Consider the following 137,470-nt stretch of genomic DNA (forward strand, 5'->3'; position numbering starts at 1 on the left):
TTATATTATCTGTAATCAGGCGACATTTCCTCGTATGATGGGGATATGTGAACATAAATACACATGAATACTAAAAACAAAATTACAAGAAAACGATTTTGTAAACCTTGTAAAATATGAAGATCAGCCAAATTAGAGATACAATAAGCTTACAGATAATAAGAGGGAGAATACTTTGTTTCCTTCTAGAACTTTTTTTCTACTAACCTTCCACTGTTAAAGATATTCAAGCCACATGCGTGAACTTGTGAATCGATGCAATTTGATTGTTCTAATACCTCTTATTGAAATACGTTCAACTGATAACACGTCCAATTTATTGTCGCAGTTGAAACTTTTAATGTGTTGTTTTTAAATAATTGATTCTTTCCTTTGTTGTGGAATATCTGATCCAAGTGCAATCATGAATAAGAAGATATTAATTGACCGTGAATAACAGTTTTATTTAGCAGTTTAATTCATCATATAATGAATTATAAGTTTCGTCATATTTGTAAACACATGATAAATTGCACGATGAATCAATTGAAGACATCGTTTTTCCAAATTTTATTCTGGTCGTCATATCACATAATTGTATACGTAATAAATAATATTGTTACGTAAATAAATTCGAATGATACACTTCTATCTGATTACCATATGATTTATGATGCGACTTATTATATGCTGAATCGCATAATATATCAAATGATTTATCTTGTCTAATAATTTTTTCCTATTATTTTCTTGATGTTATTCTCTTAGCTGATTAAGCATTTATTTAAATTCTTAATGGCCATTTCATTTATTCATAGACACATAAAGCTAACATTGTGAAAGGCGATTCTCGATAAATTTTTTATTGAGATTGATGTGAAAAAACTATTTTTAATGACAGTATTATAATACGCATTGCATAATTGATTTCGATTTCAATGGAAAATTTTTGATTACCAACAGTCTGACATGACGCAACGTTTTTGACGTACATTATAAACAATAAAGGTATTCCGATAAAATCACTTAAACTAGGTAAGCAATACTTTCAAAATACATTTATTTTATATTTTGATTATAAAATTAACTAGCCGAGAAAATTAAAGTGGAATTTTAGTACATGTGAAAGAGAAAAAGATATTCGAATATTTTAACTCGATGAATCAGAAACTCTGTCTCATCATATAATAATCAAATAACAATTTTCTATGTGTAAAACAGTTAATATGAATTATTTTTGGACAATAAGAACAAAGTTAAATCTTAAAATTCAGAATTCTTTTACATGTCGTATTTAATCAGACGTCGATTATGATCGAAAGAAGATGAAGTGATAATATTATAGTACATTATGATACAAGTGCGAAAAAGAGTTTTTCGTCTCGTGTGCCTTTTCTACCCTCGCTTCGCACTTCGCTTAGGTGTAAACGCCACACGAGACGAGAAACTCTTTCCCGAATATGTGCCGTTATGTATTTCACGATACGAAGTATAGAAAAAGCAATTTTCAACTCACGATTTGCGTTAAGCATGCGGAAAACACATTTTACGCACGGAGTGTCGAAAAGATAAATTTATAGTTAATTTAACAAGTTATATAGTTGAATTTTGGACCATTTATAGAATATTATGTATTTATAACTATACATAAGAATTGGATTGAATTTTCTAATAAATTTTCTAAACTATGTCACTAAAAATTTTATGCAATCGTATTTTATTTTATGATGGTCTTGCATATAATTGTGTCGTAATATTTTTAATTAGTATTTTTATTTTCCGATAACTGAAAAAAAATTTTCACAGTTGAGATTGATATTGAATTTGATACTTATTTGGCAGTATTTATAATCGATCTTTCATGGCAAGTAACATCGATAGATACCCGCCCGAGGTCTTCAATATCTAGAAACATAATCATATAAATAGTCATGGTACTGTTCTAAATTAAAGTATGTACGAAATAGCATTACAAAATATAATATGCAATTTTGAAAAACAGAACTGAGATGCAAATTCATAATAATTACATGAGCCCGCTGTCGTGTCAGGTATTTTGTTTTTTGAAATACCATCCATTTCCAGTTAACATTTCGCTCATGTTAAAATTCCGAGAATTTTTTCAATATTCTGTTTACCATAAGCAGTACAGTGCACCTCATAACTATAGAAACACCTTCGTGCTATGTGGTATAATTAGTTATGTTCTCTAAATTCTATGAACATTCGCTAAAACTTTTTCTTCGTCTTACATATCCATAACTCTAAAAAAATTTATTAGTTCATGGTAACAAAACTGACATAAATAATTTTTTAAATCATTTATTTAAAAAAAGTCTAAATTAACACAAACTTTTTTGTCTCATAACTATTGAAACACTCTAAATATTTCCATTTTTCAAGGAAATAACTAATTATATTAAGTATTCACATTAATTATTTATAAAACAACATAAATTCAACTAAAGTCAATTACGTATTTCATTTATTCGAACAAATTGATTGAATAAATTGATTGTATCTAATACTTTCTGTATCCCGAGATGTAGCCGCCATTCATTTGGATATCTTCAAATTTAAAGCAAGCAAGCGGCTGTGCATACTGACCATTTTTTTTACAATTCATGGCATGTTGCTAATATTGTAATGTACATATAAAAATTTATTTTGTCTAGGCATTTATATTTTTGAACTCTCACGCCACATTTGTTGGTGTTATGCTGATCAGTCGAGTCGCTATAGTCGACGCATACGGTGTTAGTGTAACGGATCTCATTCGAATGAAGTTCAGAACGACAAGGTCACCTAAATCATTTTTATTGGAAAACTAAATCCGGCGTATACATCAATCGTAAGCATCATGCTAAGAGGCTAGTATCCAATAGATCAAGAAAAGGATGAAATTCAAGCATTTTGAGAATCTGAATTAAGTATGACAAAAATTGAAAAGGTCAATCAAAGTTATTCAGGGCTATTTGAAGAACTCTGTTATATATGATAGCAAAAAACTGGTGGATCAGAGAAAAAAATCACGCCTCGTTTGAAACGTCAAATTATTAACGCACCTAGTAATTCAACTAAAAGTTTAAATCAGAAAAAAAAATCTTTTAACAGTAAAAGTTTCACGATCTACTGTACATCGAGTTGTGCAACAATCTTAAAATATTACAAGATAGAATATGACAAAAGTTCAAAGATTACTGTCGCGCCAAGAAGAAGCAAGATTCAATTTTGAAAAATGGTAAATTCATGAGATTTTTAATCAAAAGTAAATTTTAATTGTTTATAATTTTAAAAATAATTTTCTCAGATGAAAAGAAATTTAATCTTGATGGCCTAGATGGTAATCATTCATATTGGAAAGATTTATGCAAAAAATCTAAATACTTTTCTCGTAGAAATTTTGGCGGAAGCTTGAAGGTATGGAAGCTTTTAGTTCCCTCGAAACATTGCCTTTATCTTTTCTACCATGTAAAATGAATTCTGCAGAGTACATTCACATATAAGCAGACAATTTATTACTGTATCTGGACAATAATAAATAATTAGAGCTAGTTTTCCAGCAAGACAACGCATACATGTAATTCGAGAAACTAAAACTTGGTTTAACGATAATGACATTATAGTTTCAAATTGGCCTGCGTATTCTCTAGATATGAATCCTATGGAAAATCTTTGGGGCATTCTTGTTCATAAAGTGTATACTGATAACAATCAAGAACAATACCAGAATCTCTGATAATACTGTCCAGGAGTTGAAAAATGCAGTTCTGCAAACATGGCGTGAAATTAACTCAAACACTATCGACAATTTAATTTCCAGTATGCATTTTTGAACTTATTCAAAAAAATTGGGCACAAAGTATTACATAATTGAGTTTAGTTGAATTTGTAATGTTTTATGAAAATGTTTAATATAATTAATTTTTTCTTTGAAAAAATGGAAATTTTTAGAGTATTTCTATAGTTTTGAGACAACAAAGTTTAGAATAATTAAAATTTTTTTAAAATAAATAATTCAAAAAATAATGTATGCTGATTCTTATACCATGAACCAATGAATTTCTTTAGAGCTATAACTTTTTGTTGAATTGATAAAGACGAAGAAAAAGTTTTGACGAGTGTTCATAGAATTTTTCAAAACATAATCTACTTATACCACCTAACACTAAGGTACTTCTATAGTTATGAGGCGGACGTATATAAGCCTTTGATTAAGAACATGAGTATTGTAAAAAATAGTTTGAATGATACCAATGTACTAACTTTACAGTACAACTCCAAGGAAAAATTCACAAATTTTCCGGCCGTGATTTGGAATGGTTGTTTTGCTCTCAACATTATCATAATCAGAGGTTTTGTCTGTGCCGCAGAGAGATTATACCAGCCAATTTCATACGCCACATCCCCGATTTCCATACTCTAAGAAAATATTCAGTGGATCTCTTTATAATTACAGATCCTAATAAAATTAGACTTTTACCTCTTTCCGCAAAACTTCGGCCACGTAACAGTATACAAATAAGCTGAACATAAAACAAAGTGTGAAGTATATCATGAAAATGAGATCAAAAAGTAGAATTCCATCTTCTGTAGTTATCATCTGTAGAATGTAATATGATACTACTTTCAAAATTGATGATAAGCATTTTATTAAATCTTATTAAATGAATGTAAGAGAAAAAATTATTTACAATGGTGATTATTATAAAGGACTAAAATAAAATAGTGAAACAATAGAACGAGTGTTGCCGATTTTCGAGCTAAGTGATTTAAATGCATTACGAGTGCGTATACAGCGTGGCACGCGCGGTTACTAGTTTGAGCCTGATCAGTATATATACGCAAACGTTGAATAGCACTTAATTAAGCTATCCGCTATAAATTACGTTACAAACTAGAGCGGTAAAAAGGAATAATAACTAGTCAATAAAATAGTGCAGTGATTAAAATTTTAAATACCAAGTACAGCCGTTACATAACACATAGAAAACAATTAATTTCTATAAAATAAATTTAATTGAGAATGTTTTCATATTTTCTCACCGTGACAAGTTGATAACCTTGAAGACAAAGCACTAATGAAGAAACTACCATTTGGACGAGAAACATCACATTGAAAGCGTCTTCAATATTTCTAGCAAAACTAGAAATTGTTAAATGTACATGAAATTGTGATTTCGTGAAATAAAACAAGAAAATGATGAATCATAAATCACAATTATTAACCTATCAAGATATTGATGCCGTGCGATGATATGTACAAGATTTTCCGAATAACTTTCCACATTATCAATGTTGACGGAAGATAGCAACAAACTTTTCAGATTTTCCTTCAAATTGTTCAGTTGACCACACAGATGAAGAACGAGAACGGCAAAAAATGCATCGACCGCTGAAAAAGATGAAGCCGCGAAGATCGTCGAAAAGCATTGAAATATCCAAGTTATTTCAAACACTGGACTTTTCTGTACATCATAGAAAAAATCGGCTTTCAAGTAGAGTGGTCTAAATTTTTCCGTTACATTATTTTCGGGATTTGTTTGACGTGCATACGCGTTATAATTGAAATAAACGGCAGCTACAAAGTAGGCAATGACGGTTCCTTCGGCTAATAATATTATGATGATGGACATCAATCGACCACGTCTAGCATTTTTCCACATTACTAGTAGCTCCTTATTTGTTTTTGGTGAAGTCCAGTCATTGAACATCGACAAGACAAGCTGGTTTAATACTTTTCAAAGATAATTTAAAACTTTTCACATGTAACATTTATAGGAAAAGTTGGAAAATTATTTGAAGAGAAATTACATGCGAAATAATTGTGTACACGTACCATCGGCGTTATAGCATATGTCTAAATGTTTAAAAAGCGCAATTGCGACAGAAATATCAGACGTGGTTAACACTTCTAGAACTGCATCTAGATCATTACAAACTTTTACTGCTGTCACTGATTGTGGAATATTACAGAAATAAAGCATAATTGTTGCTGGTAACAGAAAGTAGCCACGAGTTATCCAGTTGAGCTTTTTTTTTGGATCCGGGTAAATACCAAGAAGATACATAACTTTACGAGAAGGGCCAATCTCCGTATCAAAACCTTGGGTTGTAAGATATAAAAAATCAAGTTTACTCATGAAACAGATCGAAAATAAGTTTTACTTGTGTAAGTTTACGATATATGTAATTGTAAACATTTCTGAAAAATCTGAAAAATTATATTTTACCCTCAACCCAGCTCATTTAAGTATATTCAATGTAAGCAGCTGCACAACTGACTACTTTTACTTTTCCAATGTTCTCACCAACTACGATTGCTACATTAAGGATCTATAGAGCTCATTGTTAATGTATCACCATTTGAAACGTTTTAGCTCAGTCCTAGGTAGACATGACGCTCATTACAAAGTACTTTATTCATTTGAAAATTGGTTAATTTATAAAGTATCTCCAATCATTATATACACTGTTCTTCATTGAAATAATTATGCGGCTATCAACAATAATTAGTTGAAACATCTGCATTTATCATTATCACGTTTTTAATTTATAAACCTTTCGAAGTAGAGTGTAATATAAGAACATTATTCAGAAGCAATATACATATAGGCTAGTCAGTAGAATGAGCATAAATATAAAGTATTATAATGATATAAATAATCATGCTTAACTGGCTTTAATCCCGAGTAAAAAATAATAAATTTCTGTATCACTCAGTTTTGTTCAAATCTAAAGGAACAGGTACATCTCAGTTGGACTCAATTAAATTATTAGATGAATATAGTAAATAATAATTTATATGAGTTATCTAAATTAGTTTATTTTTTATGTAATCAACAAAAATTAATTTCGACACAATCAATAGCAAAACTAAATTATTCTAGTGATATTGAGAAGATTTAATAAAAAAATTTTCGCATGGTCTTTCAGAAATCATTAATTCTATTTTAATGCAACTGGATAAAGGTAAATAGTGATAAGATATAATCTAGGTTTAATTTTGTATAGGAATATGCAATTGTCTTTCGTCAGTTTCAAACAATTTATGAAGATATTCTTCAAATTATTATAAAAGTAAGACAAATTTAACAATTTTTCTTGAAAAAACATACATCAAGAGTAATTGTATTTGTACCTTCAAATTTTTTCTTTATCTACAATGTTTAATTCATAAAATCTGATAATTTAATCTTTATGGCAAGTAAACTTGACAAAAAACTTTCTGATCACTTTAATATTTGTAAATAAATGTTTTGCTTGATAATGGTTAATGCAAAATAAATCGCAAAAAAAGAATTTTCGAAATCATAATTTACATATTACATATATTAAGATTTTATACTGTTTTATGAAATGTTAACATGCTCCTGAATTTTCTGTATAAAAAATGATATAACATTTAGTGAGCTTAAGTTCAGCTAATATACCTCGGAAAACCATAAAAACTATAATATAATCTAAGTTATATTGAATTGATTGCATGCAATTATTTTACGAAGTATCTATTTAAAATTTTCTAAGACTAAGATAATCCGTGGTTGCACACATACGACATCAACGACTGAACAAACAAAACTTTAACAAAAATGTCGACAAAAAGTAAGAAGAGGATTTCATTTGTTATTACAAAAGGTATGAAAATTCGCTCGAATAAAAATCATCGGAACCAGTATACTCGTTTTTCACTCGAGTTTCGATTTTTTTACGATATCAAATTTTTGATATTATTTGAATTATGTCATAACAATAGTTACCAAGGAATATTAAAGTGAAAGACATTAAAAGCTTGTAACGGGGTATAACCGTTTAATTAATTAAATCGCGTAATTATATTCGAAAGGACACGCGTATCTATCAATGCTCAATACGAATTCGGGGAGCACGAGAAAGTATGCCTCAGTCAACCTGTAATCATTAATAACCTATTCGGAATTGAGTAGAAGCTATGAGAAATGAGAGAATTAACGAAAACACTTGTTAGTAAGCTAAATCAGATCTTTTATTGTTTCCTCAAAACTCACAAAAGGTCGGCCCGCGCGTTTGTTTACATACACGCTCGCTCATCGGCAACACGCTTTGCCGGTACGCTCGCTGCTCTTTGTCGCTAGAGCCGTTATATACACGCATCGAATGTTAGCATCGAGTTATTATTCATTCATGTAATTCCGAACGCGTAATTAAGCTGGCCAGCTTACCTTACTTATCTGCGACCGGAGAACACTATGACGGGTTGCACAGCACGGAACAGTTAATTGTATTGTTTTTGTTGCCGGTCGCGAACGCGCGCACGTTATGGTTTCGCCCTCGATGGCGAAACCTCATACACACACTCGTTCACTCGTCCTGGCCTCAGGTGATCGGACGTCTGGCTCCTGGATGGCGGTTATCACGGCTGTATCTGCTGTGGTCCTCTCGTCGATCTGATGTACGGTCAGCGAAGGCACGTGGATCAGCGGCGATACGATAGCGAAACGGGCGGACACAACAAAGGTTGATGCTTCACTCGTTCGAATCTTGTCGCGCGCGTTCCGTCTGCTCGCGTGCCGAATTCCTTCGTTACATGTTTTTGTCCCCCCTGGGAGGTGCTGCCCTCACGGACAACAATAAGGTTAAATGATTAGCGCTAACTTGACGATTACCGTCACAGCCCCCTTCCAGTCTGGACCTATAGGGTCCTTGACGATGATCCCGTTAGCGCCGTACTTTCCGAGGAGGAGGTGGGGAAGGATAATAAAGGATCATAGTTCGAGTAATGTCAAATCTATCTTTATTGGACGACAGGGCGATGTATCGGTGGTCCTGCCCACGGGGGCAGGACATCATCACCTAGCTGGCCTTGGTTGTATCTCCTGGCCCTGGTCGTCCAATGGAGGTCTGCCGCGTGCCTCCCACCCCAGTCTCTCCTGGACCAGGTCGGCGTGTTGCCGCACGCGCGGGCAGCGGTCCGTACGGGTCACCCCGGGGTAGTGGCACACGTTGCACCCCTCCCATTGAGCGCGGGAGAGGGTGCCCCGTGGGAGCCCTCGCTCACGGGGGGTCAGAGGCAACCCGTTCCTACGGTTCGGGGCGGACCACAATGGCCTTTCGACCGTGGAATCCGCACCCGAGGAGCCCAGGACCACATTAACCCATTAAAGCCCACGCTAAGACTGGTTGAGATAGCGACAAACAAACTGTGCTATCTTTTGCATAAGTGAAAAATAAAATATACGTATTTTTTTTTATGTTATTTTCAATTGTTTATAACAAATTATTTAAACAAATTACAAAAAAATTCATAATTATCAAAATCTAAATGCGGGAATCGATTCTGGAGGTGAAATCAAGACGAAAACCTATATAACACTTTTTTGTCAGAATTCAATTTGTTAGTGTAACGTAGGAATAAACAATTGCATGTTGGGGAGAAAAAGTGACCATGTCAAGTCCCAAGCAAAATCTATCTGGAATAGCAAAAAATAAACTGTGCTATCCTTTGCATAAGTGAAAAATAAAATATATATATTTTTTCTTATGTCATTTGCAATTGTTTATAACAAATTATTTAAACAAATTACAAAAAAATTCATAATTTTCAAAATCTGAATGCGGAAATCGATTCGGGGGATAAAATTGAGATGAAAACCTGTATAACACTTTTTTGTCAGAGTTCAATTTGATATCTTTATGTAGAAATAAACTATTGACAAATAAGTGTTTTCATTCTCACACATGGTATCTGGAATCATATCAGTATTTTTTACTGATAAATTTTGAGATCTTATACTGTAATTGGATAAGTTTATTTCATTTCGTAAATCCTTCCGTGTTAGAGATCACGTTTGAGTGGCGGGCTAACGGTTGAAAACATTTATACATTGGATCTATTCTTTGAAATAATAATTTCGGAAAACTTTTAGTTTTTATTTTGTTCTAAATTGGTAACGTTACTGATAATGCCGAGACAGAGAATTAGCGATCTACCAAATTTAGTTGAAGATTCTGATAGTGATGAAGGTCAACATATTGATATAGCATTCATTCCTAATGAATATGAAAGTTCAGATGGAGATTCGGACGGTGATCCAAATGAAGATACATTATCAAATGAATTACCATCAGGTTCTTACGAACATGTTAAAAGTACATACACAAGTACTCAGAAATTGTTGGAACCGAATCATAAGTACAGTTGGAAAAATGATGCTTTGAATGATATTTCTCCGCATGTCGAGAGCAACTTCAATATTTCACCTATTTCATCATTGCAATCCAAAAATGCTTTTGAGTTGTTTGAGGTTTTCTTTTCGAAATCAATGAAAAACCATATCATTGAAGCCACTTCTGAAAATCATTTTGATTTATGTATGGATGATCTAGAAAAATTTATTACAATCATAATGATTACTATCTTCAATTCTAGAAAAAGTATTCGTGATTACTGGTCAAAAAAGCGAATACTTCAGTGTCCAGTAATTGCGGAACTTATGTCTAGAAATAATTTCGTTGCCATAAAAAAGAACATACGATTCTATAAACTTCAAGAAACTGATCAAAATGATAAAGTCTGGAAGGTTAGAACTCTGTATGATATGTTTCGTGAGAATTGTATGCAATTTGGTTTCTTTGACTATAATTTATCAATAGATCAAAAGCTAAAAGAGGATACACTATTTCAATGCATGAAGTGAATTCAAAATTGAATTATATTACAGTTATGGACTCAAAACCAGTATCGATTCTCTCTTCGAAATATGGAAATGAACCAAAAGTTGAAATGCAGAGATGGCAGGAATCATCGAAAAAATCTATTCTTTTTCCTCATTGTTTCTCTATGTATAATGAACACATGGGTGGCGTCGATCTACATGATCAACACTGTAATGCTTTGATGCCTACAATTCGAAGTAAGAAATGGACATGGTGCCTTGTATTACGGCTCATCCAAGCATCCTTAGCAAACGCTACAGTGATTTACAATAAGTTACATCCAGACGAAAGAAAAGGTTCCAAAGATATTGTTCAAGAAGTTTGTGAATATTATATTGACAAGTTATCTTCCAAACGTCCCCCCAAACGACAGAAACAGAGTGAAACTTCATCCCAAGAACACGTGATGAAACATGGGAGTCTTAGGAAATGTGGAATTTCAACATGTCGGACAAGAACGGAATGGTATTGTGAGAAATGTTCTATGCCTGTTTGCAAAAGTCATAAAAAAGGACATGGCAATGAACAATAATTCAATCCCACCGATTATATTTACAATAATTCATGCCAATATTGATGGATAAATACAATAATTAGCTTCATTTTATACGATTTTTTGAAACACTCTCAGGAGGCCGAATGTTTCTTCCTTCATTACAATAACTAATTGGCCTCTGACAGAAAAGTGTTATATAGGTTTTCGTCTAAACTTTACCCCCAGAATCGATTTCCGCATTCAGATTTTGAAAATTATAAATTTTTTTATAATTTGTTTAAATAGTTTGTTATAAACAATTGCAAATGACATAAGAAAAAATATATATATTTTATTTTTCACTTATGCAAAGGATAGCACAGTTTATTTTTTGCTATTCCAGATAGATTTTGCTTGGGACTTGACATGGTCACTTTTTCTCCCCAACATGCAATTGTTTATTCCTACGTTACACTAACAAATTGAATTCTGACAAAAAAGTGTTATATAGGTTTTCGTCTTGATTTCACCTCCAGAATCGATTCCCGCATTTAGATTTTGATAATTATGAATTTTTTTGTAATTTGTTTAAATAATTTGTTATAAACAATTGAAAATAACATAAAAAAAAATACGTATATTTTATTTTTCACTTATGCAAAAGATAGCACAGTTTGTTTGTCGCTATCTCAACCAGTCTTAGCGTGGGCTTTAATGGGTTAATGTGGATGGGCCCCGTTGCCTGACCGCTTTGGCTCCCGTCCACGTTGACCACCAGGGTTACCCCGCCTTCTTGTGAACCCTGGTGCGGCGTCATCTCCGACCTGGTTTCCGGAGCCGTTGTTCTGATCCCGGCAGCCGGAGACTGGGGGAGGCTGTTGGTGTCGCCACTCGCCGGGCCCTCGTGGGCCTGGCGGAGGCGTTGTTGCACCTCTCTTAGGGCCGACGCGAACTGGCGACGGCGGGACACCACTCTCTCCCAGTGGTCAAGATCTACTGGGTGGTGTCCCGCGGCTGTGTACGCATCATATTCCGCGTACACAGCCCGCTGGAGGGCGTTGAGGGTCGTCCATCCTCGCTCGACCTCCCTCAAGCCCTCAACAATGTCCTCCCAGGTCCTTTTGCCAGAAGGTGGTGCCTGGCTCGGGAACCTGGGGGACCAGCTCGCGTCGGGGGCGCCCTCTTCCGTTTGGGTGCCCACCGATACGGTGGGAACCCTCATAGGGATGGGCCCCTTTGGTGGTCCGGATGGTGGTGCGGCGTCGCTGCGCGTGATGCCGGGTGTCGTTGCCGGCGTCGTGGGGTTTTCCTCATCCAGGAGCTCTTCTATGAGCACGGATGACGAGCTCTCGTGAGCTCGCACCCGTGCTCGCTCCTCTTCCTCCTTTTTCTGGGCGAGTAGGTGGAGCGCGGCATGTACCACCCCCTCGACGGCGGGACCTAGGTCCAGGCCGATGAGGGCGGCTGCCGCCTGCTCGAATTGATCGAGGGTGATCTGCATCCTGTAAATGTCCGGCGAGTTAGTATCCTACAAACAACTTTAAATATCGAAGGTGGGCGCCTGTTCGGCTGCCCAGGGCCTTCGTCGCCGGAATCGAAGGTGGGGTCCTTAGCGTCGGTCTCCCAGGTCCTTCGTTCGCCGTGTATCATGCATCCACGGTTGTCGCTTTCGGTGGTCTGCCCCTCTTCCTCTTCGCGATGATGGGAGGAGGGGCTCGAGTTGTTTGTCGATGTTGTGTGGTGTGTGTAGTTCGCGCGGACTTACGAGGTCTTCCTCGTGGGCGCTTCGTCGGGTTAGTAGGAGGGGTATCTAGTGGGACTCGGCTGGGGCAATTACGGCGAGTACGGCGAGGTGATTTCGGAGTTGTCGCGTCGTCATTTCGGAGTGTATTATCTGAGGTGTTGGCGCTCCCGTTTCCGTGTATCGATGTATCGCTCGCGTTAGGCGGGACGCTCATCGCCTCGACTCCCTCGGTGGTAGAGGTCTCGTCGTCATCTCGCGTTCGAGGCCCATTCGCCGGTATGTCGTCGTCTCGTCCATAATAGGGTTTGAGGTCCTTAGCATGTATTAGCTCTGTGACCTCTTCCTGTTGGTTGGCGAGGCGATATGAGTTGGCGCCGAGTACCTTTGTGACGATAAAGGGGCCGATGAACTTGGGTGCTAACTTCGCGGAAATGCCCTGTGCCGCGCAGGACAGTACGCGGTTCTTTTTCCACACCCAATCACCTTCTTTGAACCTGTGGTCCCTGTGTTTGGCGTTGTAGTACTTAGCCTGCCTCAGGGACTCACCCGAGGCGCTCTCGTGAGCTTGTTGAATGGTGGAACGGCTCTTTTTCATGTGTTCGTTCCATTGTCCGATTCGGAGCAAACTCTCCTCTTGTGCGGCGAGCTCGTCCATTCGTTTCCGGAGCGTATTCGGGGCTTCCGGTTGCCTGCCATAATTTAGCATGGCCGGACTGACCCCGGTGGAACTATGGACGGCCGTATTCAACGCGAACATGAGTTCGGGTAGCGCTCGGTCCCATTCCCTATGATTCCCCTGCAGATACGACGTTATCATCGTCTTCAGGGTACGGTTAACCCTTTCCGTAGGGTTAGCCTGTGGGGTATAGGTTGGGGTGAAGGTCCGTTTTACCCCCTGGTCTCTCAGGTACCTGTCCACCAACTGATTTCGGAACTCGGTGCCGTTGTCGGACAAGAAGATCTTTGGCGTGCCGAAACGCAGGATTACTCGTTCCCGAAGTTCCTTCACTATCGTCTTGCCGTTAGCACTACGTATGGGTATACATTCGACCCATCGCGTGAATACGTCAATGAATACCAGGACGTATTCGTGCCCTCGTGGGCTCTTTGGAAAGGGTCCGGCGATGTCGCCCGCGACCACTTGCCAAGGCATAGACCATGTTCGGTCCTGCATGAGCCCGCGCGGCGGTCGTTGCTCGACCTTGCATTGTTGGCAGACCTGGCACTTTCGGACGTATCCTTTCACATCTGCGTACATTCCCGGCCAGTAATAGGACTGGGCGACGCGGGCGAAGGTCTTCTCGCGTCCCAAGTGCCCTGCCGTCTCTAGGTCGTGATTTTCAAACAGCACCACCTTGCGTTCTTCCTGGGGCACGACGAGTTTCCATTCGTCGGCATATCGGTCTCCTCCTTGATGGTCGTGATTCGGTTTCCGGTGATACATCACCCGGCCAACGACCTTCCAATTTGGGTATTGCTCAGGTTGGTTCTCGACGCGTCGGAATTGATCCGTGTACCAGGCGCTGTCCCTTGGCTTCGGCTGGTCTATTGCGCCAACCTCTGCCCTCGTGGGCTCGAAAGCGCGCGATAAGGCGTCGGGCAATACGTTGTCTGCCCCCTTTCGATATTCGATCTCGAAAGTATGGCCTTGAAGTTGTAAGGCCCATCGGGCGAGACGTCCAATTGGATTCTTTAGGTTGTATAGCCATTTCAGGCTATTATGGTCAGTTACCACCCTGAACGGGTACGCTTCAATGTATGGGCGGAACTTTTGGATGGCCCATACGACCGCCAAGCATTCGCGCTCCGTTGCTGAGTAGTTTTGCTCAGCCGGATTAAGGACTCTGCTAGCGTACTCTATGATTCGGTCGCCGTCTCCTGCCTTTTGTAATAGGACGGCTCCGATTCCGGTAGCGCTAGCGTCTGTCTCCAGCACATATTGCCCATCTGGTTCTGGCAATCCCAGACATGGAGCGGACATCATGAGTGCCTTAATTTTGGCGAAGGCTTGTTCCTGTTCCTCTCCCCACACATATTCGCTCCTTTTTCCTGTTAACCTCGTTAACGGTTGAGCATGTGTGGCGAAGTCGGTCAAGAATCTGCGGTACCATGAAGCAACCCCCAGGAAGGTGCGCAGTTGTCGCACGTTACCTGGTCGTGGGTACTCCATGATAGAGCGCACCTTTTCAGGGTCTGGCCTGATCCCCTCGCGGTTGATTAACAGGCCGAGGTATTTGGCTTCAGACTTGCAGAAGACGCTTTTCTCTCTGTTGATCGAGAGGCCGGCTTTGCACACCCTATCCAACACGGTTTTTAAATGTCGTAGGTGATCCTCGAAACTGGACGATACCACTATGATATCGTCCAAATAGGCGAAAGCGAATTCGCCCAACTCGGGACCGATCACACTATCGATCAACCGCTGGAAGGTGGCACCGGCATACGAGAGACCGAACGGCATTCGTACGAACTGGTAATGTCCCAGTCCGGGTACGGTAAAGGCCGTGATCGGCCGAGATTCCATCTTAAGCGGGATCTGGTGATACGCGCTACTGAGGTCGAGCGTGGATATATAGCGCGCGTTTCGCAAACGCCTTAATATATCCTGCATAAACGGCAAGGGATACGCATTCGGCTCAGTGACTTTGTTGACCTTTCTGAAGTCAATGCAAAATCTATATGAACCGTCTTTCTTGCGAATCATAACCACTGGGCTCGACCAACCACTGTCTGCTGGTTCGATTACCCCTTGGGTTAACATTTCCCTTACCAGTCTATGCATTTCCTGCTCGACCTTGTGCGATACTGGGTAGTAACGCTGTTTAATCGGCTTCGTATCACCGACCCGAATCTCGTGCTCGATGCCTGCCGCACATCCCAAGCCCAACGGGGCTCGGGACAGAGCCTCGTCGATGGTCTTCTGTAGCATAGTCTGTTGTGTAGCCGTAACCTCGGCTAGTCCGATTGTGGCTAATCTCGGACCAGCCTCCAAGCTAGCTACTTCTAGCTCCATTTTGGCCTGCGATCCCTTGAACAACAACGTGTTATCGTCTGGATCAAGTACCGCTCGGAACAACCTGATGAAGTTCACTCCTAAAATACATTCCTCGGCGAGAGTAGGGAGGATGGCTACTCTCGTCGGCATTGTTAACCCTCCCACGGTGAATGGCAACAGGGCGTGACCAACGATCGTTACCTTACGACCGTCTGGTAGTCCCGCTGTACCCGCGTGGGTGGTGTTCAATCCGACGCCCAGCATAGACGCTATTTGTAGAGCGTTACTTCCCATGGCTGTGGTGGAAGCTCCCGGATCATAGAGGGCCCGTATTTGGAAGTCCCCTATCTTCACCGGTAACCACCAACGCGTCTCCTGTTCCGGGGAATATCGGGAAACAGTTTCGACGGCTCCACAGCTTAGCTCTTTATTCCTGATAGCGTTAACCACTGTGCTGACGCGTGGTCGAGCGACGGCACTCGTCGTCCAAGCTTCCTTGGTTCGGACGGTCGGAGTCTTCTTGGGGCTTCCTTTCGACGACTTGCGCGCCTTTACCCGTGTCCTCGAGGGCGGGTGCGATTCTTTCGTCGCCGCCTCGGTTGGTCCAGGGTTGCTGGCTTTACTAACGTCGATGCCCTCATTCTCCATGTGCACTCTTCTGCCACGCTTATCTTTGGCGTCACTAATGGAGTTCCCGCTCTCATCGCCCAACACTCTCGCTGCTAACAGTGTGGGCGGTGTTGGCGGAGGCTGCGAGATCTCTTTGACGGGGTTTGGGCTACTGGATTGAGGAGTGGGATCAACCCCACCTATCCACTCCTTTGCTCGTTTCCCTTGTTGCACTGGGGACAGAACTTCCTATAATAGCCCAGTAGGCCACACTCGTGACATTTGATTGGCCCTGAGAATTCTCTCCCTCGTTTGCGGGGGGTCGCTGGTCTCTTGGATCTATCTTCGGAAGCCAGGTTTTTGTCGTCGCGAATATTCTTTATTTCCGCCGACATTTCCTTGATGGACGACAGCAATTGGTTAAGTACGTCGGTGGGAGGAACCTTTTTCTCACCATCGACGGCTTCTAAACTCGGATTAGGCGCCGCCCCCGAGGGCGTCGGTGTATAGACGACCTGGTGCGTCACCTTCTCGAGTACCTTCTCCATGCGGTCCAATCTGTCGCTGACTTCCGGTTTGTCGCCGGACATAGATGCAACCTTTCCTTTACGGCCCTTGCTCACGTCGGTGCGGGGATGATACGCCATCTCAGGATACAACGTCGACTGAGGGTCCGGTATCGTCCGCTCCATCCTTCGCCGATGTAAGTTATTCTGGGCCGTCATGGCTAGGTCATTTAGGGTTCGTACGGAGTCCACTTCTGATCTCCGTATTTGACTCTGGATTTCCGGGAGCAGATTGTCGTGTAATAGGTCCAGCTGGTTCTCGTGTGACATTTTGGGGTTCAGCCGATTCATTAGGCCCATCATGTTCGCGATGTAGACGTTCGCGGGTTCGTCTGGGCCCTGGTATCGGCCTTGGACCTCTTTCGTCAGACGCTGCTGTTGTTGCCTGCTGGTCCCAAACCATGCTCTGGCGTCCGTCTCGAAATCCGCGTACGAGAACCATTCACTACGCATGGCCTCGTACCAAACGAGGGCGGGACCGGCGAGTAGCTCGGATACTGCCAGGAGCATCTCGTCCTCTGTAAGTCCCGCGCTGCTCCTCGAGCTGTCCAGCCTTGATAAGAAGGTATCAATGCTTGCATTGCCTTCTCCGGAGAATCTGAGCTTCCATCCCCTGACGATGCGGCCGACGTCTCTTGTAGTCGACCACGGGTTTGTCGTCTGTTGGGATGACCACATGCTCGGCGGGTGGTTATCCACTTCAGCATTAACTCCACCGAGTTGATGCTGTCCACCCTCTCCGAAATGGGGCGTCCGGCGGGGGGTCCTACCGGCGGCCCCCGTGGGCCTCAGTCCGGGTCCGGCTGGAGTGCTCTGGGGCAGCCTGGCGTCGTAATGGCATGTGAACGTATCTTGAAATGCTACGCTCCTACGCGTGTTTTCCGGACGTGGCTCCTCGTTGGAACTGTTCGACTCGTCTTGCCGTGCATCTCTGTGTACGGTCTTTTCCAGAGCCTTAATTCTGGTTGACAGGTTGTCTATTTGTTCCTGAGCCTTAATGTTGGTACTGACAATCTGTTCTACTATATGGGTTAGGTTAGACGCATTTAAGTTCTTTGCGTCTTGTACCTCCCATTTTCTCTCATGTTCCCTGGACCGGAAAATGAGGTCTTGTACCATTACCGCGAATTCCGGCGGGAGTCTGAATTGGCTGCCATCGTCAGCCGTGATAGTAATTTCTTTATTACTGTTTATATTTTCTCCGCCGTCCAGGGCATTCGTGATGTTTATTGCGGTTTGCTGGACTCGCGATATTACGTCCGCACTCTGTAGTAGTTGGGCCAGCGGATGTTCTCCCTCCTGCTCGGATGCTGTGTGTTCCTGGCATATGGATACTATCAGCTCCGAGCGTAGGGCGGCTCTTTTGGCTGGACTGCTGTGTTGGTTGTCGGCTTCCGCGAAATCCGCTGCGGAATAGTCGCCGAGTAGCCAGTTGTGCAGTCGCGCAGCTCTCGAGAGCTTACTCCCGCTTGTCTTGAGCTCCAGCTGGTCGAGGTATTCTTCGATTTCCTCGTCTTGGAGCGTCCATACCCAATTTTCTACTTCGGTCTGAGTGCGGTCCATTATTTTCTGTTAGGTTGCTTGCGGTTGATTTTTGCAAAATTACAAGTATGTTATGCGCGTGCGAGTGTTATTTTATAATTGGTGCGCCGAATTGAGAAATAAAAAAAAATTTTATTTGCCAACACAGGGCTTGATCAAGGGCGCTTATTGGATTGGTTGCCGAGAGATTCTTTGCTCGTCAATACGCAATATAATGATCCTACCTATCAGGCGTACTAACTGTTTGTTAGCACGGTTGTGTGAGTTAGTATCTAAAATATTGTTACGAGCGTTATACGTAAACACCAATAACCGCAGTACATAATATTAAAAAAAATATGCTAACGCAATACAATGTCGAACAAAATTATTCAATTGAAATAATTCCGTTTGAAAATTGCCGGTGTTAGTTTTTCCCCGGGCCAACGGGTATAATATTATTTGCGGCAACTTTCAAAATTCGCTGGTGTTTACGTACTAGAATCTGTCGGTTGCACTCGCACGCGTTCACAGGTTTTGTTTACAAATTTTCGCCGCGGTGGGCCTTCGCAAGCTAGCTAACGTGTTTGTTTATTATTGTGGCCTTCGGTGTCAAGTGTGCATAACAACACTTGACTGCCACCTAAGTCGTTGGTTGACTGGGCGCGAGTTTATTGTTAAGAACCGGTGTTTTGCACTATCAAAAACACCGTAGGTTCTTTAACGTTGGGCGCCATGTAACGGGGTATAACCGTTTAATTAATTAAATCGCGTAATTATATTCGAAAGGACACGCGTATCTATCAATGCTCAATACGAATTCGGGGAGCACGAGAAAGTATGCCTCAGTCAACCTGTAATCATTAATAACCTATTCGGAATTGAGTAGAAGCTATGAGAAATGAGAGAATTAACGAAAACACTTGTTAGTAAGCTAAATCAGATCTTTTATTGTTTCCTCAAAACTCACAAAAGGTCGGCCCGCGCGTTTGTTTACATACACGCTCGCTCATCGGCAACACGCTTTGCCGGTACGCTCGCTGCTCTTTGTCGCTAGAGCCGTTATATACACGCATCGAATGTTAGCATCGAGTTATTATTCATTCATGTAATTCCGAACGCGTAATTAAGCTGGCCAGCTTACCTTACTTATCTGCGACCGGAGAACACTATGACGGGTTGCACAGCACGGAACAGTTAATTGTATTGTTTTTGTTGCCGGTCGCGAACGCGCGCACGTTATGGTTTCGCCCTCGATGGCGAAACCTCATACACACACTCGTTCACTCGTCCTGGCCTCAGGTGATCGGACGTCTGGCTCCTGGATGGCGGTTATCACGGCTGTATCTGCTGTGGTCCTCTCGTCGATCTGATGTACGGTCAGCGAAGGCACGTGGATCAGCGGCGATACGATAGCGAAACGGGCGGACACAACAAAGGTTGATGCTTCACTCGTTCGAATCTTGTCGCGCGCGTTCCGTCTGCTCGCGTGCCGAATTCCTTCGTTACATGTTTTTGTCCCCCCTGGGAGGTGCTGCCCTCACGGACAACAATAAGGTTAAATGATTAGCGCTAACTTGACGATTACCGTCACAAGCTATAGATGTAGTAACTGATAAAAATGAATTTTGAAGTAATCTACTGCATAAAACAAAATAAAACTTGAATATTTTGAATTACTGAGTTTTATTTAAAAAAAAACCTCTTGGATTAAATAGCTTGTAATTTATATTTGCAAAAATTTGTGGATTAATCTAAAAAATATAATTTACGATTTATTTACTTTAATCGATGCTCAACTACTGTATTATTCGCTCGGTATTCAGGAAATTTGATTAATGTTTCCTAATAATTTGTCTAAAATAATTGATTCCATAATAATTTTATTAACACGTAAAATAGCGCTACGAACGTAAACGTTTCTAATCAATTGAATCGAATGAAAAGAAAAAGAAGATCAAAACTATGTGAATTGAACAAACGACCGAAAGATGATCAATTGAAAATTAAATTTTATCGTTATAAAATCTGTAAGTCATTGATGCCGCATATATACTATTCTTAAACAGTTTATATGACTATTGTAAAAATTTTCTAAGAAAATAAAAGGATTTTATCATTGTCCTCAAAAGAAAATATTGGTTACGTATTTTGTGTATAATTGTTTTATAACGTCAAAAACACTCATATTTTATAATTTTATTAATCCTCGTTATTTATTTCATCCAAATTATATAGTCTATCTTTCATAGCAAGTAACATTGACAGATAGCCCCCTGATGACTTTAATATCTGTAATAATAAAAATAGAAAAATTATTTCTTATCATATTGAAAACAATAAAATCGTATCAACGAAAGCACAAAGCTATTAAGAATATTAAAAAACTGTGAATAACACTACCTAGATTTACAATTTTTTTTGTAAATTTTACTTTATTAGTGATTTACCACATCAACTAATAATACTCTGAAGTTATTATTAATATTGTATTATCTATGCCAATTCAGCAATAATTTAGCGTATAGAAAAAGCAAATATCTATTAAATTCCAGGGAAAAAGCAAAGTTAATTCAAATTGTTAATGACTTGAAAAATATACGTATTATACATAATATAGTTTTGTTAGAATATCCATAAATAGTAATAAAATATGTCAGAAGTCTCAGAAAAAAAAGATTTTTAAATATCATTAGCGTTTACTTATTTTTTGACGAATTCTTTTTAGAATAAGAGCATTCATATATAATTGCTGTGTTAAATCATTGTTAAAAACATTCAATATTTACGTGAAACTTACATACAAATAGAAACGGAAGATATATGCAAGCTACAGCTTTTTGAACAGATGTATATACAATTTACAGAACAAACCATAGAACTGCCTTTAAGTATAAATTAAAAAACACCAATTTAAATACACTTACTTTGCAATACAACTCCAAAGAAAAATTAGTAACTTTTCCAGCCGTGATTTGAAATGGCTGCTTTGCTCTCAGAATAATGATCATCAGAAGCTTTGCCTTAGATGCCGGAAGATTGTACCAATCACTGTGATAAGCAGCATTCCAGACTTCCATACTCTACAGTGGTTCAGTGAAATATTTAGTGACTAATAATATAACTTTAAATACATTTTTTACCTCATTTCGTAAAACCTCAGCTACATAACAGTAAACAAATAAACTGAACATGAAACATAAAGTGAAATAAATCATGAAAATAAGTTCGAACAGAGGTATGTCATTTCCAGTAGTTGTTATCTGCAGAACAGACAATTCATTCATAGAAACTGCAATGTACTTATCGAATTCGTCAATAAAACACATAATGCAATTTAATTTTATATACGCAATCATCAATTGTTTATAAAATTAAAAAAGTGAAATTATCTGTTTATTTATTTTTATTTATGTACTCACCATAACGAGCTGATAACCCTGCAGACAAAGTACCATTGAAGAGGCCATCATTTGTACAAGGAACATAACGTTAAAAGCATTTTCAATACTTTTAGCAAATCTAAATGTTACATTGTTAATAGAATTTCTTTATTAATTATAGTTATGATAACTATTGATTGACATAGTATATGATATAATCTGTGGCGCAATGCACTATAGAATTATGCGGATATTCACCTATCAAGATACTGATGCCTTTCTATGATACGAGAAAGACTTGCCGAATAAGATTCTTCATTTCTGACGTTAACCGATAATAAAGATAAACTTTTTTGGTTTTCTCTCAAATTGTTTAATTGCCCACAAAGGTGTAGCACAAGAACAGCAAAAAAAGCATCAACAGCAGAAAATGATGAAGCCGCAAAAATAGTTGAAAAACATTGAAATATCCATATTATCTCAAAATGTGGACTACTCTGTACGTCATAGAAGAAATCAGCTTTCAAATAAAGCGGTCTGAACCTTTCCGTCACATTGTTTTCTGGTACAGTCTGCCACTTGTACTCACTGTAACTGAAGTAAACAACCATTGCAAACTGGGCGATGATAGTCCCTTCTGCCAAAGAAATTATGATGATTGATATTAGTCGACCAAGTCTGGCATTTTTCCACATAATATGAAGCTCTTCTTTTGTTTTCAATGATTTCCAATCATTAGACATCGATAAGACAAGTTGACTTAACACTGCAACACAGTGTTTAAGTTTTGTTGTGTCGTTCATTCAAAATAAACACATGTGTTATGTATTTTATATTTTGATAATTAAAAACGTAATAGAAAGATACTTACTATCAATGTTGTAACGTAAACCTAATAATTTAAAAAGTGCAATTCCAATTGGAATATCAGATGTAGTCAAGACGTCTAGAACGGAATTTAGATCACCCCAAACTTTAATTACTGTCACCGATTGTGGAATGTTGCAAAAGCAAAACATAACTAGAGTTGGTATTAGGAAGTAGCTGTGGGAAATCCAATCGCGTTTTCGTTTTGGATCTGGATAAATACCGAGAAATCGCAGAATTCCTCGAGAAGGTCCAATTTCAATATCAAAGCCTAAGATATTTTAACGAGAAAAGAATCACATAACAGAATATTTCGATTTGTGAATTATATATTTGTAATGTAAACTTGAAACTACGCTATTAATGTTAAAAGATTGATAAGAAATACACATTGACTTTAAACATAATAATTTTGATACTATACTGTTAAAGGTTTTAATTTACCGCTGGCTTTCATGATGTGATTTTTATTAAAGCAACTGTCAAACTAACTATTTTTTTTCAATGCCTCACCATTTTTACAGCTATGTTAAAGATCTATACTGCTAGTGCATTATTGTTGAGTTTGAATAGCTGCTTCAAACACATTCGCTTAGCTGCTAGTCTAATTAAGACTCATTATAATGTACTTAATGTATGGCTTCTTTGCAAAATTGATCATTTTCGAAGGGTCTTGTGATTGTGGACGTTTTTCCCGGTAACCGCAGTACACATTTTCATTACTACCATTTGTCGTCAATAATTAACTCAAACATGCGCACTTCAACAGTGGACATCTCATTATCGTTTACTTCATTTATGAGTACATTGAAACGAAATACCGCTTGGATATTTTCTTCCGATTCTATATGCATCGACCAACACGTAAGATAACACACACACACACACACACACACACACACACACACACACACACACACACACACACACACACACACACACACACACACACACACACACACACACACACACACACACACACACACACACTGAAGATAGAAAACTGTAATGATGGCGTTCATGTACATTAGCAAGTACCTTTAGTTCCTTCAGTTAAGAATAGTATAAGTGGAAAAGATCAGAAAAAAATAAAAAGATAAAAGAGTATTAAAAAATTCACATAGTTTCGATTTGATTTCTTCGAAAACAATTTAGATAAAGTGTGCATTTTGTAAAAGTTTAAACAAAAATAGTTAATTAACAATATTGCGTCTTTACGCGAATCTTTTCGTTAAAGGAAACACTGACTCTCAAATGAATGATACATTTCTCTCTGCCGAATGTGGTTATTAAAATTATTTTTGTAGTTCAAATTTTTGAAATATTTCTAAATATTTTTCTAATATTACATTAAATACGCATGTAATATTGCCATAATTTTTATAAGGATGGATTCATCACCTAAAGTTATAATAAGTGATTAACTGAAGTTATTATAGAAGTTCAATTGGAATTTTTTACAGTATTTCCATTATAATGAATTGATTACTGTGGCAAAGTACCAAGTATTAGGGCTAATTTACAAATTGTGAATAATAGATTTGTCATAATTTATGAATAGCTATTAGTTTTCTACAACGTTTTGAAAAATGTTTATATCTATTTGAATTTCAGATAAAGAGGAAAGTAAAATGAATTCTATCGATAACTAATCGCATGTTTATACTGTATTATCTATTATTTTTATATTACACTACTTTCATAAATATTAACATAGATTTGGCGAAACTTTCATTCACTGGATAATCTATCTCGTACGGCAAGTAACATCGACAGATAGCTTGCTGATGTTTTCAATATCTGTAAAAATAATATCTGAATGTTGTGCGGACCAAAAATAAAATAAATTAAATAGTTTATAGTAAAGAGTTTCTTTTTTTTTTTTTTCAAATATTTAAAGTCAGATTCCATATAAGTATGTTACCAATAGCATGAGCTCATGTGAGTTTTTTGTTTATGGATAAATACAAAATGCAAATCCTTATCAAGCTAGCACCGATTATTAGATAAATCTCAATTTCATCGATTTAATATAAAGTATTATTATCTAAAAGTAGATCCCCATTTCCATTTTAAGAATCTGTAACATTTTTCTAATTAGACTGATTGTTTTGCATTAGAAAATTTCTCTTACAATTAACATCGACATATTGCATAGTAACCAACGAATATATGTTTTATCACTTTTCCAAAAATAATAAGTGAGGGCTTTCAAGACCTCAGATTTGCATATTGAAGTTTACAAAATGCATGATATTACTTCTCTAATCAACGTATTTTAATACGTTGATATACGTATATTTTATTAATTTTGCAATAGTTGTGTTGCATAATACTAACACTGCAATATAATTCCAAAGAAATATCTGCAAATTTTCCAGCAGTAATTTTAAATGGTTGTCTCGCTTTCAACATAATCATTATCAGAGGCTTCGATTTTGCCACAGGAAGGTTATACCAGTCAATTTCATAGGCCGCGTCTGCAACTCTCGTACTCTGAAACATTATATTTACTGAAATACTTCATTACTATACTACATAAATTATACAAATTCAATTGTTACCTCTTTTCGCAAAACTTCAGAAACGTAACAGTATATAAATAAGCTGAACAGAAATAGAAGTGTAAACCATATCATAAACATAAGATCTATAAATGGAATTCCATCTTCTGTACTTGTCAACTTTGAAACAATAAATTCAAACCCAAAATAAAATAAAAATTAATTTCTTATCACTAATTAATCATATTATAATTAATAAAATATATTACTTCCATCTAATTTCGTTAGAAAATAATTTTATTTCAATAAAAATAATAATTAATAATAGTAATATGCACAATTCCAGTACAAATTAAATTTTCTTACCATAACAAGTTGATAACCTTGAAGACAAAGCACCACTGATGAAACTATCATTTGCACAAGAAACGTAGCGTTGAATGTATCTTCAATATCTTTTGCGAAGCTGCCAATATAATTGAAGAGATTTCAGTATTAATTGATTGAATAAAAATGAGAATACTAATTCAAATAGAATATTAACCTTTCAAGATATTCATATCTTTGAACAATACGGGATAGAATTACCGAGTAACATTGCCTGATTGAACTATTCGTGGGAGCCAATGATAATCGCTTCATATCTTCCTGTAAATTACGAAGTTGTCCGCATAGATGCAATACAAGAACACCAAAAAAGGCGTCAACTGACGAAAAAGATGTTGCAGCGAATAACGCTGAAAAAACCTGCAGAATCCACGTTATCTCAAACATAGGACTTCTTGACACGTCATACAAAAAGACCGATTTCAGGTACAGTGTTCTGATTTTATCTGTTTTGTTATTGTCGAATTTATAGTATTGCTTTTGCTCGCTGATAAATACAAAAAGAGCGCCTATAAAATATGCGCTGATCGTTGCTCCAGACAATGAGATTTGAATGATGGACATTAGTCGACCAAGTTTAGCACGTTTCCACATTGCTTCAAGCTCTTCTTTAGTTTTTGATGACTTCCAGTCATCAGACATTGATGATGTTAGACGGCTCAACACTTGACATTTTTCAAACTCACATTTTACCATGGTAATTAGAATTGGCATTGATGTGATACACATTTAAGAATAGTTAAAATAATTTTATAATGATCAATAAATACTCACCATCAACGTTATAACGCAAACTTAGTAGTTTAAAGCATGAAACTCCAATGGGAATATCGGATCCAGTTAACACATCAAGGACTGCATTTAGGTCGCCCCAAACTTCAATTACTTTCAGTGATTGTGGTACATTACAAAAGTAAAGCATAACAAATGCCGGTATCAGAAAGTGCAAGCGAGATGCCAAGTTATACTTTTTATTTGGATCCGGATAAATGCCAAGAAATCTCATAACTCTTCGGGACGGTCCCATTTCAACATCAAAACCTATCTTTTTATTCAAAATTTAATTAATTCCAAAAACTACATATGTTGATTTTGTATAGTACGATAATTGCAGAGTAAAAGCAAGGCTAAATTTAAAGTTTTCTAACTAAGTGAAATTTCGGAGAATTTAAATTTGTCTATAATATAAGAAAATACGTTTTACCGTTTGCGAAACTCTTTGCCATAATTTCGATATAAAAGCTAATAAACAACTAACTGTTGTTCAGATATTCTCGCCACAGTTGCAACAGCTCCTTTCTTTTTCCAGTGTTATAGAGACGCATTAACGTAACCTGTAGATTACTTAGAACTCATTACAACGTTCTTAATTCATGGAGTTTTGGATTATTTCTTCAGTATCCTCCATCATCGCACATACTTTTCAAAGAAATTTCAGTGTATGGTTTCATCGCTATAATGTGCCATCAATAATTAGCTGCAACGAGCGCTCTTCAGCATTGCCCATCTCGTTATCGATTACTTAATTCATAATCTTTGGTAACGAAGTACGTAGAAGAGCTACTTTAGTTCGAGCACATTATTCAGGTAAAGATAAAGCAGCATAATAAGAGTTAAATACTTGTATCGATTATTATTTCTTTTTAAGAATGATAGAAGTCCATTGAGTTGCATTCAGTTTGACCTTAGATCATGCAAGAATAGAATAACTATTAAAAATTATGATAAATAGTTAATATTTTTATATTATAAATTTGAAATTTTGAGTAATAGTTGGAAATTTTCGTCCAGGCCATAGCAATATTCATAATAAATCATTAAATATTGTACTTTTTTATTCCGTTTTGTACAATAAAATAATTTATGAGTGCATCGGATGATAGAATTTACTAGAAATATAATTAGATCAAGTTTAGACACGCAAATACCGAACTTATTCACACTATACTAGCTTTTATTTATTGATAGTTGTACACCACATTATACATCACTATTTATATTGTCTAGTTCATAGCAATGTTTTATTTATTCCAGTCTGTCTTCGACATCCTGCAGCATAAACAGATAATTACTCAATTTTCATATCTGCTAACACGCACGGCCACAAACAAAATAATACGCATGTTCACGATAGAAAATTGGATAAAAATTCAGAATTATTATACTCTATAAGAAAAAAAAACCCTTCTTTAATTACATAAACACCGCGATACAATCGTAAAGAAAATTCTGCTAATTTTCTATCAGCGATTTGAAATGGCTTCTGTGCTCTAACGTAATTAACATAGAGGTTTTTCTAGAATACAGGAAAATTTTATCCGTCAATTATTTTATAAGCTGCGTCTTCAAACTTCATACAGTGAAGAAGTATTAGGTAGACATTATCGAAAATTGAATTAAAATTTATAATTTTCAATGCTGACTTCATTACGCAATAATTAAGATATGAAACAGTATATAAATGAGCTGAACAAAAATTATAATACAAAAAGAACGGTATATAAATAATTTTAAAAAGTGTAAATTTGGTGTCTTTAGTTGGAAACTATAAAGAATTCAATATTCATTAACAAGTACAAGGTATTTATATAAATTATTATATCTTATAAGTAATAGTTCCAGGAAAATTCTTCGAGTAGTGCACGTTTTATTGTCGTTAGATAGTATCCTTAAAAGAATGTTGCACTACATAACAGGTATTCAATTTGGTCGTGATAGAATGGATGATTTAGATATTTACAAAAAGTCAAACTGTATGAGAATTATGAAATCATTATGTAGTTTATTGGGTTGAAATCTAAAATTATATTTCTTTATACACCAAAAATATTTCTTTATCCTTACTGCGCACAAAGTATGTCTTGAAACCCGGGTATCAGGTTTCACAATACGCATCTAACGCGCTGTAGATAAAAGAATAGTATATAATTTTTTTGCCACGGGAGTGAAAATGGCAAGCCCCTAGCACGTATTTTATACCTTGGCTTCGTCTCGCATGTCAATTTACACGTGTTATGGACTTGCAAATACTTTCACTCCATTGGTTAATAATGTACAAAATAAATGTCATGCTAAGAAAATGTTCGTTAATGTTTTTTCGCTATATACATATTTCTTTGTATAATTAATTTATAAAAAGAAATTTTTATTGTAAATTTTCAATAAAATGTTTAAGTGACATGAAAGAGAAAGAGCCTTGATCTGCATTTAAGAAAGAACAAACAATAGATTTTTTCGACAACAAAACAAATTTTAATGAATATTTCTACAATTACCATAATAATTTCATAATTTCAAAGGCAAATAACCATTGACTATGATTTGCACAAGAAAAATGGCATTTGAAACATATTATCTTTTAAGGAGTATTTGTTCTTGGATGACACGAGAAATAATCATATACTAAGAGTCACCATTATCCCATTTGAAAATTTTGTATTCGTTAAAATAATAATATTCATCCATCATATTAATTGTAAAATAATTCAGATAAAGAAGACAATCGATGTATTTATCAGTAAAAGGATGAATGGATAAGAGGCATCTATCTACGTTTGACTGATAATGGGTCTAGATGGCCGGTCATGTAGATAAATGCCTTAAAAAATTATCAGCCATTGGCAAGATCCAATCGCAATATCAAGACTTCTATTGTACAATGAAAATTAAAGATTTTTTATTGCATATAATAGCTGAAGTTTCACAATTATATTTCGATATATAGCAATCAAGTCGTTTACCTAAAACTATTTAAGAGAATTTCTAACTGCAGACTTTTATACATAACTTATCACCTTATCTCACTTGAGATAGGTCAATCTCCCAGCTAATAGATCATCAAATCATAGATAATTTGTATTTGTAGATATATTAGAAATAGACAATTTACAGTACATTGTCTTATCCACCTTTATTGTATGGGAGGATTGATTTTATTATCTCCAACACGATCCTCATTTTGCTCGTTCTGCCTTGGTTCCTGCTTATTTCTTGATTTATATTATTATATTTTTTATGAACATGTGTACAACTTGTATACATTTTTATTATCCCATATTTATTAGTATGAAGATAAAGAAATAAATACAGTGCGCTGAAGCTTACTATAACTTTGTAAATTATGGTTCATAATATTTATCGTATTTTTATCTTGCGATCATTGCAAACATATTTATACTTATCCTTAATATCATAATAATATTTCAATCAATATCATTATTCAGTCGATCCTATCTTTTACTGCCAGTAGCATTGACAAATACCCACCCGACGTCTTCAATATCTATAAAAATAAATGAGTAAATAGGTAATTAATTGCGCGAAAGTTAGTGAATAAGACAACGCATGAAAGTATGCATGCATCGTTATCCACAGAATGTTAGAAAAACTCGAGACTTTTTTTGTATTTAAGTAAGGAGAAAACAATTCGAGTTATATGATACTAACACTACAATATAATTCCAAACAAAAATCTACAAATTTTCCTGCAGTTATTTGAAATGGCTTCTTGGCTCTCAATATAATCATCATCAGAGGCATTGCATTTTTCACAGGAAAGGTATACCAATCTATTTCGTAAGCAGCATCTCCAATATCCATGCACTGTGAAAGTATTTGATTAGAACATTCTCAAGTTAACTTAGCATTTATTCAATATTGAATGCTTACTGCTTTGCGTAAAACTTCACATACAAAACAGTATACAAATAAGCTAAACATAAAGCATAGTATAAAATACGTCATGTAAATAAGTTCGAAAACTGAAAGACCGACGCCTTTAGTTGAAATCTGTAAAGTATCATATTTCATGAAAGGCAGAAATGTTATGTAAATACAAGTAGTATTTATGAAAACAATACTTGTCAGTTTGTAAGGATTTTTGCCATAATGAGATACAGCAGATTTTAATGTTTCTATTTAAAATTTACTCACAGGACTACATCGACCCATGGTACAAAAGTTGCACTGTGTTGAATTCAATGTAAGTCATGAATAAAAAGAAATGTTGAAAATGAAATCATTTCGGCATAAATCAGTGCATACATAGTGCAAGAATGATAGTCTTATGCGAAAATATATCCGATTTTTAAATTTACGAATAATAGAGAATAGATAATCAATGTATTCAACTGAATAAATAAAATTAACAATATTCAAGTAACCAGTAGATAGTATCAGATTGATATTATTGTACTCACCATAACAATTTCATAACCTTGGAGACAAATCACTACAGAACAGACTATCATTTGTACAAGAAATATGATGTTGAAAGCATCTTCAATGCTTTTAGCATATCTGTAAATTATTATATGCATAACATTTATCAAGCGATATAATTGTATCTGGAAACCACTCGATCAAGAAAGAAGATTAACCTCTCAAGAAATATGTGCTCTCGAATGATGTTAGAAAGAATTTGATTATAAGAATCGCCATCCCATTTTTCAGTCAAAGACAACGATAAATGTTTAATATTATCCCTCAGCACGTTAAGCCGTGAACAGAGATGCAATACAAGAGTGCCAAATAAAGCATCGGTAGACGAGAAAGCCGAAGCAGCTAAAAACATGGAAACACATTGGAAAAACCAAGTGATCTCGTACTGAGGAGTTTTTTGCGTGTCGTAGAAAAATTCCGCCTTGAAGAAATTCTTTCGCAATAAATGAGTCGCGTTTTCTTCCAACAGAGCGTGTTTCTTATTTTCACTACGAGTGTAGAGAATCGTCGCTATACAATACGTAACGCAAGTCCCTTCAGCTAAGGAAATTATGGTAATGGACATGAGTCGACTAATTTTGGCATTTCTCCACATTATTTGGAGTTGTTCTTTGGTCTTCGGCGATTTCCAATCGTTGAGCATCGTTAAGATAAGTGGGCGCAAAACTTTTTTTAAATGAAAAGATTCGTTATTCAAATTGACATTAACAGAACAAGCTCAAATCAAATGATGAAGAATGATACACACCATAACCATTGTAGCGCAAGCCTAAAAATTTGAAGAGAGCCATTCCGATCGGCATGTCCATTGTTGTCAATACTTTGTGACGGAGAATCTCGGCTAGGCCGATCTCGTCCGTTTAGCTCTCGCAAATATCCGTGCGCCGCGCCAGGCTGAGAGTGTGTACGTTTGGCACACACGCTCATGCTTGGACCTTTTGTTTGCGAGGTGCTGAACACGGGCTGAGCTGACTGCTGGAGCGACGCAGATGGCGCAGAAGAAGAGAGAAAGAGAGAGAGAGAGAGAGAGAGAGTGAGAGAGCGCTCGAATTGCCGATTCGCCGCGGAAAAATTGGAGAGTCTCTGCTAGGCATTGAGCGGAGAAAGTCGCGCGCGCGGATAAACCGAAAGGTCGCGGTTTTTCCGAGTTGGCCTCGCGACCTCGCCGACGTCTTGTTCATTCCGGAGACACGCCCGGTGCGCGGACGAGTGATAGAGCGTGAGGCTGGGTCGCGCCCAGCCGTGTCCCACAAGATACCCGGCACCGGTGCGTGCGGGTAACCGGCGAGGTGCGCGGGCGAGCGCGCGAGGAACGTGACGTGCCACAACAGCGAGCGGGTTGAGATCGAGGCAGCAATATTGCGGAGCGAGCAAGAGGGCGAGCTAGAGGACAGATAGCGACGACAACAAATGTACCAGCGATACGGCCGGGAGCACACCAGTGACGTCACAGTGCAGAGCGCTCCAGCCGTCGGAGAGACTGAAGGTCGAGGTCGGTGCCGTATTTTCCTCTTATCTCTCTCTCTTGCATGTTCGGGCGTCGGTCTGTGGTTGGTAGCACAGCAGACCTGCTGGCTACCCGTTAATGGCCTATCACCGAAAAGTATTTTGTCGGGCATTATTGTAACGGTCTAATTTATAAAGGGAATCGGCAGGCTGATCAGCCGCCGATTCACCTTTCGCGTTCGGATTCATTGTTGTGCCGTTCGTAGTGTATAAGCGCGAGATCGCTGTATTGTAACTCATTGTTGACGATTAAAGGATTAGTGTTAATCCGCTGTTGTGTTTATTCGCCGCCGTATCACTCCTCATCCCGACTTCGAATCTGTGCGCTTAACGTGTTTATGCTCGACGCGTTATTCAGTCGTGGGAACGTCTTTTGCTTCCCGAATCCCCGAATAAATAATATGTGCGGACGGCCGCAAGCAACTCAGACGAGTACGGCCGGAATTCTCCGTTACAACTTCAATGACTTCGTTTAGATCGCCCCACACTTTTGCTACTGTTACGGATTGTGAAATATTGCAAAAAATAAGTATGATCACTGTTGTTATCAAAAAGTGGGCTCGATATATTCCTGCACGTTTTACTAATGGATCTGGATAGATGCCCATGGCACGCATTAGCCATCGGCAAGGTCCGATTGCATGATCAAAACCTAAATTGTTGAAAATTAAAGTCTTATTTAAATCATGCTTTTATTAATCATAATACCTAAGGATTCAAGTGTTATCATGTAATAAATCAAAACTAAATCAAGTTAATTAATTAAGTTATGTAATTTAAGTTCCTTAATTAAACCTTTGAAGCCTTGTATTGATTGCGAATATCAATCAACAACAAACGAAAAAATAATTTACCGTTTTTCAAATTCATGGCAGGGCATTCGATAGAAGCTGTTGCATAACTGGCTATATTTCCAATATCCCCATTACTGTCACAGTTGCTTTGAAGATCTACAATGCTCGTGAATTATTATCGGCGTTAATGGAGAGCTGTTTTCAGAATGTTATGTGCTATAGTCTACAACCCAAAACTCATTAAAACATACTTAATTCGAAATCTCTTTAAAAACTTCATATTGTAAAAGCACCTATTACGACCATTACACTGTTTCAAGATGCTAATGTCAGTATTTGCGTGGATGAGTATTTATCGTCAATTATTAAGTAAAACACGTACGACGACGATCTTGCCACTGTTGTAGTACGTTAGAGAATAGTACCAACTGATATAAAGTTTTGTTTTCAATAATTCAAAAATTATATATAGTGGCAGTGCTGATGTAGTGATTAGAAACATTGAATAAATATCAACTTCTAATGCTTATAAAAGTGAACTTAATTAAATTATTCCTAATTATATAATTAAATTGTATTATTAAAAAAATAATAGTATCCTTGATAATTTTTCAATTGATTGAGATTATAATAGAATACATAACTTTTATTCCATCACTTAAGATCATCTCTTCCAATATGATTACTTACTGTAATTTAAATTTTATATTTGGAACATTATGATTATTAGTCTACTAGAGACTTATATAGGTGTTTTGTCAGGCTAATTTATCTCTTACTGCAAGAAGCATAGATATGTAACCAACAGCAGTTTTTAAAATCTATTAAAAATATCGTAGATAAAAAGGAGTAACTTCGGTAATAAATGTTTCAACTATAATGTACTTACAACACAAAATAAATTCAAAGAAAACACACATAGTTTACCAGCTGTTATCTCCAGCGGTTTTTTTACCCTAAGTAGTGATACAATCAGCAGTCGAGCTTCTTTTGCAGGTAAATTATACAATTTGCAGTAAAAAATTGCCATACCTAACTTTACAACCTGTAAATAGATTGAAATATCTAATGATAATATTTTATTACTAATAGGATATTAATAATGCTAAAGCTATTGAATATTATATTCTTTCGTTATTAATAAGATTATAGAGGTTAAAAAAAGTTCAAGATCGAGCTTATGTTACTCTTTTAAATGATAAGCTGAATCTTAATACTAAATTTTTTTTTTCTCGTTAAAAATCGATAAATATCCCTCTAACTGTTCTAAATATTAGAAAACATGCGAAATTTATTCGATAGCTACAACATAACGTTAAGTTTTTTCAAACGTAAAAAATATTGAGATTACTCACCTCTTCACGTAGAATTTCTGCAATATAACAGTATATCAAAATACTGAATGTGAAACAAACAGTGAAATAAAGCATAAAAATCATTTCCACGAGAACAATGTGTCCAGATGTTATTGTCTATCATTGAAAACATATTGAAAAATTATGTAAACATTCAGATTTTATATAGTATAAACAAACGTACTATCACAAATAGATATCCTTGCAAACAAAGTAATAGCGTCGATAAACCTACTTGGCAGAGAAACATCATATTGAAACTATATTCGATGATATCTGCAAATCTATGAAAAGAAATGGTAATAAATGTTTGGCTCCGTAGAATAGGAAAGGCTTCATATACTTCACTCGTTGATTCGGCGATGTTTCCTAATCAGCACTATCATTAACTTTACAAATTTCGGACCGTTAGTAGGTCCATTTTCTCCTACTTTACTAAACGCTACTCGCAAATTCGTCAACTGTCCACACAGGTGCAATACGAAACTGATGAAAAGAGCATCCACAGCGGAAAAAACTCCGGATGATATGAGAGTTGCTATAATCTGTAGTACCCAAGTGACGTGGAAGTTTGGATTACTTTGAATATCGTATGGGAAGCTACCATGCATGTACAGTGGTTTAATTGGATCTTCATTATTAAAGAGAACGTAAAACATTCGGATGGTGTATGCTAAAGTCGTACCCTCGCCTAATATAATGGAAACTATGGATAGACATCGACTTGTTTTTGCTTTCTGCCACATTACCTCTAATTCGGACTTCTTCTTTGTTGTTTCCCAGTCCTTAGAAATTGAAACTATTAGATGTTGAAGCACTGTTTTGTTTGATAATAAGAATCTTTATATTATTAGTTGTTATTTGAAATTACAATAATTATTATTTATTTAAAAATGTAATGTCAAGTTGACAAAAAAAAATAATGATCGATCTACGTATAAATAATATGAACGAAGATGTGCTATTTACCCTCTTGATTAAAGCTCACGCCAATTAACTTTGCTAGAGCAATGCCAATTGGAACATTGGCAAGAGTGAGAACATTCAAAATTGCACTTAAATTGCCATCCAGTCGAAATAGCAATACTGTTTGTGGTATATTTATAAAAACTAAAATCATGAACGCCGATGGAAAAAAGGCATAGCGTAATATTCTTATCTTCGAGGCACTGAATCCCGGCCAGATTCCATGGATTTGCATAACCCAACGGGTTACTCCAAATGCCGTGTCAAAGCCTAATTTTTAAAATATATACGTATTACTACGAACACATAGCACAGCATTATATTGATTTGTTAAGAGATAATTTTCGCATTTATTTTTTCTTTGCATTCATTGCAATGAGGTATTTTAAGACAAATTATACTGGAAATGCCAAATCACAGCATCTAATTTTTGCTCCTTATAATTTCTCATGCTGTCTATGAATATCTCACCTGATCTTTTTTCTGCCATCTTGATACTTCGGCGTATCTACGTAAGTTTCCAACGTACACATGCCACATAATAATATATGCATAATGAGAACAATTATATTAATTATACAGTATAATTTTATACTCGATTTGCCGGACAGTATTCGCAAAGATACAAGTTTTCTAATTAAATATGAAATACGCGCACTTATCTTTACGTTCAATGCTTAATCAGCGGATTATTTAGCCTGAATTGCCAATAGAATATTCATAAGCATTCATTTGCACATTGTCATTGTAGAGAAACCGCTTATTGCTGGTTGTTCTATCAAGTAAGTTGTATATCTTAGCCTCGTAGCAAAGCGTTGTTTATTTGTAAATTTTTACATTTCATTTGAATGTTGTTAAAAAAATAAAATTTTAGATTTATGTGCATCCGAGGATTGTGGTAGAAATATCATTAAACGTCATAAATTTGTAATATTTTCTTTTCGCGTAAAGAACGATTTAATACATTCTGTGGAAAAGATTGAAGATTTTCCTATAAATGCTACTATAGTATTTGAATAGTGCTTCAATATCACCGAGGCAGGTCATTTATTACAAGTTATCAAGATGTTACGATACATTTTACGTATGAAGAGATTCATGATTGAATAAATTTAAAAAACATTTAATAAATAGTAATAATCTACCTACGTGGTTAAAAATCTTAAAATGGGATAAAAAATATTAATGTGATATTACTAATTAGATTACAGTACAATAAATATAAATTAAAATATTTAATTTTGAATTGAAATTTCAAATGTTAGTTTACGATTAAATTAATTTTGTACGAGGCGTTTTCTGACTGCCAAAAGCATTGAAATATACCCTCCACATTTTTTCAAAATCTGCAATAGAAATTATTTTGTTTCCAAACAATAAAAGAAGGTTTTCACTCGGTAATCTTACACTGCAATAAAGTCCCAATGAAAATACACAGAATTTCCCCGCTGTAATTTCCAAAGGCTTACGAGCTCGACCCATTAATAATAGAAGAAGTCGTGTATTCCTCGGAGACCAATTATACCAATCACATTGATACGCTGCATAGTCGATTTCTGTACTCTAGAACGATGAAAAGTTGAATTCAAGATAAATAGGTAGCAAATATCAGTTACACGAGATTCGTAAAAATATTACTTCAAACTGAAGTCTCTCGGCCACGTAGCAGTAGATAAAGAGACTAAACGAAAAACAACTGGTGAAATAAACCATGTGAAAGATTTGCAATAAAGGCAAACCTTCTTCAGAAGCAGTGGATATCTACAATGAAGACAATTGTTAAATATTAAAAAATAATAATATATTCTAATGAAATCATTAATAAAATAAACAGTTATTTCCTCACAAAAAGTAATAGATAAAAGAAAAAATTGTTTTATCTGATTATAATTCTTTCGTAAACTACGTCGTTAAGTATTAATAACCAATAGCAAATATATTGATCCTGATCGGATTTAATTATCAACATTCGATTTAGGTTGTTGATTTTTCATAGAAGTATATTTATCAAAGATGACAATTACCACTACCAACTGATATCCTTGCAAACACATAGCAAGAGATGTGCCAATCATTTGCGGTAAAAACATCAAGTTGAACGAATCCTCTAAAGTTTTCGCGAACCTAAAAGCATAAACCTCAACCAATCGCTATTTTTTTCTCAACATCAATAATCATTTACACTTACATATTCAAATGATCATGACGATCAACGAGTGCCGCAATTTTTCTGGTAAACTCATCAGGATCCATCTTTTCCCTAGGGTCATTTACAAGCTCCTTCAAATTTCTCTTTAACACTGATAATTGTCCACAAAGGTGTAATACAAGAACACCAAAGAATGCATCTACCGACGAAAAAGCACTGGCCGCGTAAACGGTACACATAAACTGACCGAACCAAGTAAATTCGTAGTTCGGACTGATTTGAGTATTAAATGGGAAGTAAGAATGCATGTAGAGAGGCCGATCATTCTCATCTTTGATGTACACATTAAACATCAGTACTACCATACATTGTGCTGTGATCGTACCTTCGGCCAAAAGAATGCACACCAACGACAGCTTTCGGCTGAAGCGAGCTGTCTCCCACATTATTTCCCAATCTGCTTCTGCGTACATTTTTTGCCAATCTTTCTCCATCAATATAACTAATCTTTTCAAAACTTTAAAACAATATCTAGTGAGCTTTCGAGAGCATCCAGTATTGTGAAAATGATTATGATTTCACGTACAATAAAACTTATAGATTTTGTATTCACAAGTTTTTCCAAATGATAAAAATAAAGCAAAGCTGTTAATGACTATCTACTAATTCAACTCACTGTCTTTGTTATAGAAGGACACGATGAATTTCATGACTGCCACGCAAATTGGAATGTCATCGATGATAAGTATTTCAATCACATAATTCAAGTCACCCCAGCCTCTGAAAACTTCAATTGTTTGAACGAGACACGAGAATATGAACATAGTGGACGTAGACAAAATGAACAAAAACACAGTAAATGGCGTTTGCGGCTTTACTGGATCATGCCAACCACCAAGAAAACGTAGAACAGCCCGACATGGACCGACAGCTACGTCAAAACCTAAAAGAAATTCGAGTGCAGGTAACTTTTAACCAATTATCTTTATTTCGGTTACAATGTATAATCATAAAATGTATTTTTCTTAAAGTTGACAATCCGCAAAAATCACGTTATTTGCGTGTAATTTATATTCGCATTTGATAAAATAAAATTAAAAAGTAAAGTTTTCAAGCTAGACGAATTTTTACTAAAGTTTTGCATACCTGACTGATCCGAGCTTGAAAATATCCCCATTTCGGTTAGCAACGTACTACGGACGTCCCTGTACAGCTATTTGTCTCCCCACCATCAAGGTTTTTGCTCGTACATAAAAGACGTCTAATTACATCCTTCACAGCTTGTTGTTTTGCCGAGCGATCTCATTCTGAGGTTCGACATTTATGAACGATCATATGGCTCCTCGAAATAAAACATCAGCAAAAAACCGTATAAAGAGAGCTTGTGGCTGTTAAAAAAATAATAATACAACTTAGAGATGAGCACCCGATATTTTTGGCACTGAAAATTCCATTAGGTCTATAATTCATGGAGTAATTCTTATACTTGTTATCGCTTAGACCGCTCGACAGTGTTTTTTATTCAATGTAGTAAGGTATCTAATTTTGTTGATTGATCGAGACGTCTACTTTATTTGCTGTATATTCTCGTTATTAGATACTGTTTGGAGTACAGTTCAGAGATCTTCTATTGATGCTATTAATACATATGGAGGTTGCAATGATATGTATCAGAAAAAATATCAAAGTATGATTCTTGAATATCAAGTCATTAAAAAATGAAGAAAATTGTTAAATTAATATGCCGGATTTATCAGTCATATTTAAGGAATGCCAATACATTGCAGTTTTCGTAAGCTCGACTTCAAGCTATTACATATTCTTATACAAAACAAAATTGAACGTTAAAAAATAGAATCTCTATATTTCTCTCTTATCAAGATATAAGCTAAAATTGATTTATTTTCACCGAGCGCTCTGGCAAGCACGTAAAGAGCAAGAGGATTTGTTAAGAGCGCCTGAGAAATGTAGGTCTGCATGCACGTACGCCGTTGTTTCTATAATATTGTCTCGCAGATTTATGAGCAGTCGTTGTTAGTCTAATTATGCTAACTCAGAATCGTAAGCACAGAAATATTCGCTTTGAGAGGCGACAGAATGAGGGAACTAGCATGGATGGTTGCTCATTGTGCTGAATGTTTGTAAACATTGAGATCTGGTAGATAGAAGGGTCACATGTTCTATTTACGTTTTCGATTGCTTCTGATTTTACCCGTGCGCAGATCTATCCTACATTTTGTACGCTAACAAAATTGTACGCTTGTAATGTCGGCAAAACTTGTCGAAAAGAAAAAAACTTGCAACGTAAGTTTCAAGCAAAGCCAGGCGTAGACGTTATCGATGCACCAACAACAAGTACATCAGGCGTCAGAGAAAGGCAAGTAGTCTAGGAACCAAGGTGGATTTCTGAACAAAAGCGTCAGAATATACGTAAAACACGTGCTAGGAGGCACATCGCGAAGTGGTGGTTGCCTTAGCTGCCTGCTCGGCAGGTACAGAATTACAAATATCCTAAGATGTAATTAAAATTCTTCAAATTTTTAAGATCCTGTAAATTTCTCATAATATCAAACATACACCGCCTAATGTCACTGAGTTATTTGATAATTTGTTTATAGCTGCTTAAACAATTAAACTCTTAATAATTAATAATTTTACTGATTACTAATAAGCCACGCTTACGATTTTTATGTATTTTTATGAGTTAAATGCAAATATCTAGAGTGGCTTATCCTAAAAGGTACGGGTCATTAGTTATTAACAAATGGTATGTTTAAATAGCCAGAAAAAGTTCAATGATTATGATATAAATATTGTTCAAAGTACCATACTTTTTTTATCGAATAACGAATATATTAGGTTTTTTTCGATTAACAAACTATTGAGTAGAACTAGAGATGTTGAAATTTAAACAACAAAAAGTCACGCGGCAAGCGATCAACATAGCCGCTCAACTATAAATTCAATATCGAGTTCTGTTCAACATTTTTCAGGTCTAAAATGTTCTGTGGATTTTTTGTAAGATGAAGAATGTATGTATGGTAGTTTACAAAATTTTGATGAGTAGACTAATAAACTAATTATGGCGATTCAAATAATTAAATAGTTAATAATTAATTATCCATACATTTTGCAGCAAGTTACCCTTGAAATTCGGATTCAGAAGCTGAAAATACATAAAGAGCACTTGAGTGGAGCCCATTGTGCCCATCGACCACAAAACCCCTCTCGGCTCGTAGGCTAAAAATGCCTGTAGCACACTCCTGTATAAGCATACTTCATGTTGCGAGCGCAAATATTATTTAGCCATCCTGCACGGCTAATTTAAATTTGACTTTCTGCTACGAGTTGACGCTACGAACTTAATAAATGTGACTTGACTGCCGCTGATTGCCAACTTGGTCTTTTAACGAATTTAGTGTTCACTAATAAATTACCGGGTCGGCATGCGCGTGCGTGTAAGAGCTGTTTGTTTGAGTTGTTATGCTTGGATTGAATTAATATGCCATAATCTTATGAAAGCCGTCCGCACGTCTACATGGACACATTTCATTGACTTCGTTTAAGAGATCATTTTTTATGAAATCCTGTGTGACGATCATCTCATCAACTTTGATTAACGATATAATAATAAGGAACGAGGAATGTGAATTGCATCATATTGTCAAACGGAGAAGCGAAGTTGTGGTATAAGCACGATTCGACTTTACAACAGACTTCCTCAAGTAAAATTATTTCTTGTAAAATTCATTTTTCCCAACGAAGCGCAACGGAAACGTCATTCCCTAAATGATAGAAATCGTGAATGTATAATTCAAAGCAGAAATATAAAAGCGTGTGCGCGGCTTGAAACTGAAAGCTTATTTATAAACACAAAAACTGCGCGCTCTTCGTGCTGTCCATGAGTTTACGCACTCTCGAAAAAAAGAGATAAAAGTATAACGAGGCTAATCCGAATAAACTTATGTAAGCTCGCATCGCGCCGAAAATTTGAAGCTAAAAGTTTATACAATGCGTGCAGCAGCCAATTAAAGCAGGGGGGAGCGAGATTTAAGTGTACTCGGAAGTCAGTTAATGCCGGAAAGTGAACGTCGAAGCCCTCGCCAGTGGCCTAGCCTCATTAGGACTACGTTCGTTTTATCTCTCGACAGATGCAAGGATTAGAATTCGCAGGCATCTCGCCGAGCTACACATACGCTACGTATTATGTGCGCGCAGCGTGGTGGGTGGTGGGGAACGGGGCGCGTGGCTGCGATTTATCACGATCCGATTGTGAAAGCCGACGGTACATCGCGGAGTTCTCCGTATATACCCACTGACTAGACTGAGAAGACGATTCTCTCTCTATGTATGCGCATACGTTTGAATCGTTCGTTTCTTACTTTTTCACCTGAACCTCGAATATCCTGCATGCCCGGGTTTTCTTTTCATCCCGTGTGTTTCGAAGGATGCGACGTGCGAGAAAGTACTTCGTATTGAGTAACACTTCTCAATTTATATAAAAATGAATCGTGACTTAAAGACAGATACGTGCGTAGCTTCTTCGTATCTTACCAATGCTCGGCTAATTAAGTAATAACTCGTATTAATTAAGGAGTAATTTTAATCTTTCTCCGCGTACAATTTCCTCCAAGCCTATGATTGCTTTGCTTGCTTTTTGTCAAACTGCATTCGATATGTATATCCGTATTATGCAAACTGAAAAATCAAGAATTAGATACTTTACTAAATTATATTAATAATCAAGAAAGAAAATAAAATAATCATGTTTGAGCCTCAAATGTAATGAAAAGTATAGGAAGTGCAAATTATTTGATTTCAACCAAAAGAATATTTTTAGTTATTATAATAGATCAATCGAATTTAAAAAATTGCCAGTCCGAGTATTATCAATAGGTGAAAATAGATCATCCATCCAATACCAAATTACAATCATGAATCCCTGCAGGAAATTCGAAGAAAAATCAAGCCAACAAGCGACACTTTATCGACATCATTAGAAGCATCGTCTCCAAGAGGGATTACATAAATCGTATAACGCAAGTAATACGAAGAACCGTATATAAGGTGGCGCGGTTCATAAATCGCAGAGCGCGCACGCGTAAAGTAAAACAAGCCTTTCAAAAACCAAAAAAAAAGTGCTTGGCTAGTCGGCGCCTGCGAGTCGCTGCGCAGCCTGCACAATACATTTTCCCGTGCCCCGAAAAATCGCGGAATTATTGCGCGACTCGCGCGCTCGGCTGCGATTCGTATCTTGCTGGCCTAGCGGCGATCATTAGGACCGTCGTCGACGCCGACGGTAAATCGCGAAAGAGCGCAACACACAACACATGGGGTCACGCGCGAATCGTGAGCTATAAACACGTTGCTCGATTAATTATTTTTTTTCCTTTTTCTGGTCATTACGATGATTAATTTCTAAAGAAATCTTTTTTTTTTTGTGCAGCGGAAAATCCGAGACTTATTTTCGATCGGTGCGCAACATATTTTCGTTTCATATACTTTGGAAGATGTTTGTAAATAAAAATAAAGATGTATTGACGTTAAACCTCACACGAGGACCTTTCTCTTTCTTCCTTGTTCTTCTTTCATTTCAGAAAAATGAAAAGTAAAAGATTACAACCAAATAATTTACGATAAGAAAATCTGAAGGATTGATGCTCACCCGACGGTTTGCGTAATTCTGTATATATAAAATCAACGCAATTGCCTATATACGGAAACTGTTAACTTTATTCTTATAACTTTCTATGATTCGTCTATCCAAAGCTTCTAGGTCATGAACTAGAAATGACGTTAAACAGTTAAATACGATTAGGTTTTACGTTAACTAAACGAAAAAAAAATTAGTCTCTAATTTTCTTCTACGATAAACCAAGTTGTAGTTAATTATAAGAAAAGAATAATACATTTAAAATATTCAAAAACGGAAGGAGAACTAAGAACACGTTAATGACTATAAGGAACTAAGACTATTACGTACAAGTGCTTAGTGTATATCTGCGTTCAACTGTACGTAATTCTTGAAGTAATAATAACAATAACAATGTATTCTAAACGTTTATTACATAATAGTTCAATGTACAAGTTTAAAGCTAAAAAGCTTGAGCTGGTACAATATATTTTTGCGGACTTAGATCTTAGATCTAAAAATCGAACTATCTTGAAATTTGTTGCATTAAGAATTGTTTGCGAAATGCGTAATGAAATGATCGATCATAAATAGTATCTTTTCATTTTTTTCTGGTAAATCTGTCAGAACGGACGGGATGAAGACTTCAGAAATTTTGCATTGTTCTGTAAACATTGGTTATTTATGTTATTGAAATAAACATTACTATCGTGTCAATATACATTGCGAATTCAATAATTTTTCCATTTGAGATTATAATCAAAGCTAAATAGAATATTGCATACCATAGAGCTGAGCCCATTCCTTATCTATAAAAACGGTATGAATAGTATTAAATGCGGTGAAAAGTCCAAGCAGACCGTATTGTTTAAGTTCTTTGGCGAACCATCCAGGTTGTGTAAAAGGCACGAGATCATACCCGTATACATTATAGCAACGAAGACTATGAAGGAAAAAAGTCTCATATTCGGCTATCATACTGTCAAGGTCGACCCGGATATCCTCGGGTCGAATAGATGTATACAGGAAGTAGATAAAGTCGAGCGCCGGAGAGGCGTACCTCGTCATCTGTCGACAAGGTTCATATTACAAGCGGTTTTTGTTTGATAGTATCTTTACTACTCTCATTCAAATTGATTAGGTCTTTACTTGCACAATCCGACAACGAAGTGTTTCAAATCGTATTTTGAAAATTTTCAAAAGATTTCTGCAGCTACAAGAGCTTTATGAAAATTAAGTTGATTACAGAAAGATCATTTAAATATACATCTCTTAATTTCTACAAAGTATTTTTTTGGTACATACGTTAAAAGGTTATCACTGACATAACAATAAAATCAACTTTTTTGAATTTCTTACAACAGATAATCGTTATTTCTTCTAAACTTACCTGGAAATCAAACATCTTGATACTAAAGATTCGGCCAGTATCATTATCATAATGAAACATGTTATCCTTCCAAAGATCTCCATGAGTGATAACCCAGTATTTATCGTTACCATCTTCAGGTATCATAAGGTTCTTCATCGTAGCAACCACGTTATTTTGATAGTAGAGCAAAAAGTTGATTGCACGTTCGACTTTTGGGTCGTTCGTATTAATCGAAAACAAAATTTGGAGCGCTATTGCAATTCCGTTTTCGCAAGAAGTACCTAGCGAAAGACTATCATCATTGGGCGATATACTCTCCGTCAACGGTGCAATCAAGCTTTTAAAAGATTCCGGATCTGCCAGCTTCAAACTCAAAGATTTTGCATGCATCGATGTTAATAGCTATAAAAAATCAATTTATTTCTCAACAATTCGTTCAAATTTATTTGAAATGTAACCAAGATTTTACTTGTAGTACAGCTAAGCAATGGTCGAGGTCGAAGAATCTTTCTATTTCACAGACTTTAAATTGTCTCGCACACAAATCCTCGAGGATTATCTCATCGCGACTTGCCAATATGCACTTAGGGCCGATGGCACCCCAAAAACTTAGCGCATTCTCGTAAACATAAGCCTCTGTCCGGAACAAATCATCGCTGCGAATCGATGCCTTTAAAGTTTCATTTATCACTGGTACCTTGCGGATAAATGTCTTATGGTACACTAAAATGCCAAAACCAATTTCAGTTAATATCGAAGTAGTCGTTATAATTAAAAACAAAAGTTTTTTCTTACTTACAACTTTGGTCACCCAATTTTCCGGTAATTTCGATTCGAGTCATTATTGACTGATAGTTTTTGCCTGGCTCGTTCGCAGTTTCCTTTTTTATATCAAGAATAACAAATGCGTCATCATTTTCTGATTTCTTCAGCAATAACTCAAGCTTTGCAATAAACTCTGCAATGAACAGTAAAAAAGTTCACAATTATTAAATCCTTTTTTTATTCACATATCTTTTAGAATATTTTTATTGTAAGATCGAAATTTTAGGAGGTATTCCGAAATTTAGCAAACAGCCAAGTTGATAACTTATGGAAATGTATATCCTCGCAGATAAGACATCATACAATGATTCTGTTACTTGATCAATAAAAGAATGTTTTGTTTTATTAATCAAATATGTGAAAATCAATTAGCCGTGAAATTTGTACCGTGACAAATACATTTAACTGAAATGTAACTTTACCGCACTGTAATTTTTCTAATAAATGTTTCTCTGTGTATAGATTACAGGATTTCGAAATACTATACAACTGGCAGAAATATATATATTTTACTTAGTTAAATATTTCACATTACTGAGCAAGCAGTTCTATTTTATTGAATAATATCCATTTTTTTCTATGATTTTCTATGGATTTCTAAATAAATCATTTTTAATGAAATGGTAAAAATAACTACTAGCAACTCTTGCAAAAAAACTAAGGTTTCCTTATTTTAACAAAATTTTGCAGACTGTCAGTTTGAGATCGGTTACTTATAATTGCTACATACTTATTGTAAATAGAAATCCTTCTTAAATTAGGAATTTCTTTTGTAGGAAAATGTTTGAAAATGTCTAGATAGATTATACCGTTCTGTTCCTCACATAACCGTTTCGCTACCACTTGGTCTGAACTGACGCTGGGATATGGCCTTTTTAAATTTAGATACATCTCGAAAATTAACCTAATTTCCAACTCTATCAATCACACGGTATGCCAAAACGTTAACACTAGATCCAAACGTTCTTCAAATATAACATGTATAGATTTTTATTGAATTTACTTTACTACTGAGACTAGTTTTCTTGAGATATGACGTCAGCTTCTAGAGAGATTTTGATAACATTTCAAATACTTGAACTGATGATGGCGCTTCAGTTTGATTTTGCATTGTTGAGGAACTAGATGCTTACACTTACACGCACGCACGCACGCACGCACACACACACACGCACGCGCACATACACACACACACACACACACACACACTCAACACTGATATTCTGATAAATCAGGTTTATTTTGAATCTATCAAGTCGATAATATAACCTTTTATTTTATCATAATCAACGTTTTGATTATAGAACCTTTTCGTTCGTAATATTACCGACCGATGTGGTCGATACTTTTTGAGACAGAATTTTAATATCAACTTGATTTTGCTTTTAATAATAAAAACTATTAAACACGATATTTACTTAGATAAATCGATTTTTATGATTACTAATGTTATTTAGCGCATTTTGCGTGCTTTTTCTTTGATGTTGTCCTGTTATTTATTACATTATTTGAATCTTGAAAGCACTCGCGAACATTCTTAAAATTTAAGAGGTTGGGTTTCGGTTTTATATTCTGATAATTAGTTTCTGTTGCCCGCATATCTCTTAATCTATAATATATAAAAGATAAAAATATATTTTCCTATCTATGTTATTCTATTCACTTTCTCTCTCGCCAACCAAATTTTATGACTATATTAATTTCAATATCACAGATGGTTATAAAATTATCGGTGTATACTAATAATTTCAAAATTTAACCTCTTATGCTTTTGAAACGATTTATGAATAGCACATTTCTTGCAAATTATTATCCAGATTAATTATACATCAATTAATTAACTGCTGAAATATAAATATCATACTCCTACATACAGTTATAAATACAAATATTTCAAAGTATACGAAAAATCAAAATTTTGTACTCTTTTTAGCATGAACTAATCACAAAGCTGGATATCAACGACTCGTCATTTTTTTAAAGATAGAATTCGTTTCAGAAGCTATAAAAACCTCGTTAGTTTGAAATATGAAAGAGAGAGAGAGAGAGAGAGAGAGAGAGAGAGAGAGAGAGAGAGAGAGAGAGAGAGAGAGAGAGAGAGAGAGAGAGGCTGTGACAGGGCTGATAGCGATGTTCGCTAGCCTTGTGTGCGAATTATTTATTATTTATTATTTATTATTATTTATTCTTAAAAAAATAATTAGAGGCGGAATGAACGTCAAAAATACAGAATTATTCAATTACTCATCTAAAACTATCCTATCTTTCACAGCCAATAACATCGACAGATAACCGCCAGACGTTTTCAATATCTGTAAAAATAAAAAACAGTCATTAAAATTATAAAAGATAACCATTTTATATTAGAATTCTTCAAACTAACACTGCAATAAAGCCTCAAGGAGAAAAAACAAAATTTCCCAGCCGTAATTTGAAGTGGCTTTCGTGCTCGATGCATCATTAACAGAAGTAGCTTTGTTTCTTCAGGATTCCAATTGTACCAATCGCTTTGATAAGCAGCATAGCCGATCTCTGTACTCTATAAAAACCATTTTTTTCATCATTTTGAAGACATTTATGATTAATAATAAGGAATCGTAAATAAGAAATTGTATGTTAAGATCTACTTCGTACTGCAGTCGTTCAGCAACATAGCAATAAACGAACAGGCTAAATGAGAAACAGCAGGTGAAATAAATCATATGAATCAGTTGTAAAAGTGATAATCCATTTTCAGTGTTACTTGTAATCTAAAATTGGATATAAAAGTATCTTTGAAATTAGAATTTCTCAATACTAGAAATAACGATAACTATTGAGAATCCAAATTATATTTACCACAACTAATTGGTAGCCTTGTAGACATAGTGCAAAAGACGATGCTACCATTTGTCCTAAGAACATCGTATTGAATGACTTCTCAATCACGCTTGCAAATCTGTAATCATACTGTAAGTTCCAATCGGAAAAAGGTATCCGCCACTTTTTTTTCCATTTTCAAAGAAAAATCTTGTCAAATATTTCATTGTAAATTAAATATTACTTATTCAAATGTTCGTGTCTCTCCACCAAACAGCCAATCATATTAATAAATACCCCATCTTTGATATTCTTTCTTGGATCATTTACTAACTTCGACAGAGTCTTCCTCAGTATAGCCAATTGAGCGCATAGATGTAACATGAGTACCGCGAAAAACGCATCTATAGCCGAGAAAGCACTTGCGGCAAAGACGTTGGAAAACAATTGGCCCAACCAAGTAATTTCGAAGTTTGGACTTCGTTGGATATCGTAGGGAAAATAAGACGTCATATACATTGTTCTCTCATCGCTGTCTCTGTTATTCGCATCGAAAACTACGACCATGATGAATTGGGCCGTTATTGTACCTAATGCTAGACTGATGCATACTATGGAAAGCTTGCGACTAAAATAAGCGTTTTCCCACATGATATCTTCATCTTCAGTCGAATATTTACGACGCCAGTCCTCCGCCATCAGAATCACTAGTTTCTTCAATACTTTTTATAGCATTTTCATATATTTAGTATTTGACGCTTCAAAAAGTTATTAAATAAAGCTGATATCTTTCATTAGTGTATAATAGGTTGAGTGTCTACATTTTTTTAAATGTTGTATCATAATTTGTGTAGTCTTTTAAAAATATTTCGTCTATATTTACGAGATGTACCCGCATGTGCGTGAATTACGACTTCGTACAATTAAAAATAAAGTAAAATAAGCATACTAAACATTACTTTTTCTGTTGAACCAGGCAACGAGGAACTTCACGCAAGCGATAAAAATCGGAATATTGGCAGTTGTCAAAATTTCGATCATGGAATTCAAATCACCCCAAACCTTAACAACCATGATCGTTTGAGCAACATTGGCGAATAAAATCATCGTCAGCGTGGCAACAACGAATCGCAAAACAGCAAATATATCCTCCGGTATCTTTGGATCTGGCCAAGCACCAAGAAAGCGTAATAATGCACGACATGGAGCAACAGCAACATCGTAACCTACGTGAATAATTCATTTTATAATATACTATTGTAAGTAACATTCTTTTTTGATAAGTTCTTTTTTCAATTTGTTGTAGGTTCAAGCTTAGCCATTTCAATAAGCTCAGAAATACTGGGAGACGGAATTTTTTCAAACTTTGCACAATTGTTGTATACATAGAGATCATCATTTTGCTAAATTTTATAGCAAAATATTAATTAGATCAAAATTTATCAACTTTAAAGAAAATTATAATTTTCGCATGTATTCACACTCACATACAATTTCGGGAATCTCCTTCGTACGAACAATTTCATTGCTGTATCAGGTGGTTAAGGTTCGGTGCGTTGTCTCCATCAAAGCGATCGCCCGATCATCACCTCATAGGGTCCAACGGCCGGAACCAACCCATCGGCACATAATAGTCATGAATATGGGTTGAAGTTCAAGGATAGAAGAGAAGAGCCAAAACGATCACTATCCTCAGACTCTTGCCACTGGACGAATCGTCAGTGACGTCGACCTTGTAAGGGCGTTGATTCCGTTAGACCTGGACTATCCAATGGTAGGCTATAGATTGAGATCTCGTCAGGCATACTCCGATTTCATGCCGAAGAGACAAGCCATTTCATTTGACAGATTGCTGTTCTTGTGCACTCGTATGAGAACCGTTACAGAGAATCCGTAGAACCGTAACATATTCTACGGATTTTCTTAGAAACAAGGCTACGGCATTTTTATCGTGTTTAATTTTTATCCCGTTTAATTTCGCAATTTATTATTTTATAAAATGAAAACGAATGAACAGTTATTACATCGTCGTAATAATAGATTGCCTGGATCGCATTTTGGAATTTAGTCACGTAATTTTTTGAAAAATCGAGATTTGCCATAACTTCATTATCTTTTAAACTTGCTTTGCGACTTTTTACAAATTCATTCTAGCTGGTTACAACATAATCATACATTCCAAATGAATCCATAAACAGTGATTTTAATTGTTGAACAAAGTCCTCTCTTGATAATACAACATCCATAAGTTTAAGAATGTAATATAAGTAATTGAATTATCTATAAAATAACCAAGTAATAACCAAGCAAAAATATTGAAGCCATGGCATTCCCAACATGCATTAAATCTGCACGCTTCGGTTACATCATCGCATAATGAATGTTCAAAAATTACATAAGTATTATGAAATCCTTTTAAATTATTAATTAAAATGCGATCTTTTGGCTGAAAAGTATAAAATGAGGAGAATTAGCCTATTTCAACGTTGATATTTTGATTCTTAAAAAGTGCGAGAGCTTCATACGACGCATAAAGCAGTAACAAAAGTTCATAAGTCACTTTTATGTAACTCTGTTATTATTATTTAATAATCACACTTTTAACGGAAAAATGTTATAAATTTTATAACATTAAATTCATGTTAGATCATAATTTGTACTATACATAAATAGCTTTTAAATACTATTACGGCTTTAAAAATCACTTTATAATTTTTAAAGTTATAAAAGTAATAGCTTCTATAAGTTTAACGAGACAGACCGATGTAAAAAACCCTAAGACTAGGTAAAAAGTTCTTTCATAGTGACTACGGTCCAGCGCCGAGAGTCCGAACGCTGGGCTCGCTTGCTACCGCACGGCAGAGCGTCTTCTATATCACATGTTTCCTTATGTCGGGCACTTGAATTTTATAACGGTTTTTATAGAAAAAATCCTCAGAAATACATAGAAGTAAGAATTAAAAAAAAATAAAACTACTGTTTTAAATATTTGAATTCGTTTAAAAAAAACATTAATAATTTGTTTTAATAAAAAGTTATCGTTTATCGTTGCAAATATTTTCAAAGCTCAAGATTTTACATGTATTTTAAAAATGATTGGTCCTTATATCTTTATTAGTTTCTAAAATATAGCCTTTTAAAAAACTTTTATCATTTTTTTAAAGTTGATAATTTTTGATCTAATTAATATTTTATTATAAAAGTCTAGCAAAATGATGATCTATATATATAGCAATTGTGCAAAGTTTGAAAAAATCTGTCACCCAGTGTTACTGAACTGACTGAAATAGTTAAGAATTACTCATACCTGTACGTTCCGCCATGAAAACTACTGCGACGCTGTTTTCCGACACACTGTCGACGTATCTGCATGTACGCAATCTTCCACCACACTACCTATCTTATGAATAACAAATACACACGAAAGCTCTCATCAAGTTACTTAATTCATACTCGAATTTGTCGAAGTAACACTTAATACGGAGAACTGTTACATGTAAGCTTTATAAGTTTCTGAAAAAGTAATGCAAAAATGTCCATGAAAGCGAGCTTTCGTTCATTTTCAATATTTACAATATAATGACAGCGTCGCCTGGTTTCGTCTTACATTCCCTGTATTTCTTTTCCACGTTTAGTGTTCGGCGAAAGCTCGTTAATTTTTGCTCAACTTTTTTGTAATCAACGCGATACGTACACGCCAATCTATTTTCTCGGCAATGTAAAATACTTCTTTACAAAAATAGCCGCGAGCGTATTCGTGAAAGAACATGTAAAATTGAACTCAAAGGTACGTACGTTTTATTTCCGTCGCTCGAGCTTCGTTAGTACACAGACAGTCTTTTAGAATTCGACAATGAATTATACAGTACATTAAGACTTACTGTTGAAGCTCTTTTACTTCAGAAGAACGTTTTTTCTTTTAGATTTTTATTTCTGTCTCGTGCATTGAACTCAAAGTAGAAAATAGAAATTATGTGTACAGAAATTATTTCACATTGAAAGAGCAAAATAAAGATAGAAATAAACTTCGATGTTACGTAGAGAGTAAGTAATGAATACACGTAACGTACTTACAAAATAAGAATGATATTTCAATTTAATTGCGTGCAACATAGATTGTAAATGATTAATATGTTTCGAAAACATTGTACATAGTCGACATATTTTTTATCTTTTTCATATTCACAGTATTAAAAGACTGTTTTGTATGGCACATTAAAACGACACATCGGTACGGTTATGAAAGACTTATTCCGAACGTTCAATCATTCGATCCTTCACTGCTAGGAGCATTGATAAATAACCGACTGAAGTTTTCAATATCTAAAATGTAAAATTATTAAGTTAAGTTCTACACGAAGTTCCTTATATAAAACATTTTTAACTAGCACTTACTCGGCAATATAATTTTAATGAAAACGATACAAATTTGCCTGCAGTGATTTCAAAAGGATGTTGCGCTCGAGTTATCAAAAGAACAAGTAGTTTTGCTTCTCGTGCTGGCAATATCGTCCAATCGCTATCGTAAACTGCATAACTGATTTCAACGCTCTATGAAACATCAATTCAATATTCAAGTGAAAGTTACTACTACTACAAACAAATGTTAGTTTCGTTAATCTTATATAGTCAATTTTACCTTTCGTCTTAATATTTCTGTGACGTAGCAGTAAGTAAATAAAGTGAATAAGAATAAAACGAGAAAATATGTCATGAATATTAAGTCCATTACAGATATGCATTCTGCACCAGTGATCTATAATGACATCATAAATTTAATTCTTGGTAATAAAATTTAGTTCTGTTATCGTTCGTAGTTACCATTATGAGCTGGAATCCTTGAGCACACAACCCAAAAATACAAGGGACTAACTGTATCAAAAACATCATGTTGAATGACTGTTCGATTGCTGATGAGAACCTGTTAGTTTTTTTAAGATAATGCGAAAATATATTACTCATAAAAGAATATTAAATTAAGAAAAACTATTATTGTTAAACTACTCTTTGAAAGATTTATTTAACAAATTATATGCGATGCACATTCAATATCATTACCAAAACATTTTCAAACATGCTTAGCAAGAATCTTTATAAATTGAAAAGTACATCTACTTAACGCTTAGTATTGACTTGAATAAAAATTTTGAAAATACGATTGTTAGTTGAAAAATCTTCTTACCTCCATAATCTAGTATGCATAGAATGAACAAAATCAAACTGGTCCATAAATTGTCTCCTATCATCCTCGTTTTGTATCTGTCGCGATAAATCGTATATTGTCAACTTGAGTATTGATAATTGACCGATCAAATGAAACATCAAAATAACGAAAAACGAATCAGCAGATGAAAATGAAGTAGATGCAAACACATTAGACATGAATTGGCCAAGCATTGTTAGTTCGTAATATATACTCATTTGTGTGTCATAAGGAAACCAGCCCATCATGTACAATGGCCACTCTACGCTTTTGTTAGCAATTGATTTTCCCATTATGTAAGCAGCAGGTCCTAAAAAACCAACGATACACTGTGCCACTAAGGTACTTTCTGTCATGAAAAGGCAGCCTATTGTGAAAAATCGACTGATTTTTGCATTTTTCCACATGATGGTCAATTCGTGGCTCGTGTGTGGCATTTTCCAGTCTTCGATTATTTGACGTAACAAATCTTTAAGTACTTCATCATAAAATTTATAAAGATCTCGATTAAGCTTTTATAAGAGGTTTAAACTTATTTAAAATGTAATAGAATCTCGACATAGATGGTATATGAACGTAAAAAACATGGTAACGCTATAATTCTATAACTTTATATTTTTGCTTTGTAGAGCATCTCATTTTCCAAATTTCACAACATAAAATATCAAAATTCTATTGTACTTAAACAAAATAATAAAATCAAGCTTTTACCGTATCTATGATACCAAATACTAATAATTTTCACCATAGCAATAGTAGTTGGAATATCGCAATTGGAAAGAATTTCAATAATTACATTCAAGTTCTTATATGACATCAGAAGCTTGATCGTTTGCGATAGAGTAGCAAACAGAAACATCGTTAACGTTGCAATCAGAATTCTGGTATTTGATGTCCAATTACTATCGTGGTAAGGATCTGGCCAGGCACCAAGAAAACACAAAAATAATCGACACGAGCCAACAGCGTAATCGTAGCCTAATCGTACATTCAAAATTTATATTTCACAATTTTCATTTTATGTTTATACAATCCATTACCATCGACGTTAACGTTCGTTGAAAATCTTTTTCTTGAATCCACTTTCATAATACTAATGTCCTCTATAAACACTATCCAGTAATTACGTTAACGAGGGAGGCCAACCGCGTACTGGCGATGGTAAACTTTTTTTTGTTACGCGGAAACGACACTTGCCTCGCTTGCCTTATGAATCTTTAACGTGGGCTTCTATTTTCTCGTCCGAAACCATGATTCTTGCACAACTCTCGTACGTTATTTGAGCTTCGTTACTCAGAATCAGTGTAAAGACGAGAAATTTTTTTCTACGTTTGCGTAAATACGTCGATATAATATTCAAACGGTTGATCAAAAATGTCATCCGCTTCTTATGTCAAAAGGAGACATGCGTGGTAACATTTAGAGAAGAACATTCTCTGTGGTATTATCAAGTTGTAAACATCGGAGGTTCATTGTAAAGAGTACTTATATAAAAAGAATGGAAAACATACATTACGGTAATATGTAATTTTTATAAATAATCGACTGAAGTTTTCATTATCTAAAACGTAAAATTATTGAGTTACGTAAAAATATCTTGTATCGTAAATCTTGATTTGTAAATGAAATTTATGAGTTCAGAAGATAAATCTGTCGATTCATAGAAATGTTAATAACAATATGGAAATACAAAACATATGTACTTGTGTAAGTAAATCTTTCAATCATATTTATCAATTAGTGATTAAATCACATGCATCCAAGTTTAAATTATTTCTGCTCATAATTCTCTAACTTTATTGATATAATAAAAATATGTTTTATTTGAAAATGAAATCGTTTGTGTAAATATGATAATGGATAGAAGTAACCATTAAACGAGTTAATCATTTATTAAAATTAATTTTATTTCTCTAATCAATTGTATCAATTAATTTGCTTTAAATTTTCTCTCACAGCCAAAAACATCGATATATATCCAGTGGCAACTTTGATAATCTACAAAAAATGAAAATGAATGAACAGTATTAACAAACTATATTTAAAGTAAATTTTCTTTCTTTACAGCTCTGAACAGGTTCATCAAATAAAAAGGAAAGACTTCCTGCAGTTATCTTTAATGTCTGGTTGATTAAAACTAAAGGAATGATGAGTAATCTGGTTTTTTTAGCAGGTAATTGCAGTAAACAATTGTTTGGCCTAATTTATCTACCTGTGATGTGATGAAAAAAGTATGAAAAAATGTACCGCGACAATAAAACTATAGTGAATTTTGTCTCATCCTATAAAACTTTCGCCGTATAGCAGTATACAAATATGCTGAAGATGAACCACACAGTGTAATCAAGCATGAAAATTACTTTTATTAGCGCAATATTTCCTTCTGTTAATATTTAGTAACGAAATTAACTACTATGAATTACAAACAACTTTAAGTTTTTAAGTATAAAGTTAGTACCTCAAAGGAGTAACCTTGCAAGCATAAAAATACTATAAAAGAGCCAACTAGAAACATTATATTGAAACTACGAGTATATTCTATAGTTCCTGCAAATCTAATGATATTGAATAGTTTCATATAGAAACACATTTCTTTATTACATAAGTAAGTATTCGTATTATCTTTGAAAATAGTAAATACTATTGATTGATTTTTTCATGTCGACCAATAAGGACCGCAAAGGTTTTCACAGATCAAAATGTATTAGCCTTAATTTTTTATGCTCAAACTTGTTCTTCAATCTTCAATAGTTCTGTCTACTATATTGTATGAATATAAAATTTAAAAAAAGTTAGGTAATAGGTTTTTTGTAAAAAAAGATAATCACGAAGGCAGGAAGAATGTATATGTAATACGTAATTTTTGAATCCTCACGAATAGTTGAGTGACACTGAGAGCAGTGTCGAAACATATTCTTTCCATATATATGTATATACAAGTTTCAGTTGATAAATAAGATAAATATTTCGATTCGCATTGAAATTTGATCTAACAATACTCCGTTTCTGTTATCAAATGTTTCAGACGATGATATTTCCCTTGTGATTGATTTTACAATATCTCATTCGTAATATAAATTTTATATTTGCAAAATGACATTTAAAAAGAAGCTTCTCAAATCATACTTATGATGAAAGAAAAAAAACTACGAAATGTTTTAAGCAACTGAGTATACAAATTATTTGGCTTTTTTGTTTAAACCCGTGCTAAACATTTTTTATCGTTGTTTATATTTTTTTTCTCTTTTTGATTTTTCCTTTCTTTCTACTCATCATTGCACAGAAATGTTTATGGGCAACTAAGAGATCTACAGAATCAATGTACGATCGCTCTATTCGATATAAAAGAAAGCAATAGAAACAATTACAGCAATCCTAGAAAAATATATGAAATAACAATGCAGATTTCTTTGAAAATCAACGTACAAACGTACAAAGCTTTTCATATATAGATAAGGCATGATATCAGCAATAATGTAATTTTTTCTTGATATTTTGATCGGTTTAATTTTCTGCTCAGAAAATATTTCGTAAGACATACAGTTTTTACTAGTTTTCTCATTAATATTTTACGATACTCGTCGATTTGCTTAACTGCATCATAGCAAATATCACTATACTCGAAGATATTTTGAAGTATACTGCCATAAATGCATTTTTTTGGAATGCGAATAGTTTGACTTTAATTTTTATCTGAATCATGTATTTGAATATCTTTGTCCAGATAGTATTTGTTTGTGAAATGAATAGAATATTTTTTAAAAACAAGACAATATTAATCGTGATCTTCCGGAAAAAGTTTTCGATAGATACTTTAGATAAGATCTATTATTATTTCCATCTAGCCTATGTTTACAGATAATAATCTTATATATGATATCGCATGTCACAGTTAAAATTAAATTACGTGCTGTACATATATTTGAAAGGTTTTTTCGTTTGACGTAGTATACTGGGAAATTAAATTTTATACTTATGTACTTGTTTCTTGAAAATATTTTCTGGACACAGATACGTGAAAACATAATCTGATTTCCGTTATGTCATAACGATATAACTGTCATATTTTTACTTTGCAACATGTTTCGTTGCTCATTTATCAAGACTTTTATGTTTCGTCAATGTCAATTTTTCTCTCTTAGCAAGAAGCACAAATATCTACTCAGCTGCACTTTTGACAACCTACATAAATGCTATTTTCATCAAAAGAAATTAAATTTCCTTATCAAATATTTCACTTATAATGCAGAATAATTCTAAGAAGAGCATGAAAAACTCGCTAATTACCATTTTCAACTGTCTACTGACTCGTGTCAATGGGATTATGAAGTTGCACACTAGTTTTGCTTGTGAATGAAAAACTATTGAGTTGATAAATTTTATTTTGTATTTAATTTAAAAACAATATATAGAATTAACAATAGATGATAATAAGAGAATCATATTATAACGTAAAATTAATAATGATATATACACTAGTTTAACAGAAGTACGTATTTCAAGTTAAGCACGAAACAACATGTAGAGGAATAGTTAAACATATAACGCGTACTTTTAACTTAAAAGATTCTGCGTTTGTGCTCGATACATAATAGATAATGGTAAATAATAAAATTAATTTACTTAAATTATCACGATGTATAGACATCGTTCTGACTGTTTTACTGATTTTAAATAGAAGATATTATGTAGAACAAGAAATGTCTCGCTCATCTTTAGCACGTGAAGAGCATCTATGTACAGGTGTGACGTTGAGCTCGTACATTTTCATTTCGCAGTCTTAGCCCTTTCAGGAACGAATGAAAAAACCTAAAAATAAATAAATATGTACGAATGGAAATCTATGCAGTATTTAAAACTACACCTGTATCATGCAATATGCCGTGAGAATTAAAAATCTAAGTTTCTTTTAAAAATAAATGTGCGTTCAACGCTCGGCGAACTTTCCAAATTTCATTTTCCCATGCAAAATAAAGAAAAAAGCGCGCTTTCTAAGTTGGAAAAGTCTGCCCGCAGCAAAAGCGCGTAAGAATGAGAGCCAGCAAAAAGAATCGAATTTTCAACGACGACAGTGACGATTTCACGTTCGACGTCGCCGGTCATCCCATCAAACTCACGCCGAGCAAATAGAAAGTGCGTCGCCGTGCACGCGAATTAGAAACCTCAGCGGCAAAAAAAGCTGCACATGCGATTATCCCCGTTAGCCAAAATAGCCACTTACAGTCAAGCACTTGCTCAAAAGAAAACGTTGGCTGGCCTCGCCTGGGGACACGAGAATACCGAGCAGTCGTGGCGTCTTACCGCCTCCATCACCTCGTCAAAATGACTTGACACCTGGACAGCTGCTACTGGTTGTATCCTACGGACAAATTTTCAAACGCATAAGTCAATCATCATAATAGAGAACAAATACTAGCTTCATATATGATACGTATAGTTAAGATCAATTTACATTATCGGATATCCTAAAATCCATATACGAGGTGACGTTTTAGAATCGTGTGAAACATCGTCTGACCTATTAACTATCGCAATCAATCAAAATATACATCTCAGCTGTGATGCAGAAATTGGTTGTACAAGCAAAAGTTTCAAGTACTTGTTAATTCGAAAGTTAGTTATCACACTTGATAAATAGTAATTTAAATAGACTGAAAAGAATTAACCGCGACGTTAATCGCTACGTGCCTTTCTCTTGATGAGCTCGAGTAACGTTCTCACAAATCATTCTCCCTATAATTAAGTAATCCATTGTCCTTATAATTGCTACTATGCTATCTTCTTCATGCGAGATAACTACTAGTTATAACGAGCAAAAAAAATTCATCAATTTGCTGCGAACGACTCATTGCGTCGCACTCATCTTTTTCCAGATTCTACAAATGCAACAACGTCATTTATATAATGCTTTTCTTTTCAGTACAGCAGCGAAAAGAAAGAACGGTAGTTGACCCGAATGCCCAGCTTGTTCATAAATGTATTTTACATTGAAATGATTCATCTGTAATTTCGCAGTTGTCTTTGCTTACCCGCACGTGAAAGCTCATGTTTTTCTCATAAAAACGGACCGACTTGCTTGGTTAAACTTCATTGGACGATTAAGAAGAAAAGACCAATTGCTTTTCAATCGCGATTGAATTTTCATAGAAAGACAATAAGAAAGTGCATTTACGATTGCTCTTGACTCTTTCAAGGCGCTCCCCTTTAATCTATACTGGTATGCACTCCCCACGATGAACGGTTCCGTTCGTGGGCTTTCCCCCCCTTTTTTGCGATCATTTTAATAATAAATGCGAAATATTTTCTATTACTATACGTTCCAATTCAAGAAAAAAGTATAATTTATTCATAAGTAACTTAATCCCAGATGTTCTCTCAAAAAATCACCAGTAAAGTCCTCGTTCTAATTAAAAAACGAAGCGACATCTAATTCGTTCGGCCTACATATTATACAGCAATTTCCATGAACAGGCGTGTAAAAGTTAGTGAAAAAAATCGATTTCCAGGTCGTATCATATATCGACATGCTTGTCGCGAGTTTGCCTTTCACGCTTTGACAATTTGCTTGTAAGTTGTGTATTTTGAACGTTGCCGGCTTTCTCTGGACTAACGATAAGTTACTTTTTTAGAAAAGAGATGGCTTCATTTGAAATTATATGTTGCGGTGGACTTTCCGCTAATGAAACTTAAATTCATCCAAAATACAACAGACTTCGACATTTGCAGATGAACGTTCAACAGCTTTGCATTTGATTTTATCTCAATCAAATAATTTACTCTTTCATCAATCTCACAAATCGTTCGCGTAATTGAATTATATCTAGATCCACGACAAAAAGTCAAATGAACTGAATTCATTACACGCGATCAAAGAAGCGCTAAATAGAGAAATGCAAAAAGAAAAAAATATTGAGTATGCAAGAAATGAAGTCGGTGCGTGCGCACGGAAGGAGTTTCGTTTTCACGCGCGGCCAAACAGCTGTGTGCATATCAATTAGTTTGTCCGGGGATGGCTTTTCCTTCAGCTGTATCTTGTCGGCTCGCGAGCGAGTGAAAACTGTGCTAATTCTGAGAGAGGTAAAAGTCGCTATGAGTGCGCGCGAGTATCAGTCAGTGGGACAATGACGACGCGAAGCGCGCGCGCGTACACACTCGGCGAAAGCCGTGCGCGCAGGGCGAACACGCACGAGAGGAAAGTTATCCGAGCGGCATTCTTCCTTCGCCTTCTACGATGACTATGTTTTCCACTGTTGTTGTTGTTGGCTGTTGTTGTTTTAGATCAAGTTTAGCAATTACCAATGAGTCTTAGAGATGCCTTTTTGGATTCTTAAAGATCGACGTATGTTTTCGAATTGTTGTAGGTGAGAAATGCAAGACGAAAAATATAAGTGTTGTAAACAGAATCTTGCACGTTTGAAATATAACACTAAAGAAAATTATTCAAAATTACAAGTCTAAGAAAATTAACATCGTAAGAATAAAAAGAAATTCAAATTGTATGTAAAATGCGCAAAATTGGTCGAAAATGATGGCAAGAAGGGAAAAAAACCCGCGAACGAAACCGTTCATCGTGGAGAGTATATATCAGCGTAGATTAAAGGAGAGCGCGCCGAAAAAACCAAGAACAGGTTTGTTTTATCGCGAACGAGCCGAAAAAATTTTACAAGAGGATCCTCCCGTCCCACGTGATTAACGGGTATAAACTGTCAAAGCCAATTTATTGGAAAAAAGCTAGACTACAAAAGTAAAACAAAAACAATTGTTCGTAATATATTTTATCACGAGAAAAGTCGAAATGTTAATAAAATGATTAATTTTTACTTTCGAAGGTAGAATGTAATATGTCTGTCAGGTCTCAATAATACTAATATTAACAGACAAAAAATTATATACTCACATCCTAAGCAGTCCAGACATCTTCTTCTCCATAAACATATAAACATCTGATCCACGTTTGACCATAGCGTCACAAAATATTCGCTTAGCACAGGGTGTATTCGTCCAATCACCAGGTATGTGACTGACTTCTGCAATTTCAGCATTCTCCAAATTCTGTAACGCGTCTTCCAACTCAGTATCGCTCAAACTTCGTTTTCGCCGCCTTGTTCTTGTCTCTGATTCCTTATTTTCGGTTAACTAAAGTAGATTTTACATGTTTAGTTGGTAAATTCAGATAAGTGAATACCTAAAAAATTCTTCACTAATTTCAAAGTGTTAGTTTTTATCTCATGCATGCTCTAATTAAATGAATCGTAAGTTGATAAGCAATGGAAATCACAATCGCAATTAAAACTAAATACTTATTTCTTTACCTGGCTTTTGATTTGTTCTGATTTGGTGATAGCTTCAAAAGTATGCCGGACAATGGCCTTGGCGAAATCATCCTCGTTTTGGATTTGCACGTCATTGCCCTTGTCGTTCGTTGTATCATTGACCGATCGCAGTGGTAAGTCGATTTCTACGATTTCCGCTATTTGATCGGCACCTTTACGTTGCATTTGCCTACATTTACGAATGAGATTTTCGCACATCAATCTATGGTTCTCTCTCTCTCTCTCTCTCTCTCTCTCTCTCTCTCTCTCTCTCTCTGACTTTCATGCTTTAATGGCTTTTAAGTAGGCGTAGCTTTTTTACGAAAATCGTGTCAATGTATTTGATTGAGCCAAACATCATTAAATATTTTTAAATTATTTTTAACTAACGTTTTCGATAATAAATTATAGAATAATTTTATGAAGTAAAACTATTATCTGCTTTATATATTTTTAAACTGTAATCACGTTAATTTTTGAACTGTAGTAATGGCATCAATTATATTATTGATCAACAGTTAAAATAAAAAATTTCAGATATTATAGGTTAATAATTCAACTAATAAAATTGTTTACCTCTCATCAGTTACACTTCTCTTTCTTCTCGCAGCATTATCTCTTGCAGAATTTTGCTGCATCAATACGTAAATATCATCACCAACATTGTACTGTCTCTCACCCGTCGGCACACGGTTATCCTGTTCTAGTTGCCGAATAATATTCAATGCCCGTGCTTTCTCTTCGCCATCGATAACCTGAACAGTTCCATCACTTGATCTCTTGAGAACATCAACGTCGAGATAACGGCCTACAGCAACAGCACCGATACCTAAAGCTGCACCACTGGCCATGAGTCCTAAGGCTGGAATAAGAACTGAAGTTCCGGTACTAGCAACTGTACCGACTTTGTCTTGTGCAGAATCTTGTGAACGTGGATTTGACAATCCGAGGTTCTCCGAGATCTTACGAGTGGCTTCGACAAGCGGATCGATCACTGGTTTCGTGTATTCCGATACCTACAAGGATACATTTATGAATTTGAATAGTTCGCTGACCATCGAGATAAATCGATTTAAGCCCTTACCTTAGCAACACCATCAGAGAATCCAGACTTGATGTTCTCGGAGATTCTTATCCACAATGGCGGTTCGACGATAGGCCTCTTCAATCCGTAAAATTGGTTAGCCGGATAGTAATTCTTGTAATTGGTGTACGAGTCGACGATATTCTTGTCGTTTAGCACGTATTTCTTCTTCTGTCTATACTCGCCGTTATGATGGCCTGGTGTCTGGTAAGTATTTTGATACTGATGATGTCTCATGGTGCCTTCATTTTTCATCAATGCTTCTTCATTGTGCTTTTTCTTGTCATTTTTCACAATCTTTGCGGGTTGTACTCCTAATTCGGGATGAGCATATTGCAAAACTGGAGCTCGCGTTCCGGGCTTGACACTAGGTACTGGTGAATCAGACGGTGTATACATTCGGGAATTTGGATAGTTGGCTGGGAGTTCTGGCTGAAGCATACGTTTGCGACTACTTGGCCGGTAGCTTTCTTCGGCTGACTCGTAGATTTCAGCGGCTAGTACTTCGTTGTGATAGGATTTTGCTGCTTCCGATTTATCGTCTGGCGCTTTGCCGTATCTATGAACAAACAATCATATGAGAAAAAAAAACCAAAGATCAATCAATCTTTCTTTGCGTGTCTGACACAAAAATCGATTCTCGAAGTCATAATGACTGCGTCTGATTGAGTGAAGCGCTGCGCCGATGAAAAATATGCCTGCTATAGCGTGCTGCGTAATGTGAAAGTCATTACCGACGTATAAGGAAGCATGCTTTTGTGAAATGTAAATATAGCGTGCTTCAAGCTTACCTAAGTTAATTTCCTAGATTGAAAAAGAAAATAAATCCGGTGCAGTGTAAATAACTTGTTTGAGATTACTTTTGCCTTCGATGTAATTATGTTGTAAAATCGCAGTGGAAAACGGGACAAGAGTTAGAATGCAATGATATGACACATTTACGTGAACTGCAGCATGCACGATAGTACTATGAATAGCCGAGACTTTCCGTTGTATGCGCGGCTTTGGGTCAACTAAAAATTTTTCGTGCGGCCAATTTTATTTTCTCCTGAAAATGATGCCGTTGTTAACTCGGCTAACATCCGTAATCTGTCTTAGTCGAAACTTGTTAGAAAACCATTTACGTGATAATTATGTATATATGCGTTTCAATGCGTGACTTCTAAATGGCTACAAGAAAAACTAATGTCTCGCGATGCAAGTGTAGCTATATACAGTTGAAATTTCGAACGGCAATACTAGTTCGTATATTGGATAGATTAATCTTTTTTCCAGTAACGTTGAGAAAAACGAAATGACGAGAAATTTCCACACTCGAGCAGTTAACTTTGAAAATTGATGTTGGAACAACATTCAACTCTGACGAATTCCACGAATTCCTAAATTAACGATACGAGCGGGACGGTAAGCTGCTGTATCCTAAAAACTCGTGTCATGTTTCGGTTATTTACTGCAAGAATTATGCTTATTTGTGCAACTTTTAAAACTTGTCTGTTGCACTTTTAAACTATTATCAGTTAAAAATGCAAATCTTTAGAGAACCTTAAAAAACGGCACTTAAGAAAATACGCATTTAAATAAAAAAAAATGGATAACTGAAAGATTTATCAGTTTTTTTATTTAATTTTTCGTATGAGAGTTTTTAAGTGAAAAACAAAATTACTTGAATTATACATCGACAGACATATTTCAAAATTTCCTATTACTAAATCTTAAAATCTAATTAATGCTTGAGATCATACCATTAAGTTGAATATCTTCAATTTTTAGTAGGAATTATAAAGTTCAAAGAATACTGTTCTACCATAAAGGAAAACCAAGGTAGCTTCGGAATAATCGGCCGACACGTGGTGCAATTGAAAGCTAACAGCATGTCGTATAAAATCCCACCAATCAAGCATCATACACAACTTTCACTTACCTCTTATTGACATCCTCGAAGAATCGCTCAAAGTTCTGCTGTTCGGTAGCAATCAGTTCTCTGGTACTTGTAGTTGTCTCAGTAACCAGGTGATCATTGATAACTCTTGCATTTCTCCACACTTGAATCTTATCAATTGGCTCGTCGGGAACGCGTCTACCATGAACAACAGGTGTGCCGTCAGGGTCGATAGTCAATCGTTTGGATTGTAAGGATGGTTGTGATTTAACGTTCAATTCTGATCTGATAATAATCTCAGCTGGTACATTCTTGGCATCTCGATTTTTCATCAAATTCGCACCAATATTGGTGCGTTTCGGTGGCTCGTGTGGCAAGAAAGCGTAACGTACTATTTGCTCGTCACCTTGGTCGGCCGGTTGGCTTTGAAAGCTTCGCCATTGCGTGGTAGCTGGTTGCTCTACAGGTTTCCATGAATCGAAACTACGACTAACTGGAACCCAACTTTTGGACTCTTCATTACTGTTATCCGATACGCTACTCCATGTTTGCAAACGACTCCATGGATCGATATTAACGTTTTTGTAATCGGTACTCGAACTCACTGGACTGCTTGTCGTCGTCGTCGTCGTCGTTGTAATTGGTTCAACTGATTTTGTTGTCGTAGTCGATACTTGGCTCAAACCACTCGACACAGACTTCTCTCGACGTTTGACTATTAAAGTCGCCAAGTTACCCTTGCTAGTGCGTATTTTCAATTCCTCCGTTTCGCCTGGCAAGCTACGCGACACTTTTAGCATGGTACGCGCGTAACTTGGCTTGGGCAATTCGCCGGCCGGTGTTGTTGGTGAACCACTTGTTGCTACTGATGCCGCTGACAGCAGCGCAAGTGCTAATAGTACCTGTGAAATGGAAAGAAAGAACGCGTGTGTTTGCTTCTTATGATATACATTCGTATGATAGTTGGAGCGAACAAAAGTCATTAAAATTATTATCGTATATAGATCGAATAAATCCAAAATTCAATTCACAATACAACAAGCAATGCTTGCGATCTATATACATGTTAATGTTTCAAATATGCATATAACAAAATTCATTAGCGCCATAGAAAATATCAGTAAGTTATCATCCTTAAAAGAAACCTTTTTCACGGGTGCATTATTATTGTAATCATAGTCTACACAAAGGCTGTATTACAAGATTTACGTTCCAGAAAATATTGCTTAAAGCTGTATAATTGGCAATGATGACGGCAGCCGATCTACTTCCCCTAATTTTCGCTGTCACCTCTATCGCTCTCATTTACGATTGTGTCTTAGCCAATGAGTCGCGGAAAAGTTATAATACGCACCTTCATTATTATCAGCCAATAAAAGGGTTTATGTTTGTTTCGCGAAAAATAAAATTTCTTTTTTCAATGAGAAGACTTCTTCTGGTAGCTAACGGCTACGACAGCAGCATCGCGGCGCACACAACACCTGTTGACTCCCGGAACAGCCTGGCAAGACTGACTGTCGGCTCGGAGCAAACTTGGCTTCTCGTGCTGGCTCGACCTACTTCCTTCTCTCTCTTTCTCTCTCTCTCTCTCTCTCTCTCTCTCTCTCTCTCTCTCTCTCTCTCTCTCTCTCTCTCTCGCTTACACTGAGTGCACGCTACCGCTTCTTACATATTATGCACACACGCATACACTCGGCTCTGTTTATTGTACTTTCAATGAACGGATGAGCCTATAACGATTCTAATGTCGCCACTCCACAACTTAAGCATTTTTTTTCGATAGGAGAGGCTGATGCGCGGAAATGTTTTGTCATGCGTTGCGTCAGGTTAAACTGCCTATTTTTGTTGCTTCCCCCGGTGAAATGCGCTTGTTACGGGACTTTTTATTGTTATGTCGGGCGCTTTATTGTCCTGTCATTGTAGGAAGTGCAATGCGTGCGATTCCATAGAGTAGGATGTTTATAGAACGTAGCTCATAGAATGTACTACGGAACTTGAAAAACAGCGTTGCAATGTTCAATTGACAGAATAACTTTTGTTCGAAGTTCGTTTGTTTTTCAACTTTTTTAGTTCACTTCACCCGTACGTTCGTTATCTTATCTGCAAAAAATAGCAAAACTTTTGCGCATACGCGAAAGAAACTCCAATTATATACTTCAAAAGAAGCATTAGGTGTCTTGGTTAAATCCGCGTTCTTTAAAAGACGATAAATATATTAAGTGATATTCACACACTTGATAATAAGTGGTATCAAAGCATTTCAAAGCTCATTTCTATTGAAATGAGAAATAGTGCACCACGTGCAGTAGCGTTTATCTATGCGAGAATATATGGACACGGAGTGTCAAGCTAAACCATCTATAGTATTTCACTTCTACTTTCTTTCTCGAGTGTCCCGTTCGACACGCGCGGACACTTTCGAGCTTGAAATCCGATTCGGGTCGCTATGAATGAATTCATTCATTTTTCTTTTGGTATTCGATGAGAATTTCGAAAATGTGACAAAGATTTTGGACATTGTATGTACGCGTTTTAGAATTTTCAAAAGAATTGTCGATAAAATATTTTAAATATTATTCATATTTTTTGAAGACCTTGTAAAATTGTAGAATTGAGCCGTGAATGTCTCTAACTAGTACGGTTTTACCTATTATTACCTACGTATTAGGTAGATTTGTAAAGATACGCGAGAGATATCATTTGTTTTTCTTTATTTCGACTTCGTAAAAATCCACATCATCTTTCATCCTTATTTCACTTAAAAGAAAGTAATTAGGAATACCCAAGTGTTATACATCCATTCGACAAAATACTTGGCGAAAAGGTATTTTCACCACTGATAGAAAATACAACAGCCATAGAACGACGAGGAAGTATTAAAACGATAAGACTTAGGTGAAACCGCTCGGACGTCACGGAAACTCATCGCGAGCGCGCGCGAACTCTCGACACGAGCGACGCCGATCTGGTTCAGAATGGAAAGTGCAGTTGAGGCTTGCGAGATCCTAATTCGGCGCGCCTCTCTCTCTCTCTCTCTCTCTCTCTCTCTCTCTCTCTCTCTCTCTCTCTTTCGAGTATTATTTGCTGTGGTCGCGCATGACTTACAGCCAACGGGATCAAGGTCAACTGATATCTCACGCGAGGGAGACTCAATAGAACAGATGATTCTTTCTTTTTATTGTTCCTTCTCTTGTTGAAAAATACTGCTCGACTGCGTACAATTTGTTGCCCAAGAATGGACGAAGATTTTCTTTCTTACCTTAAATAGTAGACGTGACTAAGTACGGTCAGATGGCAGACTTTTTTATTTGTTTGTTAATGGATTTCTGCATTAGATATTCTTCGTGGCTTTAAATTGTATGGATATATGCTTGGTAGTAGTTATACTGACAATTTAAAATTAGCAAATATTACTACATAGAACGTATTTTTAATGATTATTCTAAAATGAATTGGTATCGATCGTGACTTACTGAATTTCATTATATAATAATAGTAATGTTCTTTGATTGCTTTGCTAGTTTCATTCAATTGCGCTCAGTTTGTATTATTTACCCATTCATTAGTTGATTGATTTTTTTAACAATATTTTCGTTTGTCACCCTTTTTTTCTGCAATAAGTAGCTTGAGTCAAATCACGGTCAAGTCAACCATCCATTACCCAAAACTTCAAAATTGCGAGGACAAAGTGATAGAATTACAACTCGTGAAAATTCTCCAAGTATTTGTTTTATTATCTAAATTAGTGTTTATCGATGATCTTCAAATTAAAAAGACAAATTCATACATCTCTGCATTGGTAATACCAGAAATTACTGTCATTCAAGATTTAAAAAATTCCATCCGTATTTGAAATTGAATCAAGCTATTTAGGTCGAATGTAATTTTTTTCTCATTTCTTTCTTTCATTTCATTTATGCAACGGGTATACAAGGTAAAGTTCAAGTGATGCATATACGCCAGCCGCCGCCCAAGTTGTCCCAAATTTATTCCTCTCACAGCATTATCGCTTTTCTCTTTCTTCGAAGAATTCACTTTCGAATGTGCTGAAAAAAAAAGTCATTCTCACATTGCAGTGTCTATCGAACGACTTTTTCATTACCTGATATAACTAATCAAGTAATAGGTAATCAATTATGAATACGATCTCATACTTTGTTACTGTTTTTTGCGTACACCGTCACATTTAATTTAAAATATTAGTTTTTCAATAACTTCCGAGAAACGTACATAGATGAACTCACTCATTGACTCATTTCCGGGCGCGTATGTCTGTGTGTATCTACATACATTCCCGAAAAGGATAAAGAGAGATAGTCGCGGCCCTTTTACCCAATGCACGCGCGCGTGCCAGGCCGAAACCACTAATTCCCACGTAGAGAAAGAAAGAGGAGGACTTTCACTTCTCTGAGTCGCCCGAAAGAAGATGAAAAAAAAGCGACGGAAAAAAATTTCACCGATAATATAATTATGTCGCAAACGCGCGACGAGACTGTGCGCTGTGTGCGGTCAACTGCCTTTAATATATATATATACATATACAGGTATGCTTATACACGCGATTAACTGAATTTCAAAAAAAGGGGGCTTTTTTCTGAGGCTTGTTTGATATGTTCGTCGATGTTCTGGCACAATTGTAATTAATATTTTAAAAGTGAGTTTAATATTTTGTAAATACATTTCAATGGAAAATAAAAGTAAGACTCAACGTTGAATTAAGAGTTTGCATATACCGTTGTTAACATAGAAATGCCGTGTAATCTTGATAAAAGCATTCAAAAAACGTTATTCTCGAATTGAATACCGAAACGTGCTCGACGATTAGAAGGCTAATACGTTGTGCGTGATCACAATGCAGAAAAGCCGCAGCGCACTTTCGTATTCATCTAACGGTGGTTTTTCAGATTGAATTTCGCGCCAGATTGTATATTTAAATAAAGCCAAATGAAACTCACGTGCTGCACGCGTTTTCTAAAAGACTTTTTCGCTAATATTCGGATGTGCGAGACTTTATTGTTGTTATTCAGATTAAAGGACGAATAAGCTTCCTCGTTACCAGCAAAATTTTCTATAAATTCTTTTTTTTTAAATTGTCCGCACCATAAGACATTCAAGGGTGTGCTTGAATCGAAGGTAAGGATTTATCTTGTTTATGTTATCTTTGGAAAAAGCGCTTACTAAACAGATATTTTGTAATAGCATGATAAAACAAATTCACGCGCTCCTATAAATTTCAGTATCCGTGTTTTAAAGAATAAAAATAGTAAAATTTTTAAAATTCAAAGACTAATTCAAAGTTTAATCACCTCGTTTCCCATTAGATAATCATCACATACAGTTACCCGCTTCAACGAAACAAATTACGTTTTCTTAAACAATGCTAATTAATTATACTTTCGCAGAAACAAGCGGAGGACTGTTATTTTGAAAATTTAATCAGCATTACTCCGGAAACCTCGTTACTTCAGCCTCCGAAAAATATATACGTCCAACGCACGCGAGTGCAAAAAATCAAAATAAAGAGACGGCAGATCTCGTTTGCATATCATTTCGCCTCCTTTTTTTTATTCTGCTTATCTCAAAGGTTACAGCAAGTAGGTTGTATATACATACACAACCTTCCGCGCAGCGAGCTAATCTTGTTGGTTAAAGTGTTCCGTGATTGCACGCGATTCCGTGACGTCTTAATTGAAGGAAAGTCGACGAAAAAGCGAAAAGTGTTTCTCTAATTGTTATTGTTTTGCCCGAATGCTCCAGTGGCTTGGTTCGTTTCTTTTTTTGATAGTGATTTCATTCGATAGGAAATCTCATGGGTTTTTTTAAATTGTTTGCTGTTTGATAACAACGATAAGTTCATAATCGCGCCATGTAAATACATTTGAATTGAGCGAGTTCTTATTCTCAATGACCTGAATGATCATTAAGTACGAAATAATGATGTATGCTTCGTGTAAGATTTTTTCTGACTTTTCTTGAAAATTCGAGGTGAAAGTCTAGAAATAAATTTGATGTGATTATATCGCGTAACGGTCAACTATAGGATGATTTCAAATACTATTGAATTACATAAAAGATAATTACGTACGAAGTTTGGAAAATTAATCCAAACGAGCGCACGCGATTGATGAAATATAGTATCGAGTTATAGGAAATCTGTATTTAAGTGTCGTCGTCAATACAAAAGTCAGTGAATCCTCTCAATGGAACAATAAGAAACTAATGGAATGTTGGAACTTGTATACCAACATAGTTTTTCTAGACACTCCTTGGAAACAATAAACCCACACAAATTCCTTTGCATTACAGCTGACAGCTGTATATTTTATTAATAATTTAATCAGAGAATTTTTTTAAAGGCAACATTTAAAAATTCCATCGTCGAAATCGTATCTTATACGCCAACTCACATCTTATTTAATCTTCGGTAGCAGTAACCTTGACATAATAATATTTTGTTTTGGAAGCGTTTGGTGTAAATTTCCAGGCTAATCATACACGCAAATGTAGACAATATAAACAGACAATGTTTCTATCTTACGAAGTACGCGAGAAATCAGAAATATGTCTGGGATTACCCACTTTCAAAGAAGTCCGCGTCGGCTTTCCAATGCGTCAAGGAGCAACCGGGTCAACTGGACTTAGATATTCACTTCGCTTTGTCGTCCATGACGTAGTCTATGTTTTGGAAACCGAAGGGTTTCCTACTTATGTTTCGATGAGGCTTTGACGCGAGAACCCCCGCCCTATAACATATGAGGATCATTTCATAAGTTAAAGGCTCATGAAGTCTTTCATTGTATAAACTAAATCTTGTGAATTATTCTTTAATTTTTTTAGTAGTAACATGCTATTCATTTATTTTTTATAGGTCTATCACTAAAAAGCCTTACTACTCAATGTTGAAGCTAAATTGAACTCGTAAAAAGAAGTAGAATAGAAATAGTACGAGAGATAAATCAATAGACGCCAAAAGCCATTGTAACCGTAAAGATTTACAAGTTCCAACCACACCTACAGGTTAAAATCTCTAATCTGAAAAACCCTACATACCTACTTCCGATACAATATAATGAATCATCAATGAAAACTAAAAAAACAAATCAACTTACATCTTTACTGGGTCACTGAATCAGAAAGAGAGAGACAGAGAGAAGATGACATTACGAAATGAAAATGGTGCGATGAGTGGGTAGAAGAAGAGAAAAAAATTGTCATTCTCACGAGGTGAAAGAGCTTTGCGGAGGATAGTTGCGTAAAGCTGATTCATCAGTCTGCCGACACACATGCGTGTATTGTTCTGTTAATGTGAGGTTGATGCACTTTATTTGTTCATTTATTGTGATTAATTGAGCATAAATCTCAGATTGATCGTTTAAAATAATCAGATATAATCTTGTTGACTCGTTACGAAAATTCTTTGGATGCTTCGGATTTGAATATCTTAGTAGATCTCTAAATAGTGAAAGTGCTTTTGATTTAGTAGATACATGATTATAGCATAAGTCAAATTTTCAGCTTTTTATGGCAATCTATTCGAAAAAAATACTTTTTTATTATTTTTTATTATTCTATTTGTTATTTTTTTTTATTCTTATGTTCTCGTCACACATTGTACATCTTTGTGAAAGCATAAAATTCATATGATTCGTGGACAGGACAACTTTTACAACCTATAAAAAGAATCTTTATAAAAAGCAAGCTTATATAGCGCAAAATTTTCCGAATATAGCGCATCGTACGGACGTTAGAAAAATCATAAATCATCCAGCCGTGCATTTTCCACAGCCTATCAAACTGTCAAGCTATGAAAGATATGAACAATGTTTTCTCATCGCAGAACCTCACGAAAACTATAATGCAGCGACCCATCAAATTCCGCGATTCGACATCTAGCTTAGCAGAGCCCAGCAACAATTGACCTACATATAAAACGTCGCGTGCGTTGCTCTCCTTCCCTCGGAGTACTGTGAGAGGAAAGAGAAAGAAAACGAGCGCGACTACTTTCACTCGTGTCAATGAACACGCGCGAATGTCTCTTTCTTACGACGAAAAAGTGCACCTCGTGTTTCGCGCTTTTCGGACAGTGGCTGTCGATCCTCGCCACGCATGAAAGTGTTTTCTAATGAATCACTTGCCGCTTGCTAATTTTTACTTGAGGCAACAGCGAGATGAAGCTTCCTTACGTTTTCATTCACGTATCAATATACTTCTGGTAATTTTAGCTTCACGGACAAAATGATGTGGTTTACATTTTTAATCATCGATTGACCTATTTTCGTTGGAGAATATGGCAAACAAGGTATGGATTTTTTTCACGCAAAAATTGAAGATTACGAATGTTTGAGTAATGTCAATACTTTTATTTAAAAGACGATGCCCCATAAAAGAAATAATTATGATTTGACAGATTGCAGAAAAGAGAAAAACAGTTTTTTATGAATTTCCTGACAACGCGTGGCTCTCAAATGACAGATTTTCGGTGTAAAAATCATTTATTTATTTATTTATCTCCTATTTATTTGCGTCAATTTGAAGAGGGGAAAAAAGTACTGCACTTTTCTTAGACTAAGTGCCGTCGTAAAAGTCACATGTCAATGTGTCACAATTTCCCAAATTTGCCGCTTCAAAAATCCTGTCCAGCTCTTTCTTTCTCACGGTCGACTCAGTTGTCCTGGAAAGAATAACATAGCCAAATGGTCATTTCAATAACACTATTGAACATTACAATCTTCGTTACAAGCGAAATAATTAGTAATATTTGATAATTGCATGAAATAAGTAATGCTAAACACGAGATATAATATACCTACTGGTACGTGAGGATGCACTGATAATCATCTGTGCAAAAAGTTGAACGTACTCTCGCTACGTATGGATAAGCAGGCCATACACTGTATTCAGTTAAAAATGTTTCTGTATCTTTGTATCACGAGTCTATATCGTAGTTTAAAAATAATTACACTTGCTACTTCATAAATACTGAAAATTCGCGAACTATTCAACGTGATGTTGTACTCGTGATTACAAAGTCCATAAATTTAGAAATTATTATTTTTAATCACATTTATCATTGCAGTAGAACTCTTTTACCTACTTATTTAATAATCTCATAAATTACATCAAAATGTGTAAAATATGACCTGAAACTCACTTTTCGGCAATACGTTGTACAAGGTTTCTCAAAAACTCAAATCCAGCATTATCAGCAGCTGAGAGTAGCCGGCAAATGGAACGCTCTTCTCGACAGCCAGTGTCAAGTGCGACGAGCCGGTCGCGCTTGTGCTCTGGCGTCAGGTCGTTCACCCGTAATTTCGAAAGGACGATGCTCGGATTGCTGCGAAAAAAACTTCGCTTTCATCTTTCCTTTGTTACATACTAGTTTATATTCTTTTCAATTGTGTATTGCCTTGCTAAATAAGCAAACGATCTCACTGCCGGTGCGTTATTGTTCGCGTCTTGATTTTTATCAGTGATATTATACCGACAGTGAATGCTAGCTAAGATAATTGATTGGACCTTTTTTTTGTATTGTATTGATTTATATTGTTTTAGAGTGTGTGAGTATTGTAGTATCAATTAGTCACAATATATACTCTTTGTTATTTACTTTTGTAAAAAAATACGGGTAGTCATTAATGATTAAAAGAAAAGAAATTAGATACGTTTGTGAAATAATTACGGATTGAACATTTGCAAAATGATACTCTTATATAAATTATACATACGATTGATCGGTTAATAAAAACAATACCATTAATATATTAATGTTACTGTAATAAACTATTAATATATTAAAAACTGGCAAAATATCTAGTAAAATTTGTAGAAAAAAAATTAAAACAGCCTTTTCTAAAATTACTAATCAAGGAGAGAAGAAAATTTACTGGTAATTTTGTTTTCAACTACAAAGATATAGAATTGAAAATAATATACGTTGACTTGGTTAAATTAAACAAAACACGTCAACACTGTGACGCGCTCACGTTAATCGCTAAATGTCGAAAAGAACCCATCCGCATGCGCGCTTCACGTGAGCCGAGCACTTTCACATCCTTCCTCTCCGCAAAGGATATAAAAGTCCGCATTACTATCTCGGCTTACCTATTTTACCAACAGGCAGTAAATTTTCGCTCTTTCTCTCTCTCTCTCTCTCTCTCTCTCACAAGCTCTCCATTTTCCACAATTAATCAAACATAAAATTGCTTTTATTACTTTGGATTGGCATTAGGTTTGAGGACGTTGGGTAGCAGAGCGAGCAGCAGGCCAAGTGGTACAAAAGCTCCGATAATGTGCAGAATCTTTTTCCACGGTGTTAAGCTAATACAATTATGCTACATTAGTTTTTCAAAATTCAAATATTCACTTGATTTGCGTATATTTACCTTTTGTAATGAGGTTGATCGTAATAAATTGGATAAGTTCCTTCGTGCGGCTCGGCTGACTCCAAGTGATTGATAACGGGTGGCTGGTGATAGAATTGATGAGGTTCTTGAGATACGTAAATGACGGTCTTTGGTTTCGAATCGTAAGAAGCTGCTTGGAATGCCATTGGATGTTGAAAATTTATGACCATTTCCGGCTTCATTACTGGTACCTCGTGGCGATGATAATTGGGCTCAATATGAGCTGTCTGTGTCGGCTAATCATTTATTTTATTTTCCACAATATTGAAAATATATGAATCATTTGTAAATATACTTTACCTGTACACTGGATTGATGATGATAAGGCGTCCCATAAACAACAGACGTTGCATCGTATTTAATTGGTTTGATTTCGTAATTCGCATATTGTTGATGTTCATTGTCATAACTTTCTTCTGAGTAACCTGCCGATTCAGAATTGTACAAAGGCTGGGCTAAATAAGCAACATGACGATGGTAAATAGGCTCGCCTTGTCGTTGATTTGTACTGCTTGTAAGAGCTGGTGAACAATTTTCCTTCGAATGTTGTTTGTCGTCTACGAATTTTACAAAATTTCCATCTTTTTCGGATGCCCGGAATGGTAATTGTTGGAGCTTCTCTAGTTTTGGTGGGTCAGATGTTTTTGCCGATGGATTCTCTTTGCTTTCTCCAAACTCAGAAAAGAAAGTAAATTCTCGTTAGAAATTCATAGCATTTATGAAATGACTAATTTATACGTATTTCGTTGGTGAAATTGGAATAACAATTAAGAAACTTGATGAATAAATTATGTCTAAGTTACTCAATCTATCCATTCGAAGCGTATAATACGTCGTCGACTCCCAATTAAAATGCCAAAGTATTGTAATTGTAATTGATCGATAAAATAGTGAACGCGCCGATCGACGCTGAATCAACTGGCTTCTTTCACCTCCGGATAAAAATCAAATCATGGTCGATTGCATGAGCATGTACCTTGATGGCGCTTAGACTGTTGAAAGGTGACTTCTTGTGCTCGTCAGGGAAGAGTAACGGGCCAACGTTGAAAGGCGACAACTTGGTTGTCTGTCGCTGTTGATCTGATGATGCGATTGGTCCGAGATGAACGCTTGGCATGAACGGTGCTTCAGAGCTTGTGTTTTTCAGATCGTTTCTGTTGATTGGAAAAATTTCGATGGTTGTTAATCGTTTTTATTTTATTACGTGGAAATCTGTAGTAGTTTTTAACAGAAAAACTTGATTTATTCTCTTGCAATTTGTCGAGACAATGTGATTGCCTAATTTAAAATTACCATGAAGCAAGAGTCTTTTGGCACCAAGCATTTTACTATGGAACTCATAAAAAGATAAAAATGACGTAATGCAGTATGCTTATGACGTCCAAAGTATGGAGTCTATGAAAATCAGTTATTACATTTTTCTTATATTTCTTTGTAAGTTCTAATGCCAATAAAATAATAACTGATCCAAGTTCAGTTCTCTGAACACGTCGTTACTATTTTATTTTACATTGTTATCTTGGTATTATTTTTCCGAAATTATAGGACTTGATTTTCATTAAAGTTCAAAAGTTCCGAGACAATAATAATACAGAAAATAAATTGATAACAAGAGAAATGGAACCTTACACTTTGAAAATGATATGGTGCCGTGCAGAATGCAAAAATTGAAATTTTATTTGTATTTTTGAAAAATGCAATCCTAAATTTTTGCAAACAGCCTACGAGAAAATCATACTAACCTCGTGGATGTTTCAACAGTCATCGCTTGATCTTTCATCTCTTCAGCTAAATTATCTTCAGTCGATTCCTCAGTCGAATCATCGGTGACCCTCGTCGTAACGGCAGCATCGTCAGCGAAAACACAACTCAAAAAAAGTAGAAGTAGCAGGAACGACGACGTGCAGCAGCCTAAAGAAGCCATCCTGCCTCGAGGAATGTCTGGACGATTTTTGCCTCAACGAAAAAAAACAAAGTCTTTTGCTGCTGCTGAAAAGCGTGAAAAGTGTGGGGACTTTTTCTCCCATTGTCAGGCAATCGTGGTCACGCTCGTTACATCCAAGACGCGGCAAAATTTTTCACGCTGCACTGCGGACTTGTGTTTTTTCGCCGAGAGATTCTTCGTCGTTGCCGTGGATAAATTTTCGACAGACGAGTTGAGAGAGATACTGTTGAGAGTTCAAAGGTGCATAGAAGATGGTTTTTTGATGGATTCGTTACATGACGCGCTGACTTTCTTAACGTTTAACTTTTTCGAGAGAGAGAGAGAGAGAGAGAGAGAGAGAGAGAGAGAGAACTGACAAAACATTTTAAAAACGAAAGTTTCGAATCAACGAAGTGTGAACGAAAATATAATTAAATATGCTTGGCTGGTTGACAAACGAATGTATAACTATGGACTGGGTAAATAATGACGACAAAATTTTAAGCTTCTTCCGCAATCTTTGGCCGTGATCGTTCCATTATAATGTAAAAGAATTGCCAAATATTTTCTAGAATGAAACTTTCTAAGTCGTGGAGCTTTGAAAAGATCTAACGGCAGTATAATGCAAGTTAAATTGATATCAATTTATTCACAACGTTCACTTATGCTTTTAAATCTACCCTAATAACAGTATCAATCAAACAATCCAATAAATGTATACTCGAGATAAGCGGAATTAATTCAGTATAACGTTCTCTACTTGTTGCCGATTGTTTCACAATGATACAAAACTCTCAACCCGTTTTCTTATATAGCTCATCGTCACGTTTCGTGTGCGCCACGATTCCATCACGAGATGCGTCGTGTTAGTAACCTCAAAGGGTCATGCGGCGGTTGGTTCGAATCATCGTTTCGAGGAAATTGGAGCGGAAAGTCGAATAACCCAACTTACGATGAAGCGTATAGTTCCGTTTCGAATGATCGGAAAGGAGATTAGCGCCTCTGCGAATTTATTAGCGTACAATATTAATTTAATTTTCCATCGCGAGTTTTAAATTGAATATTTACGGTATCGGTAGTTGTAAAGAAAACCTCTAGCTGCATCAAATTTTTTGAATCTTACGAATAAGTAAAAAAAATTGGCTTCACTGCTCATTCATGTTGAGTTATTGTGAACGTTTATTTAATGCCGAAATCGACGTAAAGAATTATGGTAATAGTCAAAATATAACGAAATAAATGAAGGTGAAGGGTGTCATTGCTAACACGACGGAAAGAGTAACAGACGAATTGATTTGTCGCGCTTATATGTCGTTACTTAATCTAAATAATGCTATTTCTATTAATGAACTATTCACTTTCATGCAGAATTTACAGAGAAAATATCAAACGGAAATTAGCTTCGAAAAGTCAGCTTATATGCATAAGATATTAATCTATAGCAATACCCACGACCGCAAGTATATATAATCGAAAAATCGCTATGGGAAAAAAGCGAAAGTGGAGCGCGTGTGCACGTCCGAGCAAAAGGCAACGATGTAAGCAGCTTTATATATCCCATGCACATAGTAGTCGACAACGAAAGTAGCATTTTGCGCGCGTACACGGCGAGATACTTTTACGTCGTGCTGACCCGATTTCCGGTTGCCACCACGAACAGTAGGCCAAGTGCGAGAGAGAGAGAGAGAGAGAGAGAGAGAGCACGCGGGATGTCGTTTGATATGATTTTGCTCAGCGGGTGGAGTTCTCTCCGAGAGAGTGATTCAATCAAATGTCTACTCGGTTAAGAAAAATCATCAAATGTTTGACTCACGTTAGAGTAATTATCAGCGCAATGAAGCATGAAATTGCGCAATTACAATTTTTAGGAGTGAAGAAGAAAATGTTGATTTATCTTTCTATATTTGCGAAAGTTTTCATTATAAGCCCTACTCACTTTCCGAGATAATGATAGAGTAATAACGCTTTAATACATCGACGAAATAATTTTCACGAGAGTGAGAGAGAGCACACATGCTACACTTATCAAACATCTGATATCGTAACTCGTTACCGAGAATAAGTTACATTTTTCCCAAAAACAGTGTGCAAATAACTAGCACAACTAAAGAACTTATAAATGTACTTTTTTCTACGCAGTCGAAAACAGATAGAGCAAAGATCACACGACACGGTCAAATCGCAAATGCAGTTTACATTCAAGCTCGTGTGTCTGTCATCGAGCCCCCCATAAAATCTTCAACGGCTATGTATGCTTTTTCGTGAATACGAGCTTGTTTCTTTCAGCAGCCAACAATTGTTTTTGCCTTAGTCAGATTCCCACCCACTTCTCGTGCGAGCACACAAATTTTCGGTCAAAAAGTGCGAAATGTTTTTTGTCAAACGAAGGAGCGACAATTTTGTTTCTTTGAAAATAACGTAAAGAGTATTTTTTGCCCAAAGTAAAAGGTAAAAAGCGCAAACACAATAACTAATCAAACGAAATTAGAAAGAAAACAAAGGCGTCATTGAAGTCTAAATAAAAAGTTAGATATAGTGAGCGGAAGCGAGAAATTCAGAGCGACGAAACGGAAAGGTACGAGAGAGGAGACGAATATCTAGTCCTCGTCCGAGGCAATTACACCTTAAGGCGGGCGAACGAGGAAATGAGGCGAGACACAATTGGCAAAAAGGTCGCGGCAGCAGGGGGAGCCGCGAAAATTGCCGCAGAACACGCGCGGCAGACTCATTTCATCGCCAAGGCTTTTTTCTTCCGTAACGTATTTAACCGAATGATTGACACGATTTCCGATTGGCTTCCTCTATTTTCGTTGTATACAAAAGATTGTTGTTCGTGTTTACGTTGGCGATCAAGTACAGTTTCACGCAGACAATCACGTCGCAAAATCAAAAATGCAGTAAAGGGTATAATGCTTAACCGTTAAACGACGCGCGGCTGATTTACCGGCAATTTCAGTTAGCGGGTTTCGAGGCACATAACGATCACCCCGCAATACGATTAATTTATTTGTTACATCATTACATTGTCCTACGTACGAAAGCTACATGGCCAGCTTATAGTGCTTATATGTAAAAATGCATATTCACATGCTTTTCCAAGAATATGAACAGTGTGTAATCTTTGAAAAATATCTAATATTTTCAGTTAGCCAATACTTTCAAAAATTCTCATGGCTGACTTTTATTTTCTTATTTTCAAGGATATCGATCATTGTTTTCAATGCAGATATGAAACATCAAACGATTAACAGCTTACTTCGTAAAGCGATACACGTTGCTCAAGCTCAAGTTCAAGTTTTTACAAGTTAGTCTTAAATTTGGAAAATAGCTTGTCTGGAGCTCCGCGATTTCAATTACACACGCCTTTTCACGAATATAATCTCCGAGAATGAGAAACCAACGAATTTACGAGGCATGTGTGTAATTTGAATATAATGCGAAACTTAGGATAACATATAACGGATGTTTTCGAAATCTGAGCTCCCGCTCATCTAGACTAATCAAATTCATCGATATATGAGCATCGATATATGAGCATCGATATATGAGCATCGAGAGAGAATGAAGCTTCGTATGATAATCGAATGACTTTACAAGATGATAATGCACGATTAGCGAGACGTCATCGGCAGAAAAAAATGAGCCGCGAAAAGTTGTGTGCTGCGAACGCACAGAAAAGAAAATGGGCAAGAACGTGTGCGAACCAGATTTCGCGCGGTATCTTTGCATTTTTCCTATCTAAAAATACCCTTTTCCGCGCTCAATCTCCGCTTGCCTAAAATCCCACCTGGCAAAAACCAATGATCGCGTGTGCAAGCAAGCTCCGTTAAAATCCATTCTCTCGTTGTCTTTCAGCTCGAGCAATAATTAACCCAAAAACACTCATCGGCTGCAGCTGCAGTCGCTCGCTCTTCGGAGGCGACAGAAAAGAAAGAGAGTAAAAGGCCGCGTGAGTGACTGGGGGAAACGGAGAGGGGCAGTGAAAGAGAGCGAGTTTTACGAGCGTTGCCACTTAAACGGTGAAAGTAGGATTTTTGACAAAAGGACGATATCTTAGAGGCTGCGGATATTTAGCGGATTATGACGCTCCGCGAGATAATTAGCGCGTGACAAAACGCTCTCGAAGAGAGAAAGACGAGCATCGAGCACCGACGCCCCACTGTCACCGATTTCTGCACTATGTTCACTGAGAGTGAAGCAGAAATCTTTCTTGCGTGTTTTCCAATTTTTTCCCTTCGTCCTATTTTTTTCCAATTTTCTTTTTCATATCGCTCACATGCATGCTTTGCCAGCCATTCAGCGGAATTGCTGTTTCATCGACCTTTTTTAATTTAATGCCTCTTTAATCGCGTACATGATTTTAATCTTCTATTTCGTGAAAATACTTCTCCCAAGGCTCCATTTCTTTTTACCTGCTTGATCAACCGCATTTACTCAATGGTTCCTTTGAAATCCTTTTTTTCATATAAGACTCACCTACAAAATCATTATTGTTCATTTGAATATTGGTAAATGCTGCTCGGAATTCTATCATGGGCTGTCAAAAGAAAAATGTAAATAAGCTTCACACGGAAATAGCGATTTTCATCAATTTATGAGGGAATTAATAGAAAATTCAAAGCAAACCATCAGCTCTTAGCTAATAGCAAGATAAAACAATAGAAAATTTGATAGAAAAACGCAAAAGGCGTCAATAATCGTAATGGCGGGAAAATAGCGGATGGCCGAAGAAGAATAGTCGCCGCGTATAGTGCACATACATACGTAATTGCTGCGATTCAAATGGACTCGGGTGGAAGAAAGTGGGACGAGAAAATGCCAGACTTGCGCCGCTCGACATTCGAGAGACTACACGGATGATTTACTATTGCAAGTCAACCTATTGTTTTGGAGAGCAAGTGAAATTCGTGATATTTTCTTTTCTTCTCTTTTTCATTTTTCGGCACTTTTCTTCTTGTCGCGCGCAGCAGAAGAGTCGCGTGCACGCGCTTAGATTTTTATCGGAATATCCTTCTTGGAAAGTTTCGTATCGTTACACTCTGTTAATGCCTTTAGGAGACGTTTCTCTCTCGTAGGTCTATTTGCTAAGGAAAAGTGTGACTGCACGCGATATTGCGCAAATTATCTTTTGATACGATTTGCAAATACACGAGCAATTAAAAACAAGATAAGGAGCAGGACATATTCCACAAGAAATTTCACTTTGAAAGGATTTCGAATTCACGAAACTCATGGCCTGTTTTGGAAAGCGGAAATTTATGAATATGAAATGCGCTTTGCGAGATTCTTCAGTGAAACTGTTCTTAATAGGAGCCTCATTACAAGTTGTAAAATTCGTCAACGTTTCCAGAGGCGCCTGAGATTTATAGCTCGTTTTATGCGTTTTGCGTGCTCTTTTGATAAAAATAATCTTTAATAAATTCAAAAACAATGCTTTCTGTTGTTCCGTGCATGATCGAGCTTTTATTAAGAGTTTTATTCCTGTATTATTACTCAACTTGTAAATACACATGTCAAACAGTTATCTACGGGAAAGCTCTCGTAACCAATCGAATATATATATATATATAAAGCAAGGCAATTAATGGGTCTAGTGCGCTTGGTGATCAGCGATGGGCAATCTGTGAAAACGAAAACGCAATTAGATTCACTCTTTGCCAATGGAAAACCGGTCGCATGCACGATACATTTAGACAGAGAGAGAGAGAGAGAGAGAGAGAGAGAGAGAGAGAGAGAGAGAGAGAGAAATGGGTAAAAGCGCTGATGGGTAAGTCGCGATAATCAACGAGCGGCTTGTCCGTACGGCTTCGAGAGCGAATTAGAAAAAGGGAAAAGAGGGTTCGGCGTATATATTATACATCCACTCCTTCGGAAAACGAATGTTCCTCCGCATATATGCATCTCGTGTCCTGAAATTGCGCTAGGGGCCTTTCAATTGCTTTGCATATCTTCTCTCGTCGCTCGGTCCGTATAAATAGTCGCGCGAGCTCTGCTTCTCTTTTTCTAGATTTAATTTTATTTTGTTCGCTACACTTTTACCTGATTGCGCGTATTTTACGCTGGCGAAGAAGATGACGCTAAAAAATTATCTGAACAAAATAAAATATTTATTTTGTATTATTCTCGAACCTTGTAAAGGCTCCTACTAAAAGAATGCCTATACTTTATCTAGAGCGCCTTTAAAAAAAAATATATTCCGCTCGTAAAAGTGTCAGCATTTGAACCCAGTAAAGATAAAAATGAAAACCTCCGTTGTGTAGAAAAACTAAAATATCGAGCAACTCCACCTCCGCTACATTACTATCTCCACGTCGATCCTTTTGTCCTAGATTCCCCAACATCCTTGACACGATTTTCCCCGCAGTGCAAATAAACAGCGAGCCAGCGTGGTTTTTATCACAAGCGCGCGCGCGTCAACAACAAAAAAGATACTTCATTTAACGATTCTCTCGCTCGGTCATCACAAAATAAAGGGAAAAAAATTACAAAAGCACATTTCTCCGTGGACGCGCGAGCGAGATGCAAAATGGACCGAAAGTCATAGGAAGTCTAAATCGCGAGGCGGCCACTGCCGCCAAGTTGTATAGTTGCGGGGCGCCTAAGGTGGGGATCTAGATTAAAAGCAAACGGGGCCAACGTCTCCGGCGCCAGAGCCACCTCGGACCTTGAGCTGTCGTGGTCGTTGTTGTTGTTGTTGTTGGTCACAACGAAAGTTCAAATAGGCTTACGACTTTTGTTCATTTTTTGTTATTGTTGATTCGCGCGCGCGAACCACGATCGTCTATGTGAACAGAACGGATACGCGAGTGTGAAACTTTAATTTAGACAAACAGGTACATCTCTCTTCGCGGGAGCCAGTTCATGGTCAGTGTTTCGTCTCGCGTTGTGATTTAAAGTTTTGGGAAACTTATGTGATTTGTGATTTACATTCCGCTCCTTTTTTTTCATTTCTAATCAATTGTTTCGTCATTATTATAATTTTTAATGTTCCATCAACACAATCAATCATTGTAATCTAAGTTTAGACTAAACCATCTTTTTAAATAATTATTTAAATACAATTTAATTTATCAAATATTAAAAGTTAACAATAGATTTAATTTTCATTTTTTCGACGAATTGAAATGTGAATTGTTAGGAATTATGAAAGTGCTTACTTAAATTAAGAATAGTATCAAATCGAAAACTAAATGAGCAATAAATCAATGCGACGCAATACGCTTGATGTTTTCATTGAATTATGGTCATTTGAGAAAAGCGAGTCTAATGAACTCAATGTTTGAAACAAAAAGCAACATGGCACTTTTTTTTTTTATGACATGACAATCCGCGTTTAATTAATATTCAGTTAAAATGATAAACAAAATTGTATTCAAAAAATTATTGAAATAATTTGTTTTAGTAACGAAAGAAATTTCAAAAAAAGATGAAATAGATCTTATTAAAAAGAATTAACGCCTACTATGTCCCTATGATTCCGCAGATCATGCTGCCGAAGATAGCAGCGTGTTTGTTGCTGCTGGCCCTGGTGAGCGCAGCGAGCGGTGTGCATTACCACTACGAGCCACAAAATCGTCGCTCGTTCGATGCACGATTAAGACGAGGCGATGGCTTTGATCCTGACATGCTCAATCGTTTCCTCGAGGAGTACGCAAGTAAGATCAAGCGCACAACGGAGCAACCAGCTACTGCTGCTGCTGTTGCTTATCATGATGACGATTCCACAGCTAATCTTGGAATTGAGAGCCTTGATGAAAGGAATGCAACAGATGCACACTCTTTTAGGGACGAGTCGGTAAGAATTGGTCATTTTCTCTTATTTCCGAGGGTATAAAGACCATTTGACGAGGCTAACAAACCTCTAGGAAAATGTAGATGAAATAAAAATTGTAAATTTATCCCGCAGCAAAGGACATTTGTATCTGTATCATCTAGCTTGCTACGGGACTACGACTTTTTAATATCAGAATGCAAGATGAATCTGGCGGAATACCCGTGAATATAGCATCGATGAAAAGTTCCGATAAAGCGGCTCCTTTACGCTCTTCAAATTTATTACACTTATAAGTCTCGCGATGTATGCGCCCTTACATTCTCTCTTACTTGACTATTTATTTTCCCTACGTGCGATTTCACGATAAAGCCGCCATCCGATACAGGCTCACGAGTACCAAGCCAATAATCTTATCGTTTGTAGATTGACTTTGATTAAGGTTGGCTAATCTTTTTCCTTTTCTTACTCCGTTAGAAAATTCAAACTTCACTTTAACAGTTTTATTACTTCGCGATTTTGCCGTCTGACCTCTTCGTAATACTGTTTCTGCTGTTTTCTTTGTTAGAGATGCAACGAATGAGTAGCTACTAACTTAAAAATCCCAATTACAATAAATTGTTTTGTTGATATCTATACGAACTTTCAGTCACCGGCAAATGAAACTGCGAAAAAGCACAAATTTTACAATGGCAACTCGCACAAAGAGGATCGTAACAATGGTGGTTGGGTGACCCTCGAAGCGATACCATGGTCCAAGAGTAAAATCTCTAAATGGCAGGCGAATCCGACGACACAGCATCCTTGGCCATCCGATGCCAAACCTTGGGACAAGCCAAATTACAATAAACCTTGGGATAACGATTTTCCGTCGAGACCTACGTCTTCCGATCACAATAATAATAATAAACCATGGTAAGGTTTATCCATCAAATTAATAAACACTGGCTTTACGAGATTTGTTAAGGAATTATATTTTCCGATGTTAGGACAAACAAGCCACAATGGAATGATAATACACCAGCGCCAAGTAATAAACCATGGTATTCAGATCGACCAAGACCTGGATACCCAACCGTGACAATAGACAAGTACGAGGATCCGAATCAGGCACAGAAATGGCCACCCGAGCGGCCGTCTTGGGACAAGTATGCTGACTCATCTCGTCCATCGGCTGACATTATTACCGATAATGGGCCGTCGAACTTCCCCAACAACGATTTTCATCGACCAGCTCAAGCTCAAAGGTAAAGTCATGCATCAGTAATACATCATTAACTTGCATGAAGTAATAAAGAAAAACGATAACTTTTAGGCCAAGCTATTCGCACCACACGGAAAGCTACATCAGCGAACACGGAGGTTGGAACGACCGTAATGAATTCCCTGCACCTGGAAATAACAATAAATTGCATCGTCCAAATGACAACTATGACGATAGTTACTATGACAGACCGCATTTTTCTCATTATAAGTACCCAACCAGAAATGATCATCCATCGAATTATCCATCCACGAGTGATGGGCAGTGGGTATTATTATCGACTAATCGTGGGTACTCAAAGTCAAGGCAAAGGTCTATAAAGTTTGATGCCAAGACGAGTACCGATACTAACGCAAAGAAGAAGAAACACGATGAGGATGGGGAGCATGTTCCTGCGGTCACCTCGAAAAGGCAGGTGAGAGGGTCGTTTACTCATTCTTGGATGGACTCTTGAATGCAGATTTTTATACATTTATTATATTTATTAATGCACATGCATTTTCTTCAATATATTTCTTATCTGTGCTGTAGTTTTCACTTGCAATTGTTTTTATTTCTTTCTCTCTGTATATGATGTTACCTATCACTACTTTACATTTTGTCATCGTTCTTTCAAATAAGAAGCTTCGTGTGAATTAGATATGAAATATTTTAAGCGTGTATTTAATAATGTCTAAATCTTTATTTTATTTATAGGTATATCGTACGTGAAAAATTGAATCAGCTCGCGAGTACTGTTATGATTATTAAAGTAGTAAACTATACTTTTTAATCAACTGTAATTGTGTTATTTTAAGAGTCCTTTCAAGGAACTAACACTATTTTAAGGTAACATAATAACGGTCGGGTATATTTTTAATAGTAAGATCGTATTATTTTGTCATATAATAGTCTCCATTAACTTTCACCCGTATAATAACCATTAAAAAACATCTCCTTACTCTATGCATACTGCATGAAATCTAACATTTTGCATGCTCTCATGCTCTAACAAATCTATCGTATTATTATTCCATCATGATAATCATACATCCCAATCAAACAATCACTTTCACAAGAAATTGTATTTGAACACAGGTCCGATTAACAGTGTTGCCATCGATAAACGGCACTAACACGACGACGTCGCACGGTGGACTACTCGAGGTTGAGAAAACCTTCAAGACTGTTGATCAAAGCCAAAAGGAATACGAAGCGGAGAAGATCAACATAAAAACCTCTAATGTTCCAAATCGCGCCACTTTGTTACTCAACAATCGGCGACCAATTCGCGCTCCGGTTATTAGCGCTGGGGCACCTTCGAGCTCCGCTGTGTTGGCTGCCGTCGGTGCTGGTATGTTACCAGCCACCATGGCCATGATGTTGCCGATGATGTTGGGAAGACGCAAGAAGAGATCAATTGAGTTTGAAGATGATGAACCATTGTCGTTTGTTACATTACCGAGGCATATTTTCCTTACGAATGTTAGACGAAGAGAGTGATATGGAAAATTCGATTTATCGATAAAAAGTTTATCAGGTGATATTATAAGCCTGCGTTACTTGTGAATTGAAATACGCGGTAGTACCGAAAGCTTGATATGGTCGTTTTCTTGTAATTTATTGCGTAACGTGTAGGTCTTCGCTATTATATTTTTTGTAATCGTTATAAGATTATGTGGAAACTTTATTGTTTCGGAGATTTTATTTACTATATACGTATCGATTATTACTGAATGAAATACAATTGTAAATGAAAAGTACTGTACTTGAAAAAAAGTGATCGGATCTCGAAGAAAAAGTAGTTGTTGCGTTATAGCATATTCCTTTCAACTATGTAACTGCATATTATTTTTATTTTTATTGCAATATCTTATATCGTATTATGAATTATTAAATATATAAGTTTATAGAATTCTCTAATGATCATATTGTAAAACAATTATATTTGTTATATTCTAAAATGCATCGATGTATACATCTTTCAACGTAATTGCTTGATCATCATTATTTTTTGGACGGCTCATTTGTAAATAGTGCAAAAATAACTTTCAGCAGCGTTTAAAACTTAACTTTTATCTTTTGTAAACATGATAATATCGTTTATTTGCCTATTCTAATTTCTAACCATTTTAAAGTTATCTGTATTTTATTCATCACTTATTTATTTAGTATACTATTTATATTATACTATTTATTGATATTTCAGCGATCGGGCATATTGTGAATCGAATTCTTTTGGAAAAGAATAATAAAACAAATTTTTATATGATATTCTTTTTCATATATTTACAAAATATATAAATAATGTAGTTAGTAATAATTAATAATAATAATAATAGTAATAATAACATACCGCAAAAGGTAATATCAAAAAAATATTCTTCAAAATATTATGCAAATGAAAGGTTACTGGAATATGTGGTATTTAAATTTACATGATTGACTGTTTTTAACACAGTTAAAACATCTTTTTGATACCTCCGTGCGTGGAGATTCAACTTTACGAGTAATCGAGTATGTTTAAAATCTCATCCCACATACGTCGTATTAAAAAATCAAGTTAGTTATAAGTGCAAGAAAGTAATTTCACCCTCCTGCGACATTTTTCACCCTTATTTCGCTCAGGCGCAAATGTCCACACGAGACTTAAATAGCTTTCTTGCGTATCTAAAGAATCATATCGAACTGTAATATACTCATTACGAATATAACTTTTTTTTGAGTATTCAAATATTATTTGAACATTAAGATGTTCAGTAGAACGAACAGTCTTTTATAGTTAATTTTATGACGTTATAATTGACATATTGATACAAACTACTTATTTTACTATACAATAAAACTGCATTCAGAGTTGTATAAAGATTCTACTCAAATTTATAACACTTTTACGCCTCGATATAATACTAAGTTCATCTTAGTGCAACTCTAACTTTTTTAAGTCTTGATTTCAAGATAGTATGAGTTGAATTTATGAAAATAATTTTACCATTTTGTTTAAGATTCTTTTTATCTAAAAACCTTTAAAGTTGAAGTATTACTTGTAATAATACTTTAACGACAAACTTAATGGTTTTAACAAAAAATGTTATATATAATAAAATTTTTAAATTACTATACTTAAATACCATCAACTAATTAATTATTTGCAATGAATAATTAATTAATCAATATGTGGGAACGAATCTGATTAAACAGAGTCTCGTAAGAAGTTATTTTTGATAAGTAGTAATCGAATGCTATTTTCTGACCCAGATTTTTTTAATTCATTTTAATAATAAATTTTGTTCTCAAAAATTTGTTACAAAACTCTATTTAGTCAGAGGATACACGTTATCCGGATGATAAAGTGATTCATCGATTTGTTAATTAATGGTAATTACTCATCTCCGTGAAATTTCTTTTGTATTGTACCGATATATCGAGCAAAACCTTCGCTCGCGTGTTTCAAAATAGTAAGTCCTAGTCTCAATTTAACTTCAGCAATTTTTCTGGCAACGGCAAAGATATCAAAAGGTTTAGCCGGAGGGATCGCCGTCGTCGTAATGATTTCCTCATTTTCAATTGTCGTTGGTTCCTGATCTACAGTTTCTGCTTCCGTAGTTATTTCTGTCGTTGATGTCGTCGTTGTAATTGTTGGTGCTGTTTCTTTTACTTCAGCTTTCTCCGACGCTGCCGCTCCGGTTGTTATTGTTGTTTTCATGCTGTAAAGAATCATTCAATCAGCAATATTTACTTATAAAAAAGATTTTATTTTATTTCGAATTTTCATTCTCACCTTGTACTGCTAGCACTTTTGGTAGTCATTTGTTTCGGAACAGCAGTCGTACTCGTTGTGTCACTCTTGATCAAAATTTTCAAGGGTTGATCCGAGTCCATCGTTTGATGTTTTTTCATTTGATCTTTATAATCGTTTCTTTTTTTCTGTTTATCGGCTTCTAGAGGTAGCGCTTCATCAATAATATTTAAAATTTCATTACTTAGGTCCTGTTCCTCTTCTTTACGCTCTTTTTCAATTTGACTTTTTGATGGTATCACTTGAATGGCTGAACTTCTCTCCTTTCTAGGCGTTAGAAATCCAGACATCTTAATTGATAAAAGATCAGGAATAATTCCCCTTTTCCCACGAATAAAAGATTTCAACACTCGAGGACCATGTTCAATTGCCACAGCACTTGGATTCATTTCAAGATCGTCGTAAGATGCAGCAGATTGCATGTTATCGATTTTCCCAATCAAAGCTTCCGAATGTATGTCTTTCAAATTTTCAGGTACCGGCATTGGTGAGATCGGCATATCGTGATTAGGGAAAGCTTTGTCCACTTGATATTGCGGAGTAGAATCTGTTTTAACCTCTATCGGAAACATGTCAAGCAATTTATCGGTCTCTGAGCTTGAGTATTCTTTCGGTATATTACCGACCACGAACTGCCGATTGTTGCCGACTGCTACCTTACCGATCGAAGGGACAAAATCGGTTGACTGCTGCTGCTGTCGTTGGCGTTCGTAGTAATTTGGAGTGGTTGGAACGTCGGGATATTTAAATTCGGTGTTACGATAATTAACGTCGTATGAAGTTGTCTCAACTGGTCTATAAGCTACACGATTTTGCTGAGTTTTTAAAGTTGGCATTGGGTATCTTGTTGGCTGTTGCTGTGGTTGTTCTAGTGCGGAATATTTGTAGTAGTTTGAATTTTTCTCGCCAACTACACCGATCTTACTATATTTGGAATCGTGATTTTGGTTGCTCGTCATGCCTGAGTAAACTTTCGACAAAACCTCTTCTTCGCTCAAGCCGTAGTTATCACCATATTCATCTAGATTATACTTATAGTTGGGTTCAACTTCATAATTTCGACGTGTGATTCCTCCACCGAATGGATATAGGAAGTAAGAAGCTAAACCTAATCCTAATCCTACCAGCGACATGACACCTACACTAGGCATAACTTCTCTGCTTAAAAAATTATAAATTTGAGTTCCAATTGGTTTTTGAACTTGAGTTTGTTGATTTTGTTTTTTATTTTTTGGCGGAGTTTTTGATTCTGGTTCAATCTTTGACTGAATTTCAGATAATAATAAATCTTCAAGATCAAGAGAATCAGGAGCTGCCGTGTCGTCATCTTCGGTGGGTTTTGTTGCAGTAGCAACAGTCGTTGTAGTACTGGTGGTTGTAGTCTTACGACGGCGGTTCTTGTTTCTCTTTCGTTTGTTCGATGTACGTGGTTTTTTCGTAGTCATGGTAGGTGAAGTGGGTAAGGTAATATCAGCTGATTGAGTTTGTACTTGAACAGTAGAAACTTTAGGATCGAATTCGAATTTTAGGTCAATCTTTGAGTTTTCGAGTATGTCTTTGTCTTCGCTATCAATGTTTTGATCGGAACTACCATCCTCAATTTTTTCAATTATTAATACAGGAGGATTTACACGGATGGGTTGAATCTCAATTTTTGTTGTATCATCAGTAGGTTTCTTCAAATGTACTTTCAAAGCGTTATTTACTTTGGTAGGTGTCGGAATTTTGGTTTCAGAATTTCCTACGTTCGTGAAATTGGATTTAGAAAGAATAGAGTTTACTGATTTCATTGTCACTGTAGGAGTTGTTGGCTTTTGTGTATTAGTCAATACAGAAGCCTTAATTTTTGTAATGAAAGATGGTTTATCGGTGTGCTCTACTATATTTGGTGCAGCAGTTGTTGATGGTTTGATTGTTACTTTTTCAATTTTTGAAGTACTTATTACAGTATCATTTTTATGTGGTCGTCTAGTTGAAAAAGGTTTGATTCTGTTCGGGCTATTCGTTTTCGAAGGTTTAGACGTTTGGTTTTTGTGAGTTGTTGAATTTGACATTAGCGTTGTACTTTTAGGAGGCTTTTTAGTTACTGATGTCGATTTTGTTGTCGTAGATAAAGAAGGAGTTATTCGTTGAGTTTGCGATTTTTTGTCTGCCATAACAGTTTCTTCAACATCATTTTCAACTAAAGCAGCAGATGGAGTCGTACTCACGTTAACCGAATTTGTAGTAGTGGTAGTCATTGTTTTAGTTACTTTCGGGGATGCTGTAGAAACTTCAGTAGTCTTTTCTACGAATTTTGTTGTTGCTTTTGTCTCAGCCTTTCGAATATTATTAGTTTTAATAGTAGTCGATTTAACAGGAACTGACTTTGTACTATTAGAGATTTGTATTTTAGTATTCTGTGAACTGATCTTTTCCTCGGACAGGGTTTTATCAGTAGTCGTCGACGGCGGATACAATTGTATCCAAGTCGAGAGCATACTTGTTGTTGTGGGAAACTTTTGTCGTGTAGCAGCAGTTGCAGTGGCCATTTCTTTCTCTATTTCTTCGTCAGTCATTGCCATAGCTTGGCCAGGATTTGATAATTCCAAATGTCCGAACTTCGAATTGACTGGGATACCAAATTTCATTTTCCCAATATTATCATCTCCCTTCTTGATGTCAGTATTGACATTGCCAATTTGAGTAGAAATATGGACAATTGACATAGGACTATCAACTGACATTATTTGATCTTCGGATATTCTGATCAGATCCTCTCGCTTAGTTGTAGTATTTAGTAATTGTGTGGCTACAGTTCGAAGCGATTGGTCCATACTATGAATATCCTTTACTTCTCGATGTTGATCTTGTCTGCAAATAAAACGTACATTCATAAAAATATGCAATTAAAAATTATTTTTAATATTTTTATAAAAATTGTCCATGTATTGCATTACGATATCTATAATACATTTTAGTCAACTCATAACGACAGATTATTTTAAAAGCATATTTACTTAAAATATGCATTGAAAATATTAATGTGTTTACAGGTTTATCTTATAATTCTTTTCATATTCATTAGTATCCTGATTTTATGTAAGTTCGATGTGATCCAAAAAAAGATTTCTTGATTTCATAATTGTATACGAAAAGAAATTCGAGAAGAGTATTGTAAGTATTATAACGTTCGAAATTATTCGCTCAGATTTGATAAGTTATTGTATATCTACCTTGAAAAACTATTTATATGTATTTCATTTACAGAACTCCTTCAATTGCGTCCAATTGCACAAGCAAATATTCTAAATAATAAAAGTATTCAGCATATTCCTTTAATTATTAAAATCGATTTAATGTCACGAATTAATTGTCAAAAATACATTGTAAACGATTAAACATAATATAATAAATTCTACCCTTTTTTTAATCATAATTTTTCAACTTTCCTATACTTTTCTGGATAAAACTATTTATAGATTAATTCCTATACCATGAATTTTTCTACAAATACATGAAAGATCCGTTTCAATACAAAAGTTAAGTTCTGTAAAACATATTATCGCAAGAAACATCTATACTATCGCCATTCCGTTATACTCACCGTTGATGTCAATTATAATATTTATTTTTTTAATGTTTGTATGAAGTCCAATGTATGAAAAGAAAGGATATAACAAGGATAAGGTCATTCATTTGTAAAGTATTCATTTCTTTTTCAATAATGTTATTATTTGAATATTCTGATGGGATAATAAAGTCCATGAAAATACTTTTCATTTTTTATTCAACATACAAAATCCGAATGTTCATCCAAAAAATAGAAGACTTTGTTAGTATATTTCAGGCATGCAAAAAATAGTTTTTATATGATGTCAGTTAGTAAGGTTAATTACATTATGCATAAAATGTGGATAAGTTAGATGATGAACTTATAATACATAATTCGTTTAATGGTATATTTTAAATATGTTTTTAATGTTAAACAACTAATCATAATTCATTCCTATATTGCACTGGATTTTCCCTTTGCCTACTATTTTTTTATAATGCACTCTTTGTTTTCTAGAAATCTAATAATTTATCACGTGCAATAGTATGATATGCGATAAATAAATTACTCGTTTGGAAACGAATAAATAAGCAATTAAAAATAAATCATTGAATAAATAAACTTGTACAGTTGAATCCATCAATCAATCTAGTTTTAATGAGATAGTAGTTAGATAATAGATGGATTCTTTAAATAAAAATGTTAATCATAAGCATAAAGGTATTAATTTATATTATTATTTCTTCAAACTATCCCAACATTACTTGTTACCGAATGAGGTTGTACTATAATATTTGTACATATCATATAATTTATTGTAAAAAAGTCCGTCGAATGTCGTCAACGTTAAATTTATGTTTCGAATCCTGTTATTTCAGTGTAAACATGGTAATCATGAAAAACCTGTTTCATTTCGAATCAGCAAATAATATGTAGACTAACTCGTGCGGTCGATAAAGATTCATCGCTTCCTTTTTCTCTTCCTTCTTCTACCTTTCCACTCGTTCAAATGTTTGTAATCGTGTATGGAGCTATGCACAATGTCTCGAATCGTGGGATTTACTTTGAATATCCTTATATGAGTGTTGGTATTATCCCAATTTCTGGCAACGTCAAAAGATTCTGGAAACGCCCAAGGAAATATGAAGGCTGCCACACCTACGATACCTGCAGCAAATGCAACGAACGGTGCCATAGCCATACCAAGAATTCCATAATTTAAAGGATTTAAGCCGCTGAAAGAGTCGAATACTGAAGATATCGAATCAAGTAGGTTTAATGGTGAGATAGCTTCAAGCAAATCAAAGTCATCCTCATCATCTGCGTTGCTACCTACTCCACCTCCACTACTACCTCCCAAATTACCGGCAATATTGGACACTTGACCTGGCCTAGGTATATTAGGTATATTTGGTAGATTTGGTAACGAAATAACTCCTGGTGCATCATTTGATTGAGGTGAACCAAGTTCACCTACTGCAACAGCAGGTTCTAATAGTGTCTGAGTTATATCGGAAGATACTACAGCAGATTCACTAGAACCAGTAGCTACAGGATCATTTTGAGCTCCTGTAGAACCTTGAGTTTCCGTAATATCCATAGTACCTTCAGTTGAATCTGTCAATGAAGACCCAGCAATATTAGTTCCTGCTGAATCATCTGCTGTAGTCGAACCAAAATCATCTACATTGTTTGGAATATCCGATTGAAATCCATTTCCCCCTACGTTAATTTGAGTATTTTGGAATACTTCCAATGTTGATACTTGTGTACCTGGTTCAGAAAATTCTGAAGTCTCAGTATCAGATTGAGGTTGGTTTTCAGGAGCTTTATCATTATTTTCACCATAGCCAATGTTAAAATTATTATTTGTATTGTAATTAGTGTTTGGTTTATAACCAGGGTTGGGATTGTATTCATTGTTAGAGTTATAGTTACTATTATGGTTATAATTAGTATCAGTATTATAATTATTACTGTTAGTATGATAATCGTTTAAAGGTAGATTTATTTGATAGTTATTAGAAAGGTTATCAGATATTTGACCATAAGGCTCCTTCACACCATCAGGCGAATTACCCAATGGTACGTTTTGTACATTAGAACCTGGTTTGAAGACCTGAGTATTCAGAACATGAGATTTGATAACAATATTCAAATCTGTGCATCCTTCCTTACTTTCAATGGTATTGTTTATCTGAGTGATAGAGTTGATCATAATAGTTGGACAGTCTGAATCACTTCCAGTAATCTCAACTGGTTTCATTGGTTTTCCACTGGTCTGATTGCTATCCTTGTCTGACATAAACATTATATGAACGTTTTGAGGTGGACGAGTACTTCCAGTTTTTGTCCGATTTGGAGTAAGCGATGCCATTGATTCAACGACTGTAACGTTTGGTTTTCGCGAACCAGTATTCATGATATGAACAACAGTGTTTTGCCCTATCTGTGTGGAAGGAAGTTGTTGAACATTAATCTTGTTAATATTTGTATTAGAATTAATCTGTACATCTTCAATAGTCGAGGATGTTGCTGCAACTACTGGAATTTTCGACCACTGAATTTCTTGAATTCCTGGGCTCTTTATTATTGATTCATGATTATTAGGTAGCTTAATAACTTCAGTTGATATTTTGTTATTGTCATCATTTCGGTCGTCGAAAAAAGAAGTATATTTTTCATAATTAAAAAGATCCTCGACATTTTGTACAACTTCATTTGGCCAATTTTTCAAATTCAAATCAACTACCGACGTATCCGTCACAGTTACTACTGGTTTATTTGTAAAATTTCTACGATAATAATTATTTGGTTTGAGCCTTTGCGGTATAATTTTAACCAAATTTCTCGATGCCATCTTCCGCTCTACACGAGGTGGTATATTCTTTGCCAGAACTTTCGATTTCACAGGTATAGCAACTGGAATTGGTATAAGTAGTGGTAGTGAAAGAGTGTTAGAATTCCGTTCTTCACGTAGTGACGTTTTCCGACCCCTTTGTGTGGTTATCGATACAGAAATAGGTTTAGGTGTGGATAATTCTGGTGGAGAAATAAACGGAATCATCATTGGATTGCGATTATTACTCGCAGTCGATTGACAATTCTTTTTGCTTCTGACATTCAACCCATTTTTACTACTACTACTACTACTACTACTACTACTACTACTACTACTACTACTACTACGCGAAGTAGCAGAAGATAGTGCGCCGAGAGGGAGATAATTCTTTCTAGAATTATCGCCAAAATTCGAACTAGGTAACATAGAACGCCTCAACCAATTAGACTTATTACTACTACTATCGAACTTAACGCTAGTAATACTGATATCGCGTCGGTGACTGGACGTAGGCGAAGACATCAGCGTCATCATATACCTGCTATCCGGACTTCCGACGTTTGCTTCCTGCCTGCTACTGTTACTACTGTCCAACGGATCTGTAAAACCATAAAAAGAACAACGGTCAGATTTTAACGGAACTTTGACCTATATACACGTTGTAATATAGAATATATATAGTTTATGTTAGGATACATTTTTACGCGACAGGTTGGTCGAAAGTAAAATTTACAAATGAGTGGTGACATTTACAATGGGCGTTTTAAACTACTCGAAATGTGTTTCGATATTTCATTTGAGAAATATAAAAAAATTGTCATAGTAGTTCACACTATTCCAATCGAACGGAAGGCTAGAAGCTTACCGGGATGCCTTGGTCTTCCATCTCCTCTACTCGCCATGGCGAGCAGGATCGTCACTGTCACAAGCCTAAGCCTCATTTTGACACTGAAACAAAAATAATAACAATAAATTTAAAATTTGATTCTTAATGATCAGCAATATAGAAAATTATTTCTGTTGTTACGTGATTCGACATCGTGCCTCCCGATTGTGTCACAAATCATAGAGTTAAACCGACATAATCGTTTTCATGACGAAAAAAAAATGAAAACCTTTGCACGAATCTTCAAAAAAGTACTATAATATATAAATTTATATAAACTTATAATACGTATACCTGTAAACACGACTTTACGTTTGCATGATTACGTGAATCTCGGTCATATACGGAATCTATGGTTGCGTGCATTAAAGACGAGCCATTTCAAGTCTACATAATCGTTACCCAACTATACGTAAAATAAATATAAACCTGTCGCGTATGTCAATTTTGTTAATTTCATAGCTGTTGTAATATATTTTTTTTCTTTTTGACCTATATTTTTTTCTATGCACTAAATATCCTTGCCAAATATCATTAACTGAGAATTAAGCGAGGAAGAAAAACGAATCTTTATGGATTTGGGTATTCGTTCTACTGCCAAATATGGTAGTTTTGCGATGCGTTGAGATTGCGTAAATATTGAAGATATAATTGTATTTCATTTTTAGTTCACAACTGATATTTTTCCAAAGAATTTTTAAAAATACCGTTGCAATTGCAATATCTGATATGATTATAGATTTCTATCATTCGATTACTTCAAATTTTCAAATATTATAAGTGATCCAATAAAGTGTAGATAGTATTTATTTCTTTTACGATAGCAAGAAAAAACTAAATGTCAGAACAAGATCGCATAAACCGAGATATGATTGATCAATGCAAAACATTGAATTAATTACTATGAAAGTTTTTTCATTTCAAGTACACTATATTTTTTATCGTCATTTTATTTTGATTTATTAACATAGAAAAGCGCATTCGAAAGTATTATTCGCAGCAGCATATTTTCTAGGAATCAACTGTAAACCCATAGAACAAAGGACACTTGCATCACGAATTCCAGGCTCGAAAATATCTATAAAACTAAGTGTCGAAACAAACCCGCGCGGCAAATTACTCGTCTGTCGCCTCTATAACGGATCAAGGATATGCCCTCGTTGTCACGCGGGCACGTCAACGACAAGACTAATAACACTATCGATTTTTATATTCTGTCTAGAAAACGTGAGCGGAAGTTAAAAGAATTATGGAAACAAGTGGAATTTAAAAAAAAATCCTTCGTTTCGTACTTGAAGTACCTTTATTTTTGTTTTTAACTTCGGGATGAACGACTGGAATGTTGATTGACTACGGAAATTTCAGCAACAGGAATGCTAATTATCCGATTTATAATCATTCCGTGCTAGACAGAAGGAGAAAGAGAGAGAGAGAGAGAGAGAGAGAGAGAGAAGCAAGCTGCGCGGGCATTGAATATATAATACGCTTAATATGCATAACTGCAACTGCTGCTGCTGTATGCTTCGGCACTTATTGCTTATTGACCGAAACCTAATTTTATTTTGTGTACGCGAATCTGAATAATAATTACTCCTAATTAAAAGGATCGCAAGTCCGCAAATCGCCGTCGAGATATTTACAAATAACGTAGTTCATTGAACTTGCAACTGTTGTAAAAGTGTATTTAATTAACTCCGTCCAAAATTTGAATTCATCAACTGATCACATCACACGCGTCATTTGCGATTGCTCGTACGTAACATAAAAATTCATAGCATCGATCAGACGAGCGTCACTTTTTACCGTTGTACTTTTTTATTCTTATTCTTTTTTTTTACCAGTGTGTGCAGTTTTAACGGTACCATACGCATACGCGCAGATTTTTGCATGCGCGGCGCGCGCACGTTGCTAGGGTGTGCGGAATGTAGACTTCAATGCGTGAAGTATAAGAGAAAAGGGTGTAACAGTTTCTTTATTGTGGCAAAAAATGGCTTTTTATGCCGTTCACGTTTGATGTAGATTTTGTCAATGCCATTTTATATGCTTAGAATAGGAAAATGTATGCCGTAGCGAAATATTACGTTTCATATTTTTTATGAAAGAGTGTGTCGTGTGTGATATTGTCTTGAAAACAAGAACTGTGAATAAATGTGTTTCGTACGTTAAATTTCACTTTTTAAAGGTTTCAAAATGCTAATCTGAATTTTTTTTCCATTTTATACTAGTATATTACGTTAACATTTGATTCACACAATTAATCCTGCAGATAAATGCGAAAACAGAAGCTTAAGTGATTACCCATAGCCAGATTACTTTGTGAAAATAAGAAAGAGAACGAAATAGTGTCTATAAATCTTGCTCGCATCAAGAGACTGAGTAACAACGAAGGCAGTTGCAGTTAATTAAGGCAAAAGGCAACTTCTAACTGCGAGAATTAATTTACCGAAACAAGGAGAACAACACTGACATTTACATTGTTGGTGCGAAAAAATATATTGCATGCTTGAATGTCATTACGAACGCATCATATATATACATATAAAATTCAACCTATACAAATGATTTATTTACGTACGAAATACGTGGGGAATGCAATTTCATTTTTAATGGCAATACGAAATAAATCTGAAAATAATTTACGACTAAAGGAAGTTTTGTGGTCACAGAATAACGGTTTATGGTATTACTCAATATATACGTGATGTATACAGTTATCATCGTTTTAATCATGGCTGCTCACCAACGTAACATATATAAATACATTAGATGCTTAACAGTTAAAGTTGATAATCAAATATTTCAAGTGTAGCACCTGTTTCGACGATTCGTAGTGCCATTAGTATGTATCGTTTATTCAGCGTAGCCAACGCTCACCGCGCGCTTATTCGTTCTTGTGACTATTATAACGGAACATCGAATTCTGAAGAATTAGACGCTGATGGTATTATTATTAATTTATTAACTTAAAACAAATACGAGGCTTTATCTGATAATCTTCTGAAAAGCTTTCCGACCCTTTAATTCTTACTGGAATGTGAATCACGTAACCAAAGAATTGCCTATTCCAAAATGTATAAATATATAAATAAGGATCACGTAGGAGATTGACTTTTATCGCAAATAAATGTGTCCTACGCAGCGTATTGCTGTAGCAATAAGATCGTAGAAAAGAAGGAACAAGTAAAAGAGGCGTTAATTTGGTTTGTGCGAGCTTTCGTCGATCACAATGCAGCTTGAGCAAAAAAAAACGTATCTCGGGCAGAATTTCCATGTTAATTGTATGCCGACTTGGATAGGAATCTTAGCGAGATGATGATTTCAACGCGCGTGTGCGCGCATGTGTGTGTTCCTCTTCCGGAACGTTAACGTTAACGTCGCAGGCGGAACAAATTCACCTCGGCGGCCCGTAACGCGCTTGGAATAAATTATATATAAACTGCAAATGGATATAATTATATTGGTGAAGCGTTAAATGACTTATTGAATGACGCATGTGACCGACAAATTGACTATTGTATGCACAGTAATGTCTGGGACGAGGCGACGAGGTGAATGGGAATTGGTCAAAGTAAAATTGGACAAGAGTGCTCGATTTTTATTGAAATGTGTTTTTTAATAAGACAAGATCTTAGTTTGTTTTTATTTTTCGAAATCCCTCAAACTTCTGATGTAATATTTCGTAATATTTGGATTGCTCGTGGTTCAAAATGATATCAAAATTCCCATGACCACGGGTGATTCAAAACAATATCAAAAATTCCCATAGCCGAAAGTCGCAAATCTCAATCTGAAAGTGTATGCATCTAGAATTTTCATGCAAACGCGTATCTTTATGGCAAAAGGCTCTTGTACATGCTATGCATTAAGCATACGTTGCGCGCGAGGGGGGTTAGCTGATCGGTATCGCGGTCGCGATGTTCGCTCTAGATCGTCATGGCGTTGCGAGCACGCGAGAGAAATCGCTAAAAAATTGAGGCTTGCTTCGCTTCATTGAACGAAAAAATGGCTTACTTCTTAATTTATACGTGTGTACAATGAACGTGATGTAAAAGTGAAATAGCGTTTATGAAATGGTATAATAGACGTTTTCGATATTTGACTTTTGCAAATTATATTACAGATAAAATTTGTTTAGAGAAAATCACAAGTCCGTCATGACAATGTTTGCTCTAAAAAAAAAAAAAAAAACAAGGTGCAACGTTATCGTCAAAACTCACCTATAAAAACAAGAACATTCGCTCGCAAGATCACTATGGGACGAGAAAAAAAAGATCACGCACTCGCGGATTAAAAACACAAGAAAAGACACACTCGCGCGGTTAAGAGAGAGAATCGGATGGTGTGCTCGTACACGAAAGCGCACTACGGTTGACTGAGTCGGCTTTATGGATCTCCTGTCGCGTGGCCTGCGTCGTCGTCGTCGTTGAGGGCCCGTTACTCGGCGGCGCGGACTCCTCTTCTCCCTCTTACACAGGCGCAAGCAACGTGTAGTATACGAAAGTTGAATAACCTTGGCACTAAGAGAAGGAGCGCGAGCGAGCCGCTTCATCCAAGGCATCCCGATTTACCGGCGCCTCCTTCTTTCATCTTCACCTTCTCCTCCTTCTTCATCTTCTTCTTCTTCGTGGTGCACAACAACAATTACTGACCGGTTGCGAGAGAGTATTTGAGAGTAATCGTGCCAGTGACTATTTGACGCTGCACGGAAATACTTTCAGTAGAACTGAAATGGCGACACTTTGAGGGAAACTACGAGTTTTTTCTAGAGAAGAATTTTCGAGAGGATTTAGTCTTTGAATTAGAAGAGTTTATTTTATTTATTTGTTAATTTTTTTGTGAGAAGTGATTGGCTGCAACTATTTAATGATTATTATTCTATTACATTTTAATTTCAGATGCAATTTTGCAAAATTAACGATATGCTACAGAATTTTATTTTATTGTACTCGAAATTAATAAAAAAATTGTTCTAGCTTATTAGACAATTTAAGTACATTTATACTACCAAGCTTGAATAAGTAAAATAAATTTCCATGTACATATTTATCAAGTAATGAAAAACGTACACGTAAAAGTGACCAAACGGTAACCGATATTTAAAGTACCGTATGTTCGTATCACGTAAAGTTATATATCTTTCGCTGCTCCGCCCGCAGTACATCCACCTATCCACGCACATAAAAAAAATCACTTTGACTTGAAAGCGATGTTTGCCACTCAGCTGGTTACCGTGCTGAAGACGATAATTATGCAATACGTCTGTCATCACGATCTTAAGATAAGAACACTACCGGTACAATTTGCAGCCTGCAATTTTTTTCACCTTTTATTTCCCGGTGTAATATACAGTTCGCTTAGAGGCACATGCGTCAGATATAATTAAAAGGAAGCTTTTGTGCAGGATAATGTGGGAGAAGGTCACGCGCCCTTGCATTAGATTACCATGGAGTCAAGTAATTATTTTGAAACGCAGAGAGTTACCGGTATTTTTTAGGTAGGTTCTTGCAAGCAGTAACGAGTCTCGCGTATGGTTACGACGTGATGAGGGTATATTTTTAACTTGGCATTCCAGACTCCTTGACACAAATTTGTTTGACTTAATTCTTCTTCTACGTAAAATAATTTTTTTTTATATCGGCTATACGTATCAAGATGTATTTTGTTTTTTTTTTTTTTCATTTGGCAAATGTTCAGCTGGTGTTTGTTCTTTTTTCACCATTCCTTATGTAATGTGAACAAGGAAAATTTTGGTACTTTTATTTTGTAGGTAAAGATTAATTTGTAATTGCGTAATTTTTCATTTTAATTTAACTATGTCATTTCATAACATTCCAAAGGACATAAACCTGTATCTTATATTTTTTAACTGCCTTTTAAAACTGGGAAAATCCGATCACGACACAGACCTTGACGGCGTCGAAAAAGTCATTCACCGCAAAGTCTATAACCTAATCATGACTCATTGCATCACCAAAAATAAGGCGTTGCTTTTATTTCTGTAGTCGTATTTACATAAACTACCCGTTAATCATAATTCCTAGACAAAAGGATTTGAAGATCGAAAAAAAGGACGAGGTGTGGCCTAAATTGGCATTTTTGCAGGATACGTTGTTGCTTGCGCGCAGTTATACCTAACTGTTTTGCACGTCTTTTCGATTTAACAGTCACTCGCACGATCTTCTCGCAGAGGACCGCTCGTATATCTTTCAAGGAAAATAGTTCACAGCGTTTGTGCAAACGCGTGGGTCGCGTCGACACGAGGAATTTACAAAGCTTGCAGGTGTAGAAGTGTTTGTGTGTGCATGTTCAAAAGTAATTTGTTGAGATTTAGAATTTAGCTTGTACTTCTTGTATTGGGAAAAATAATATTTTTATTGATTTCTTTTCTTGATTTGAGTAAACAAATCGTTTTCTTTTCGGTATAAGAATAAATTTCTAGAAATTACACCTGCATTATAAAACTATCAATCTTCGTTAGTGAGAATTATCTTGAAATTTAAGAAAAATAGTAAAGCAAAGGAATATTTCGGTTGCTAACAATTTTTCAAACATTACTTTACACATGTATTTAATGTTCATCAAATTTTAGTATATCATACAACACACAAAACTTCGCAATATAGTAATTACAAGCATCAAACGACAAAAGAAAATTCACAACGACCTAATTCCACATACTCACAAATTAAAATTCCCGATAGAATTACAAGTCGCCGGCAGGTGCCAATTACACTTTCAATGCACAATAATTGTTCTCTATCTATGCACAACCGTTTAATAATGAGACATGTGATTTGCGCGTAGAGACAAATTGTATTCGCCGTGCGCGGCACGTGATTAACTCTCCCGTAAATCTCGACCCACAACTAGAAAATTACTAAATTACTAACGCACGTAAGATTCGTTTGGCTGCCATTGTAAAATTTCTACAATTTTTTTTTGGCGTGAGGGAAACTAATTATGATATTGATAATATGAATGTGATTGAGAAAGATAAGAAACTCAAAGCAAATCGTTCAAACAAAAACAATATTTAGCTATGTAAAGCGGGTTAAGTTGTAACTGAACGTCGGCGGGAATTATATTAAGCTGCGCGTGTTGATCGCAGTTTGATCAGCGCCTATATAACAGTACAATAGTAAGGCGTGATAAATTACTAAAGAGCCAGACGTAATCTGTCTTACGTGATAGATAATCAACTTGGTATCGTTATGATATGTGCTAGTAGTACGTGTTTATCTATTTTCCCTTTTTGGACTCGAAAAATTGTGAACAAATTTTTTTAAGGGAAATCAGTTGATCGTTGAAAAATTAATGCTATTTTCCAAATGATTGCAGAGATTTATCAGTGAATGATTTGTCAATACATTGAGAAAGTGTGTTTATCCGGTTCGTGCATTGAAACTCTCTGCGTGTAGAATTTTTTTGGTATGATCAAACTGCGAAAACTTATTTTTCCAAACAGTTCAAGATCTCTAAAATCTTACCAGAAATGACAAGAAAAAAACTAGCGTAAATAAATGTTCGCTCAAGTAAACATCTTTTATCGAAAATCAATGAAAAAACGATCTCGAAATGTCAAATCTATCAACAAATCTCCCCTACCTAACGCAATCAATCCACTTTACATCCTACCTGCAATAATATTCCCGAAAAAAGGTATCTTTTATCCTCGAACCTTGCATCAAAAGAAAAGCAGAACTAACCCGCACGCGTGCACATATCTGCATGAACGCGTCTCTTGAGGCTTTTGTGAATATAATGTGGGACGATATAGCGGGAACCCGTTGTGTTATTGCGGTGTACGCGGAAGAGATGAGCATGTACTTTTATTTTTCGCAATGAAACCGCTTCTTGTGTGTGTGTGTGTGTGTGTGTGTGTGTGTGTGTGTGTGTGTGTGTGTGTGTGTGTGTGTGTGTGTGTATGTGTGTGTATATATATGGTTCTCTATTTTGCTTCCACTTTGTTTTTTTTATTTGGCAACGTCGAAAGTGTCTCTTTGGTCTCTCGCCTTGGTGCTGTGACAGTGATTAAGTGCCATTGCCGTGATGTTGGATGTGCGTAAATCTGTAAAGGATTTGAGAACGTGAGCTTGGACTTTATGTTTGTTGCGTTTGAGTAAAGTTGTGAGAGTCGCTTTTCATCCGGGTAAATAACGGGAATTATGGTAAAAACAACGCTTCGATGAAATAGCACATTACTAACCTAGAGAGAGAGAGAGAGAGCAAGACAGCTTAGCATGCTTCCTCAACTAATTCATCACGCATAACATCATTCTAAAGATCGATCGTCCTGAAAAGCAAAAAGCAATAACACTGCGACATAGAAACCCCATAGTTATTTACGAATGCTATAATAACTTTCGTTTTATCCCACACAAAAAAACTGCAAATCTGCCGGCTCACACTTTTATTGCCTATATCGACCTACCGTTATCTAAGAGAGAACAAAAAAGCAAATCTTGCTTGCACATGATTCAATTAGACTTGCTTGGTCGATAAGCTCGAATAAGAGATGATAATCTCAAATGGTGTATGGTACGGGCCACTTTGCTTTTCTTATCTCCTATACCATGCAAAGTACATAAAATCCCAAGTAGGCGCATCCGCCGAACAATCTTAATTACTGACGAAAAGTAGATTCGGTTCCCTTTTTGCATGTGCAGAAGGTGAAAACAATGAGAGAAACTATGAATTATCGACTGCCTGTGGTTATATACTACTTATCTTCGTTAACGGTTATGGTTGAAAAATACACGAGAGATGTGATTCTTTTTTTTCGCATGAAAATAAGATGTCGAGAGCTAAAAGTCAGATTGTTGTGCGTGAGTTCAATAGCACGGTGAAGTTTTTGAATAGATTGTTATTCTTTCCTTCGTTTTTAATGAATTATCTTAATATACTGATAAAAACTGTTTGCAATGTGCTGATATATAAAAATTACAAAAATTGTATATTTATAACATTAATAATTTCAGCTTATCATTTTGTTGTATATTTAGAAATACAATTTATTATTCACAAAAAAAACAATAAAAAAAGATTGTCGCGGAATGTCCGTGATCTAATTAGCGCAAGATTAGCCAAGATGCGTCATCTGAAATATCGTTGAATCGCCGAAATAAGGGAAAAAACAACAAATACATTAGTTTGAAATAATTTGAGACGTAAATACTTGAATTACCGTTATAATTACATGATAGTGTAATTTAAGTATCACGATGAGGTTAAAAAAAATTCCTAACTCTACATGTACAAAAATTTTTCGTATTTTTTTACGACAGCAAGACGCGCGCGTGCGTGCGAATGGTTTATCCGGGATAGCAGTCGTCTTTCGTTTTTTATTAGTCCGACTAGTTTCCTGACGACGTGCAGAATATGGAAGTCACACACTCGCAGTCTGATTTCACCATTTAAAACTGGCCGCTTGTTAGTTGCATGCGTTACTCTGCCAATCGGTTTATGATTCCTCTTAAAAGTAGATTAACAATATTAATAAAACAGAAGTTTAAATACAATACACGAGTTGACCGACGTAAGAAAATACTTCTTTTTTGTGCAGCATTTGAGATGATTAAAAAGCGAAGTAATTAACAACATGCACGATAGTGTGTAAATACTAAGGTTTTTATGGATGTATACATTGAAGAATTAGGTAAAAGTTGAATGTAAAGCATGAAATACAATCGCTGACCCGTTATTTGCACAAAAAGTAATGGCATATGCTGCCTCAGTGAATTGATTATCGACATTTTACAATATACCTACTTTTCAAAAAAACTTATATTATAAGATGTATGGAATTTCACACACGCATAAGCATTTCCAATCAAGTGTTCACTCTTCAAAAAATAAATTGAAAGTAGAAAAGTTATGACTCGAAGTCACACGCTCTTAAAAATCTCTCATCATCATCGTTTTAACTTATACTTTGATCTTTATACTTCCATATAAAGTATAAAAATCAATATTCAAAAATATTGACGAGGTATAACGTACTCACATCTAATCACTCAAAAAAAGATAAGAACTTACGTCTATACGACACGTTCTCTGCTCTACAAACCCACATGACGCGCGTTATTTTTTCTTTAAACGAGACGCGAAAGCCAATGAAACCAGTTGAATTGGGATTGAAACAGTAAAAATCCACGTATATCAAAGGAAGCCATCGTCGTGCATCTAATTTTCACACGTGAGCGTACTCGCAAATTATATCGTTGCGAACGAAAAACAAAAATCATACAATGCGAAGGAGAGCAACTCGTGGCATTGTTACTGCTCGCTGCGCAACATACAATGCCGCTGCTGCTGCATTGTCGAGTTGCGATTTTTTTTGTCGTTTTGAATTCTACGGGAAAGTGCGCATACAGGGGGTCTCTGATTTATCGCTCTGACCTATTACTGTTTGAACTTTCTTGTTGATTTTTGTACGGCGACTGAATTGTAGAAAAAATTCTTCGATTTGTTGTCTGACCTAATCTGACTGTTACTACTTGTTTAGTGAACTGTATTTTTCATTAATGATATCGGAAATTTTACAACAATTTTATCACTAATGTACGGATAAATCGAAATCATAGTAGAGCAAAATTAGGGTAAACTTCGTGTCACTCAATCAATTGATTTACAGATTGCTTAATATTTGGTAACGTGATTTATTCAACTAAAATTTTAAGTTATTCAAAATAGATAATCAAATAATGAAAAGAATATATGACATACAATATCATAAAGAAGGAAGGAAACAATGTATTTTTGTTAAATTTTTGCATTATATAAATATTTTCTTATCACGTACAATTATTAAATCAAAAGATCATTTTCGTAATCACCATAATCACCATTTCCGTACTTTCATACTGTACAGTAAACAGTGATGAAACCACGCCGTAAAAAATCCCAGTGATCGCTGTCTAAAAGCAATCTCCAACATCTCCTGTTATATATCAGTAAACTCGATTGATTTTATCTACATAAACTTCATTACGGCACAAAGACGACGGTAGTATGTGCTTACGTAGACAGTAGGCAATTTGACGACAATTTTCTAACGGTAAGTGTATATGAAAACGTCGATATGAATGTCGCGCTTTTGACTTTCAGCGCCATTCGAAAAAGAGACGATTATTCCGAAGCTATTTTCGATTTTTCGCCCCATTATAATACAATGGAATCGCGAGTCGTCATTTGCATTCTCTTCTCTCTACCCCACGCACGATTTATGGCTTTATGTTTATGTCGTCAAGGCTTTTAGGTTCATCACTTATTAGATCATAGTCAAGTTACGTTTATTGCCTCTTACTATTAGAGCAGAAAATAGAATTTCATTAAGAAGAAAGAAAGTAGCAGTGAGCAAATCAAAATTCACGCTAAAAATCTAAAATTATCATATGCAAACAAGGTCAAAATTCAGTGAGATCTTTTCAGCGAATTATCGACGCTCATAAGTATCGTGCACACACGTCGATTAACAGTTACTCGTGTAAACCAGAGCTGCAACAGATAATCCACTCTCTCTTTTCTCCCTTTCTTATTTTTAATTTAAAACGGCACTTACGTCGTATTATCGAAATATTAAGTTTTTATCTCCACGTACTTTATCATCTGACACAAAGCAGTCACTGTATGCAAAACTTCCTTGATTAAGTGGGTAAAGTAGGCGCCATCTGAAGCTATATACGCGATCGGACGATCTTTCTCTTCTTTTATATTTGAAAACGCATTCGCACGCGTGTGAAGAACCAACTTCCGCTATACCAACCACTTTGCAAGTTGTGTGTGCAATCGTACACTAACGAGAGGAAATTACGAGAGTCGCAATGAAATAGCTTGCGATCCGTGGATTGTTCATTCTTTTGCAGCATTCCATGCTCATTACTCGCTTCATTTCAAGAGTGTCGCTATAATAAAATTGAGTGTTTAATCAATAATTTCATAATTCTTGCGTTTATTTTTACGTTGAGTAGTAGCTAAATTGAAATATCATGCAGAATATTGTCTCTGAACGTTAAATTTCTTTGGTTCGAAGCAAATGTTATTTTTTATCCACATTCAAACGCAAAGCTTGCAACGCAACAATAACAAAAAAGAACTACCTTGCAATCTTCAATAATAAAAAAGCACATAAATCACTAAATATTAAAACCTTTGCATCAAAAAAGTCGTCCGTCAAGTGCGATTCTTAGCCATAAAGAAGAAAGCCAGCATAATTAAATCGTAAACTTGAAAAAATAATAAAAAGTGTTCTTCGAAACAATGGCATACATACGCGCAACGCACACTCGGCCAGAAAAGTAATCCACAACAATCACAACGTGTACGTCCCAATTGTCTCTTGCCCGCAAATTATCCCCGTGCCTTTCTTACCCTATACTTTCGCTCGAAGAAAATTTCCCTCCTGTTTTTAACCTCCACCTCGTCTCGTTAATTACCCTCACGCGGGTAATAAGACGACGGAAAATTATACCGAGCGCGAGAACGATACGCAATTAGAGTACAAGTACGGGATAGTTGCTTGGAGGGCTCGACCAATTTTAGCATCTTCTTTTGCAAAACGGACAATGACGGAAATGCAATTTGGCGTCCGGTCGTTACGCGCCACCGCGTGAAAATCTCCGCGCGGAGCTAAAGTGAACGTCTGGTCCTCCTGATCAACCGGCTTATTACGCTTTTCATTACAAAATGTCCATGTGTCGCTGTTGTTTATTTTCGTGTAATCGATTCACGCGTGTTCCACATGTCGCCTAATCATATACATTACCGCGATATGTCTACTTTAAATAGCCTCGCGCGGATAGTGCGTCAACCGATCGTTAGAGAAGCGTTAAAATCAGCGTAGTGCGGAATATAATCGCGTGCGAGTGGCACGAATTACCGGTTTATACAGCTACTGCATACTTCCTCTCTGTATATATACAGACAATAGTTCTCAGGTGCAGCGAAAAAGTAAATAAATAAAACGAAGCAAAGTCGATTTTGAAGACGGGGATAACGACATAGCTGGAGAGCTGGAGCTGATTTTACAGTTGTTTGTGAACGCTCAACTGCCATTTTTTTGTGCAGATAATTGATTGCGTGTAATTACAGCGTTTTATAATAGTTTAGAGAGTACACTTTAGTTATTTTCGCTAGTTAACATCACGAGTCTTCACAAACAGAACAAACTCAGGCGTATTTGCGGAAAGCCAACATTATCATACGCAAACAAGGTCAAAAACAGCTGCTCTATCGTTTCTCCAAGATTACAATGCAGTTAAAAAGCAAGCGTGAGAAAACAAGGAGCCAAAAGCAATGTGCATTGGAAATTATCTTCTTCCGAGCCGCGATGTATACATACGATACAATAGGATCGGCAAGGGGCCACCCGCACCTGCGGCTTATTCTATTTATTTATGATTATTTGCTTTGCACGCGAGCACATTATAACGTGTTTGTATGTCGGAGAAAAATTGGCAATTATTAATTTTTCCGCACAGCTCATTCAAATGGCTGTAGCGGAAATAATTTTGTTGGAGGAAACACTGACGGTTATATTTGTTAGTTAATAAGAGAAGAAGGTGAGCGATTCGTCACACCTCGCGCGCAAAAACCTGTCGCGACACTCCATAACTATATGCGTTCACCTATTGATTCCGGAAAAAAAATCGTCTATCGCAATTAAAAAAACTATGTAAATGTTGCGATAAACATCTCCGTATTACAAAGGCAAGAGAGGAATACTCGCCTACAACGGCTTCTCTAAGGAATCGTAAACATCTCCCAAGAAGAAAAGGGCGCCGCGACCCACAAAAATAACCGCAAAATTCACCTGTGCGGTCATGCCTCCTCCCTCCCCCTACACTTACAAAGGAAATGTATGTGTATATTCACAATGAAAAAAGGCAGCTTTTGTATGATCAAACAATTAAGTACCGCTGTTTCGGCGTGTGTTTGTTGTCGACTCATCGATTTATAAATACTATCTTTAATTGGATTATAACTGTTATGAAGCGGTTTTTGATTCATAATTATCTTTCGTACATCACTGTTATTAACACTTTCTAATCACAATGCTTTCCAGAGGAAGACAATTAACTGAATTACTGTAGCTTACTTGAGCGCGATGTACTCACTTTGGCCGTTAAAAAATTGATACTAGAGTGTAATAACTGTCAAGCACGGAACGTTGTCCACCGAGAAGATCGTTGCCAGGTTGACAACAACCGAGAACTTGTCCCTTCGTCGTTCAAGTGAATCTATTCCGACCGTCATCGCGCCATCGGCCACGACAGAAAATAAAAACAAGCTTAATAGCATACTTTCTCGCGCATAGTGGCAGGATATTCATCAGGAAAAGGAGAAGAGATGCCGTGGCGGCGCTTCATCGATTACTGCCCGCGCGCCGTAATTACAGAGTGCCACACCGTGGCTTATCATTGGCTTTGTCAGGCCGGCCCACCTGTCGGCATTTCAGAGCGCGCGCGCGTCGTCGATCAATTGAAAAATGTTTGTTTCGGTTTCCTCGCGCGAACAGCTTGGAATTTGTCTATGTGAAGCGGGCGCTAGCTAAATCTCACGGACAGAATCGCTCGGGCGTGAAACGTGTAATCTCACAGGCATCTTCGCGATCCGTATCAAGTGCGCGGGCGTTCTCGAGCAGCTATGGTAATTTTCGAGAAAATTTCGAATAACCGTCGTTATTCGAGGCGTTCGTATCCGGCTCATCGGAAATGATAATGAGAAGGCGAAAGATGCGCGCATCTTGCAGCCTCGTTCAGCCGGAAACGCTTGCAGTTTTTGTTATACGACCGAATTAAATCTCCAGCGTTGTTGTACCGCGAAAATGCATAAACTAAACTAAACTAGGATTGAGAGGAAAACAGCAACAGGTGCGCACAGAACTATGCAAGACTCTCTAAGGCATACGCGCGACCTCGATCCCGACTTGCTGATACGCAGTGTTCGCAAGCTTCGCCATAATTTTGGTCGATGGTTAATCAATGCTGGCCTACGTTCCCGCGATTGGCGGTGGGTATGCCAATTCAGACGTAGACGAATTTTCAGCAATCTACAGCGAAAGTCAAGTGTCATTGACGACGACTGACGATCGCGCAATGAATACAATGCTTTATCAATGTTAGGGATAACAAACTGCCGATCTTTGCATAGTTTTGCTATTCTCATGCGTACCGACTTTTTGATGGATGATCGTTTGATAGATGGATATCAGTTTATTCGAAAGTGGACCTGGAATTTTCTAACTGCGTGCGGTATTTCTTCTTAAAGAGAGTTCAAAATGCTAGAAAAACGATGGACTAACGCAACAACGCCTATTGAATATTTTTCCGAGAATCGGCGAAAAAAAATTGCAGTTATCTTTCATCTCAAGTTCGCTAAAAGAAAGTCGACTTCTCACGACAATAATCGCGATAATCGTCGTCATCTCGCAACGAAACTTTACGCACCATCAAATTCAGTTTTGAGCATTACCTTTTCTTTATCGTCGACGCGTATTTTTTTTCTTTCGTCCTCAATTTTTCTCGTTCATTTAAACGCCAGATAAGCTGCGAGCACTCTTCCTCTTCGTTTCTCGGATTTTAATTGAAGTTTTTGCATGCGCAACACAAGCGACGCAAATCCCGTCGATTTAGGTGTTGTCCGCGATATTAGGTTTCCGCCTGATTGAAGCTACCCGTTTTCGTGAAAGTTCGTAATTTGTATTCTGCCCCGATTGCTCGCGAGCTTTTTAGTATGAATTTGCCGCTGACTTTTTCCACATTTTGCCTGTCGACCGTTAATCTAAGTAATCTAAGCATTCGACACGCACAAAAATTTATTCTCTCTTTAGTTTCGAGTAAAAAAACATCTTTACGTTTCTTTTTTACGACTGCATCCGTTGTGAGTGCATAAAATCACGACGAATACATCAATAGAGAATCCAGGTTAACTCACCCATTTCCAGCTATGGCTTCTGTTGCACCGTCGTTTTCAATGTCAAATACGCTTTTGTGAATTGGCCAATGTCGCTTCACGCCTCATTTTCAATGCTCATGTAGCGAGAGACAATCTTCGGCAAATCTCTTTTGCTTGAAATCCTGTGGACAATCATTGCAAAGAGATAAACAAACATCAATTATCGAACGATAATTATTATCAATATATTTTAATAAATCAATCTTATGGATAGTGACGTACGCGCGAGAAGAAAATTGAATATACACTTCATTGTTTTAATATTTGTTCTCATTGTCATTATTCAAAAGAATAAATCGTGAGCATTAGACTCTATTTGCTTCTAGGATTCAATTAATAAATGCAGTAGCTTGCGATGATTAATTTCACAACTGTGCTAAAATTAATGTTCTTTGTACAAAAAAATAAGAAAAGAATGCACGTAATGAACGAAAAGTCCCGTTCTGTTGATCATGACAATTAGTCGAATCTTATAATAAATCAGCATTGTAGAACGATTCTCCATAGAGCGATGACTACAAGCATTATATGCGACTTAACTAATACGAATATCTCTGAAGTAGGTTTTCAATTTCCCATATCAAAACACATGATCGGCAACTAACGAGATGCCCCTAACGAGATTTCTTCACCGAATCGCGATTATGCGAATTCCGTAAGTGCCCAGCTACTGGAATTCCTTTTGCTAATTACATATGCTCACGTGCGCTTTAAAGTAATCGGCGGGATACGCAACAAGATGAAATTTTTAAAAATACGGAGAGGCGAGGTATTTCTAACGTCAAGAATACTTTGTTCTAGTGAACAAGTCGTTTGAGATAAGACGGCGAGATTAATTCGCGAGCGTGCTGATTTTTGTGAGCTGTGTGTTAGATCGATCGCTGAAGATTAATTACCTTTTCACTGGGGTTTATCTTTTTCATCATGTTATTGTTAAACTGAAGTCAATTGCATATTTGCATCGACCAGATGAACTTTAGAAAATAGAATAATACCAAAAGTTGTCGTTCGCGCGTCTCACCTTGCTTTCATTCAGCATCCCCGAGCCTCAGCAAAAGCCAACGGTTCCTCGCTGCTCTCTCTCTCTCTCTCTCTCTCTCTCTCTCTCTCTCTCTCTCTCTTTTATTTTCTGTGTCCTCGCGGCGAATCTCAAATCAAGTTCTGAGTTTCGTTTCTGATTGTCATCAGCGGCGCAGCGCTGGACCGCGTGCTCGATTCTCTTTGCTTCTCGAGCCACTGTTGTTTTCCTCGTTCACGGGGTTCCTTTCGTGACTCGCCGTTACTCGCTGTTGCTGCTGCTACTATCAATGCTGAGACTTAGATCGGGACTGGAGCTGCGTCTTACTGCCAAACGCCCCCGATCCTTTGCGCGCGAGCGTGAGCCTTTCCCGCCACGCGCCGTTTAATATTGTGGAGAGCCCGTGGAAGGGGGAGAAGCGCCTTCCCTTCTTGCTGTTGTACTATCGTGCAGACTCCCTTCCAACGTCGCGCGCGACGCCAGAAGCAGGAGAAGTCTCACTGGCTTCAAAGTGGAAACGCGTGTGTCTCTTGTTTCTCAGGGTGGGAAATGTCGCTCATTGCTAATGCATCGCTCGGCAAAGAGACGTTGATGCGTTTTCGGAGTTTGTCGTCCGTTTGGAAGACCATCGGCATTAATTGCTACAAGCTCGACCCTTTTTTTCGGTGGAACGCTGCTTGACTCTCGGGTTCACGGTGTCTGACTGTGAAACCGGAAGTATGTATGCTAATTAGCGATATTGCGCGAAAGTGCCTCCCGCTAGGATTTCGCGAATTTTCGTATCGAAAGGGAGGAGCTTATTTCTTGTTTCTCTAAAAATCGAACTAGACCGTCAGATCCAGATAAGATTAGCTTATGCATTTCGAGCTGACGGTATAGAAATCGACGTTCAACCGGCTTTCAGCAAAACAAAACTGAAAGGTATAAATCAACGCAAGAAAGCTCCACGGTTATCTAATTACTCGAGTATAATACACGTGGAAATGCGAGTGTGCGGGCGTCGACAGAAACGTGAATAAACTAACGAATTGATTGACATATGCGCCTTGTTATTGTTCACAAGCAGTCGAGGCGCCGTACGTTGCCAATATATATAGGCGAACGGTAAATCGTTATTTTTCGTGCTAAATAAAGGCAGCAGCAGCAGCTCTCGACAGATCGATCTCTATGGGGGGACTATACTCGTTAGACCACCTTCACCGCGAAATATGTCTCATGCGTTTGCTCGTGTTACCTCTGTGGAGCTGGCAGAAAAGGAACATTCGATTGCGCGACTCCGGCAGATTGGATGATGGATCTTGTATGCGAACGTTCATCGTAATTTGTTCTTGGATATAGAGTATTAGAAAATTTTGAAGGATTGCACAAATTTTTTTTAGTATTTTGATTCAGAATTTATATATTTAAATAATTCCTGTTGCAATAAAACTTTCAAATGATTACACTACCAAACATTAACCAGATATTAAATATTAGAATTTTATTTGAAATTTCAACTTTACGAAATACTTGTAAAATATTTAAAAATTTGGGAGATATTTTTTCTATCTTCTGCAATTTACTATCTACAGTGTAATTACGCCATAATAAGTAAAAAAATTATTACTCGAGTAGCGATTTCGATCATTGAAACTAAGGCACAAATGAAAACCGTAGCTAGCAACTTTATTTCTCAGTATTCGCAATTTCGAGTATAATTTTTAAGAAAAGAGAAAATACGAACACCAAATCAAACAAACGGTATAACTCATTATCCTGCTAACTTAAGATCTCTATTAAAACCGATAATGTAATACAAAAATTCACAAAAGCATCGTGAAACAATATTCGCGAAGATCGAAACTTCTACAGATTCTACCAAAAATCCAGAGCAAAAAAGGATTCGCGTCCACAATGAGGAAACAATGGGGAACTCTTTCGCTCGTGCAAGCAGGTATAGCACAAAGTAATTAGAAAAAGAAAGAGAGGCGGGAGACGTATAGTGGGAGGTTGGAGCTCGCGCAATTACAATTACGGTACACATCGCGTTTAAACGCCCGATGCGCCACAGCTGCCCTCGTATACAGTGTATAACTGTGCGCTGTGTGTTGCTCGAACAAAAAAGAAGAAGCAACTGTAGGAAAAATCGTTTTCGGCTATAGACTTGCTTTCTTTCGTGAAGCCATTGTTTTTCCAGAAGACGTGAGATACTTTTCGGACCTCATTAGTTCGAGTGCTTTTTTTTCAGATCGTTGTCGCGCGATTACCAATAGTTGTTTTTTATTCGTTGAGAGTTCACGGAACATATAATGAATTCGCGAGAGGATTTTCAACTATTGGAAAACTATAAAATCCTTTTTTTTTACAGTTACTTAACAATCTTTCCTTTTCCTTCAAGTTTCTTTATCAATATCACTGTATAACGATGACTCTGCAAAAAGCTAACTCGTATTGATGCTAAGAGCACTTACACGCTCAGGTGAGAGTTCTGTATTTACAATGCTATTGCCTTCGATATTATCGGAGGATATTCATAAAATTGGAAGATAGCATCGCGCGCGTACTCGTGAAAGACGTTGAAAAAAAGATTACCACAAACTCCAATGAAGTCATAAGCGTAAGCGTTTCATATTTTACAACTAGGAAATTGCTCGTGGCAATATAATTTCGCTATTCATTTTGTCGAGTTTAAAGAACAATCTATTTGATTATCTTCTGTTATGTGAAAGTATTAATTAATTGGAATTGTATTTAATTTTTTTAATTAAATTGAATCAATTCTTAATAGAATGAACAAGGTACAATGATTTTTTGATTTCTCTATTTAAGATTTATTATTGATGATGCAATAAATTCAAGTACATTTTTCTAACTTTAAGGAAAGAAGTTCTAGTTTCTTAATAATACAGTCCAAGAAAATATTTCTCAATTCTGTCTATTTCAATGAATAATATTGAATTCAAATTTCAATTCAACGAAATGTTAAAATCATAAATCGAAGTAATAAGAGTACATATATAAAATTTCCATAATAAATCTACGGATCTAAGATCTTTACGCGCAGTTTCGCAATCATAAACAACTTTCAAAGCTTCGAATATTGCCACTCAATTACCACCATCAATAGCTTCAAGTTTCCATTCACGAAGTATTGGAAAATTCAAAGCCACTATGCAGATCAATTTTACATATTATTCTTGTGCACATTCGGAGAAAGTCCCTTCGGAGTAGCAGTCTCTCGCCCCTACACTCGCGTAATTGGACCATTACAGCACTGTAGCGCGTACGTGTGGCTAGCCGCATATTATAATAAGTAGGCCACGTGTGTTGTATGTCGCGAACACTTTAATGAACTCCCTTGTACACAAGTCACATCGACGAAGGGAATTCCTACTTTGGTGAATTGGTGAACGTCAAGGCCGAGGTTTTTCTCTCTGCTGGCGGTGTTATTTTTTTTCTTTTGTACATAACGACGTTGATATTGTGGTTTCATGATACTAAAACGTTTTTACTGAGTCGTATTAATAAATTTCATCTGAAAGACTGATTTGTGCAGCAGAAAAAAAAGAAAAGAAAGAAAGAAACGTTTTGGCGAAATTCTGTGACATGTTCAATTCTATGACTGCGAATTGAAAAAATAAGCAGCGTACAAACGACACTGCACGAAATACCAGATCATAAAGATTTCTTTCTGTAAGCACACACCGTCCGATTTTCAGTGGATACGCGTATAACGTACTTGAAAATGTACAGTTGCGACGCACTGTACACATCGTACGAGTTAATATTTAAACAAAGATCATTTTCTCTTGCCTTCGCAGATAATAAAAGATTGTCGAAAAAATGCACATGCAAGATGTTTTTTTCGGGAGAGAAACTGCTTTACGTTCGACTTTTCTTACAAGACCGGCAATCGCTCTTTGCTTTTCTTCTCCTTCGTCTTTTTCACGCAGAAAACAGTGTTCGTGTTTTACAAAAAATGGGGTAGTGACTCTGAGCTTCCGGAGTTGAAACAATGAGCTGCCAACGGCTCATCATTTTCTCGCTGTTCACGAGTTTTTTTTTCTAGATTTGTAGCATTTGAGGTCTCTTTTTATAAGTAGTTTTCGTGTATTATTTTTTTGGGAAGTTGCTATAAAACACGCTCTAGTGAATGCTATTTTTAGTGAATGCTGTAATTTTGAATTTTTCAATTAAAGGTGAACGAAAAGAGAGCATCACCATATTGTAAAATTAGATTTATAGAAATAAAGAGCTGGACTATTAGAAAAATTAATTTTAATAGCGTTAACGTCATACGGTAAAATAAAAAAGTTTTTGAATATCGAATGAACATAATTAAGTTTCAACTGATTATTTCTTATTTTCGTTCATCAGGCACATTTCTAATATTAAAGCGTTCAAAAAATGAAAAACATAACATTCCACAGTGAATCAAAAATTATTTTTTTCTCAACCAAAATTTTAAGTGTGAAAAGAATTGTATCGATGGTAGCATTTCCTTGACAAATATCGATAAGCCCGGCAACGAAGAAGCGCATCAGTATAAACATTCTGACTAAGGTTGAATGGAGCTGCAATTAGTCTATACATATTAAAGAGTCGATACGTACGATTAAGCGAGTATGACATTGCTTGATTGATTAAGTTTTTTTAATTTTAATAAATGTAGCTTGATACAGAAATGTTATTGGTAATTATAAGATGTAAAAATATTCTTCATACAAGTCTCGATAAAGAATATTTCAACAACAAAACCAAAATCAAAAATCACACCATTGTTCATCACCAACGTGATGCAGCATTCTGGCGCCTGTATCAATAATCCAACGGTTTCTTTTTGATTATTCTCCTGACAACCTATCTGAAATCAAGTATTAACATTTATTTATCATTCAAGCTTTCTACACTTGTCAGAAGATTTACAATGCCAAGTAAAATGGTTTGATCTAAAAAAGTGATATATTTCTCAAATTTTAATGCAATATATTAAAACAAATGTGTAAGTATAATAAATGAAACACTATAATTATTAACTAAATTGTTCGTGTCAGTCTTTTTTCACGGCTGATTTTATTTTAGAAATTTAGAATTATATTTAGATATTTTAGAAGTCTTTCGTGTTCTACGAGAAAAATTTAATTTCGAAGTCATAAAGCACTCTCGGAATGTGCTCTTATCATGCACCTCTTTACATCTAAATCCCTTATACAGGTCATACCCAATTTTTTTGTTCAATTAGGCGTATCATCGTCTAACGAAGCGCGGATAACAACTCTCGTTGGGTGACCGAGTGCAAGCTGACGCGATTCGTTTTTCTCTAACACTTGTCATTCGTCCAGTGTGTCTCAAAGTTTAAGTGACCGAGTTATATAAAGTGCGCAATTGCCACGAAAAAGAAGACCACTGTTGTATATTTCCTCTTCCGGTGTTGCTCTTTCTATCTTGCTGTTGTGGAATTTGAACGCTGTCGATTAACGAGTGCGAGCATGCGAAAGTGTTGGTCTGATTATGCGTGTGAAAGAGACTAAGAGCAGGGACTGAGCACAATGAGGTCAGTCTTAAGAGGGACCCGTCTGTGCTAACAACGGACCTTACTTAAGTGAGTTTGTATTGTCTCGGCAGTAATAATTTGTGCGTTCCATCGTTCATGCAATAGATTCTGCCGAAAACATTCACACTCTGCTATTCAAATCCTACTTTAGTATCTATTTTTATATTGTAATTTTTATATTTTAAAATAATCCAAGTTCAAAAAAAAATCCAAGTTTAAATCAAATCTTTCCAATATAAATCAGTCTTGTTTTCAAGCTTGAGCTAACATCATGAGGATCGATCTTTGCCATGTTCTTCCTCTATGTAATTATGGTTGTAGTCGTTCATGGCACAGTTAAGCAAAGTCAGTAAAATTTTCTATTTACACTTCGCGTAATAGTAAATTATTGACATTCATTTATACACATTCCTTGTTTGTCTAATATATTTAGTATAATTATTAAAAATTGAGAGAATGAAAATTTATAAATTTAAATGGATTGTCAATAATAGATAATATGAAAATGTTTTGCAAAATCTTATCACAATGAATATAAGAGAAAATAGAAATACTAAACAAATTAATATAAACTATTTTATGACAACTATCCAATTCATAAAATAATTCTATAATTTAGATAACAAAACAAATGTGCATTGATGAGAAACAAGCGAGCGGCTGACTGTTATGATCCGATCATCCAAATTATTTGTATTACAAATAATGAAGTGCAGATGCCAACCCAAAATGACGGGACAACTTATCCATCTAAATTATTGAGTGCTAATCATGATATTAGTTATATTGAATAATTTATATAAGGTACCCGAATAAGTTATAATTTATAATAAAATATAAAATAAGAAACTAAACACCTTAAAATGTCATATAATTTTGATCAAAACTCATACAAAAACAATGCGTGTATAGCGAAACTTGCAGGTCAAAGATACCTATTTTAATGAATTTTGGTTCATTGCGCGGAAAATTCTTTTCTCTTTCTTTAATCGATAAAATTTTTAACAAGAAAATTAACGTGCACATATGGTATATAAGTTACTTTCACAACATTCATATCTCAGATATCATAATGCTTTACTTTTTGAATACTCAAATACAATATTTGGTACTTCAACGCATAAATATGCAAAATAGAGTGAGCAACGAAGAGATAAAGGTTTAATACTGCAGTAGTCCTCTAACTTCAAGGCCATATCAAGTTCATTGTTGTTTTTGACATACCGTTAATTTGTATGCAAAGAAAGTTTTGATAAAAATACAACTGCTATCGAATGGAATCTACTTCATTCTTTGCGTACAGAATGTAAAAGTTTCACAAATGATAAATTGCTCGAAAATTGCATTTGATACCTGATACCACGGTTATCATTCGATGTAAGAGTGGAGTTGAACCTCGATATTTTGTTATCTATTTTTACGTTTCACTAGTCTGCTAAAAATGTTGATTCCATGCAATCACCTAGAAATAACGTACAGTCGACCAAATATTATTTATTTTTAAAACGAACTTCAGTAGGGTGTAAATAATTACACTAGATAAAAATGATGAAAACATTTCCCAAATTAAATTTCCTGCTGATGGCTCGTGTAGCCGCTAATCACATATCGGCGACGCGTGTTAGACAAAATAATTATGAATTATAATGAAATATTAAAAGATCTTTAAAATTCTTCAAATAGTAAAATTACAATTTATTGTACTGATCATGAAGTTATTATGAAATATTTAAAAAGATTTCTTTAACCAGAAAAAGAATTGGAATTTTAGATATATAGAAATTGTATACAATTTGTGTGAAAATAAAAATATCGATAAAAATACTATCTATTTACTAAAATTTATAAAAAAAATTAATTTATTGCATTAAAGTTATTTAGTATTTGAACTATTTTTATAGTTCCTATATCCTAATCAAATGGCTTATTATTTCATATAATATCTTCACTATACATACTGTAGTGTACACAAATGCTAGTCGCAATGTGATACGTTTTATCCTATTTTCAAAAAATAAGTCTTCAACATCCATAGCGTTGTGATTGATTCATGCTAGAAGAGAGCGAGAAATTTTGAATTTTCGTATACTTTGAAATATTTTTATGATATATTTAAGATTGTGAGATTTATGTTTTAGCAATAAATTCAATTTATGAATAGTTAACATGGATAGTAATCTACAAGAATGGAAATATGCCGTTAATAAATTATTTCGAGAGCAAAAGATAGAGAAAATAAATAAAATAAAATAGAGGAGATTAAATTTTTTTGGTATATTGTAAATTAAGAAGTATACAAGCAACGGAAATTAATTATTAGAATATTACTCCCGTTAAATTTGAAGAATTATATTCGAATATAAGATTGGAGCCATAATCACTATTATTTAGTATATAAAGTTTAGTGCTGTATAATGATATAATAGCTTTATTGACGGTAGATTGAATTAATCTTGAAGCGAGTAAAAGTTCATCGGTTTTTGTGAAGAAATGGGTGAAAGTTCTATTTTTATTGATTTATGAATATTGATGTATGCAGTCCATTTTAAACAGCAGGACTTATTCGTACCCATTAGAATCTCCAAGTTAGCATATAAAAGGTTCAAATAATGTAATATATGAGAGAAAAACATGAAAGATGGAGCACGCGAAGCGTGCTTAATAACGTAGAAAACAATTGCTTTGTGCCTTAACTCACTTTATTTACATATATATAATATATCAATATCACTGTGATCGCTGCATAATCTTCAAAGATGTACATACACGTAATAACAACTACAAGTAATATCCCTCATTTGTTTTTAGTACATGTTAAAATATAACGCCGTCCAATCTTTCCTTAATATCATTTCTCCTTGTTTTTTTCTGGCGACGAGCGAAAAAGTAAGTTTACACGTTACATTATAGGATAAATTGTAAATTCGTTTACATGTGAACGCACATATTTTGCAAAATTTTTTTCCTCAATATTCTTCTTGCGTAGCGTTGTTGATATACTTTTACTTTATATCTGGAAACGATACAAATACTTGTACAACAACTAACAAGATATGCCGATAACTTCACCTGGCAAACTTGTTACTTAGTACGATTGTTTTTCAAAAATCATAAAAGGAAACAAAATTATAATTTTGTCTACGATACAGTAATAAAGCAAAACAGATGACCTGGCCATGACATTGTTCAAACATTAATGGTTACACAAAACATTTTATAATCTCTTATAACTAATCCAACACTTTTTCAATCCATATTTTCGGTTACAAATCTTTGAATTTTTGTATTACTAAACAAAGCGTGTTCTCGGTTCGATCTCTCGTTTTTATTTCACTTTCTCACTTTCTCTGTTTCCTACTGCTCTGTATTTTTAAGTGTAAGTAATCTTATTTAAAATGCACCTGTTTATACCAATATCATTTAGAAAACTTAGCTTGAATTTTTAATCCTATAAAAAAATGTTAAACGTTTATCGACACTCAATATAGTCTATTATTATTATATATATATATATATATATATATATATATATATATATATATATATATATATATATATATATATATATATATATATATATATATATATATATATATATATATATAGTTATATATATAAATATATATATATATTATTTATATATATTATATATATATAAATATATATATATATATAGTTATTTTCTTAATTACATTTATTATCATCATAAGTTTTGAATTTCTTTTTGCATTGTCTCTTTTAGCAGTTACAATTTAAAAAGATACTCAGTCTTTCCTATCATTAGGAAAAATTTTCTCTTACAAAACATCAAAGTCTTTAATTAGTTTTGCATTCTTATTTGCTTAGCTTTGATGCAAAAAAATTTTTCAGTCGTTTAAATGCTAATAATCAAATGGCATAAAAAGTGTGAAAGCAATTTCAACAATTCTATTCTTGCGAAAGAAACGATGATGTTTCCATCACATTACTCATAGTCGTATGTCAAAATTATTCCAATGCGAGAGTAGAAAAACCACAGCACAATACGTAGCCATATTCAAAAATCTACTACAAATGACACGTTTATAAATTGTTTACAAAGACATCAAGTATTGCGTTTAGGACTTAAAGTCTATAAACTTTTGGAAATAGCGAAAACAGGCACCCTTAATTTATTAAATTTCGTCATATTGTCTATGAATAAACTTTTAATTTGGCCGGAAAATCACATTTTTTATATAACGTTAATATTAGTATACCAATTTTTTTTAGACATATGTATATTAAATACATCAATAGTAAAGAGCACGTAATTAAATTGTTAATATTAATTAGTTAAAGTTTATTATGGTACAAAAGCGTTGTTGCTTAAAAATAAACATTTCAGCTGGAAACAGAGTGAATATAAATCTTGAATAGTTTAAGAAAATATAAACAAATGGTAGATGCAGGTGCTGAGCATAAGACAAATAAAGAATTAATTAAAAAATATTTATTATTATAAAATGAGATGATCTTTCTTTAAACCGTATTTTACAAATCAACGAAAAAAACTTCCGACAATTTGATATACAAAAAATAACTTTTATTCATCGTATAGGTATTTCGAATTAATATTCGACAGCACATTATCTTCGCGATGTATATATAAAAAAGTAATTTTGACATGATGTGTCGATTGAAATAAAATAAAAGTGTTAATTGATGCCTAGTACTGTTCACTATACGTGTACATGCAGAACAACCCAATACCAAGATGCAATGTTAAAAAAATACAATTGTTTATTAGAGACAATACACGAGTTTACAACATTCACTCGACGCGCATTGCACGTATATTTAGGAACAGGTACGTATGTTGTACTAAATAAAGAGAAAAAATAAAGAAGAGAATCGCAACGTCGAAACCAAAAATCTAGTTCATCAATTGAGTAAATTGATATAATCAAAGAAAAAACATGTGGAATTTATCTCAACAAAAATATAAACGTAAAGTTTGTTGCAGGCAAAAGACGACGCAGCGAGAAAACGCTAAAAAATAACAGGACGATACAGAAAACGATACAATACTTTTTTAATTGGAATAAGAATAGACAGTTATAAATTAAAAAAAAGTAGAAAGTCTTAACAGTTAGAAAGCTAAAAATTATCCAACATATACGCCTTTACGTACAATAATAATTATGGCATCGTGAATGTCTACAGTCGAGAAGCACCAATACGGTTCCGCCAAGAATTCCAAATTTTATTAGAATAAGTAAATCTGAAAAAACTTCTTAGTTATACGTAATCATGTAATAACCTATCTGAATGCATTTCGGCGGATCACGCTGTAGTACAGTTCTCGCTACTCACTCATTCTTTTCATTTCTCGACACTAGCAACGCAATATATTTTTTCAAATGCGAGATCAAGCGTCATACACAATTGTTAGGCATCGTCGACGCACTACGACTAGAAATAACGCGTGTGTAATTGATCTCGCAACTCCATTGTTATTTGTTTATTCCACTTCTTTAGTCTCAGTACGTTTATATTCTTTCTGTAAATTTTTCAAACTCTCTATCGATTAGTAGTGTCTTCGCTTTTTCTTCGAATTATCTATGAAGAATTTAAACAGCGATACATACGTAATTCATGAGCTTATGCTATAACTAGTGGCTCGTCATCAGAGAAACCTCGGATCACAGGATTATCATCTTCTTCACCTATATAACAAATGAAAAAACAATTTTAAATTAGTATAAGATTGTAAGTAGAAACCCCACAACACGAAGAAAGTCAACTTGCCTAATCCAGCATCAACAGTGCCAGGGAAAGTAGCTTGACCTCGCCTAGTGTCGTAGTGGCTATTAGCAAACTGGGTGAAGCTATTGGACAATCTACGATTCCTAACAACAAAGTAAGCGAGAGCTACGCCCAGAGCTATCACAAGAAGGCAAATCGGTACGGCAATAGTCACAATGCTTGAGGTGTTTATCGGTGCTGTAAGCTCACCAGCTACAAAAATGAAAATAAAATAATCATAATCTTATCACAATCAAATTTAAAATACTTGTTTAGTATAATGACCATTAGACTGGAAAGGAACAAATACTTCGCTGAGCGAACTCTTGTAACCTTCATCGGTGACAATTCTGGCAGCAAATGCGTAATTCTTGCCCGGTTTCACGTTCTCCAGTATGAATGGTGGTTGATCAACTTTATACACTGTTGCAGTGGATTCATTGACAGTTTTTGTACCTTCATTCACGTAAAGCTCAATGTGATACTTGATATTCTTGGCAATACTCTCTGGCAAATTTCGATTCTGCCAGTTCACAAGGTATTTGCCTTGATCGTAATTTGCTGCGATTTGGTGTGGTGGTGGCAATGGCGGTGCATTGTAAACAACCCACTGACTTGGTATCGCACCCTCGACATCGGTTGCTACAGTGATGTTGTAACGACCGCCGTATTTGATTCGGAAGGGATGTCTTGGCATTGTTTCGTTGGTTGGAGCCACGGTGAACACCAACGTTTTATTGAGTACCATCTCGGTGACAGTTAATGTGTATGCAGTTGCTTCATCGGTTGTCTGGCAGCTTGAACTCCACGAGACGATCATGGAGTCGGGTTTCTCACCGCGGTTTATCTTTAGTCGCTTGGGTGGTGCTTTGGGATTAAAATGCGTGGCAACAGTCACTGGTTGGCTGAGAGGTCCAGCGCCGTAGTCGCCTTTCACACCGACTGCGAATATGTACCATTCGCAAGCTTCCAACTCACGAATTGTGACGGTTTGATTTGTTGTGACGAATTTAGGAGCTGAAATAAAATATCGGTGAGTTAAGCTGTCAATCCTAGTACAAGTAATGTTTTATTTATGTGTATATACCTTTGTAAAGATCTTGCATGTTAAGAGCATAATGCACAGCATATTGCCACTTGATCTTTCTAGTACCCTTTGGAGGATCCCAACTGAGTTTCACAGTAGTACCATGTGACTTAAGGAGATGCGGTTCCAAAATCGTCACCGATGGCAAAGGCTGATCTTTGGTCATTCCCGTAATAGAACTGGTCTTGCCAACATAATCCTTCTTCTTAGCACTGACTTCGAAAGTATATCGAGTTCCTGGTGCCAAACCATCGACGACAAAATTATTAGACTGAGTTGTTCTCGATTCTAAAGCCGGATAAGAGAGTGGACCACGTGGAGTGACAACGTAAGCATCAGCAGCGTCGATCTTCTTCCAACTAAGCGTAACGGAATGATTCGTTTTGTCAGTAACCTTCAAGTCTTCGATATTGTCGATGTTGGCAGAACCGTCGAAGGTAATATTTGCCATGGCTGATGGGTTGGACTCGTGATCTTTATTTCTCGCTACGACACGGAATGAGTAATTGTTCCCAGCAACAAAGTTGTCGTCAATTATAACAGAAGTCTTTGGTTGGCGATGCATAGGTGCTGGTGGTATTGGAGGCGACATAAAAACATCGTAACCGGTAATTATTCCATTGGGGTGGATAGGTGGTTGCCACGATACTTCGATACGTGTACCGTTCCTTTGTACAGCTGTCACGTTCCACGGTTCACTTGGTTGACCTTCACCAGTAGTTACTTGCAAGTATCTGTCATGATAACCAATAATATTGAATACAAAAAAATCTATTTAAAAAGCTCTTAAAAATCTAGATAGATATAAACTTACTTTGCTGGGGGGAATATTGTTGGCTGTCCCTTAACTTTTACGTAAACGGTAGTGTTGTAGCGAGTATAAGGTTCAAGATGATTAAATTGATACTCGGTGTCTTCGATCCATTTGCTAGCATTCGTCCAAGTAGCGCCAGCTTCAGCTAGAGCAATCGAAGGCATGAATTCAAAGGTCACGTTGGTGGGTATTGGCATCCACCAGAACACAATGATACTCGATTCGTTTGTCGATCGCTCGTCAACTCCAATATTGAGAACCTAATAACATACACTATAGTTTCTAAAACATCTATTATAAAAAGAAATAATTTATGTTTTCCAATAAACAATTTACCTGGTAAACTCTGGTAGTATTTTTTTCACAGTCACTCTCATCGAAACCATCATAACATTCTTGTTTACCGTTACAATAAGCTGACTGTGGGAAACATCTGGAACCATCACAAGGAAAGTAACCAGTTGGGCAAGATGTAGATGGTGGACTTGTATGGTGATGATCACAGCCTCTCTCGTCACTAGCGTCTGGACACTCGGCAATTCCGTTACAGATGTTGGTCAGAGGTACACAAGATCCGTCGACGAAACAACGAAATTGATCGTTCTTGCAGCTGTGGAAAAAGAAACGATCAGTAATAAGTCTGATAACGTTCTTTAAATTGAAAATTCATTTTTTAAATGACAAACTTTACCTGAATGGTCCATTATTACAGTAAAGCTCATCCTCTCCAGTAGCACAATCTTTAGATCCATCACAAATCCAAGAAGTCTCAATACACTCTCCGTTAAAGCACTGGAAATGAAATTCCCTGCAGACGTGTGGATGTTCCTCAGGAGTGGTAGGAGCAGATGGAACTTCGGAGAAACCACAACCAATTTCATCAGAGTCATCACCACAGTCATCTACACTATCACACTTCCACCAGTATGGTACACATTTCTTGTTTTTACAGGTGAACATCCAATCATTACAAGAATTAGTAGGCAAGAGAGTTGGCGTTGGTACTGGCAAGTGAGATTCCGAAGACGTACAGTTTGCTTCATCCGAACCATTTTGACAGTCAGAATCGCCGTCACATACCCAAGATTTGTAGATACAACGGTGAGTTCTGTCAGAGGCATTGCAATCGAATTGCCACACTTCGCACTCGACACTAGTACAGTCTGACTCGTCGGTACCATCCTCGCAGTCAGTCTCACCGTCGCACTTCCAGGTCTTCGGAATACAATTATTGTCCGATTTGCACGAGATTTCATCAGATTTACAAGTGCTTAGAGGAATAGATGTACTGCAGTTCTTTTCGTCGGAACCGTCACGGCAATCGTCTTCGCCGTCGCAAATCCATCGGTGTGAGATGCATCGGCCATTTTCACATCTGAAATAGAACAAAAATGTAAGCATTATAATTGATAATTCAAATTTAGTAGTACCTGCATAAGTATAGAAATTAATAAGATTGTATAAAACTTACTTGAATTGCAAGTCGGTGCAGTTAGTGTAGGTACAATTTACCTCATCCTTCCCATCCTTGCAATCTTTCTCGAGATCGCAGACCCAGTATTTAGGTATACACTTATCACCATCGCATGTGAAGGTATTTAAAGCACACTTGACTTTGTTACAATTATTCTCATCAGAGTGATCGCCACAGTCATTATCACCATCACATCTCCAGAATTCAGGTATGCAAATGCCACTGTCGCAAGCGAAATGATTGAGAGCGCAGGTACTGTGCACACGTGGACAAGTTGAATTAGCGTACGGTGCAACACCCCCAGGACACATACATTTGCCATCCTGCATAATCATGTCATCAGGGCACAGACAAACGAATTTATCATTTGGCGCGCCAAGGCATATGTGCGTGCATTGCGTATTATTAGCACATTTGTTCGTCCCGGTTTGGATGCTATGTGCGAAAACCTTAAAATTAATAATAATGTATTAATGTGCAACAAAAGTACAATTTAACGTAGATAATGCAAATAGAAAGAAATAAAAATACCTTTAAATCCATAAGTCCAGCAAGCTGTCCATTGGTACTCGTCACACCTGCACCATGATCCTTGTCAGCGTAGAAGATCATAGACTGTTTCCAATCGTCCCAGTACATATGGTCTTTGAATACGGCCACAGCGAACGGATGCGATACGTGATAGTCGTTCTGAATGATTTTTTTGAAGTTGTTGCCCTCGTAGTCCGAAGAACCAATATAGTCTTGTCGAGCATCAACCCAGTATAGTCGTTCACCAATGTGATCAATCGTAATACCATTGGGCCATTCAACTTTGTCATGGAATAATACTTTGACGTTTGAGCCATCGAGGTTGGCTCTGTTAACAGAGGCATTCCCAGGTGCCCAGTCTGTCCAGAACATGTATCCCATAACGGGATGAACAGCGATTCCTCTTGGTTTTTGAAGGTTATTTGGTCCCAAAATTGTTCTTCTCATTCTTCCGGCCATTGAAATATCTGTTCTGATAATTTGAATTCTCATTCTTACACCATCGACGAAATAAAGGACGTTTGAAACCCAATCGAGAGCCATACCCTCGATCGAGCTTAAATCGGTTTCTACAAGAATTTCTGGATAACTCTTGCCGTCTTTAAAGCATTGACGACCAATAGTATCAATCACAATATCGGCCCAATAAAGGCAGTTATTTTGCATATCAAATTCGATAGCTATGACGTTTTTGAGGTTGTGTACTGGAAGATTTTCCACTTTTGCATTTGGATCTTTCAGGTCAATTCTTGAAATTCGCTCACGTTGGGCTACTAGTAGAAACTCTGGCATTTCTTTCAATGGACAAGGAATCTATCCAATAAAATAAATACAATGAATAATGCAGAAACGAAATACAAAGCTTTCAATAATATAAGATTAAATTTACAATTACCTCACTTGGTTCATAAAGTTTAGCTCGACCACCGATACACTGATCGTCTGGTATTTTGAAGTATCCTTTAGTTCGATTATAAAATTGACCAGGTTTGCAATCTTTCGGTACTGCCCATGGATCGTAAGACTTCATGGTTTTGTTACGGATGCAATCATAAGTTGGCCATTGTAGTTTCGATTGCCTAGTAAAGCCAAAGTCACACTGGTAGTCGCCTGTATCACAAGGACATATTTCTACTTTTACTGGTCGATCAAAATTTACTCCTGTGTAACAATTAGCTCGTGCACTGCGACGTTTGTAGATCTCTTTACGGCCTAACACACAGGTTGATGAAATGTCCTGAACGATGAGTTACAGTTAAGTTTTTTTTACATTATACTTTTAACATTTAATCAACTATGAAAAAAAAAGAAAAAAAAAAAACAAATTAGTAATTACCGATGGAGTCGAAGGCGACCAAAATTTAAAATCATCATCTGTACAGTTCCTATCGAAAACTTTTCTGAGATCAACCTTGATAATGAGCCACTGATGTTGTCCACTTCCCGAACCAAACATCGTAAATATGGTAGTGTTTTCACCAGGTTCAGTCATAAGTCCGTAAACCCTGAGCATCTTTTCCGTAAACTCCAATGTTTGCCAAGTCTCTCCCTCGTCAATGGAGTACGAGATATCTCGAGTTTCTCCTCTCAACTTAAAATACTTAACAGCAACGAGCACACCACCGTGATCACCCATATTGAAGAAATAATAGTCTTGCAGAACTTGTTTCCATGTGAGACCAGCATCTCTCGATACGTACAACGATGGATGACCTTTGAGACTTGTACCTATTACACCAGTCGCCAGGATTATTCCAGGGGCTGATTTTGAACTCATGATCGATGCTGCACGTGACACTGGATACAGTTGACTGAACTTCTGACTAAGATGTAGCGAACAAATGTCCGGGTTGCACTGGTTGTGTGCTCCTTTGTGATTCGTTTCTGGAGCTTTAATCTTGTTCCATGTGACACCGTGATCGTAAGTGATTAAAGACATTAAATGTTCCGGACCAATACTGTTGATCTTTGGTGTTCCTTGTACTTGCGATGCGATGTAGATTCCTCGCAAACCTTCCACTTTGTACAGCTCGGTAAATGCTTCATCGGCTACATCACTGTTGAAAAATTAAACAATGTTTTTAAAATAACTGATTTTATTCAATTAATAATTTTAAATAACGAGGTTTCGAAGCAAAACAAATCGATAAAAAAAATAAAATGTGTGAAATATACTAGTTACTTAAAAAACAGTTTTAAGAAAACTAGCTTAGGATAAAATAAAGCATTTACACCACGCAAAAGCGTATATCATTATTGACTATTAATGAAAAAATAAATTAACAGCGAAACTTATAAGGCAAGATCAAGTATATACTTACTTTAACCAGCTATCTTTCCAGGTGTTATTAGGGAAGAAGGTAAGAACGTTCCTTAACGATTCTGTGAATCTGATCGTATTATTATCGATTTTCTCACTAATGTACAAATGGACAACAGTTTCAGTATGAGCTACAGCGATGAAAATCCGGTCATTCGACACATCAGCGATATGAAATTCTTTTCTTGGTAAATCGTTGTCCAATTGTACCATGACGAAAGCTTGTCTTTTGTAAGAGATCCATAGCTCGAGTCCGAGAGTACTGTTGGCCGACTTTTTAGTAGCGAACATGTAATCACCACGGATTTGGAATTCTTGGATGTTGTTGATTACGAGCTGATAGGTACGTGACAAAGTATGATGACGCCAATTTTGTATGTTACTACCATAGTCGACAACGCTGTAGTCACCGGTTGGTTCACGACGTTGGATTAATAGAGATTTTGATGAACCTGCCGTCCAGAAGAATGCTTTGACGAATTCGTGAAGAACTGTCCATTGACGGATACCATTTGTCGTTAACCATAGCTAAATGTAAAATGATTTTAGTAATCTATTAGGTAACAATTTACACCAAAAATTATCAAAAGGAAAATAAGATTTTACTTTTCGTTCGTGTGTTGTTTTATCCAATACAAGAAACGACGATGATTTATTTCCAAGATTCGGACTGTCGACAAAGTTCAACTCACTAGGACTAAATTCAAGTTTTGCTTTGTCGAATGTTACTCCTTGATCGGATGTTACGAAGATCATTTTATTCGTACTATCCGTAAAAACACTCTGAAATAAGGACAAAAAATGTGATTATACGTTCGTAAAAAAGTAGAGCATAGAAGATTTTTGATGGGTTGGCCACTTAATTTTTATAGTTATCACTGGCGTTTAAGTGTCATGTTCTCTGGCAAGCAACACGAAATGAATACTAAGTGGATAATGATTCATAAAACCACGATTGAAATGACTAAAGTGTGAACTTCTTTGGTACAAAAATACTTACAACATTGTTATCAGTCGGATGATTATAAAACTTGTCGATAACGGGATACACGGGTGTAGCCCCATCGTTGAGTTTGAATTTCTCGGTGACGTTGACAAAATTATCGCCGTAATCGTAGCTAAAATAGACGGCACTTGGATTGGCTTGACTTGCTGGTTGAACACCCAAAGGCGACCTTGGCAAAGGGTTACTGTCGCGAGCCAAACAGATAATTACGTTTGAACCTTCGCCTACCCAGTGAACCATCAACTGCTGGTGTGAGTCGTTTAGTGCATTCACCTGGAAATGAAAAAGAAGCTCGTTGAGAATTTTGCTTTTTCCCTTTTCTTTTCAATTGAACGTGAAATTCGATTACAGAGCGAAGTTTTCGTTTCTTCTTGTTACTATTATCAATACAGAAAACAGTCTTTGAATAATGAACGTTTTCATTATAAATCATCTGTCGTAATAAATTTTAGCCGAGAAGATACAGGCAATCACACATTTGTCACACAGTTTATTGAACTACCACGTGGCTATATATGCTTGAATTTATTTTTATCAAGCCATAAATAGGTTTCGATCGATATTTACTTCGCTCCGTGCACAACAACAAAAAATGTCGATATTTCTCAAATTAAAATCACGCGGCGCTACAGTGCAGCAGACCTAAAATCGGATTAGAGATTTTGAAAAAAGAAGCTTTCTACTTGCTGCTTTTTAATGGGCTGAAAGGATTAACCTCTAACGATATTATCTCATTTTCGATGAGAGCGAGATAAATACGATTTTGGTCGAATTCATTCGATTTCTTTTGCAAAATTACGTTAAAATTAGTGTGAAAGAGCGTCGGGATTTGATTGTGGCTTTGAGAAAATCGAATGAACATTAATATTGTCCAGTGATTGTAGTTGAAATTATATTCCGAATCTTTCGAAAGAAAAATCCGCTCGTCAATGCTGCATCTAATACGTCGTCGTAAAAGAATGAGTCACGAAAGAGTATCGCACGCTAGAAACACTCGATCCCGTTGACACTACAAGTGATGCAAACAAGCAGCAACGTCTCAGTTTACCAAAACGCATAAGGAGACAAGTATAAAACTCTTCCGTTTTAATAAATAAAGAATTTCTCTCTGTAATTAGTCCTCGTCCTTGTAGTACCTTGCAGCTGCTGCGTGAAACTCACGCAACGACGAGAGTAGGAGCTTTCGAAGAAGAGACAGGAAACCACCGTAGTTACGACCTCTTTTTTTTCTCTCCAGTGCAATGCGACGACGACAATTATATACATTGAGAGTAAAGAAATGGTTCGCCTTCGAGCGAGATTCTTCTCGCCGATTCCGTTGGGAAACAGTTGCAAGCGTCACGCGAGCTTTTATGTAATCGAAGAGATTCGATTTGTTGACAATCGAAGAAAAATCATTTTGTGCAATTGAGATATGTTCCAATGGTATTCCCATCAGTTTTTATTCGAACTTCAAGTGGGTATGCGCACTTTCGTCACGATAACTCAAGTGCCACATCGTAACGTCACACTACGAGCATCCGATTAAAACATTGGTCACTCTGCAATCGACTCATTGTCCAAAAACAAAAGTTGATACATTTATCAAGAAAAAAATGCGAGTCAACGTCCTGACAAATCATCCGCGCTGATATACATTGTATTTTTAACGAGCTCGCCTCATCGAAAATACGTCGATGAAGTTGCGAAAATGACAGTTTTAAAAGCAAGGCCGCATTGCTCACGCACGCGCACACTTTTTGCCTTGGCGGCGAAACACTTTGCCTTTTATCAAAACAGCTGACTCGAGAGCCGTTCTCTGCAAATAAAACATTGTTTTGCGTTTCCCGGTAGATAATAAAATTATCGCTTCGCAAAACGCCGCTTCGATAATACGTATCTCACTTTGGACGGCTCTTAAAGTCTCCTCCATGTTTCTACGTGATCAGAAAAAAAGTGCATCTCCAAAAAGCCTCGGAGCACGTGTAATCGCTTACGACAAAAGGGAACAAGCCGGGCGTCGGTCGAGCATTCAAAAGAGAGCTGGATAGTTGTTTTCAAAGATAGCGACAGTCAAAGGACGCCGTGGCAAACTCGTGATCGTCAAAATGACGACGCCGAACAGTTGGGGCACGGCGAGGGACATGGTCGAGGAAATGGCCTAATAACTTTGCCTCCCCTCCCCTTCAGGAAATTGCATCGGAGTGTTTAATTTCACGCGCTGCGGAGATATCGCTCTTGCTCTGCCGATGACCTTTTTCACCGCGATCAGACACCTTGTTCGGCTGCTGTTGTATTGCCATTGTTTCCAATCGAAACGCTCGCGTGCATATCGAGTGATATTATTCCTCGAGACGAATAGCTAGTCCGGATAAACGATCGTGGAAATTGATAGTCATCTGAGCTTTTCCTAGAAACTGAGAAACTCCGTTTACGAGCGATTCGCAATCGAACGCCTTTTTATTAACGCACGTGCGCGCGCGCGCAGGAAGAAAAAGTCACACAACAAAAGTTCGTTCGCCTTACGCGTTGCGGTGATTCGTTGGAAAGAAAAAAAAAAAGAAAAGAAAATCTCGCGCTGTCGTCGTCGATCCGCATCGATCCCCCTCCTAGAATACCCACACAGACTAGACGAGTCGGCGAGCGTCTGCGTGGGATACAAAACCTATGTAAAAAACCTACGTGGCGACTTTCCCTCGCACAGCCAGAGTTTGTGGCCAAACTTTTGTTCGCGCGCTCGATCGCCGGGGGAAAGAACGAGCGATCGTCGCGCTCATGAAAGGAAATCGCGCGCCGACAGATGCAATTTTACAAGGCTTGTCATTCATCGTCGAGCGTGAACAACGGCAAATGCGGTCGGCGCTCGAATGGAATGGAAAAACAACGCTGCAACGAGGAAGTCTAGTGCCGCGCTAGCTGCATAAAACATTAACGGCTACGCGGCTTAATCGCGCTACTCGGCGGCTCTGTTTTGCGAGAATTAATTTTTCAACAAACGAGAGAGACAGGGAGAAAGTCGATACCAACAAGACCTTGCTTCTCGCAATATTCATTAACGAGACTTCATCCTTCGAACTTAAATACTTCAAAATATTCCAGAGACGAGTAAATAAAACGAGGAAGAAGCAACGGAGATTCTTCTCTTTCATTAATTTAATTTCATTCGAAAATTGTCCGCGGGCAATTAAAACCGGTTTTGGAACGTTCTTTTTTTTCTTAGCCCGCACAGCGATTTCCATTCGTTGCACTAATGCCGCCGTCGAATTACCCAACGTTTCGCTAACCGTTAATTTCCGAAAGAAAAAAAGTACTGCAATCGTTTTCACTTTCCCATGTGGCGGCAGCAACTTTGGCAGCTCACGGTCGATGTCGCGTGCGCCGGGGCTTCGGGAATGAGCATCGCCTGTTGGCCGGCGGCGGCTTTGGCCTTCTAATTTGACCGCTTGTTTACTCCTCTTCGCCTTTTGATCGCGCATCACGAAACTTCCTTCTTATATGAGATGAAGAATGGTCTTCGTTAATTGAGATTTGATATTCATTCGGCTACCGAACAGTTTTCTTTGTTTCATTTTGCTCGAACATGTTTCTGAATTCGCTTTGTTTTGAACAACTGCTTTTTGCGCACACAATGCACGCGTGTGGACAATTAAAACATCAACTCTCTCTCTCTCTCTCTCTCTCTCTCTCTCTCTCTCTCTCTCTCTCTCTCTCTCTCTCTCTTTTTCCTCTCTCTTTCTTCACATTGAATTTGAGTGATTGAAAGTTAACGTGCATGCAAACAAAAAATGTCAATCCACGGCAAGTTTTCCATTAAATTTCATTCATACAAAAAAAAATTTTCTTCTGCAGCTGTTAGAGATTTTTCAACATTTTCAATAGATGAATCATTATTCATCATCCATTAATTACCTAATGAGCATTTCTTCTGCCTACGTACAAGTTGCATCACTTCGTTAATGACAAAGTCGACCATTCATAAACTTATCATCGAAACGACCGTCAATAAAAAGCAGCTTTTACACATCGCTTTCACACAAGGCAAGCGACATCGCAAGGGTAAGGAAAACTCCGTGGCATTGCACGCGAGAGTAAAGTGGCTTCTTTCTTTCTGTTTCCGGGTGGAATGATTATATGCAAGAATGCATCGTTTGGCACGTTTTCAAAAGCACCGGTATTTTCGGAACTCTATTATGGAACTTGGAGGTCCAGGAGAAGTTGAAAGAAATAAATGCACGCGTGAAAATGATCCTTTGGTTAATGGTGTGCCTCGGTGCGATATGCGTGTAGATGACACATTGCTTTGTAACAAAACGGACGTCGAGCGACTGATAAAACGTTTGATAACGTTGTCACGAGTAATTTTTCGTATATTTCAACAATTGCTTTTACGAGCTTTTATTCGAAGTATTGATGATAAAAGAGCGATGCCATTGAAATGGCTAGAACATTTGTAGAGAATTCTCATTTTTAGATAGAACCAGAAATTAAATACTAGTACGTGAGTTTAATCCTGGAAAGTAAAGTGTGCAATTGATCCAAGCAAACATCACGAATGTTTCATTTTTATCGGAGGCCACGCAACAGATTCAGTTGATACAAAATATCGCAATAGCCGTTCGCTCAAAACGATGTAATTACACCGACGACAACAAAGTGCCGACGTAATCCACGCGATCGATCACTCGAATGTGTCGCCATAATCGTTATAATTAATATGCACCCTCATCGATCATCAGGTGAGAAACATAAAAGAAACAGTTACGA

The 137,470-nt window shown here is 36.2% G+C and overlaps 10 protein-coding genes across 16 annotated transcripts; 1 reads left to right on the top strand and 9 right to left on the bottom strand.

Annotated features, from left to right (window-relative positions):
* Window positions 1–1,759: 1,759 nt before the first annotated feature.
* LOC131674221 (odorant receptor 13a-like) lies at window positions 1,760–6,279 on the bottom strand. The gene is made up of 7 exons (XM_058952747.1): window positions 6,213–6,279; window positions 5,819–6,085; window positions 5,209–5,716; window positions 5,026–5,125; window positions 4,463–4,582; window positions 4,246–4,401; window positions 1,760–1,884 (listed from the first exon to the last, which is right to left on the bottom strand). Exons 1-7 carry the CDS (start codon window positions 6,226–6,228, stop codon window positions 1,825–1,827), a joined length of 1,227 nt encoding a protein of 408 aa, XP_058808730.1. The 5' UTR covers window positions 6,229–6,279; the 3' UTR covers window positions 1,760–1,824.
* A 14,507-nt stretch (window positions 6,280–20,786) lies between these two features.
* Window positions 20,787–26,998, bottom strand: LOC131674230 (uncharacterized). The gene is made up of 13 exons (XM_058952757.1): window positions 26,930–26,998; window positions 26,500–26,766; window positions 25,883–26,390; window positions 25,705–25,804; window positions 25,399–25,518; window positions 25,175–25,330; window positions 24,574–24,634; window positions 22,839–23,105; window positions 22,226–22,733; window positions 22,007–22,106; window positions 21,728–21,847; window positions 21,512–21,667; window positions 20,787–20,876 (listed from the first exon to the last, which is right to left on the bottom strand). Exons 1-13 carry the CDS (start codon window positions 26,949–26,951, stop codon window positions 20,787–20,789), a joined length of 2,475 nt encoding a protein of 824 aa, XP_058808740.1. The 5' UTR covers window positions 26,952–26,998.
* Window positions 26,999–29,944: 2,946 nt separating this feature from the next.
* LOC131674231 (uncharacterized) lies at window positions 29,945–38,892 on the bottom strand. Its single transcript, XM_058952759.1, has 15 exons — window positions 38,862–38,892; window positions 38,392–38,658; window positions 37,755–38,232; window positions 37,591–37,690; window positions 37,205–37,327; window positions 36,853–37,129; window positions 35,570–35,836; window positions 35,007–35,417; window positions 34,601–34,617; window positions 34,173–34,290; window positions 31,104–31,611; window positions 30,924–31,023; window positions 30,394–30,513; window positions 30,172–30,327; window positions 29,945–30,007 (listed from the first exon to the last, which is right to left on the bottom strand). Exons 1-15 carry the CDS (start codon window positions 38,890–38,892, stop codon window positions 29,945–29,947), a joined length of 3,036 nt encoding a protein of 1,011 aa, XP_058808742.1.
* Window positions 38,893–43,779: 4,887 nt separating this feature from the next.
* LOC131674220 (uncharacterized) lies at window positions 43,780–46,622 on the bottom strand. 3 transcript variants are annotated; one of them, XM_058952746.1, is made up of 6 exons: window positions 46,548–46,622; window positions 45,519–45,677; window positions 45,189–45,442; window positions 44,738–45,121; window positions 44,133–44,415; window positions 43,780–44,012 (listed from the first exon to the last, which is right to left on the bottom strand). In XM_058952746.1, the coding sequence occupies exons 2-6, from the start codon at window positions 45,559–45,561 to the stop codon at window positions 43,894–43,896; spliced, it is 1,083 nt and encodes a 360-aa protein (XP_058808729.1). In that variant the 5' UTR covers window positions 45,562–45,677; window positions 46,548–46,622; the 3' UTR covers window positions 43,780–43,893. The 3 variants fall into 3 exon arrangements, with proteins under 3 accessions (XP_058808729.1, XP_058808728.1, XP_058808727.1); XM_058952745.1 differs by having other exon boundaries at window positions 46,449–46,571; XM_058952744.1 differs by lacking the exon at window positions 46,548–46,622 and adding an exon at window positions 46,354–46,541.
* A 1,112-nt stretch (window positions 46,623–47,734) lies between these two features.
* LOC131674223 (odorant receptor 4-like) lies at window positions 47,735–51,686 on the bottom strand. Its single transcript, XM_058952750.1, has 7 exons — window positions 51,651–51,686; window positions 49,303–49,569; window positions 48,588–49,065; window positions 48,383–48,482; window positions 48,172–48,294; window positions 47,928–48,083; window positions 47,735–47,856 (listed from the first exon to the last, which is right to left on the bottom strand). The coding sequence occupies exons 1-7, from the start codon at window positions 51,664–51,666 to the stop codon at window positions 47,785–47,787; spliced, it is 1,212 nt and encodes a 403-aa protein (XP_058808733.1). The 5' UTR covers window positions 51,667–51,686; the 3' UTR covers window positions 47,735–47,784.
* Window positions 51,687–51,731: 45 nt separating this feature from the next.
* LOC131674217 (uncharacterized) lies at window positions 51,732–88,366 on the top strand. Of its 5 annotated transcripts, none has more exons than XM_058952737.1 (6): window positions 51,732–52,130; window positions 84,632–84,943; window positions 85,569–85,834; window positions 85,909–86,166; window positions 86,235–86,598; window positions 87,261–88,366. In XM_058952737.1, the coding sequence occupies exons 2-6, from the start codon at window positions 84,635–84,637 to the stop codon at window positions 87,663–87,665; spliced, it is 1,602 nt and encodes a 533-aa protein (XP_058808720.1). In that variant the 5' UTR covers window positions 51,732–52,130; window positions 84,632–84,634; the 3' UTR covers window positions 87,666–88,366. The 5 variants fall into 5 exon arrangements, with proteins under 5 accessions (XP_058808720.1, XP_058808722.1, XP_058808718.1 ...); XM_058952739.1 differs by having other exon boundaries at window positions 51,784–51,839; XM_058952735.1 differs by lacking the exon at window positions 51,732–52,130 and adding an exon at window positions 63,099–63,149.
* Window positions 52,123–54,950, bottom strand: LOC131674218 (odorant receptor 49b-like). Its single transcript, XM_058952740.1, has 7 exons — window positions 54,587–54,950; window positions 54,258–54,524; window positions 53,526–54,024; window positions 53,165–53,264; window positions 52,983–53,099; window positions 52,739–52,894; window positions 52,123–52,666 (listed from the first exon to the last, which is right to left on the bottom strand). Exons 1-7 carry the CDS (start codon window positions 54,633–54,635, stop codon window positions 52,592–52,594), a joined length of 1,263 nt encoding a protein of 420 aa, XP_058808723.1. The 5' UTR covers window positions 54,636–54,950; the 3' UTR covers window positions 52,123–52,591.
* On the bottom strand, window positions 58,028–66,309 carry LOC131674216 (uncharacterized). The gene is made up of 8 exons (XM_058952734.1): window positions 66,176–66,309; window positions 64,864–65,723; window positions 62,943–63,501; window positions 62,435–62,874; window positions 61,859–62,048; window positions 61,444–61,682; window positions 58,768–58,905; window positions 58,028–58,355 (listed from the first exon to the last, which is right to left on the bottom strand). Exons 1-7 carry the CDS (start codon window positions 66,179–66,181, stop codon window positions 58,782–58,784), a joined length of 2,418 nt encoding a protein of 805 aa, XP_058808717.1. The 5' UTR covers window positions 66,182–66,309; the 3' UTR covers window positions 58,028–58,355; window positions 58,768–58,781.
* A 1,109-nt stretch (window positions 88,367–89,475) lies between the features above and the next one.
* On the bottom strand, window positions 89,476–114,327 carry LOC131674226 (uncharacterized). Its single transcript, XM_058952753.1, has 8 exons — window positions 114,200–114,327; window positions 113,158–113,300; window positions 97,204–97,286; window positions 96,688–96,937; window positions 95,464–96,636; window positions 94,498–95,340; window positions 89,944–92,814; window positions 89,476–89,869 (listed from the first exon to the last, which is right to left on the bottom strand). The coding sequence occupies exons 3-8, from the start codon at window positions 97,277–97,279 to the stop codon at window positions 89,545–89,547; spliced, it is 5,538 nt and encodes a 1,845-aa protein (XP_058808736.1). The 5' UTR covers window positions 97,280–97,286; window positions 113,158–113,300; window positions 114,200–114,327; the 3' UTR covers window positions 89,476–89,544.
* Window positions 114,328–123,417: 9,090 nt separating this feature from the next.
* On the bottom strand, window positions 123,418–132,997 carry LOC131674215 (sortilin-related receptor-like). The gene is made up of 14 exons (XM_058952733.1): window positions 132,722–132,997; window positions 132,328–132,504; window positions 131,723–132,249; window positions 130,738–131,458; window positions 130,297–130,638; window positions 129,402–130,214; window positions 128,868–129,319; window positions 128,088–128,771; window positions 127,733–128,006; window positions 127,397–127,656; window positions 126,583–127,316; window positions 125,781–126,512; window positions 125,499–125,708; window positions 123,418–125,416 (listed from the first exon to the last, which is right to left on the bottom strand). Exons 1-14 carry the CDS (start codon window positions 132,965–132,967, stop codon window positions 125,352–125,354), a joined length of 6,237 nt encoding a protein of 2,078 aa, XP_058808716.1. The 5' UTR covers window positions 132,968–132,997; the 3' UTR covers window positions 123,418–125,351.
* Window positions 132,998–137,470: the final 4,473 nt, after the last annotated feature.

The sequence above is a fragment of the Phymastichus coffea genome, unplaced genomic scaffold (genome assembly GCF_024137745.1).
Source record: "Phymastichus coffea isolate CEN01 unplaced genomic scaffold, Cenicafe_Pcof_1.1 PCOF00221, whole genome shotgun sequence".
Taxonomy (NCBI): domain Eukaryota; kingdom Metazoa; phylum Arthropoda; class Insecta; order Hymenoptera; family Eulophidae; genus Phymastichus; species Phymastichus coffea.

Excerpts from the sequence above, each read along its gene's own strand:
- LOC131674221 (XM_058952747.1), bottom strand. Across the intron at positions 4,583-5,025 it reads AAGGTTATCAACTTGTCACG|ATGATAACTACAGAAGATGG; the intron begins GTGAGAAAATAT and ends TACATTCTACAG. Across the intron at positions 4,402-4,462 it reads CCGAAGTTTTGCGGAAAGAG|AGTATGGAAATCGGGGATGT; the intron begins GTAAAAGTCTAA and ends ATATTTTCTTAG.
- LOC131674230 (XM_058952757.1), bottom strand. The coding sequence starts at position 26,951 with ATGGCAAAGAGTTTCGCAAACG. Across the intron at positions 24,635-25,174 it reads CTTTGGAATTATATTGCAGT|ATATTGAAAACATCAGCAAG; the intron begins GTTAGTATTATG and ends TTATTTTTACAG. Across the intron at positions 23,106-24,573 it reads CGTACGAGATAGATTATCCA|GCTTTGATATTGAAATTGGA; the intron begins GTGAATGAAAGT and ends AAAATATCTTAG.
- LOC131674231 (XM_058952759.1), bottom strand. The coding sequence starts at position 38,892 with ATGGGGATATTTTCAAGCTCGGATCAGTCAG. Across the intron at positions 37,130-37,204 it reads CCGAGAGACTTCAGTTTGAA|AGTACAGAAATCGACTATGC; the intron begins GTAATATTTTTA and ends TCATCGTTCTAG. Across the intron at positions 30,008-30,171 it reads GTTTGGAATTATATTGTAGT|ATATTGAAGACGTCGGGTGG; the intron begins GTTAGTATCATA and ends TTATTTTTATAG.
- LOC131674220 (XM_058952744.1), bottom strand. The coding sequence starts at position 46,435 with ATGTATCTAAATTTAAAAAGGCCATATCCCAGCGTCAGTTCAGACCAA. Across the intron at positions 45,443-45,518 it reads AAAATTGGGTGACCAAAGTT|TGTACCATAAGACATTTATC; the intron begins GTAAGTAAGAAA and ends TTGGCATTTTAG. Across the intron at positions 44,013-44,132 it reads GGAATGGGCTCAGCTCTATG|AACAATGCAAAATTTCTGAA; the intron begins GTATGCAATATT and ends CAATGTTTACAG.
- LOC131674223 (XM_058952750.1), bottom strand. Across the intron at positions 49,066-49,302 it reads TGCCTGGTTCAACAGAAAAA|TATTGAAGAAACTAGTGATT; the intron begins GTAATGTTTAGT and ends TGCTATAAAAAG. Across the intron at positions 48,084-48,171 it reads CTGAACGACTGCAGTACGAA|AGTACAGAGATCGGCTATGC; the intron begins GTAGATCTTAAC and ends TGGTTTTTATAG.
- LOC131674218 (XM_058952740.1), bottom strand. The coding sequence starts at position 54,635 with ATGAAAGTGGATTCAAGAAAAAGATTTTCAACGAACGTTAACGTCGAT. Across the intron at positions 52,895-52,982 it reads CAGAAATATTAAGACGAAAG|AGCGTTGAAATCAGTTATGC; the intron begins GTAAAATTGACT and ends GATGTTTCATAG. Across the intron at positions 52,667-52,738 it reads CATTAAAATTATATTGCCGA|ATATTGAAAACTTCAGTCGG; the intron begins GTAAGTGCTAGT and ends TTTACATTTTAG.
- LOC131674217 (XM_058952735.1), top strand. Across the intron at positions 85,835-85,908 it reads AATAATAATAATAAACCATG|GACAAACAAGCCACAATGGA; the intron begins GTAAGGTTTATC and ends TTCCGATGTTAG. Across the intron at positions 86,599-87,260 it reads CGGTCACCTCGAAAAGGCAG|GTCCGATTAACAGTGTTGCC; the intron begins GTGAGAGGGTCG and ends ATTTGAACACAG.
- LOC131674216 (XM_058952734.1), bottom strand. Across the intron at positions 63,502-64,863 it reads TTCGAGGATGTCAATAAGAG|ATACGGCAAAGCGCCAGACG; the intron begins GTAAGTGAAAGT and ends GTTTGTTCATAG. Across the intron at positions 62,049-62,434 it reads AGAAGTGTAACTGATGAGAG|GCAAATGCAACGTAAAGGTG; the intron begins GTAAACAATTTT and ends TCGTAAATGTAG.
- LOC131674226 (XM_058952753.1), bottom strand. The coding sequence starts at position 97,279 with ATGAGGCTTAGGCTTGTGACAGTGACGATCCTGCTCGCCATGGCGAGT. Across the intron at positions 95,341-95,463 it reads CATACTAACAGTAATAATTA|TGAAAATAATGATAAAGCTC; the intron begins TAATACTGATAC and ends CATTGGCTATGG. Across the intron at positions 92,815-94,497 it reads GATTACAAACATTTGAACGA|ACAAGATCAACATCGAGAAG; the intron begins GTGGAAAGGTAG and ends TTTTATTTGCAG.
- LOC131674215 (XM_058952733.1), bottom strand. The coding sequence starts at position 132,967 with ATGGTTCACTGGGTAGGCGAAGGTTCAAACGTAATTATCTGTTTGGCT. Across the intron at positions 132,250-132,327 it reads AAACAACACACGAACGAAAA|CTATGGTTAACGACAAATGG; the intron begins GTAAAATCTTAT and ends TTTTACATTTAG. Across the intron at positions 128,772-128,867 it reads TGCACCGACTTGCAATTCAA|ATGTGAAAATGGCCGATGCA; the intron begins GTAAGTTTTATA and ends GTTCTATTTCAG.